We start from the raw sequence: 144,179 nt of genomic DNA on the forward strand, positions 1-144,179 counted from the left end.
AAAGAACATAAAATAACGCTATTTTTATGTATTTGTGCCTCTTGAATGCAGAGAACAAGTCGTGATAATTCTGGAAGCTCAAACAGACAGGACTGCTGGTGCCCGGGTTCGATGATATACAGTTGAAACCTCTTGTATTTAGAACTCTTTAACTCTCAGAATTTTAATTTGATTTATTTTTTAGATATAATACAGATGTACGTTTATGTTATCACAAGGAAGGCACTATATGCACGCTTGGTAATAGGTAACGCTATTAATCATTATAAATTAGAGCAAACAAATAGATGTATTAAGATGTTTCATGGCCGTCCTGTTATTGATAGCTGTTAATGGTAAATATTTTTATCAATGTACGCCAAGTGATAGCAGTAACGACAGCCACCTGTTGAGCAGTAAGATCTGTTTGTTAATGGTAGCAGAGAGTATGTGTGTGTTTTCTTATAGCAAAGCCACATCGGGCTATCTGCTGAGCCCACCGAGGGGAATCGAACCCCTGATTTTAGCGTTGTAAATCACTAGACTTACCGCTGTACTAGTGTGTGTGTGGGGATAATTGTTAAAGAATCTTACAAAGGTTGGATGTCAGAAAAGTTCTGATAATACGGCAAAGCAATTGTGAGAGATTCTGGATTTATTTTGTGTGATTTAACCATTTTCTATCTAGTAGGTCTCTAAGGTTTTACAGAGATTTACTTTCTGTTTAAGCACTAAAATGTGCGTGAGGAAAACGAAAAAATATTTCTGTATGAGAAGTTATATACCAAAAAAATCTCTCGTTCCCTTAATAGATTCCCTTACAGTTTTGTGAATCTAAAATCCGTGGTTCGAATCTCTGTAGTTGAAAATGCTCCAATATTCCATTGTGTAGCTTTGTATTTTATCTTGAGAGACATTACACATAGCGCATAACTCGACCAATTTTATCACCTTATGACAAATCTTGTCGCTCGTTCTGTCCACTGTTGTTGCTGTAGCAATAGATACTTGGCTCGTGCGGACAAAGGGTACTTGTCAGTGCTCTTAGTAGCTACTAGCGACTAATGTTTGCAGGATTGAACAGTTTGTTATAATTGTGAAAAATACCAAAAATATCACATAATATTGACAGTGTTAATAAATACTTTTGATTCTGATGTATTTTGTATAAATTTACATCAGTTTGTTATTGAATTATTACTTTATTTAATGTTTGTCTGAATTTTCTAAACTGACTGTTTATTTTTACTTGTCTTATTGTTATGCTTAAACACATTGAAATGAAATATTTCTAATTTAATTTGATCTACCAAACTACTTATGAATATTATTACTAGGAAATTAGATACAGGAAAGTGCAGATATCTTGTTAAACTGCTACTTTTTGTAACACATGTTCAAGTTAGGGTTTCCAAAGCCTAAACATTCAACAGTTGACTGGAAGAAATGCAATCAGTCAACAGCACCTGTTGCTTATGCAACTAATCCTAACCAAACAGCAGGATTGATTATCACTTTTATTACGCACCCGCAACTGGAAATATACATCACTTCAGAACTCTCAGGACTCGAACCTAGAATTTTTAATATTTAGCCAAGCATGCTATCCACTATGTGATGTCAGTTGGAATCTTTGCGTAGAAATTATTACTTACGCTTATGAGAAAATTACGGCCTATTATTTCTCCCTCGTTGTTTATCACGTAGACGGTATAACTACCTATGTAAAGATGGATCGGATTGTTTATCGAAATGATATTTTAAATATTTCTTCAACAGGTCATCACAATCTACAATAATACACGTTGTTTCCTTTTATAACCATATCTATTTAACGACTAAGTCATAAATTTTGGGCATGTATTTAAATATCATAGTAAAAACTCTCAGTTTCTTTTGTTGTTTCGTCTGCTTCTGGTTAGGTGGTTAAGGCATGCGACTCGTAATCTGAGGGTCGCGGGTTCGAATCCCCTTCACACCAAACATACTTGCCCTTTCAGCCGTGGGGGAGTTATAACGTTATGGTCAATCCAACTATACGTTGGTAAAAGAGTAGTCCAAGAGTTGGCGGTGGATGATGAAGGCTAGCTGCCTTCCCTCTAGTCTTACACTCCTAAATTAGAAACGACTAGTGCAGATAGCCCTCGTGTAGCTTTGCGCGAAATTCAAAACAAGGCCTTCTTGTTTATTACGTTATAACTCGAAAACCAAAACAATGCTGTTAACCAATTTCGCTGAGGTGACGTAGTATTCGCTTTTATAAATATTACTAACTAGTAGTAATGTAAAAAATGTCATAATATTTGCGTAAACAATGCTATTATTGACCCTTGAAATTAGATTTCTTATAGATATTTAGTGTTCCTTTAGAAAGCTTAACCACAGAGTTTGTTTGTTTAGAATTAAGCACAAAGCTACACAATGGGCTATTTGTGCTCTACCCACCATGGGTGTCGAAACCCTGTTCTTAGGGATGTGAGCCCGCAGACATACCGCTGTGTCACTTGGAGGCTAACCACAGATTAAAACAAAAATTACAAGCCAGTAATAAATAAACAATAAATATTACAGTTGTAACCATAGTGTATTAGAACGTGGGTTATATATATAAACTTCTTACGTCTATTAAAACACCGCATTAAAACAAACAAGGAAAGACAATTTTGTCAATAAAGGAAGTACACGCATGGATAAATAATATCAACCCTTCAAAAACAGTGCAAACAAGATAGTTGGTGTGGCCTTTGCATCATCTTTACATCATAACACAGACAAGAATTAACATGTAATTAATTTCAGTTGAGTTTAATTTATCTTGATTTTGTCTCTTAACATTCTGGTACACTGTGTGACTGTGCTATCATACTGGAATGATGCAAATGCCATCTCTACTAATTTGTTTGCACTGCTTTTGAAGGGATGACATTCCTACATATACATCCTTTTTGGAAAAGGTTTTCTTTACGTGTAACTATGTCTCCAAAGTTACCTGCTTCTCACGGTAGATGGCGACCCGGAGGAAGAGTCTTGTCAAGTAAAATAATTAACTGATTTTAGAATTAAATAAATTTATTATCTCTTATCACTTTTAAGTAACAGAGCTCACTAACTGGCATTCTTTTTCTTGCAGGGAAGAAAGATAGCTCGTGATATGTCCCGGCGAGAAGCATTCAAAAAAAAAAGAATGCAACATACATCCTTACGACACATGTACTGGTTGCACTATACTTTATATCGATGTCACTATTTTGTTGTTTAGTCTTACAGTAAGCTTACCCTAAGTATTTCCAAATAATAATTACACTTTAAGTATAACTTCGATTAATTATCGCCGTATTAGGTTAATAGCATCATGCTTCTTCAGATGTAAAGATAAAATTAATACGCTTAAAAATTCAAAATTTGACAGTTATAACTGAAGAAACCGAATGACGCATGTTATGTGTATACACGTTACATTGCACTGTCTCGTGGCTTTGAACCTGCGGTCAGTTGGTTCTCACATCCGAAACGAGCTCATTTGAAGACGTTATCATCGATATAGCTGGACTGATGATCGGCGGAAGAATAGAGCTGGAAACTACAGCAGATCTGAGAATGAGAGGTCAGATATCTGATAGTATCAATTGTATTTGCCACCTACATACGATCACAGAGTGAGAAAAGTCTTAGCACTGTATATGGCTACAAAGTGCATTGCCTCTCATTTGGTCGTAATAATAGAAAGTCGTGCGCATAAGAAAAAAACGTAAACTAAGGTGCCTGTTACCCTTCAGTAGTGGATGATATTACCTATGGAAATATATTAGTGGTCGTGGCGTTTCTCATCCGATAATATGAACAAAATCCATACAGCTTATTTTGGCAGAAAGGATAGTACTTCAAATAGCAGTTTAGAACGTAAAGAAATTAACGTTTTTATTATATTTAAATCGACAAAATGTTAGTAAACATTTTAAGCTTTTTTTCGTAATTCCTTTTCAGTGGTTTGTGAATTGCTTGGGTTTTAATTTTCACACATATGGAATCTATACGATGGTTTTTGAAGTATTCGGGTTTTAAACTTATACACATGTGAAACGACTTGTTTGAAAATTTGTTTTTCATGTAAATCCCCGTCGCACCAAACATGCTCGCCCTTTCAGCCCTGGGAGCGTTATAATGTGACGGTCAATCTCACTATTCGTTGGTAAAAGAGTAGCCCAAGAGTTGGCGGTGGGTGGTGATGACTAGTTGCTTTCCCTCTAGTATTACACTGCTAATTTAGGGGTTGCTAGCGCAGATAGTCCTCGTGTAGCTTTGCGCAAAATTCAAAACAAACAATCCAAGTAAATCGAGTACTAGTGTTACGCGTTGCTTAAGAATTGTGCTTTATCTATTACACAATACACGTAACACTTATTGTGCTTTATTTATTGAAAATAGTATCACGTAATAGTTATTGTCCTTTATTTATTAATGTGTCATTGCATAACATTTTAACAACTAGTATTGTATGACATTTTATCACGCTTTATTTATTAAAAGTGGTATCATATAACATTTATTCTTTTAGGGTTCTTCGCAGAGAAAAAGAACAACATAGGTCAGGAATGTTTCAGTAGAACCAGATCAGCATGTTATACTTAATACATTATTACAGTAGAACCAGATCGGCATGTTATATTTAATACATTATTACACTAGAACCAGACCGGCATGTTATATTTAATACATTATTACAGTAGAACCAGATCGGCATGTTATATTTAATACATTATTACACTAGAACCAGATCAGCATGTTATATTTAATACATTATTACGGTTTGTCAAGTCTGATGTGTATAACATCCCACAACGAGTCGTTCATATCTTGGATGTCGGCACTAGTATTTAGACAACAAATCACTAAAGAAGCGTTAGTGTCTGGATGAAAGATCCCTAGTGACACAATAGTATGTCTGCGGAATCAAAACGCTGAAAACCGGGTATTGATACTCGTGGTGGGTAGAGCACAGAGAGCTCATTGTGCAGCTAGGTGCTTAACAACGAACAAACAAAACTGGTTGAAAGTTCTATGTGATCTTTTCTTTTTTCTAATGTAAATGACCTAAAAGTAACTCAGTCTTGTTTTCTAATCTAGCCGGTATTATTATCTGTAATTCTATTTGCAAAATTTCCATAGTGAGTATAGTCACCAATACCGTATTGTTATTTTTTTTCATTGTTCCATCGAATAGTCAATATGCACTTATACTCTCCTACAACCAGATGGCTGGTGATAAGACATCGCAGAAATTGCAAAATAGAGATAAGACTCTTATCTCTGCATGCAGCTTTCCAGTTTTCCAAACAGGCGTTTCCAACAAACTGATAAGTAAGTTGTGGGCTTGATAACGACGCCAGTAGTGCCGTGAGTGTGCTTTTAGATCCCATGTTTAAATATAACCAGTTACAACTGGCTTGTAAATCCACAAATAATCACAATATACATGAGATACATTCGGCGGTAGAATAAATCTACTTTGGTGGAAAGTGTTCATAATCTCAAATTTTGACTAATCTAATTCTGAGAAACATGTTTGTGGTGTACCTGTATAGCAGTTACGAATACACCACTGAATCAACTTTCAAACTACAATATAATAAAAAGATCAAACAACACACCCATTAATCAACTCTCATACTAAAATATAATAGGTAGCGAGAACAAACAATACACCACTTAATAACTCTCGTACTAAAATATAATAAGCAGTCAGATCAAACAATACACCGCTTAATCAACTCTCAGACTAAAATATAATAGGTAGCGAGAACAAACAATACACCGCTTAATCAACTCTCAGGCTAAAATATAATAAGCAGTCAGATCAAACAATACACCGCTTAATCAACTCTCAGACTAAAATATAATAGGTAGCGAGAACAAAAAATACACCGCTTAATCAACTCTCAGGCTAAAATATAATAAGCAGTCAGATCAAACAATACACCGCTTAATCAACTCTCAGACTAAAATATAATAGGTAGCGAGAACAAACAATACACCGCTTAATCAACTCTCAGGCTAAAATATAATAAGCAGTCAGATCAAACAATACACCGCTTAATCAACTCTCAGACTAAAATATAATAGGTAGCGAGAACAAACAATACACCACTTAATAACTCTCGTACTAAAATATAATAAGCAGTCAGATCAAACAATACACCGCTCAATCAACTCTCAGGCTAACATATAATAAACAATGAGATCAAACAATACACCGCTTAATCAGCTCTCAGACTAAGATATAATAAACAATAAGATCAAACAATACACAGCTTAATCAGCTCTCAGACTAAGATATAATAAACAATGAGAGCAAACAATACACAGCTTAAACAGCTCTCAGACTAAGATATAATAAACAATGAGATCAAACAATACACAGCTTAAACAGCTCTCAGACTAAGATATAATAAACAATGAGATCAAACAATACACCGCTTAATCAGCTCTCAGACTAACATATAATAAACAATTTGATCAAATAATACACCACTTAATCAGCTCTCAGATTAAGATATGATAGGCAGCCAGATCAAACAATAGACCACTTAATCAACTTTCAGACTAAAATATAATAGACATCCAAGTCAAACAATATACCACTTAACCAGTTCTGAGACTAAGATATAATAATTGTCAGCCACATAAAACAATACACCACTTAATAAACTCTCAGACAAAGATATAACAGGCATCCAGATCAAACAATACATAGCTTAACCAGCTCTCATAATAAGGTATAATAGATAGTCAGGTTAAACATTAACACTTGATGAAAGCGGAAGAAATATTTTCATCACTGATCTTTTTACTTGATATGATTTTTATCAGCTAAACAATGATGGATACAGCTCCAGCTAAACAATGGTGGATACAGCTCCAGCTAAACAATGATGGATACAGCTTCAGCTAAACAATGATGGATACAGCTCCAGCTAAACAATGATGGATACAGCTCCAGCTAAACAATGATGGATACAGCTCCTCCTTTCATCAAAACTCCAATAAAAGGTTCCTGTTTCTTACTTACAAGTCTTACACAGTATATAATAAATCTGGAAGATAATACATTTTTTCTAAAGTTTGTACTGACCATGACATCATCATTAATTAATATTACGTTTTGATCAGTTTATCGAGAAACGTTAAGGTAACTAATAGTGTTCGCCGCCATATTACAATGTAATCGAATATGATTGTTCGTTTTGTTGATATTAATTATCTATTTTATTTGTACTGACGTGGATTCTACACGAAATCTTAATTATAGGAAGTGCAAAGAAATACATTTGGATTATCATCATTTTGGTCATTGCTAACCAGCTCAAGTATGTAATTGAAGAAAATGACCCTCGTAAAGTAGTAGACAAGTCACTGAGGTCATCGAAATAATACTGTGTTGCCAGTAGTAAATCCAAAAGAATTGTATAGTGTATCTTTAAACATGTTGATAACAAGGAAGGAAAGGTATTTATTGTCTCGGCTCGGCATGGCGAGATGGGTTAAGGCGTTCGACTCGTAATATGAGGGTCGCAGGTTCGAATCCCCGTTACGCTAAATATGCTCGCCCTATCAACTGTTGGGGGCGTTATAATTTGACGGTCAACCCCACTATTATTTGGTAAAAGAGATAGTCCAAGAGTTGGTGGTAGGTGGTGATGAATAGCTTCCTTTCCTATAATCTTACCCTGCTAAATTAGGGGCGGGTAGCCCTCGTGTAGCTTTGCGCGAAAAAAAAAAAAAAAATTCCCTGCACAAATGACTAACTAGGCCTCGTTTGGTTTCCACATCTAAGAAAGGGTGATGAATTAATGGAAAGGGTTCAAAGGAAGGTTTTAATAGGTTGGTTCTGGGATGGAAAGGTTAGCTTAGAGGGATAGGCTAAAATCTTTCAAAAAACAAAAGATTAATGAGAGAATCTCTTTTACGTTTACAAGGTGACTGAGGGAAGAGGTAAATAGAACAAAGGTGTCTAATTTTTTTATTGCTGTATTCTGAAGATAATTAGGCGGGGATATACACATTGCGATTATGAACTTATAGGGTAAATCTCCAGTTACGATTATTTTATTTTCATAACAAGTTGTCACCGACAATAATCGTGGACAGAACTTTACAGCAGCTTAAGAGGGAAATGGATAATTTGATAAAAGTAAAAGGTGGGCTTAAATGTTCACGTTTCGCAACAGTGCAGCCGAATGATACAGAGATGTGAACAAATATTTGTACTTCGTTCATAATCGAAAACCATACACGACCGAAGCAAAACTGTATGAATGGATCTGGTGGAAACCATTAGCCGCTGTGTGCTAAATTTAGGGTTAATTTATGCACTTTTAGAAAGCAATTGTAAGTAAACGTGCTATAATTATTTAACACGTTGCATCGTTCCTTAATATGTATTTAGATAAAATTAGATTAATTGTAACAGATGAAAGAAATTTAAAACTAGAAAAGGACTAACGTAGCGCTATCTATCGTACATATGCTGAGTGTAAAACTAATTTAAGGTTTACGGAAGTTTAATAAAGAAACATCAAAATTTATAATTAATTTGAGGTCGAACTAAAGCACACTGTTAAATTAAACCAGACTTTAAAACACTGGTATTAATTTGTTTAAAAGCCGTACATTGACCTAAGACCTAATATTTTAAATAACAGATACTTTCGCTGGGCACAACTGGATTTTAACAAAAGCATTTATCAGGGTTTATATAATATGTAATGTTTTAATTTTTATCTAAAATATTTTATCACGTTTCGTTCTACACTACTTATCAAAACTTACTCGAGTTTGCTGATCTATTTCCGGTTATAAACATGAGTTTCTTATCAATGTGTTTATTGTTAGTTTGAAGTAAGTTTGTTTAAAACATCGAATAAGTTCAGGTTTAAAGAATTAAATATGCAATTTGCAATCATTTAATCATTAGAAACAGTGTGTATCACGTAAATTACGTGTACATATGAAATATTTTATGGTTAAATTTAGTGTTTTATATTTTAAACTATAAAATCAAGACGAAAAACCCAGCACCAAAGAAAATTCTTTAAAATTAGGCACACGTGTTAAATAAAGTGTAAATCCACGTTTAATGTACGATAGAAGTGTTATGTGGAAATATATACGTAAAATCTCCATTTACAAACAACTGACCATGTATTGTACATAGGGTGTTTCCCATAACGTTATAAGATATGAATGTTTGTTACCGGGCCCGGCATGGCCAAGCGTTTTTGGGCGTGCGACTCGTAATCTGAGGGTCGCAGCTTCGCATCCCCGTCGCGCCAAACATGCTCGCCCTTTCAGCCGTGGGGGCGTTATAATGTTAGGGTCAATCTTACTATTCGTTGGTAAAAGAGTAGCCCAGGAGTTGGCGGTGGGTGATGATGACTAGCTGCCTTCCCTCTTGTCATACACTGCTAAATTAGGAACGGCTAGCACAAATAGCCCTCGAGTAGCTTTGTGCGAAATTTAAAAACAATACAACAACAAATAATATTATCTTGTACAAGGTTTCATAGAAACAAAAAAACAATTACAATGCAAATAAAAAAGTACAGCCCTCTCGTAATTATTGATATCATACAGTGAAATTACTGCTTAAACGGAACAGATCACGTTCACAAAATACCATTAAAACTTTAAAATGTCACAATCTGAGTGCATGTAACGAAACTCTGTCTTTCAACCATCTCGGTTTAGTCTTTCCTGATATCCTTCGTTTCGCTATCAAGTTTCATTGTTAAACCTTGTTTCAACAAATTAACAGAAAACCTTCTACAGTTTTTCAAAGCAAATCGAAAGCCCTCAGGTTTACACGTTCCTATTATTTCATCCTCAACACATTTTCAAACCTATACTCGGTTGATCTCTAGGTTTAATTATAACATTTGTGTATTAATTGTCACGGACATACAGAACAACTGGATGTTCTACAATAGCGGTATTTATACGAGGTGTTCACACATTTGCTCGTCACGCAACTAATAGAACATCATCCATTAAATATTATAATTTTGTTTGTGAAAATGGAGTGTTTCATGTCATTTTCTCAAATACGTCCATATGGAAAGCATAAAAAAGGACTTATTGGTCCATTTAGTCCAGCCAATCCACTGTACTTATTCATTCCGTTGATCAAGCGGTAAGAGTGCAAGCTTATTAAGACGCTAAAAAATCGAGTTTCGATACCCTTTGTTCAGCTTCGTGTTTAAGAACCACTTTATTCAAAATTGATCAAGTTTTCTCTTATGCTCCCTTACATTCGACATGACCAGGTGGGTACGTGCTCGATTCGTATTTTGAGGATCGCTGGTTCGAATCCCCATCACGCTAAAAATGTTTGATCTTTAAGTCGTGGGGCCGTTACAACGTTACGGTCAATCCCACTATTCGTGGGTCAAAGAGTATACCAAGAGGTGGGTGGTAATGACTAGCTGCCTTTCATTTAGTCTTACTCTTCTAAATTAGGGACGGCTAGTGCAAATAGCCCCCGTGCAGCTTTGCGAAAAATTAAAAAAATCAAAACAAATGAAGTTCCCTCAAATTACTGCTTCCAACATATCTGGAGGTAGTCCATTCAAAAGGCCAACCATCTTATCAGTAAAATGTGCGTAATACATTTTTCAATTAATATTTTGGGGTGAAACATTGTCTAGTTTATATCAGGTTTGATAGAAATTTATTTACTTTTCAGACAAGGACTACAGTTATTAACAAACTACAGAACTGATTTAAAGTTCAGCTTATAAAAGAACCGGTTTGAACTTGAGATCTATAGTAAATAACAAATAAACTTCTTTCGTTGTGCTAAAACTCACTTTTATATAATACAAGTCACTAATATGCGCGCCCCCCAGTGGCATAGCTGTATGTCTGCAAACTTGCACCGCTAAAAACCGAGCTTCGATACCCGTAGTAGGCAGAGCACGGATAACCTATCGTGTAGCTTTGTGCTTAAATGTTAAATAAAAATAACATTTCGCTTTATTTCAAGACTTTAAAATTAATAATTAAATCCATTGTATTAAATAAAAATTAAAAGCGCTATTCACTGAATGGTTGGTGTACTTAATAGTGTACTATACAAATTTTGGTGTATGTTTTGTTTGTTTGATACTAAGTACAGTGCGATGCAGTTGGCTACCTGTGTTGTGCTCATGACAGCTACTGAAATTCGATTTCTAAGCATTATAGCCTGAGCCATTGTGTTTTAAAATGTTGAAATAATATGGTGCCTTGAAACCTAAAGTTATTTTATATTTATTGGCTTAGTAAAGAATATGTTTAATAAAGGTCGAGCGTGGCCTAGAGCTTTACTATAGGGCTGTGGGTGCATTATAAGGGTAATGGGTAAATCCCATTCTTCGGTGAGAAAATGGTATTCCAAAAGATGGCGGTGTGTGTATTTGACTAGTCGATCGGTACAATATTAATCCTAGCACAGATAACCCTGTTATGTTATGTATAACAAACAATAGTGTTGCACAGGTGGTTAATATTTCATTATTATTGAGAAATTATCTGAAACGTTGCTTATTGGTTACGCTTATAAATATATTAGAGAATTACCTCAATGTTTTCTTCAGGGTTAAGAAAATATTTTGCGGGTTCGAATCATATCACCGAATATTCTCATATTTTTAACTGTGTGGACGATATACTGCTCAGGTCAATCCTACTATTCGTAGGTAAAGAGCAACTTGAGATGAAGCGGCGGGTGATGGATACGAGCTGCCTTCCCTTTAGTTTGTAACTTCTCAGTTAGGCATATCTGTCGAAGATAGCCTTCGCTTAGCTTTTCACGAAATTCTGGTGCCATAAATATCAGACAAACAAAGATTTATTAGTTATCTGCAGCCTAATTTTCAAAATGGCGTCACTATAACCTATGTTAAGCTAGGTATCGTGATATTTGCTAACAAATTGTTGATTGATCGATATAAATTAATATCAATAAATATAGTTTATTTTCAATAAATAATAAACTCCTTTACTTGTATACATTATTTGGATATTATTAATTTAATATTCAATTAATAAAGATACCACGGAGAATATTTTCCCTTCGTTTAACACACTTGCTTTATCTCACTAAGTTTACCTGATGTCTTGTTTGTTTGTTTGGAATTTCGCGCAAAGCTACTCGAGGGCTATCTGCGCTAGTCGTCCCTAATTTAGCAGTGAAAGACTAAAGAGAAAGCAGCTAGTCATCATCACCCACCGCCAACTCTTGGGCTACTCTTTTACCAACGAATAGTTGGATTGACAGTCACATTATAACGCCCCTCCCTCGGCTAGGAGGGCGAGCATATTTGGTGAGACTGGGATTCAAGCTCGCGACCATAGGATTACGAGTCGAACGCCTTAAGATGTCTTGTCACAAAAGAACACTTCTGTAGCTTTCATACAGACATAATTTAACGTTAAATTAATATGTAAAAAAAAAACTATAAAATAATTTCCCAGGTCTGTGATTTTTTTCCTAACTCTTTTAAACTTCCTACGGTTCTTTTTTTATCCTTATGGAACACATGGCAGTTTCTTTCCCATGAAGCCATAAATTATTGATAACGTCTCTTCGTATGCTCTACCTTGACATGAATAAATTATAATGTGCTCTATCTAGTCCTATCTAAACGTTGTCTATTGCTATTTTCAAAGCTGTAATTCATTAGTAATTATTCAGACCAAAAGAACGAAACAGTTTAATTACAAATCTACTAATGAAGAAAGAAAACAAAGAGAAATGAGACATGGCTAATTACATTCTTTAAGATTCATAGTTTCTAAGCGGATATAAACCTTTACTTTCGGGATGATAAAAGTTATCAAATAAACCAATAAATAGATTGTTTTTATAATACTTTCTTTGCAATTGAGCAGAAAAAAAATCTTTGAACTTTTTTTCATTTTTCTTTTCAAATTACACTAGAGGAATATCGTAGAATAACATAACATCAATTGTAAAATATTTTGGTGTTGAACTCTTTTGAAATACAGCTTGGAATTAATATTATCATTGAAATTTTGATATTTAATATGGCGGCGCGCACTCGAAACCTGTGGTACAGTTAAGTTAATGCTCAACAAATTGCCAAACAATATTTTTTAGAGAGTAAAAATGCACTTTCGTCTTCCTAGAAATTCACATACGGAGTACATCATTGTTGTCCAAAATCAAACCAAATATTGTACATATTATAAAGAGGTGATGGGATATATTTGCTAATAAAAAGCTATGTTACTGGTTCATTTGTAGGTATGGTGAGTGAGGGAAAGTAAATGAAATTATTTGTATCACATATACCTAGACAGGGCATGGTCTCATTATTTCCCTGCAGTAGTGTGGATCTGAGGGTTCATGGTTTGTATCCTGTTACCACAGAAATTATTATACCCCACACACTTTGGCGCCATGAGTACATTATGAAAGCTCAGTAATTGATGGGCAACTAGTTTCCTTCCCTCTAGTTTATAAGGTAGAGATTAGGAACAGCTACTAGCCTTTGTTTGTGATTTGTTAAAATGACCAAAACATGCACACAGTCATGAGCAGTGATATGGTTACTCTACATTCAAGAACAGGTACATATACCAATAGAAAACTCTACTAGCAATCTCAATAATGTCATTATAACAATTCCAGTGATATGCTGGTTAGTGCGCTGATATGTTCGTTGGTCCACATAGTCAAAGTGGTAGAACAAAGTTTAAGTGGTATTGTGTAGTGACTGGAAATCTATTAGTATTAAAACAAAATAAAATACCACATAGATTTCGTCGATGTTCTAGAAACGTAACCATTGCTTCAACATAGAGAAAGTTGAGTAACAGACCATTGAGTTTCTTATTTTGACTTCAAGTGCGTAAACACTGCAACATGTTGTGATACATTCATATTTACTTGTGTATATGAACGTTTGTACATTTTAGACATATTCAACATCCTAGGCCTCATGTCTGCTGATTAACAAGTTGAGTTTGTTAACACGATCTGGCCTAAGATTACTTTATGTACTCAGAAAAGACTAAAAATTACCAATTGCCTGTTAAGGGAAAGCTACACAGAGAACTATTTGTGGTCGAATCACCACATCTATCGAAACCCAATTTTTAGTTACGTAAGTCTGCAGGCTTACAGCTGAGGGCTGGAACACACATTCAGCGTAACACCATTGTATTTTGTAATTTGCCTTCTGTATTTAAGCAGCTGATAAAGCTTACACTAATGCATGTGGATTATTTAGGAGCTGACACATTAATGTTTGGCCAGTTCGACCAATAAGGGTAGCTCTTAATCTCAAGCTGCAAAATGTATGTTAACGTTTATATAGATATATTTTCTCAGAAACGTATTTGGAACCTAAAGCTGCAAATCTTTGCATAAACAAGAAACACTTGTTGTACTGTGAACACCCTTTGGAAAATTTATCTGAGTGGAAGATATTTAAAAAATTTGTTCCAACCAATGCAACAAGATTCAATAACTTTGTCACCATTGTTAACTTACCAGAAACCACAATGTAAGTGTATCCTGGATATAGTTGACAGTCATAGTGTCGTGGCTTATGAACTTCACAGAAGCAGAACAGAAGATTGCAGGTGATATATCAAAGCTGTAGGTGATAGTAAAGGACAAAGGTTAAATTTACCCCAATGACAAAGCAACCATTATTTATGGTGGAAAACAGAGCATATAAATAGCTATCACAGTTGAGAGGTAGCTAATTTTAGGATATGTTGTTTAAGAACATTGGACAAGTTAATTGCTCCGAGTAAAAAAAAGTTGCAATGCATATAGTGCAAGGAATATAGAAAATAGTGCTGTATTGCAGCTATGGTCTATGGACGTATGTCATATACTTGGGTTTATCTTCTCGTCCTAAGGACTCATAGAGCTGTTAAGTAATGGTGCCAGTGTTGTCTTACGATTCAAATGAGAATTTGTGACATAAGATGGTTGATTATTCTCTTCAACAACATGATTAATATGTATATATCAGAAGAGGAAACTTAGAAACTGATACATTATACACAGTGCGCAATATTTAATATTACCTCCTTTTGCTTGTTATAAGTGATGTATCTGCTAACATGTTGAACTTTTGTGGAATAATAAATATATTTTACATAACAGAATTATTCCTTTAATTATTTAAAAAAAAAATGGTATGTGTTTGTCATTATTAATTATTTCACTGGATTGACTAAAGCACATTGGATTACTGACTCTTCACCTTAATTTGTGGATGAGAAATTTGCTGTCGACCAATCGCTTCCCAAGATTCTTAATTTGTGGCTGAGAAATTTGCTATCGATCAATCGCTTCCCAAGATTCTTAATTTGTGGCTGAGAAATTTGCTGTCGACCAATCGTTCCCAAGATTCTTAATTTGTGGCTGAGACTTGCTGCTACCTGCTTGTACTGTAACCTATTGAAACGTTTATGAACTAAGATGTAGCAGTTACCGAATGTTTGGTACGATTTTTCATGATGTTCATGAATTACTTCGCAGCAATAAACCAGACATCATACGCACAGCAAAATTTTCAAAGATATAGAGCTATGAACGTACGGCTTAGTTAAGTTGTTCTGTACAAGGATATAGTAGCTTCTATCAAACATTGAAGTCAATCATATCTTGTTCTTTGACAGGTTAATCAGTCAAGTTTTGAGGTTCAGCAACCATTTAAAAATGATAGACTGAAGTTCTATGTTTATAATCAAACCCTGTGATATAAATGCTTTAGCTATTGATGAGATATAAGAATCCAATAACCTCATCTTATATCATATAAAAGATGCTAAAGCCAATACTTACCTGACTATTGGTTAAATCAGGCGAGGAAGAATCAATAACTAAGAAGCCAGACTATATGGATGACTTAACCTATGGGATGACTTAACCTCTGACATTCAACATTAAAAGTGAAAATTAAAAAAATAAAAGGAAACCGAATTATGATACTCTAAGACATTGTAATCTAAGACGACACGGATATCTTAAGGCCTTGCACTTTTTTCTCTTTTAGAGTGTTAAGCCGACATATATGTGTTATAAGTTGGTATAAAACTACTCGAGGCCTATTTACGACATACACCCTTAACTTAAAAGTCATAGGCTAGACGGAAGGCAGCTAGTCAACCCTATTTGCCGCCAACTCTTGAGCTACTCTAATCCAGTAATGGGATAAATCATTAGATTAAAACTTTCCCATGGCTGAAAGGGAAAGCATGTTCAGTGATGGGATTTGAACCCAAGACCCGCATATTACGAGTCGAACGCTGGGAACACCTGGGTGTGCTTAGCCATTTGTTAGAGAGTTATATAAGATTCATCCTCGTAGAAAGGACTCAAGTAGTTATTTAATTACACAATCGGTAACTGAATAAATGAAGACTTCTTTAATTTTTGGGGTATTACACAGAAAAAGGTGAAGTTACTCGGCTAAGACTTTAGTTGAAATTCATAGCATAATTTAAAATATTAAATAGACAATAGACTGCCCTTTCATTTTAAATGAAAAAAAGAGTTAGGTGGTGTGATAGCAAGCCATCAATCATGTTCCCTAAATATGTTGTTGTATTTTTTAGTTTTGAAGTGATTAAGGGTTTGTTTTGTTTGTTTTTGAATTCCGCACAAAGCTACTCGAGGGCTATCTGTGCTAGCCGTCCCTACTTTATCAGCGTAAGACTAGAGGGAAGGCAGCTAGTCATCACCACACACCTCCAATTCTTGTGCTACTCTTTTACCAACGATTAGTGGGATTGACCACCACATTATAACGCTCTACGGTTGAAAGGGCGAGCATGTTTGGTGCAACGGAGATTCGAACCCGCGACCCTCAGATTACGAGTCGAACGCCTTAACATGCTTGACCATGCCGGGCCAACGTTCCTGTGTAAACGCACGATAAACGCTAAGTGTAATCAGTAACACGTCGATGAAAGTTTAAAACAGTAGCAGATCACCAAAAATGTTTTTCTGCTTCATACCAATTTTAACCATCAGTTTAATATTTAACTTTACTTTCAATGAAAATTCGAATTGGATAACAAATTATAAGATCAACCCTAGCCTATCAAGCTATAGCTCAGCATTAAATCTGAGGACTTATAATGCTAAAAATCATGTTCTGATACTCACAGTGGGCACAGCACATACAGCCTCTTTTGAGCTTTGTGATAATTGAAAAACACAACAATAATGCATAACTACCCAAATAAGCTATAGGACATCTATTGTCATAGACTTTAACTTTCATGAGCAACTTAAGATAACAGTTCATGATATGCAAATTTTCAAAAGAAAAATGAACTTATGCTATAATATTACATGGGACATGCTGATTCATTACTTTAGTGTAATATCTTATCAATATATAAGAAGACTATGATATAACATGTCAACCATGATATATTCACCATATATGGTGTTGACGACGAATTTTGTCCAATAGCAAGGCTCATCAGGACAGATATAAATCTGTTTGTGTGACGAAGAAAATTTTTATAAGTTATATATATATATAAAATATTAATACCGAATAGTTAAATAAAACCAAATCAAAAGGAAGGACTGCGTTAAGAACACGAAATCCAAACCTCTGACTAATGTTAGTTTGTTATAAACAAAAACAATCTGGAAAAAAAAAATGCTGCATCAATTAAAAAGTACCCCAGGTATAGCTACAATGTGAGATAAAGAATGTGCCATAAGTTGGTTCAACGTTTTTTATTTTCTCTCGGGCTGGTTTTTATTTATAACTATATACACATATAAGATAAACTATAAAAGGTATAAGCACTCAACCCTTATTTGATTTCAAACGACTGCAAACTAGTTTTTCTTTATGGTTTGAATTTTCTCCGACAGATGGGGTATTCCCTCATCTTTTTGCTACTATTACCACAGACAATTTCTGTTATTACTATAAGGTTACGATTGAAAAATAGCAATGGGAGTTTGAAGTAAAAATAATTTTGAGCCTTAATTTATAATAAATTCATTATTGTTTGATAGCGCTAATTTTAACTCATATTTACAGCCAGTATAGTTAACATAATAATTGCTTAATGCTATTTTATTTACTGTACATGTTTGGTAGTAATATACCTGTAATTGCCTTACTTGATTCAGGCGCAAACACCAAAGTCCATTCGGTTCAGCAGGTTTGCTAATAAATTCATTAAAAATTGTTCATGAACAGTTTATAGATCTAAAGGCTCAGGATGGCTTAACAGTATTTTTCAAGGCTTTTATTGTTAAAATTCCTGCTCGATATCAATGTAGAATAGTCCTTTCTGTCAGTTTGCTCTAAAAAAAAATCGGTCTTGAAAAGAATCCTTGAGGTAACTGCTACCACCTATAGTTAAAATTAGTTACTACTTCTAAGGCTCTCGCACACAATGTTCAGTAATGTGTATTTTTGATTCCACTAACCATGCAAGCTTGCATTAGCCAAGCCTTTTCCATTGATTAACAGGCAGCGAGAAAGTAGCGATAAAACTCTAAAATATACTCTGCCCTTGATTGTTTTAAGACACTATCCATGTGAAAATCGGATTATTACTTTCTCTTTTACCTCAAAGTTATACAATGAACTATGTATGTTCTTTCTACCGTAGGATATGATCAAAACTCGGATATTAGTATTTTAAAACTTTAAACTATTTTTATATAGGAACAGCAGCTAAGAGACTTGCTTCTGAAATTTTAATCATTCGATGAATTATGTCAACATACTTTTGATTTAGCAAGAAATCATAACAATAGTACTGTTCCGTTTATTTCAAAATTGCAAATATTCAACCTGTACCAAACTTTACGTGAAGCATCTATTAAACAGCCAGATCAGAAACATTTACAATTGAGGTTTAGTTGTTCTGAACAATTTGGAGCTCATTTCCAGAGGGATGGCAGACAGTCAGTAGCACTCACAGCTACAAATTCTTTGTCTGATCTTTTCAGCCGAAAAACGAGATTGACTGTCACTTTTATAACGCTTCCACAGCTGAAAGTGAGGAGCATGTTTTGAATTCTGCAGTTCAAATTTCGACCGTCAGATCAGAAGCTTGGAAATATAAATCTGGGAACAAACATTTTGTCCGGTCAGAAGAAGTCTGTAAAATTCTTACTGATATTATAAAGCAATGTCCAGGTGGGTTAAGGCGTTCTACTCTTAATCTGAGTGTCATGGGTTCGAATCCCCGTCCCACCAAACATGCTTGCTCTTTTCACCCGTGGGGGCGTTATAATGTGACGGCTAATTCCACTATTCGTTGGTAAAAGTGTAGCCCAAGAGTTGGCGGTGGGTTGTGATGACTAGCTGCCTTCCCTCTAGTATACACTACTAAATTAGGGACAGCTAGCGCAGATAGCCTTCGTGTAGCTTTGCCCGAAATTCAAAACAAACCAAATCTAAGCATGATATGTAGTAATAGAAATATATATTTAATATTCAGAGTATAAGTTGTTTCCAATACATCTTTCCCTGCTGTTCCAGTATTTCCAGAAAGATTATCTTGTACACAGTGAAGTTATTTGGTAGGAGATAGAGGGCGCTCAGCCACGGGACCCATGGTCTTAATTAGGACTCATTGATGATTTCATTCTAAGTAAAATTACATTGGATATAGGGCCCACAAAACTTATTAGCCCATGAGTCCATACAACCTTGAATTCGCCATTGCTTGTTTGATGTATACCGATATCGATTTTAAGCCTTTGGCTTAACGCCAAAACCAATCAGGTCTCGTTAGTGACGTCATACATTACATAAGATATAGTTGAAATATCCATTACTCACACGGCTGCAGTAACCAGATCTGAAAACACAAATCGTACTTTGTTCCTTGATGACTAACTGCCTTCCCTATAGTATCACACTGCTAAATTAGGGACGGTTAGCGCAGATAGCCTCGTGTAGTTCTGCATGGAACATTCAGACCGATTTCGTTACTTCTGTGAGGATAGGTGCTGTATGATCAGGTGGAAGAGGTGTCTCCTTGAAAGCCATTTCAAATCAGCCCTTGTCTTGTAAAAAATGAAGTAAGTATTGTCCAAACTATATTACATCCTAGTACTTGCGTCTTTAGAAGAGTTTTCTTTACTCGCATTCAAAGGTCCAAACTTTCTCTTCACGTAGTGCTCGGACAATATGTATTGACACTGTCAGCCGATGTGTCTCGTGATGATAGATGTTCACAAATCCTCTAATTCATATTATAAGACATAGAAGGCTTAAGTTTTTGTGGCATTAATATCACTGTATTTTAATATATTAGGTTGGATTCTGCTGCACAACCTAATTCTATCAAATTTTCAACAGACTAACGTTCTGAGAATGTTGAATGTTTCTTCTTCTCAATTGCGTTTATTTACCAATAAAAATAATGAGTCTCAGCAGTGGGGTCATTTATTAGTAGGCCCTCTTTCGTTGGCAAATTCCGAAAAAAAATAAATGTTTTAAAATAATTCTATGTTACTATTACTTCTTAGTTGGAGTTTAATTCTCGTGTCATTTAAGGCCTACTTTTATTTATGTAATTATTGTAAACAGTCTCTTTTTTTCTTTTCTTTTTTTCGAAGTAGACTTATCAAGACAATTAACAGAAACAAAGGTAGAAATTGCTGCCATCTAGTGAATATATTCTTTTCTTATTATCCATTAAGTGTTTGGTTCATCAACACATAATCCAAGTTTAGGATTCGGTTATGTGAAGTGATGTGTATTACTTCTGTCGACGACTTTATAGGCAGCACAAATATATTATTTTCTCTGATCTACAGGCAGTATAAATAAAATTATACACAGCCTGTAGGGCGACTCCAGTTTTGGAGGAAAGTTGATTTGACCACATTTCTATTATTTTGGTGTTTTTATACTCGAAGCTAAACAATTGGCTGTGCACGACCCCTGATTTTTAATATCATAACCCTCAAGCTCACCACTGAGCAACTGGATATAACGTGCATATAACGAATCAGTTGTTTTCTAAATGATATTTAAAGGGAGTATTATTTTCATTTGTTTAAGACTAATTTTATATTTTAAAAAAAATTGTCTGAGTGTGAACTTTAAAAATAAAGATTAGGACAATTTGTTTAATTTATACAGTAAATCTTTTATTCATAATAAATAAATAACAAAACCGTCAAACATATTCCAGAGACCAAGTCTCTTGACAAAGTTTGCCTTGATACTGATTGAATTAACGAAGCTGATTTGACGTGTCACGTTGTCATCAGTATCTCGAAATACAAACTATCCAAAATTTTCACCTACGTATACTTGTATTAAAACTGTAAGAAATGTTATGTCCTATAAAAAGTTCAATACCACACCTAGAAAACCTGTAAGTATATACGAATCATTTGTTTTTAAGAGCTTCGAGACTTATCTGTAGATTTTATATGTTATTATGGCTAAAACTTTACAAATAAAGTAAATGATTTTGCAAAATAAAACGAATCGCGTGTTTGAACATCGCATGGCACTATGTGTCAGATCTGTACATTTAAACACACACACAGAGAATAAATAAAACTTTAAAGATTTGACACTGATACACAAAAAAATCAATAACTTCAAATAAAAAAACAAATAAATTTTCCGATATTCAACAAATGATTGCTCACATAACAAATGCTTGGAACTTTATACAGAGTTAACAGAAATATGAAAAATACAAAATGTAAGAAACATGTTATTCCTTGATTATGTTTTACGCAAAAAAAAAAAAAAAATCCTATGAAATTGCAACAGCGTGAAATATGTCATAAATTCTAATATAATATATGAGGTAATACAGGGCAAGAAACTCAAACTGTTTGTTGTTCGATCCATGAAGTTCTATTTCCTCGCTACTATATATATATATTAGTAGCAAAATCTAAGTTTTATATACTGCACATGATTTCCTTCAACTAATAACTTTCTCCAACATCCGTTTATCTTTGTTCTTCAAATTAGTTAACAATCCCTTTAAACATGAAGTATTTTTGTTCTAAATAGAGATATAAATACCTTATTATAGGGTCAAAGATGTGTTAATTAGTGACTTCAAATAAAATGAGATTGTCGTCCTTTTGAGTTCAACAGTAAGTATGTAGGATACATCTGATTTCCTTATATTCTATTTATATGTAGGATAATCTAATTTCCTTATATTCTATTTATATGTAGGATACATCTAATTTCCTTACATTCTATTCATATGTATGATACATCTAATTTCCTTATATTCTATTCATATGTAGGATACATCTAATTTCCTTACATTCTATTCATATGTAGGATACATCTAATTTCCTTACATTCTATTCATATGTAGGATACATCTAATTTCCTTATATTCTTTTCATATGTGGGCTGAATCTAATTCAACGTAAAACATAATAAATTCAGGTAGAATTGTCAGATACAAATTAAATGGAACATGAGATTGGACAACTCCAATGCATGTTTAATATTCGAAATTATTTGCATGTTTTGATTTTCGTCAAAGACTGACTAGGATGATTCCTCAAAGAGGATATTTTCAGACTAATGACTAGGGACAATGTTCTTTACTCATGATATACTAGGACATCCACAAATAAACATAAATATGAGCATATAACTGGTTTTGTCAACTTATAAAAGTAATGGCATCAACTCTGGCACAGAACCTTTGAGATGTATGTAACTCGTCTAGGGACTGTAGCCCCATCACGAGCACTTTTAATCTAGGCTTACTGTGTTGATGACGTATTCATCGACTAGCCTTAATTGTGGTTAACGTCAGTAAGTATTACTGGAACTGGTTCATTAAAAACTTATCCATGCTGCATGTCTAATACAAATTTTTAATGTTACCAGTAACATAAAAATATGCATAATATTAGTCGAAATGATTGAAATTCAAGTGTTATTCTTAACTGTGTCCAGCTTTACAAGTAGAGAAGAAAACGAAACTGTGCAACAAACCATCACTGTGCTTGCTTAAAAAATCGTTGACAAGTTTGTTTTTGTTCATTTTTTGTCTTTGCAGTTTGTGTTAATCTCCTGTCTTTATCTTATCGCTCGCAAATATCTGCGCAAATAATATGTCTTGGACTAATATGAACTATTTGTACGCGTTAATTCATTATAATTTAATTAAAAAAAAACAATTAAGTTGACTCTGTCTGAATAACAGTCTCTTGTTCATTGGTTTTTCATTTCACTCACAACTGTGGGACTTCGACATCTCTTTCCTAATGGTGTTGGTGTTGTCGAAGAAATTGTGGTTATACTGGTAGTGGCTTGTGTAACATGAGCTATTTCGGAAGCGACTGTTGCCAGACTCGAACCTTGACCACACATTCTATGATGATTTTCCCAGTCCTTGTGTTGGCAAAATGATCCACAATACCTTGCAACATTACATCCACTGCAGGTTTCGTTGGCTTTTCTTCCACAGTTCCAGCAGTTCTAAAAATCAACATTAATAATGAACGGTTACACAATGCCGAACAATATGTGTTTTTTTCAAATTAAGAACTAAATACAAATACGATTGAGAAACATCAAAACACTTAATATCAGATTTCTAACGACGTTTCGTCCTTCAAATTCAACACATCTCTTTATTTTGTTTCTAGCCTGGCATGGCCAGGTGGTTAAGGCACTCGACTCGTAATCCGAGGGGTGCGGGTTCGAATCCCCATCACACCAAACATGCTGGCCCTTTCAGCCTTGGGAGCGTTATAATGAGACGGTCAATCCTACTATTCTTGGGTAAAAGAGTCGCCCAAGAGTTGGCATGGCTAGCACAGATAGCCCTCGTGTAGCTTTGCATGAAATTCAAAAACAAACAATTACACTTACAAGAAGAATGTTCTGGGCTATTTTTTGTTAATTTTGGAACTACATTCTCCATCATCTATCTTGCATAGTCTATATGATTTTCTATTATTTTCCAAAGCTGTAATTCTACTGAAGCAAGGTTCTACAGAGAACAAAAAAAAAACAGTCTTAGACCATTCATAATGACAAACTTTCCACAGATATTCTAATGTGCATGAATATCAGCTTTTGATATATACATGTGGCCAACTGGATTGCCATGATTCGGTTTTATTCATCCATTCATCTCATAACAGACATTGCTTTCAATGTGTACCTGAAAACTTAGCATTTAGTTAATAAGTATTCTTCTTTATTCACTGTGTTAGAAAAACGTGTAGCTTCAAAAAGTCTTGATAGAAATGAAATAAAAACCGTATAAATAACTTGAGCGATTTTAAAATGTGAATCTTTCTTCATTGCCCTTGAAGAAGAAAGGGCCATATTTCAAAAGCACTCAGGTTACAGAGTTCTCATTTTATAACTTTTTTTTATTATTTTGTTAACAATACCAGAGGAAATATAAGTAATTCACCATAACTGATTTTAGGAGTGGGATAATTTTCTTTTGTAACCATAAAAGATGATGATGTTGCTTCATCTGGATTGGAATTTGGGATTATAGTTCAATGCTATTCCCAGCAGTTTATTATAGTAGATTTTCTGTTTCCATGAAGAATACTGAATGCTCTCTATTTTGAAATGATATAAATTGATTCTATATGCTTTAAGAATTCTATTGTCTTGCATGTTCGGCTCAACTTTACCATCCTGTAAATTAGAAATGTGCAGAAGCAATCAAGTGAACAGAAGCTCATTGACAAAAAAAAAAAATGTCTTATGGTAAACTTCTATTACTTGTTGCTTTGATTTTCTCTAAATTTTATTACAGGTAACTAGAATACCATGGATTATAAAGTTACAACAGGATGAAGATATCCATGCAGTGAGAAGATACATCATGTGAGATACTTTAACCTAGAATCTGGAGGTAATATTAAACATTTCATCAAGAAATGCTATTGATATTGATAACCCATGACTAGGATCATGTGGAGTTATTGACTATGTCAGGAAACAAGCAGAGCAAGACAACTCATTGATATTACCAAATCAACTACTATGATGATCAACTATCAGCAGTAGTCTACTCCATGCTTGGTAAAAATATGCAGAGTTGCTAATTACCATGAACATATATAAGAGCTAGAAAAATCAGATGTACTTCAGTTGAGAGGTTAGGTAAAAACACTGAAAAAGTAAAAGCTGAGCCATAGAAACATGAGTATGGTACATAATAGCAATGCTTCAAGACCTCAGATTCAGAGGAAGTATAATGTTTCATTGGCCAAAACTTCAGTGTACCTCAATATTCACAGAATTTACTGTTGAACATATTCATAAGTTAAAACTGTATGCTATTGATAAGACTCCAGATAGAACTGGTTGACTCAAGATGTAGAGGGACCTGGAACTGAAGAATCGTTTATAAGAATAAAGTTCCTAGCAACCTTGGTCCAGTCGATCGTGACGAGGACAAAGTCAGAAGTTCCTCCGTGGCTATTGATGAAGAGTCAGAAGAATAATAATCCACAGATAACCAACAGCTAGACTGTTCAGGAAGAAGAAACATGATCGTACCATCAGCTTCTAGAATATTTTAGCTAGAAATAAATAAAATATACCAGAAAATAGTCCAATCTTGGTGACAGTGTTACCAGACTTGATGACCCTTACTTCGCAAGGTACCTTATGAAGCATTGTAATATTTCTCTGATACAGACCACATAAGTAGCATTAGGCTTAAAAAGAAAAAAAAAAATAATGTAAGGACTTGAAACATCCAAAAGGTTACAATATTTTATTTTTGAGGTAGTGAGTAATATTAAATTGTAAAGGTTTTCTAGCTTGAATGTTTATATAATTACTGTTGTATCAAGTATTTTATATAGATGTGAAAGGAATTTCCACTAGAGAGAGAAAAAAAATAGTTTTTACTAATTCAGTGACATAGAAGTTTTACTGTTTCCGTTAGTAGATAGTCAAAATTGCATATCCAAAGTGATCACAGCAATAAGACTGATATAGCAGTATGCTTACTTAGAGTATGATGAACCTACTTATATTTCATTCATTTTAAGTGCATTGGTATTTTTGGTATGTGTTGCTAAAGTATGCAATAATATATATATTCAAATGTTAAAAATACAATGGCACACATCACACAGCATGTTTTGGAACTGTATGGCTCACAGTCTGTGTGCAAAATAAAACAAGCAAGAACATACACATGATTTACATCTACTTAGGGTGATTAGGTATAATTTTCAACTGGCAGGATCAAGGGAAAAATACTGGAATGAGATGTAATAAACTTGTTAAGCTTGGCCTCATTAATAGGTGGTGTTTGTGTTCCACTTCATTCAATAATTGTTTATGCATGAGACTGAAAATGTGTAAGTACAAATAGTGTTTCAACTTTAATTCATGTTAATTTTCAATGTGACAGCTTAATTCGTATTTGGTGGCCTGGCATGGCCAAGCGTGTTAAGGCGTGCGACTCGTAATCTAAGGGTCGCGGGTTCGCATCCCTGTAACGCCAAACATGCTCACCCTTTCAGCCGTGGGGGCGTTATAATGTTACAATCAATCCCACTATTCGTTGGTAAAAGAGTAGCCTAAGAATTAGCAGTGGGTGGTGATGACTAGCTGCCTTCCCTCTAGTCTTACACTTCTACATTAGGGACGGCTAGCGCAGATAGCCCTCGTGTAGCTTTGCACGAAATTCAAAAACAAATAAACAGACAAATCGTATTTGGTTGGTTCATATCGAGTTGGAGATGGTTAAGTTCCAAGGAGTCACGGGATAGTGAATAACAATGTCTGATGTCACTAACCAGCCACTGTTTAACACACAAGCTTTTGTTTGCTATTACATTACCTGCATATTTACAAAGGTAAACAGAAAACATGTATCCCTATGCATGGTTTCCCACCAAGCTAGACGTGAATTGTCACCCACAACCCTGGCCAGGCGAGGGTAATGAATTAAATGTTTTTTATTTGATATATTATGAGGAATGCTCCAGAACATGGCTTTGAGATTTTGTTGTATTGAATATAATACTAGTTTGAAATTGTATGCTATAATGTACAACGTTTATCGTATTGAAAATCAAACTGATGTTCTGACTAGCCATTATCACAAACAACCACAACTAGAAGTTTGATCTGTAGAAAAATATCAGGTTTTGTTAATTCTTAAATAATTTATTATATTAATATCGTATTACTGTTTTGTATCAATTTGTACATAATATTTCTCCTTTTTTAAATGTCAAAATAATAATAATTTGTTTTTTTCACTTGTACCGTTATTATTGAATACTTATCTCTTGGTCTGTTTCGTATTTTGTACAAAGCTACACTAGGGTTATCTATGCTAACCATCCCTAAGTTAGCAGTGTAAAACTACAGGGAAGATAACTAGTTAACATTATCGACTATCATCTCTCGGGCTATTCTTTTACAAACAAATAGTGGGATTAATTGTACATTATAACGTCCTCACGTCTGAAAGGGCGAGCATATTTGATGTGACGGGAATTCGAACCCACAACCCTCAGATTACGAGTCGAGTGCCCTAATCACCTGGCCTTGCTGGGTCTGTAATGTATTGTAATGATGAAAATTTCAGGTTCAAGCTCTAGCCCATATGCCTTTTTGAGAAATCTCAATCGTGGATGAAACATCGTCTCAGAGAGTTAATTAATTCATTGGATTCATTATTCTTTAAGGAAGAAGAACTATCTGAAATGGCTAATGTTCTCTCAAGTGGAACATGAATTTTGGAAGCATCAAATAGCAAATGCTACCTCCTTAAAGCAATTACTATCATTTCTGTAAGATAAAGAAATGGAACAGATATTATATTAGCATCAAACAAGTACTGGACCATCCTTGGGGTCGACCAGGGACACAAGAAGAACCAGAATGTTTCTCCACCATCATCAAACAGAAGGATGGAAAAGAAACTTCTTCTGTTTTTTAAATAGGACAAAAAGAAATAACATAATTAAAATTGTGAATTCAAGACACAGAAGAAACTAAACACTTGACAAGTTATTGTAATTTCAATATGAATTAATTATATAATGTTAAACATGTCACCATAATTCATATATCTTTGGAGGCGTGCCTCAACATTATCTATTCCAGATTGTTCTTTGTGTAGCCAAAACTAAATTAAAAATAACGTGGCTATTACATCTATATATACTAATTTGAATATTCAAAAGACCAGATGAACAAATGAATTTAGCAACATACTTCATTGGTGGTTTTATATATTTTACCAATGAACGTAATTGTTTCAATAATTTTTATCTTGTTTAAAATTCAACTTGTGTTTCAGTTAAAACTTAAGTTTATTTAAAAATACATACATAAATTATTTGGCAATAAGTGTGCATTGAATAAACTGATTAGTCAAAAAATATAATAATAGAGATTAAGCAAAAGTTGTCAGAAAAACAACAGATTTTTCAAATCACATCATAAGAATATGTACAAGTATAACCTTTACAAAGTGAAAATCAGTTCATGGGTCAATAGTGAGTCCCAGGAGTTATCTGCACCTTAGACTCAGAGTTGTATGTGTATTTGCTGCTTTATAAATAATTATTTGATATCTATCTCTAAGTCTAGATTATTATTCAACACACTTCATACTTATCTCTAGGCCTAGATTATTAACCTCACTTCAATACTTCATATCTATCTCTAGGTCTAGGTCAATGATGGCGAACGTATGGCACGCGTGTCCAACGCAGTGCCGCTTTTTGGTTCTTTGAAACCTAACACGAACCCATAAAAAAATATATATATATATATATATATTATGGGTTAACGTTAGGTTTTATATACTGGATATATACATTATATATACATAAATATTGTGAAATTAAATAATTACATCCAAATGAAGCCAAATAAGTAAACAAGCAAAATCATGAGATAGGACTGCCTTGAAAACAGCAAATCCTAACCTCTAATTATATTATAGCCATAAACAAAACACATCAAAATTAAGCAAAATACACTGCATTCTAAAGTACGAGTTACAACGTGGGATTATAAATGTATCCTAGGTTTTGGAGGTGACTGAAGAAGTAGGACCCACTTTGTGGTGGGGATGCACCATCTATCAGTCTTAACCTCCAATTCGCTAGTTTCACATAAGATTAGAAATTAGAAGAACAAGATGTGGGTGCTTGAGCCCACAATGTCCCACATGTATATCACCCTTCACTGCCAGGTAGACAGTTGTGGGAAGAAGACTGTTCTCCCAAGTTAAAATAAGAGTAAGAAAAAGATAAAATAAAAGGATGAAAAATAAATAACTAAGAAAAATAAGGTACTATCATTTGGGGGTAAGTAAGACAAAACTTATCTCTTGAAATTAGTATTCCTAGCCCCAATATGGTAGGGTCACTAATTAACACGACATCAGTAAAGTGATAGTTTACTCTGACTGTCGTGCTTTTATATGTGGCTCAAGGTGTACAGCTGCATAAAGTAGTGCCAAGTTCTTAAATGATCTTATTTTTAACTAAACACCTCGAAAATCTAGTATACAGTTTATAATCCCACATTGTAACTTGTTCCATAGGATCTTTTTTAAAATCTGCAGCGTATTTTGCGTAATTTTAATGTGTTTTGTTTATGGCTTAAAAAATTAGGTTATATACATATATGTAAGGACTATCATAATTGCCAAATGAAGCAGCATATGATTTTTTTCCAACCCGGGAGCAGTGAGAAATATTCACATTAGACGTGCCATGCCCTCTTGGCTCCAGCTTTGCGGTTTCAGTTTTGAATTCCTCGCAGACCCAGTATATACATCAGTATTTGAGTAAAAATAAAAGTAAACTATTGATATTGGCTTCGTTCTGCTTATATTTTTCTTCTGTTGTTTGTGAGTGAATACTGGATAGTTAGTGATAATAATGGTAAATATGCATTTATTTTTTCGCAGTAAATATATGTATTATATTGTTAAAATTATGTTATTTGTTGTGGGATATGTATATTTTATCCATTAGTTAATTATAGATTTATTTTTACGTGAATGACATAAATGTTCACCTGCTGTTATGTTACGTTAAGTCAAATTACTGTATTTACGTTAATTGGTGAGATATTTTAAAATCTTTTTTATCCTTTTCAGCTTGTCAGAATGTCAGCTCAACCAGCGAAAAAACAAAACGTTCAAATGGAAGGAACAGCAGCAGAGATTTTTTGTGAATCGTGGACTGAAAGATTTATCATGATTAAAAAGGGTGATAAAGCATTATACATGTTATGTTCTGTAACAGTAGTGTGCAGGACTTCCTCTGTAAAGCAGCATTATTAAACTGTTAATAAGTAGTTTTCTCATAAGAGTGAGAAAGAACAAAAATAACACATTTCTTGAAAAGACACAAACAACATAAAGTAAAATGTTTTGATGAAATTTGTTTCAGGTAGTTCCAACTTAGTTGCTTCTAGTTTTGAGATTTCAAAGATTACTGCTCAACATGAAAAACCACTCAGTGATAGGGAATATATTAAAGAATCATGGCCAAAATGTGCTCATTTCTTTTCTGACGTTTTTTCAGAAAAAGAAAAAAAAAAATCAGCGCATTAAGGAATTGCCAGTGAGTAGAAACACAGTAAAAGATATAATATTAAAGATGGAAACAAACAGCAGAACAACTAACAAAATATATTGGTTCATGTAAACTCCTTTTCATTTGTCTTGATGAAAGCAATGGTGTTACATCATCAGCTAGATTTAGCCATTATTGCTCGATTTTGTAGGGGTGATGAAATATGCGAAGAACTGATTAACTTGGTAACATTATCTGAACATACCACAGGGGCTGAAACATGTAAGGCAGTAGTAAATGAATTATCAAATCGACAGGTTGACACTTTAAAAACAGTTTCCGTGACAACTGATAGTGCAACCAGCATGATTGGTGAAGAAGCAGGTTTTGTAAATCTGTTTGTAAAATGTTGGACATCCATTGGTAGGTTTTCATTGTATTACACACGAGGAGGCTTTTGTGTGCAAAACCTGGCCTAAAGTAGCTTGAAAAAAGTGATGAAAATTGTAACCAAGGTAATTAATTTTATTTCTGCACATGATTTGAAAAAAAGACAATTTCAGAATTTACTGAGAGGTGAATTCGATGTACACAGAATTACTTATGTACGACAATGTTCGTTAACTAAGTAGAGGTTCTGTACTTAAACGATTTGTTGAGTGTTTAGATGAAATCCATCTGTTTTTGAAAATTGAAAAATTTTCTTGTCAAGAGTTATGTAATGTTGCCTGGAGTTGTAGATTGATGTTTTTTACTGATTTCTCCTCACATTCAAAGGACTTGAACACCAAATTGCAGGGATCTGGCAAAACACTTCATGTTATGTTTGATAACGTAAAGACTTTTGAAATCAAACTGGAATTTTTGAACATGATGTTTACAATGGCACTTTTAAATATTTCCCAGACTTAAACAAAACACGTAACAGATCTTGAAATTCATAAGTAAATATACATTCGGAGTTTACAAATGCAGTTTTCGAGCATCATTAATTCAACTTTTGAACATTTTTTTTAGGTTTAATTAGTTCAGGTTGTAGGAAGAATCTGCAAAATTGATAAAGTATGCACACAGTGTAACGTTAGACAAACTGAATTTGGAAATGTTGCAGTAAACTGACTTGGATAATTTGGAAATGCAACTGATTGATTTACAAAGCAGTTTAATTTGGAGGCAAAAAGTTGTCGACTTAAGCGCTGAAATAAAAGATATTGAAAGAGATCGCTTAGTGACTGGAATAACACAGAAAATGAGGTTCTGGTGTGGTTTGTTTCGAATTTCGAGCAAAGCTACATGATGACTATCTGCCCTAGCCGTTCCTAATTTAGCAGTGTGAGACTAGAGGGAAGGCAGCTACTCATTACCACCCACCGCCAACTCTTGGATTACTCTTTTATCAACGAATAGTGGGATTGACCGTACCATTATAACACCCCCACGGCTTAAAGGACGAATATGTTTGGTGTGACAGGGATTCCAAACCGGACCCTCGGATTACGAATCGAATGCCTTAACCACTAGGTCATATGAAGTTCTGAAACTCTAGAATTCTATTCATCAAACTTTTGACTGTCTGAGAAATGTTGCAACGACAGTATTTACAGTATTTTCATCAACATGCTATGCGAGCCATTATTTTCAGTGATAAACTTTGTAAAGGAATAGACTCGCTGATGAAACTAGTGTGACATGTATAGCTTTCAAAACAACCAATTACAAGCCTGATATAAAATATCTGTCATCGTTGGTGTAGCAGCAAAAGTTTCATTAAGAGTAAAATATGCTTATTTTCCTTTCCTTGTTTTTTGATTTTGTTTTGTGTTGCATAATATGAACCATGGCTTATCATTTCACAAAATGATTTCTGTTAATAGTAAAACAATGAATAAACATAAATAAGCAAGACTACTCCTTCTTTTTCCTTAAAAAAGTCCATTGTTATTGTTAATAATTAATTAATGTTATTTCTTGTGAATTACTATAGTTATTAATAACATATAACTCTTAAGGGTGTTTCATGTAAAATAATTCATAATAATAATAAATGATAATCTGCTTCTACAAATTACCATGGGCACATGAGATAATTTTTAGAAGATTATCCCCAGTTTGAGCACAGACTTTCAAAAAGGTTCGCCATCGCTATACTAAATCATTATTCAACTTTCTTCAATATTTCATACTTATCTCTAGTCCTAGATTACTATTCAACTTACTTTAATACTTCATACCTATCTCTAGTCCTAGATTACTATTCAACTTACCTCAATACTTCATACCTACCTCTAGGCCTAGATTATTATTCAACTAACTTCAATACTTCATACTTATCTCTAGGCCTATATTATTATTCAACTCACTTCAATACTTCATATTTATCTCTAGGCCTAGATTATTATTCAACTCACTTTAGTACTTCATACTTATCTCTAGGCCTAGATTATTATTATTCAACTCACTTTATTACTTCATACTTATCTGTAGGCCTAGATTATTATTATTCAACTCACTTTATTACTTCATACTTATCTCTAGGCCTAGATTATTATTATTCAACTCACTTTATTACTTCATACTTATCTCTAGGCCTAGATTATTATTCAACTCACTTCAGTGCAATCTTCTTGTTTATTGACTTTGGACAGAGCTTCTTCTCTTGCTTGACGTTTCGCTTCTTCAATCAACTTCTCCATTTTGGCTCTTTCTGTAGCTACGAGTTCACTAGCCTTGGTTTCCGCTGCTGAAACAGCCTTCTGTAACTCAGCAACAGCTTGCCGCTTCACTTCATTGACAGCTTCTTCTAGAGTCAAAAGAATGGAGTTATTTTGGTCATTCACAGCTGTCCAGCGGTAATTTAATTATTATTTACTAATCTACGATAAATACCGATGATAAGCTGGTTTGAGCTTTTCAGTAATGATTTTCATGCATTTCAAAAGGTACAATTGAAGCAGCATATTTTTATTTATTTTAATGCAGCTCAGACTAGAATTTTCAAATGATACAAACAATCTTTAAACCTTACTAGACCCCTATTATCATATAAATACAGGTACACCACCGATTTTCTAGCAAATAATGGTCTGGCACCTTCTTTAATCCGGACAAGATTACGAGATAGCCCTTGAAATTCCTTGAGCCGCCAGACTAGTTCACTGGGCAGCCACAAGTGGCACTGCATCTGACACGCGATCTTCCGGGACGGGATACTTATTGACTTAATTTAATGTATCAAAGGCGAAAGAAGTTGTTCATGAATTTCTCAACTATGCAAAACGTTTTATGGAACCTGTTGCTAAGGGTATAGCAAGTAGGCTTAAGGAAGAAGGCCTAGCCGAGTGGATGGCCGTCGACAAAGAAACACCTGTTGTTCATCACTGTGCGGACAGTAATGAAGATAAAACAGATGTAACTGAAAAACTTACTATGGACAAGTTAACTGAGTTGACGGATTTGGCTAGAACAACGTCCCTTCGTGACAGAACAAAAGCTAATGACTCTTCATTTGCTGTATTGAAAAATTACACAGGGAAAGATCAACGTACATAAAACAACTTGTCTTGGATGAAACGTTCAAAACACAACTAAGGAGGAAGTGTGTCAGAGCATTAGACCTGCATCTGATAATTCTGTAGTTTCAACTTCAAGCACAAATCCATGACGAAACAGTCAACTATGAAACAGACAGTAATCCTAACAGCCCTCAACTTTCAGACCTTTGTGATTAGTTCTACAATTCCAGTAAAATTCTAAAATTTGCCAGTTTGAAAGCAGTACTACTGCAACATTCTTTGTAAGTACAGTAATTAATAAACATTTTTAATTTAAACTGTACTAATAAACCTATATGATTTATAACTGTAGTAATGTATTTCGTTAATTATTAAATTCATATTTAATATTTGTTTTATTCAAGTTCCCGGCAGTTCAGGGGGCGCTATAATTAGTGAGTCAAAAGTGTATTGTTCAATTATTGTCACGTGGCCTCTCCTGGTCCGGCAAAACGTATAATCCGGCAGGGATCTAGAATCAAGGGTGCCTGAAAATCCGTAGTGTACCTGTACCTAAAACATAAAGACAATAATTAATAAATCTACAAGTGCCAACGTGTAAACATAAAATATACATGCATATAATTTTAACATTTATGACACGTTATTTTGGTTTCGTTTGTTTTGTTTTTTGAATTTCGCGCAAAGCTACACGAGGGCTAGCCGTCCCTAATTTAGCAGTGTAAACCTAAAGGGAAAGCAGCTAGTCATCACCATCCACCGCCAACTCTTGGGCTGCTCTTTCACCAAAGAATAGTGGGACTGACTGTAACATTATAACGCTCCCACGGCTGAAAGGGCAAGCATGTTTGAAGGACAGGAATCTGAACCCGTGACTCTCAGATTACGAGTCGAGTGCCTCAACTACTTGGCAGACATGTTCGTTCAATTTTTTATAGCTATGGCCAACAGTAGAGATTCGTTTCCCAGCACTTCAAATTGACGTTTCCATGTTACAGAGGTAGTTTATGATTTCTTATTAATAGTTTATTATTTATTTCTCTTGCGTAACTAGAACTTATTCGAATTAATCACGAATGATATATTTCAAATAATGTTTGTGTCTGACATAAAACATAATTGCAAATATTTACATTTTATCACTAATCGACTGAAATAAAAGTCGCCTAGTTTTAAAACATGTTCAATCTACATAGATGGTAAGCCAATATCTAAATGTTTGTGTAAACGTGCATAACAAACCTCGTGGATGTGTATATTGTCACGACCATTATCATATCACTCACTTCATTTCTGATATATATGAATGTAGTTGTATGTAAAATATTAACGAGTTATATACCTGCTCGTCTTCTGACCTCTGATACCCTTTCCTCAGCAGATTTATAATGAACCATAATGTCACTGGTCTGTTTCTTCAATTCAAAATCGGAGCTATCCAGATGTCGTCGTCCCCACAGACTATAGTCGCTTCTGTCAGTTTGACTCCGTTGGTGCAGGATAGCCAAAGCACTTTTGGTTTTTTCAACCATCCCCATAATACAGTTCAGCATCTGAAGCGATAACATTTTAATCCGTTATCCTTGAAGCTCTTATATTTTATGATTTGTCATGGAGAAAAGTTTCAAGGTGAATTAGACCAACTGTATCGTAACATCTATCCTTCCACTAACTGATAATTACAATTTATCAAAGCATCTAAAAAAATTAATGTTTCATTATTGAGTTCTATACGCTTATATATATATAATTAGTTAAATCCTGTCCAACAACAACGTGTTGAGTGATATATTTGGAATCATACAAGATGTTCCCAAATCAGATTTTCTTTCACAGTTTGATACTGAAGTTAACATTTGTCCATTGCATTAAAGGCAACAGGTTAGACTTAGACACGTGGTTATTTATCTGCCTATCTATTCCTACAGTGTTTAATTTTTCTTATTATTTTAAGTATGGAAATGTACATTACTGAATAATGATTAAATTAAACATTCTGGTTTAACTTTATTGATGTCACATCTGGTGAAGAATAGTCTTAATGAACTTTACAAGTGACAGTTTAGGTTACAGATGAAAAAACGGATGGAAACAACTTGAAGTCTCCAGATAACAAAACATCTGATTCGTAATGGCAGAATTAGATTTATCATCTGACTAACAAACAACAATACGTCAAATGTGTTGTTACATGCATTGCTAAACAAGTTCCTGTGTTGTTACATGCATTGCTAATCAAGTTCCTGTGTTGTTACATGCGTTGCTAAACAAGTTCCAACAGGTTAAGATTTTATTATTTACACAAATCCCAAAGAAATGCAACAAACGTACTGTATGTATGTTTTTCCATTCTTCATCCATCTCTCTATCTTCCGTAAAATCCCTCGGCAATGTTCCTGTACAAAAAAATACAGATGCAGTTATTAAGATATACATATGTTAATCACATAGTTATAAACTATAGACGCTTTTATTACTAAATTTATGCTCCAAGCAAAAGGTTTTGTTGGTTGATTTATTAGCGTTTTTTGGCACAAAGCAACTAGGCCACCTTCGCTAAACAAGCGGTAAAAAGTCGAGAGAAAAGTGAATAGGAAAAAATAGCTCAAAAGCAATAAACTATCGACTAGATGTATAAAAATACGTAAAGAACTAATATTGAAGAGAAACAGGTTATGATATGAGAGCATAAATCCTCTCCAGAATGACCTTTCCAATCAATATCAGCATCACCCAAGAAGCGATTGTGTCCGTTAAAGTCTCCCAAGATGAAGACGGCAACTGATTTAAGAAGGCACAAAAACTGACTTATCAAAAGCCCTCCCCCCCCAGAACACGAGTAAAAACAACAAACATTGATGGTACCATCCAAGGAAACACAGATAGCTGCAATCTCTGAGGATGTTAGTTGTTTGGCGGTTTTTTATTTTGATGTAAAGCAAGTGTGTGTGTGTTTTCTTACAGCAAAGCCACATCGGACTGTCTGCTGAGTCCACCGAGGGGAATCTAACCCCTCATTTTAGCGTTGTAAATCCGTGGACTTACCAATGCACTAGTGGGGGACTCGTATAGCGCAACTAGACTATCTGCACCAGATATCCAGTAAAAATGTAAAAATAAATTAAGTTAAAAACTAAATGTCCAAAACTCAGATAAAAAATAAAGAGAATTATAAAGGCCAATGACTTTTAAAATGTTAAAAATAGAATTAAGTTGAACAATGTCACCATGGCCTATGACACTGTCCAAAATCAGGGATAAACTCGTAGAAATAACATTGCTAAAACGGTGCTGTCGCTTATGGTCGAAACGATAGTGAAACGTGGGCCATTAGGACTTGAGTGTCTCAAAGCCACATGTTGGTGGAACCGTACCAGGTTAAAGAAAACGGCGAAGTGAAAACTGTGACAAATGCGTAGCCTCGCTGGGAAAACTTCCTCCTTCCGATCCTTATGGAAACAAAATCGCCAAAGAGTAACAGAAAGTTTGATCTGGAAAAGCTTTTTAGAACGTTTCTCACGCCAAGCCAATTGCTAACTACCGCGAATGCATGCGTTGAATATAGGACCACCATCCATAAATGGGACAGACGCAGCTGTGACAACACCAGAGCAGACGGACTTAGCTGTGGTGTCATGTCAGTAAGCACATTTCCAACATGACTAGTTATCCAGAAGAGATGGGTGATGAATATAAATGAACCAGTCATTGTTGAATACTGACGAGAACAAGGAGAGAACTAATGATTCCAGTGCCAGTAGAGAGCTATAAGAATCAGTGTATTACACTGCTGACCCAGAACAAGAGAAATGGTATACAACCAGGCAGTGAACACAGAAACTGTAGAAGGGGTACTGTGAGCAACCACTAAACCACAACAAATCATGACGGAGCCCACAGAGTCACCATATTTCTAATCATCTGTATAAACAGGAATAGAAGGATAGTTCGAAAGATTTTCAGCAAAGAGAAGACGGCACTTGCAATCTCAGAAACAAGAAAGGTCACAGGTTGTGATGGTAATAAGCCATAGTGGAATGGGTTGATAACTCGGGACAGCATCATCATCTGTATAATAGCATCTATTATGATAAAGTATAGCCTACTGAGGAAGAAAGTTTGACTCCAATGTCATAAACGCAATAGTAAATTTCTGCACTTATAATAATTATATATTTTCTCAATAATCAGGCTTTTAAACAAGTAATAGGAGTTGCAGTGGGAGTTAATTATTCTACTTGTGTTGCAAATTTATATCATTATTTTTATGAGAATAGGTTTATTGAAAATTACATAAACCTAGATATTTATGCTTTAAGTTACAGATATATAGATTTTTTTAATTAGTATAAATAACCCTGAAATATACAATGTTATTAACGCTATTTATCCGGTAGAATTGGAAACTGAAAATATTTCAGTATCTAATGTAGAGGCATATTATTTAGATTTAGAAATTAAAATACTAGATTGTCCAGAAATAAATGCCGGAATTCTCACAATGACATTTAGAAGCTGAATATTGAGTAACTTATCGTTGGTTGGTTGGTTTAATCCAACGTTTGTCGCTTACAAGATGTCTTAATTGTCTGCCGTTTCAACTGTACTAAGAGTAAGTTTCACAATCTCCAAGGCCGTATTCTGTTTGATTTTCGTTTACGATATCAAACTTGGACGAAAAGCTACCTAAAGTACACGGATCATCAACCACACATTCGACCATGGATCTATTACTGAATGTACAGTTCATTGTTGGTTCTAAAGGTTTCGACATAAAGACGAAAGTCTTGAAGACCACAAAGGTCGTGGAAGGAACCCATCTCTAGATAAAAACACATCAAGAGAAGCAGTGCAGACGGACCCTTACACAACAGTACGTGAGCTAAACACAAGCAAGTCAAGCATTGTCAACCACCTAAGTGTGATTGGAAAGACGAAAAAGTTGGATAAGTGAGTTCCACATGAGCTGACTGAAGATCAACAAAATCGGCATTATGAGACCTGTCAAGGATGACGCTCCAAAAAATGAACGAATTGGGAATCGAGGTTCTGCCTCATCCACCTTATTCCCTAGACCAATCCCCTACATATTTTCATTTTATCAAGCACTTTGACAACATTTTGAAGAAAAAACGCTTTCAAAACCAGGCAGCTGCAAAAGAAGCTTTCAGGTAGTTCGTTGACCACAGAAACTCTGATTTCTACAGCAGGGGCACAAACAGCATTGTTACACGTTGGCAAAAGTGTGTTGAAGTAAATGATGCTTACTTTTATTAAAGCATGGTTTACAACACTGGTTTATACTTTTACAAACTTCGCAGTTCAAAAACGATATTTATTTCTGGACAACCTAATAACTGATAGAGATATCAACATAAATATTTTGATAATACAAAATATTTTGTTTTTCCAATATATGATTTACCCTCTTTTAATAGTAATATACCATGCTCTCCCGATATAAGCATAACTTTATTATTATCTAGATTTTGTAAAATGTGTAATAAATTAGAATATTTTATTATTATTTGTTTTTTATTTTTGTTTTTTTTTTAATTTCGCACAAAGCTACTCGAGAGCTATCTGTGCTAGCCGTCCCTAATTTAGCAGTGTAAGACTAGAGGGAAGGCAGCTAGTCATCACCACCCACCGCCAACTCTTGGGCTACTTTTTACCAACGAATAGTGTGATTGCTTGTGACATTATAATGCCCCCACGGCTGAAAGGGCGAGCATGTTTGGCGCGATGGGGATGCAAACCCGCGACCCTCAGATTACGAGTCGCATGCCTTAACACGCTTGGCCATGCCGGGCCATTTTATTATTAATGTTGAAATATTAGACAAAAATGAATATTCAATGAATTTAATAAAGAAACTAAATAGAATTATTAAAATATTTTGTGATGAATATAAGAATGCATTAAATAAGTATAAAGAAGTAAAAATTAAAGACATTTTACTTAAAGGATTTTGATTTCTATTTTTAGTTGTTAATAAGGTTATTTAAACAACTTGGCACTACTTTATGCGGATGAACACCTTATCGTACATAAAGGCTTGTTTTTTATGTCTGATAATTGGTGGTTTCAGTTTTTGTTTATTACAAATTACCATTAGTCAAAGGTTTGGGTTTTGTTTTATTTTACTTAACTCTTCAGTATTCATATTCTCTATATATACTACAGTATCAAACTAACCATTATACGGTCTATGGAATTCCCTCTCATATCTTTCATAACGGTCCCTTTCTCTTGTTCTGTACACGTTTCCTGGCTCATCGAACCGGAAGTTCATGTTCGGATGAATGTTATTTTTAGTTACACCGGGGCTTACTCTCGAGCCCATAGTAGGACTAGGTGAAGGTTGATGTCGTTTCGCTGGGGGTGGACTTTCTGACGTGCTGTCGCTGTAGCCATTTTCACCGGATCTCCTGTGAAATACATTGAACATGAGATTATCTGATGCGTGTGTTACTAAACTGCTCATATAACTTTAATTCTACTTAACAAAATTATTCTTTTTTCGCACGATTGCGTCGCAAAAGTAACAAATGATTTAATAATTTGTTTTTGGTTTTGAATTTCGCGCAAAGCTACTCGAGGGCTATCTGCGCTCGCCGTCCCTAATTTAGCAGTGTAAGATTAGAGGGAAGGCAGCTAGTCATTACCACCCACCACCAACTCTTGGGCTACTCTTTTACCAACGAATTGTGGGATTGACCGTCACATTATATCGCCCCCACGGCTGAAAAGACGAGCATGTTTGGTGCGACCGGGATTCGAACCCGCAACCCTCGAAGATTTAATAAAACAATGTGTTTGTGTTTTCTTATAGCAAAGCCACATTTGGCTTTATGCTATGTCCTCCGAGGGGAATTGATCCTCTGATTTTAGATAACATTTATAGTAATGTGAATGAAAAATTTACTATCAAGATAAAGTTCTAGGCAGTTAAAGTCTGTTTTAATTTTAGTTTAATACAAAATATATATTAACATATTGCAACTAAGTTATGAAATGTACGCTTTGAAATTAAAAATTAAGATATATTTTCTGTTGTGCGTTTAACACTTTTCCACTACAAGTTAAAATCACTTGAATATTACATCAAACACTTTGTAGATATGTCAACAAAATATATCAGAATTATTCGTGTTAAAACATTTTAGTAAAGAGAGCGAAAATTATTGATGTTTTCGTAACGTATTTTTTATTTAGTCTTACACGTCTGAAGGACTGCGTCTCTTTCCCATTTCTTTTGTTTCGGTTTGAAATATTTCCAAGTGTTCACCATTAGACGAAACTGAAGATTCCAGCAGGCTCTTTTCGTGCTGTCGAAGATACTGTTGAGGTGATTGTTGAGCGTGTCTAGCAAACTGTGCGAGTTCTGTCTGAAGCAATGGTAAGTGAAACTGAAACCAAAACCAAACTCTTTTAGAAAAAGACTCTATAAAAGTGATAATTTTAAGACTGATTAGGTTATTTTTCATACATATAGTAATAAATTCATAAGTAAAAGGAATTTAAAACTATTACAAATATTAATAGCGAATGGTAGCTGACTCATAATACGTAAAAACGAAATGAATAAAACAAAACAGTTCGTTTATTATTACCACCACCACCCCAAAAAAGATATTTGACATTTTGGATAACGTTTACAGTAATATGAAAGAAAATTACAACTCCATATAAAGTGGAGAAAGTCCTAAACAGTTTAGCCTGTTTTATTTCAAAGAATATTACTTGTTGTTTAATTATTTTTATCATAATTAGTAAATAACTATTGACAGTAGAAAGTAAATCGAAATTTAAATTCGCTCTAATTAACATATAAATTAAGAAATTAATAAAGTGTAAGAAATAAAATATAAAAATATAATCATATTTAAATAAACATATCCATGTTTTACTTTTCATATTCTATTTTAAATTCAGTTTTAGCACATTTAGGTTAAAAAGGGAACAAAAATAAATTCTAACAAAAATAGATGTTTATCGTTTAAAGTATAATTATTCAGACAATTACTTGAACAATATTCATGTACGTCATTTGATTAGCATCGTTACAGGTCTTATCTTATCTAACACAATTCAAATCAAATTACACAATATAGCTGTGTAAGACACTTACTTTAAGAAATGGGATAACAAACGAACGAAGGGGATAATTTGTCACGTCTTGTATCTTTCGGTGAAATTCATCAATTGTAATAGAAGAATTCTGCAGAATCAGAGAAGACAAATGGGAAAAAGAAATAACATTTTACCATATTTATAAAGTATTCTGTTTGAATACTTCCATTATTTAACTGCTAACTAGTCTCATGATTGACAGTTGAGATTCGTGTTCTTTACAATAAGAGAATATTTGGATTAATTTATATAAACTTGATTATTCAAGATGGACCATTAACTGCTGCTAAGTTTTCAAATAGTTATATTAGTTATATTTTAACTGGTTAAAAACGTACTGCACAGTCTAAATGATTAAAAGCTATGATTAGTTTTAGTAACGTACTGCTCTGTGAAGTTTTCTAGGTATAAGAGCTTCAGAAGTTTTTTTTTAATGGACAAATGTAATTAGGTTTTTGCTGAACTTTGTCATTCTAATCACGTTTTTCGGTTCTTTAAAATAGCAACATTTATGCCTTAATAGAAAATGTTGGAGTACCAACGTTTCCACATGACTGAACGGTTAGCTCGTAGGCGTGTGTGTGTGTGCGTTTTCTTATAGCAAAGCCACATCGGGCTACCTGCTGAGTCCACCGAGGGGAATCGAACCCCAGCTCAAAGGCTTCTAACAATAAATCCAGGTTTAATTTTTACAGTAAATACAGCACAGACAGCTAGCTCATTGTATAAATTTGTGCTGAACAACAAACAGACAACGAGGTATTACCAAAAAATCGTTATGCACTTTGAAATTACTTTTGTAACATGTTATACGTTGTTGACACAACCACTTAGGAAACCTAATAACTCGCAGAATTGTTTATGTTTAAAACTCAGCCCATACGGACGCTGTGTTTTAAAATAAACTGTCTTATCCTGACGAGTGACCAGAAACTTTCTATTAAAACTAATGATGTGTGTAGCATGGCAACGATTTCTTTCTTCACAGATTGAAGTTTATGATAGAATAATAAAGTAGTTTCGGCAACTTCCTCAACGCTTAAAAAATATTATTTGAATAACGTCACACTTAGAAAAAAGTTTTGCGAATTTTACATGAAAATACGCATTACGTATAAGTAGCATCTGACTGTAGAGTATGTTAAAGTACGTCATTAAAACTTACACTCTTAAGTAAAATATCTTGCAGTTATCATAAGAGTATCGTGAAATATTAAACAGTTAACAGAACGGAAAGTACATTTTATTACATGATCATAGAACGGTAAGACTTAGGACAAACTTGTTCTTAGAATATCTATACAGGTATCGTCAACTATATCCAAAACGTAATACAATCAAGACTTAAAACATTTTAGGCTGTTTACCACAAGTCCAAGAATTAAACTGTGTACTCTTTCCCCTACATCAGGAGATATATCACTACCAAACTGTTGGAGAGTGGTCAAGAACCGCTTTAGTTTACTGAGCTGACGGATTCCAGAAGATACCGTATCTCCTTGACTGACCACAGGAGCAGTCGTAGGTGTTGGCAAGTTTGAAGGAGGAGTTAAATTACGGGGAGAGGACGTTCCTCCTCCGGAGGACGTATGAGGAGATAAATTCCCGTTCATGCCTGAAAAAAACAACAACAAAACAAGTTGTGAAAGTCAAACACGTTATATGATTCTTCCACTGGGGGTAGATAAAAAAAAAAAAGTAAAAGGTTGTCACTTTCTTACACTATGCTTCTCTCCCAACACCTTCAGAGGGACGGGCAGTCAGCTGAGTACCAGCTTTAAGACATCTTTGTGAGAAAAACGTATTAGAGCATGCTGAACTGTGATCCTAGAGAACAATCAGTTTCTGAGTAAATAGATTTATTCATAATGGTAAGAACTTTACGTGTAATATTTGGAACAAATAAGACGGCCCGGCATGGCCAAGCGTGTTAAGGCGTGCGACTCGTAATCTGAGGGTCGCGAGTTCGCATCCCCATCACGCCAAACATGCTCGCCCTTTCAGCCGTGGGGGTGTTATAATGTGATGGTCAATCCCACAATACATAATTGAACTCATTGCTTTTTAACCTTCGGCCCCTGTAAAATAGACAGAAAAGTACAAATCTTATATCAGTCTACTTCCGTCTGTGGGAGTGATCATGAAATATATTTACGTATATCAGTCTACTTCCGTCTGTGGGAGTGATCATGAAATATATTTACGTAAATCAGTCTACTTCCGTCTGTGGGAGTGATCATGAAGTATATTTACGTATATCAGTCTACTTCCGTCTGTGGGAGTGATCATGAAGTATATTTACGTATATCAGTCTACTTCCGTCTGTGGGAGTGATCATGAAATATATTTACGTATATCAGTCTACTTCAGTTTGTGGGAGTGATCGTGAAATATATATATGTAAAGCTTCATCTGGAATGGCCAAAATATAAAAACGGAGGATCAAAATTACAATTTTTGGCGAGGTCTTTCTGTAAAATTGAAAGAAAAAAATTAGTATTTTGAAAACCGGTGTCATGTCTGTGTTTGTGTGCAGAGGGATGTTGCAAGCTATCGTAATATTTGAACTTTCACTTCACAACATCAGAATTTTATCATAAATAAATAAAAAAGTGTATGACTTATTGAATTAAGGAATATCTTTTTGAAAATTTAATAATAGGCCCAGAAATGAAGAAATAATGTATAACTTTAACTGTTTGAGGAAAGAAAAATAAATAAACACCGAATGCTATGTTTCCCTTTGTATTAACGAAACGTGCAAATTCATTTGATAAAAAACAAACAGACGTAACTGCTTCTGTGTTTAGAGACGGATGATGACATCAACTGATGAGGCAGAGAAACATGGCGGCTGAGGAATTTCTGGAAGTCACGTTTTACAGAAATAACTTATCAAGAATGTTGGAAAAGTTATTCTTACCAAGATTCCCCCACTGGAACAACGGCAAATCTATAAATTTACAACGCTAAAATCAGGAATTCGATTCCCCTTAGTAGACACAGCAGATAGCCCAATGTAGTTTTGCTCTACAAAAACAAACCCACACAACCAAGATAATTCCAGTGCGAAATATTATTACTACAAATTATTGAAGCGTTCCTAGAATATTCTTCAAGCAGTTAGAAATAGATAATGTTCAGCCACGTAATTATTTACAGTAATAATTATGAAGTACCCCCAAATAAGAGATATCCATGTAAAGGTTTGCAAGTATTTATTTTGTAACTATATTTCCTTTTAGAACGCCTTACCCTTATTATTCACCGTTACCCTACATGTAAACGAATGTGTATGAGTAATGAAAAGGCTAATACACTGAAGGATGACGAATGATGATTTTGCTTCATCAGTATTGGAAGAGATAGGGTCGGAGTTTACTAGCTGTTAAATGTATTTTTCTGTTTTCCTGCCCTAATAATTTTCCACTGCAATATTAAATGTGTAAGAGTATAAAGCTGACACAAAAACGTGAACATTTCTCGCTAATTTCTTTTAATATTCACACAGATGCTAAGGCCTCTCTTCCCTCTTCTGATAAGCTGCCAGTACCAAAATTACTGAAAGTATAAACACTTGATCTTCATGTACCTATATAGGCTCTGCAGTCATATGTGTACCTGTATAATTCTCTGACACGTGTGTTCATTTCCCTACTGCAATTATGGTGGAGAAATTTTGGTTTGTTTTGAACTTCACGCAAAGCTACACTAGGGCTATCTGCGCTAGTCGTCCCTAATTTAGCAGGGTGAGACAAGAGGGAAGGCAGTTAGTCATGACCACCCACCGCCAACTCCTGGGCTATTCTTTTACCAACGAATAGTGGGATTGACCGTCACATTATTATGTCCCCACGGCTGAAAGGACAAACATGTTTTGTGTGACTGGGATTCGAACCTGCAACCCTCGGATTACGAGTCGAACGTCTTAACATACCTGGCCATGCCGTGCCACACGATTATAAATCACTAACATTTCAACAGAAAAGTAGAATTTTGCAAGATTTAGTATTACATTAGAACTTTTGTATTACAGAAAAAACAAAAGAACAAAAATGAGAGTCATTATTAACTAACAAGATTGCAAAACATTATTGAAATCACTAAAAGAGTAAGTTTTGTTTTAAAGGACTAAAACTGTTAAAGATTTAAAGAGAACTGAATTTTATCGTTCCAAACCAGGAAATAAAATATGTCAAGAAATTACATGATGTTATTCAGTTTCAGAGTACTATAATTTGTACTTCGTATTGTATTGAATGTGGGTGCGTTGTGGTTCAAAAATAAAATGTTTAACATTTTCCCAACCAATACTTACTGTTCGTAGGTGTAATTTTGTGATTTACAATTGTTCCCCTTAAGTTCTTGCTAGAGACCGCCACTTTTGTGTTTTATTCTCTGGCCAATCAGGCATTCTCTTAGAACCTAACGGATCTTTAATAAAACTAGTAGTGTTCGATCAGTATAGGAACAGTCATTTACAGGCTCCGATTTTAAGGGGTCAAAGGTCAAACATTCCAAAAGCACACATATTGGCCTGTACTCCTATCATATTTTCCTTTAGTCAAATGAGTCTTGGCACGAAGATTAGCTGGATGTGTATGTCCATTAATAATAATAATAACAACAAACAAAAGAGGTCGTTTTAAACGTTCGTATTTTTTTCATTATAAATTGTTAAAAAAAAAACGAATAATATTTTCACCTTATAGGGCAGCCATTCGACATCTGATAAGAACATCAGACACGAAAATACGTTGTTTAAACTTTGAAATGAGCTGCATCAATGTTTACTGACGCCTTCATTAATTGGTGTCTATTTTAGGCCCTGTCTTGTCAATTGCGTATTACAGGTGACTATTATTAGTAACCGTGCTAAAACGTTCTTCCAACATAGTTCCTATTCATAGTACATAAGCAGACCTATTTTCTTTTTGTTTTCTAACGTGGAGAGAAACAAGAGAAAGAATACTTTAAGCATGCACTGTAACTCTATAAAATAAGACACTGAAATGGTTTTCTTTTTTTATTAACATTTTAGAAAAACTGTGAAATACAATATATAAAACTCTAGTTTTCTTTTCAAAAAAAGTCTCCGGTGAAGTCAGCAATCAATTAATCAATTTCCAACCCTAAAATCCAGAGTTCGATTCTCCTTGACGTACGGAATTCACATAACTTATTATGTAGCTTTAACCTAAAAAAATAAATCAGTAGGTCACTGTAGCGTTCTCTTCTTTAGCACTTTAAGTTTAATATCACCATCGCTGTTTCAAACCTATATCAACCGGCTGGATAGGGCACTCGACTCGTAATCTGAAGGTCGTGAGTTCGAGTCTCCGTCACACCAAAATGCTCTCCCTATCAGCCGTGGTGGGCGTTATAATGTGACGGTCAATCACACTATTCGTTGGTAAAAGAGTAGCCCAAGAGTTGGCGATGGGTGGTGATGACTAGCTGCCTTCCCTCTGGTCTCACGCTGCTAAATTAGGGACGGCTAGCGCAGGTAGCCCTCGTGTAGCTTTGCGCGAAATTCAAAACAAACCAAACATATGATGCGTAGAAAGCTCGAAAAACACGTTTATCGATTTTGGTTATTAATTAAGATATATTAAGGGCTGTAAAGTACGGCATACAAGAACCCGTATTAAGTAATTAATTTTATTTTGTGCATGCTTGAAACAAAAACAAAACAAAAGAAAAACTATCATTAACAAGGAAAAGTGTCTTTGAATAAATTATAATACCACGTTACAAACATGTCCTCGCTAAGTATTTCTCTTCGCTTAATAAGGCTAATTAAACTGGGCTAACTCATAATTAAAATACCAATGAAATTACTTCCCACTCTTTACGTTATTCAACGTAGTGGAATTTTAAGAAAGCAACCGTTTTATGTGATTAATGTCGCAAACAAATTTCGCTGCTTTGACATCTATGTTAAATTAAACGATGGAAAATTAGAATTCTGTTTTAGAATTTTCCTACAAATATTTTCAATGTTTTCGTTAATTCAGTTTTGCCTTTCAAAATAAACAACGTTAGTTGCTCAAACAGAAACAAAAGTGAAAGCTAAAACACCGACTAGGCTAAAACACTGACTAGGTTTTTCATTCTATTTCTGACTAATAAACTTCGTTACTTTTCACTGACTAATCAGATTTTTCAATCACTCTGCTTGGCTCATACATATATGAAATTATATATATATACATTTAAGTAAACACAATATTGACGAAATCTGAAATATATTTAATGTTTTATACACAGGTTGTTAGGTTTGTGTAACCTCAGCTTATAATAACTGTGTCTGTGAGAGCTATCAGAAATGTTCAGAGCATGATTAGTATTGGCACCTGAGGGTTTACTTGAAATACTTTTCACTTGTTTCCAGTGTTTCTCACCAGCTGCCATTTTTAAAACATTTTCTTAAAATTTCCGTCATACGCTGTGAGTTATTAAACACAAATAGCAAAAACACTTGACTAAACTTTTCCTATCGAATGTCTTTAATGTCATTAAAGTTTGTTTGTTTGTTTTTGAATTTCGCGCAAAGCTACTCGAGGGCTATCTGCGCTAGCCGTCCCTAATTTAGCATTGCAAGACTATAGGGAAGGCAGTTAGTCATCACCACCCACCGCCAACTCTTGGGCTACTCTTTTACCAATAATAGTGGGATTGACCGTCACATTATAACGCCCCCACGGCTGGCAGAGCTAACATGTTTGGTGTAACGGAGATTCGAACCCGCGACCCTCGGATTACGAGTCGAACGCCTTAACACGCTTGGTGTTATTAAGGTATTTACTTTTGTATTCATTCAGGAATGACATCAGATGTACTCATTAATTTCATTTCGACAATGCCCCCTAGTAACTGAGCAGTATGTCTGCGGACTTACAACGCTAAAATCCGGGTTTCGATACCTGTGGTGAGCAGAGCACAGATAGCCTATTGTATAGCTTTGTGCTTAATTCAAAAACAATAACAACATTTTGAGAAAAAAAAAGAAAATAAATTGGCAAGAACATTGATTGCGATTTCACGTAGTTCACAGCAACTGATTTCACTTGTAATTGAAATATCATCGGCTTTTCTGTGTATAACTGGAAAGATAAAACCAAGCTGAACGTATGTGTATATATATATATATATATATATATTAAACATGTTCATAAATTAATGTGTATATACACTGAGATACACTCGACGACTAGACATATATAGTTTTTGTATCAGCGGAAACGAATGCATATATGCGTCTTCTATATTTTCCAAACACATGCTTTTATTCCCATAATGTAGACTCCAAAACATGCTGGTGGTTCTAGTGCCAAGTTTCATTTAGAGTTTGTTTATATATTTTTTTCAACGTTTCCTGCTACCTACAGTGCGTCTAAGTGTCCACAGTATTGGGAATGTTTGGGCCAACGCTTTGAACAGTTCATGGGATGGTAGAGTTTCACAGTTTTCTTGTTACGTTTTTCGATGTTATTTATAAAATACGACACCCATTCTAGCATTTTGATATCCTATTTACTGTGATCATTAAATATTTTATTAACCACAAATAAAGATACCAGCTGGGAGAAAGAATTCACTCTCATAATTAGTGTCTAATAATCTGATATTGATTGCATCTGGAAATGTTCCCATCACCTAAAGGTATCATCTTGTCACCAATAATTTTCCAAATTTTAGTTTCTTTAAATAAATGTGTACAGTTATACGAAAACCACACTCATTAGTGAATAAAAAAGAAACTAATTAACCAAAGATATTTAAAGTTTTCTAACAAATTAGTGAACTCAAGTATAATCAACTCATAAAAAGTCATCCAAGTTACACGTAACATGCTATATCGAACAGTGAATGTTAATGTGAAAAGATACAAGTGCGCAAATGTGATACAACGTATTGGACAAAGGAACAAAACATGGCGAAAACAAGAGCGCAAAAGCTGTAAAATATCTATGTCATTCAGTGGATAATTTCTAATTGACTATGACTCGTAATTTGAGGGTCGCGGGTTCGCATCCCCGTCGCACCAAACATGCTCGCCTTTTCAGTCGTGGGGGTGTTATAATGGTACGGTCAATCCCACTATTTGTTGGTAAAAGAGTAGCCCAAGAGTTGGCGATGGGTGGTGATGACTAGCTGCCTTAGCTCTAGTCTTACACTGCTAAATTAGGAACGGCTAGCGCAGATAGCCCTCGTGTAGCTTTGCGCGAAATTCAAAAACAAACAAACAAACTTTTTTAGAATATTGATACATGCCCAAACTCTTGCAAACGTAATTAATCAGCAATGTTATGGTTTATTTCTCGAGAAAAAACAAAGGTTTTTTAAAACAAAACTATTTTCATATATGTAAAAATGGCTGGTATGGGTTAATAAAATTCTATGTAGAGAAGCGAACAACGTTTCGACCTCTTTGGGTCATCGTCAGGTTCACAAAGAAAGAAAGAGGTAACTGACAGATTGGGGGTTGTGTAATTGAGCGTAGGAATGTAGAGGGCGTACTTAAAGGTTTGATTATATTATATTATTAATATAGGTATAAAGGTGTTCCTTTGTATTGGTTTATTTTGGGCTTGAGTTGTTGTATAAGTAAGGCTTCTTTAATTTTGCGTTTGTTTATGTTTGTTTCTTTTTTAATATTTGGGTGTTTTTTATGGTTATGTTGTGTTTATTTGATTTGCAGTGTTCGAAGACATGTGAGAATTTACCACGATGAAGACAAACTTCATGTTCAACAGCCACAACTATATACAAACAAATGGCCTAAGGATGGGCAACCCAGTATCACGAGTTCAAGCCAACATTTTTATGACACAAGTTAAAACACAAGCAATTAACACAGCATTACATCTACCACTATACTGGTTCAAATATGTAGATGACACAGTTGCGGGATTCAAATCTACAAAACACATATTTAATTTTTTCAATCACATTAACTCTATACATCTCAACATTAACTTCACATGTGAACAAGAAGAAAGCAATCAAGTATCATTTCTTGTAACAATCTTACAAAAAGAGACATTAATTCCAGTAAAAACCTAAAACAAGACAAAAACATAAAAATTCTTAAAGCAGATAAAGGTAACACTGTAGTCATAATGAACACGAATGAATACATCCAAAAAATGTAGAACATCCTATCAAACACTAACAAATTTAAACCAATACACACAAATCCAACAAAGACACACGAGACGCAACTTAACAAATTACTACTAAAAACGAAAAAAAATGCCAACACAATTTCACAAACACTTTATTCCTACCTACGTAAAACCGACTCACGCACACCACAATATACAGCATCCCCAAACCTAATGGGGATAAACCAGATTGTCCATTACGACCAATGATGTCCACATATGAATCGTTTAATTACAGTCTTGGTAAATACATAGCATGGGCATTCTCTAAATATGTAACATCAGCCAGCTCATTCATCAAAGACTCTTTTAATTTCAAGTCTAATCTAAATCAATTTAATCATAAAGCCTTAATGGCCAGTTTTGATGTTATATCCCTCTTTACAGAAGTTCCAACCACTGAAGCCTGCAAGATAGCCTTAGAACTCTGTATCCGAGACCCTAACCCAACTATAGACATTCCCAGCAATCAATTAGCAACCCTCATAAAATTCACCACGAAAAAGACAAACTTCATGTTCAACAACCACAAATATATACAAACAAATGGCCTAAGCATGGGCAACCCAGTATCACCAGTTCTAGCCAATATTTTTATGACACAAGTTGAAACACAAGCAATTAACACAGCATTACATCCACCACTATACTGGTACAGATATGTAGATGACACGGTTGCGGGATTCAAATCTACAGAACACATACTTAATTTTTTCAATCACATTAACTCTATACATCCCAACATTAACTTCACATGTGAACAGGAAGAAAACAATCAAATATCATTTCTTAATCTCAAAATTACAAGAACCGACACACAATTCAAAACAGAAATCCACCGAAAAATCACCCATAATGGACTATACATTCCTTGGGACTCAGCACATGAAACAAAACAAAAACTCAACATACTAAGAAACCAAATAAACACAGCCATAAAACTATGCTCACCAGATAAAATTAACGATGAATTAGACAAAATAAAACAATACTTCATCAACATCAATAAGTTTCCTCCACAAACCGTAGAAAACATTATACACGCACACCCAGAGAGAAAGCAAAATCGACCAACAAAAGTAAATATATCTCACGAATCAAAAAATCACGAAACCATATACTGCTGCATACCATATATTCCTGATATCAGCAGACAAATAACCAACATTTGGCAAAAACTAGTAACAAAATATGACATTCCAGTTAATACCAAATTTATTCAAAAACCAGGCACAAAACTGAGGTCTATACTATGTAAAAACTACACTGACAAACACCACACCAACATTATTTTTAAAATACAATGTGATAATTGCCACGACTTCTATATTGGAGAAACAAGTAGAAAAATGGAAACCAGATTCAAAGAACACAAAAAGTTACCTTCACACGCTTTCGAACACTGTAAGTCAAATAAACACAACATAACCATAGAAAACACTCAAATACTAAATAAAGAAACAAACATAAACAAACACAAAATTAAAGAAGCCTTACTTATACAACAACTTAAACCCTAAATAAACCAATATAAAGGAACGCCTTTATACCTATATTAATATAATAAAATAAATAAAATTATATATTCAATCATCTAACACCGCCCTCTACATTCCGACACTCAGTTACACAACCCCTTACAAACATGTGGTCAGCTTCCAGTCAGTTACCTCTTTCTTTGTGAACCTGACGATGACCGAAGAAGGTCGAAACGTTGTTCGCTCTTCTATGTAAAACATTTTCTCAACCCAAACGAGCCGTTTTTGCATATATAATTTTATGTATCACAATTTCTACATTTACACGTTTGCAAAACGTAACTGAAAAGGTCTTTATATGAGTTACGACTCTGAATACATGCACGTGCAACTATATTCTCTTTTACATAAATACACCTGCGAATAATTAATAAGATAACTTTACATAAAGTACATCAATCTTTCTGTGTCATTTACGTAATTTTAGTCTTAAGAAATGATGCAATGTCGAAGTGTAATTATATTGTAATGTTTTAAAAGCCAATTTTTATATTAAAAGATGCATCAATCTTTCTTCAAATGAAAATGTTATTTTATCTTCTGTTGTATATTTTACAAGAAATGCACAGGAAAAATACTGAGATATTATCTTTATAACTTCAAGCAACAAGATGAAAGTAAAAACCTATAAGTTTCATATTTAAACAATAGTATTTTTTGTTTCGTTTTCACAATATATCTTTTCCCACATTCACAATACCTGTCACTCGATTTTTACATTTATTCATTTATCAACACAAAACGTTGAGCTCTGTTGTTTTTATTTCTGTTTATCGTTGTTGGGTTTGTTGTAAATAAAATTGTTTTATAGTATATCTGTTAATGTTTGCCGTTATGAATAATGCATACAGCTGCCTGTCTATCTATATATTTATTATTATATCTCCTGCCTCTCTGGTGGTATGTGTTATATGTATTTGGTGTATTGACTATGAATATATTACAAAACAGTGATTCACAAGCTAGGATACTAGGTGTCTCTTTGTCGCAACGCCTTGGCAACAACGGTCAGAATTAGTGGTAATAAAGAAAACCTTTCACAGCTGCCAGTATTCTGTGGAACAGTACCAGCTGTTTTAGGATGAACTATACATATTGAAATATTTCTACTATAGAATATAGCAAGTAAGGTTTCCCTTAAAACAAGACTTTATTTGTATGTTTTGTATAGGTTTTTCACGCCGTCTCGTGTGTCGTCTTGTTTCATTGCAGTAATATACATTATTAAATTTAAAACATTTCAGTTATCTTCGAGAAAACAAAAAAAAACTCAGTAAACAATTAGAAGAATCAAAAATAATGATGCAGAAAAAATATATCTTATTTTGTCCACGTTTCCTCATTATATATAATTCTTAAACCTACTTGTAATTTTGGTTCTTTTTATATCATCAGGTAACAAACTTTTACTAACGGAGATGACTAAACTGTCAGTCCCCCACTTGTAGAGTGGTAACTCTACGGATTTACGAGGCTAAAATTGGGGGTTCGATTCCCTTCGGTGGACGCAGCAGTTAGTTCCATGAGGCTTTGTATAGGAAAAACATACATTAAACTCTCAATATGAAAACATAAGTAAATAATGAGATAGATACATAGATACAAAGGTCGTCAACATTTGTGATGATTGACTTTTTTCTTACGTCATTTGCTAAAATTAGCTTTGAGATGTTCAGTATGGCCGGGTGTTTCAGGCACTCAACTCGTAATCTAAGGGTCAAGGATCCGAATCTCCGTCACACCAAACATGCTCACCCTTCAGCCGTGGGGACGTTATAATGTTTCAGTCAATCCCACTATTCGTTAGTAAAAGAGTTGCCCAAGAGTTGGCGGTGAGTGGTGATGACTAGCTGCCTTCCCTCTAGTCTTACACTGATAAATTAGGCCTCGCAGATAGCCCTCGTGTAGCTTTGCGCGAAATTCAAAACAAAACAAACTTTGGATCTTTTATGTAATGAAGAAGATTAATTTTACTATTTCGCAAAGTATTTATCTATTTTATCGTTTCTTAGTCCCCTAGTGGCAGAATGATACTCATGGTGAAAAGAGCACGGATAATCCATCTGTAACTTTCTGCTTAATGAAAAACAAACCAAAACAAAGAGTCCTTTTATAGAACATATAGTTTATTTCTGTTTGCTTATAGTGGTCAGTACGAAGTAATATTTTTTATTGAAACAGGTCAAATGCCACAAATCTGGACATCAGTGGACTATAATGGCACAAGTTCAAGATGGATATCTGTCTGACCATTCTCATCACTAACAGTTATTCAGTTTATGTCCATTAGACACAGTACATGTCAAACGAGATTTACCTCCTTTTAAGATGGGACCCATTTCTCTATAGTTAAAGAATGAGCTTTAATTGGCACAGCGAAGTTCACGAAGAGAGCATCAAACTATGTTTCCTGTCGACTTCGCTGGACTGGTGCGAGATTATCAAAATTAATATACTTAAAGATCAATATTACTTTATTTCACTCATTTCTAGATTAAAAAATAGGGTCTGGCGAGTTTGAATCTTGTCGCTCCAATATGCTCCTCTTTTCAGGCGTGAGGTTTTGTAATGTGGAATACTATTCCATTTTGTGTTGGCAAAGTATAGTCCAAGAGTTGGTGGATGGATGGTGTATCCTAGCGGTCTTTCGTCTAGTTTACCTCTTCATAATTAGGAGCAATTAGTACAAATTATGCTTGAGTATCTTTGAAAAACGAAAAAAAAAACAACAACACGTATACAATTAAAGTCTGGGTACTCCAGTAGTTTCAGTTCAAATAAACTAAGGAACTGGAGACTATTCTTGTTTCAGTTCTATTGTACCAATATTCTGAAAGTCCAACCAGGTTTCATAATACATAGGCTACACATTTATTAGTTTATACTTCAAGTAATAGCAAAATATTTGTTAAACGCCCTGCTACGAGGTAGTAATTGGAAGTACATTTTTTGTTTAGTTAGAATAAAAATCGCTTTCTGATAAAGTTATATTTAATAGCGAGTAAAACTAATCATTGATAAAAAATAAACATTTGAATTCCCGCGAGGTATTTTTGTAATTCATTCCCATTTGATTTGTATTTCTGTTTTCCCGATCTTTATAAAACTCCTGTATAAGGATTTAATGTTATTATTTAAAAAAGGTAAACATATTAATTCCCTCCAAATCATTTCGTTAGAAATATTTGCTTTCTCTTTATGAAAAGTGAATGTTCTACCATACAAAAGATAAACGAAAAACATCATGCAAAACTGAATAAAACCGTATCATTTAAATATTTTCAATTTATAACATCATAAAACCTGATGAATAATGCTACATTTTAGTGCCTAACACGTAGCAGTTGTAACATAGTACGAAGACTGGCCGTTTTCAATACATAAATATATTTATACAAAACACCAGGCGCTTCTGAAAAGAACCGAAAGTGGGCTTCATAAATTCATAGCCGTTCTGTATGTACATTGTTTGTTCAACCTTGTAGAGATGTTCACTCAGGTGTTTCAACAAGGTAGTTGCACTTCGAGAAAAAATTGTAGACGTATTGTGTAGGAGCATCTGTGAGAAGGAAACAGAAAATACGAATACGTAACAGGTGGTTTAAAATGCTTACTCTATACTCACTTCACTGTAGCTCATTATTTGTAGTAAAAGCTGTTCAGCTGTTGACTTCAGGCTTATGAATGTTTTATTTTCCTCCATCTACACAGAGTACTGACTTGAACAGTCCGGAACATAATAATTTCAAATTGATAATTATTAATGACATCTCTGCACAAGTTATCATCAATGGCAGAGAAAATTCAGGCCTAGTTTTGTCATATGAAAAATAACATTACTGCCGGTGACTTGAAAATGAATTCGCTTGTTTGGAGCAAAGTCACATTGGGCTGGGACCTGATCCCAGATTTTACAGTTATTAAACTTTCCGCTTGTAGTTTTAAATAAAATTTGGGTTTAGACACCCGCGGTGGACAGAGCACAGGTAGTCAAGGTGAAGCTTTGTGCTTCATAAAGGCTAAAACAAACTATAAGAAAAAATTCCTAATTAATTAAACTAATGTCCTTTTTTTAATATGAAATTCGTTTTGAACAAAATGTAAACACTTTGTGAAGGATTTACTATCATACATTTTTTTTAATGTTGATGTTTATTTAAATGTTTGTTTAAGTTAAATTTACACCGCTGTATCGTGAAATTTCTGATTATTCACTAAAATTGTAAGAGATTCTGGAGTGTGCGTTTTTTATATTAAAACCACATCGGACTATCTCCTCTGTCTACCGAGGGGAATCAAACCCTAATGTTTGCATTGTAAATCCGATGATTTACCGCTGTCCCATCGGTAATCAACAATATTCGTCTGTACGTAATATAAGTATTTCATCTGTATCGTTGTGCAGGATGAAATACCTAGAAACTCGCCTCTCTTCTATAGATGCAACCAACGCGACGCGTCAGGAAACAGTATATTCTATTGGTTTGCTATAGTACATAAACTTATTAATTAATCGCGAACTTCTGATATTTGACCTGGAATGTTTATAGATTTTGAACATTACAAACCATATAACTTCAGTAGATTTACTTAGGGCATTAGTATTTTTACGAACAAATTTTATGCCTTCAGCGGTAAAAAACTCGACGCAGAGCCAGCTATCTCCACGATAAGTGAATTGTACTAATACCAACTCAAAATTGTTTCCCTCATCGTGAACCGTCCAATTCCACACCAGATAGAAGACTCAATATTATTTGTAAGTTTGTAAAAGTTTCGTATATAAATTATTATTTGTAAGAATTATTATCATAACTTGTATTGTTGTTTGTATATTTTTGTCAAGAAAGAAAACTGTACATCAGTCGTGTTTGCAAATACTACAAATGTGATACGTATCGGCATTTAATTAACTTCTAAAAGTAAATTATAATTTAATTCAGTTTCAGGCTATTTCAAATTATAATACGTAACAATTTTTTTTTTTTTTTGAATTTCGAGCAAAGCTACACCAGGGCTATCTGCGCAATACGTAACAAACTTAAAGAGATAAATGTTAAAATATCCATAACGTGTTTATAAACAGATGTTTACTCAAAATATTTCAACAAATAATTATGTTTTAAAACAGTTAATATAACATTATTTTTCTAGTGTGTTGTTTACATGTGTTGTAAGCATGAGATAGAAATCCACTATAATGTTTTTTTTTAATAAACGTCCATAGGATTTTTAGAATTTATACTTAATTATGATGTCAGATCTTCTTAATAAAGTAGATATGTTTCATTTCATAAACCTTGTTTTGTCCTGTACCTTTTCCGAGCAGAATAGTTTGTTATTTTTGTAACAGCCAAAGTTTTAAAGCACTAGGGAAAAAAAAAACACACTAACGTTTCTAACATTTAGTTTAGAATCAGCTATTTGACGCAAAAGTGAATGGAACACAAACAGTTTGTTTATTTATTGTTAAGCATAAAGCTATAAAAATGATATCTTCCCACCATGGGTATCAAATACGATTTTGGCGCTTTAATACGCAAACAGAATACAAGACCACAGTTGCGCTAAAGCCTATATGAATACGTTATTCATATCAAACTCTAAATGTTAAGATTTGTGGTGTTTTATTAATGTTCAAAGTTTCTACCACCTATTAACAGGAGGATTGGATGCAGCAATTAATCACAGTTCCCTAGACTACACCAAGAGTGCAATGTACTTATTGAAAAGGCCCGGCATGGCCAGGTGGTTAGGGCACTCGACTAGTAATCTGAGGGGTCGCGGGTTCGAATCCCTATCACATCAAACATGCTAGTCCTTTCAGCCGTAGGAGCGTCATAATGTTACTGTCAATCCTACTATTCGTTAATGAAAGAGTAGCCCAAGATTTGGCAGTGGGTGGTGATGACTAGCTGCTTTCCCTCTAGTCTTACACTGCTGAATTAGTGGCGGCTAGCGCAGATAGCCCTTTGCACGAAATTCCAAAAACTGCACTAACAAACAACAACCTATTCGAAACCTGCAACTACCTGTAGTGTATTCTACTTGCAAGATATAATCACAGATAATGGAGGAACGGGACACTTCTCTCTGTTCTCATATGACCATAATACTTGCTGTTATTGTGTAAAGTATTCACTCATCTGTGTTCGAATCGATGCTGAGTGCAATTTATCCAAACAATCAAATAATCTTCTTTAGATGTTTCCCAAGATTCTTAAAAGGGTAAGATTAGAATTCCATTAGACCATTCCAAGATGTGAACGAATCTTCTATCTAAATGGCACGATATGAGCACAAGGACATAACATTCAGGTATAGCTATCCCTAATTTTGAATAGCTAAGAAACCAGCGAGATGGCAGTACCTGTTATTTCAAGGTTTATGTCCCGTTCTGTGAACCTATAACTTTTTCAGAGCTAGAATGTATAGTGTATTCAGTAACATCACATAGTAACTAATATCATATACATGTTTGGCCAGCTTCTTTTCACAAGAAAAAAACGCAGATTCACATTCGGTAAGAAAATAAAAACCAATACAACTCTATATATCGTTTTTCTCTTCCACGGAACGAACTCGAGTGTTTTCTCAGTTAAACGTTCTATTGATTCTACAAAAGCACCCGCATTTTCCCTTTAAAATGCGAGCGCTATTATTTTAAAATTTGAAAACTTCATTTTGGAATTACTAAAGGAGCACGTGTTAACTTTTTATTCTCACTTTTATGATTAGTTATACACCAAATTAGTTGGGGTCCATGACACTGTTGGTTACAGAGTTCCTAACTTAAACAAATATACAATTAATACCAGGCGTCATTAGGCTAGCTAGATTATGAAAGATGTCAGTTGTCTAAGCGCTATTTACATCATCAATTTTCGTGAACAATTCGTGGTTTGTTTCGAATTTCGCGCAAAGCTACACGAGGGCTATCTGCTCTAGCCGCCCTAAATTTTGCAGTGTAAGACAAGAGGGAAGGCAGCTAGTCATCACCATCCACCGCCAACTCTTGGGCTACTCTTTTATTAACGAATAGTGGGATTGACCGTCACATTATAACGCCCCTACACGGCTGAAAAGGCGAGCATGTTTGGTGTGACGTGAACAAGAACTATCATGGTGTGAACTAGATTAATTAAGGGAATTGTAATTATTACAAATTATATTTATGTCATTTCAGAAATCAGATTTTAAGACAGGGTTTAATAATACAATATCATTTGTTTACTTTATTTCTAACACCGATTATTTATGTGATTGTTCATTTATTTTAATTAATTAACCTCAATATTATTCAGAAGATTGTTTTTTTTTGTTTTTAATTTCGCGCAAAGCTACTCGAGGGCTATCTACGCTTATTCAGAAAAACTGGTGAACTAGCAAATTTGTCTTCTAAATTAAGTTAAGACACACACACACACATATGTATACTTAAAACTAGGATATGTCGTTATAAATACTTTCAATTATTCACCAACAGAGATCACTGATCGGTTTCCGTGTAGCCTACTTTTTAATTACTATGCAATATAAGCAGCAGGGGATGGAGGCCAATTAGACCACAGTGAACAAGTACCTGTGTATCAGTAAAGTTACAGCAACTAATATTGATTCTACTGCACAGGACGTGTCACTTGCACCTGTGACACACATCGTCTCAACGGATTTCTTTATCTTGCTCGCAGTAAGTTTGAGATGCTTTTTATTATTGTTTTACTCTTACATTACAGTGTACAACAGCTGTCAAAAACCGTCATTTCTTTAATTTGACCATTCGGAGAAATCCATTTATCAGGAAATAAAGCGCTCGTAGTGTTAACACTAACGCCGACATTCATTACATCAAAAGATTTAAACTTTACAAACTATCCTAAGTTTTAAGATTTGGTGTTAGTTCTACTTGACTGTTTTATATATTTATGTAGATCATAAAAAAAACACTCTTTAACGGAATAAACGCTTCATTTCTTAATATTACTATTTATTTCAACTCTGAAAAAAATACATCATTTGGTAATTTATTCAAAACACAAGGCCTAACTCTAATGTTTTAATAATAATTAAATTAATGTCTTTGGGCGTCAACTGTGAGGCGGAAATGTTGCTATGCAGAATCATCATCATCTTATGCCACTTGATTCCTTAACACTCCTACGAAAAGACGTTTCTAGTCCTGATTTCTCCAAGCCCGTTCCCTGGCTGTGGTTTCTGTAGATGGTAGATAGGGACAGTGGGAATCTCGTTGATGGATTTAAATGGCAATTTCATTTAAATCTACCTAATATTAATAACCTTTCAACTCTGGAGGACAATTTCTCAGTTAAGAAACGAGGGCCACAAACACTGCGAACCCCTGATTTTAGCGTCGTAAATCCGGAGACATACCGCTGTAATAGCGGGGGGTATGCAGAATACTATACCAAAATATTAGATAAATTGAATAAGAATGCGCATTGTTAAGTTGCAGACTTCCAGTTAGATTGTTGTAAAAATGGAAATGTATTCAAAATTGAAAATTAAGAGCTCTATATATGGTATGTATGTATGTTATTCAAATTTAGTAACTCTGTTTCATGTTCCACACGTTAGCAGAACCAGCTTATCTAAAACTAACATGTGTTGAATAAGTAACGTAATAGGCGAAATTTTATTTCTTACCAACCTGCTTGCTGTGCACTTCCCACAAGTGATATTTTGTTAATCGAGGTTATATTAATACTTGAATTACCCTCAGATCTTTAAGGTTCTCTTGGTCCAGCATGGCCAAGCGCGTTAAGGTGTGCGACTCGTAATCCGAGGGTCGCGGGTTTGCATCCCCATCGCGCCAAACATGCTCGCCCTTTCAGCCGTGTGGCGTTATAATGTTACGGTCAATCTCACTATTCATTGGTAAAAGAGTAGCCCAAGAGTTGGCGGTGGATGGTAAAGACTATCTGCCTTCCCTCTAGTCTTACACTACTAAATTAGGGACAGCTAGTGCAGATTGTCCTTGAGAAGCTTTGAGCGAAATTGAAAACAAATAAAACGAAAATCTTCCTGTATTACTTCGAAGAACTTTGAAGAAGGAAAAATACATAACGAGTATGTACAACATTAACAAGCACTATTTCGAAGTAAAGACACTTTACACTTCTGTAAAAATAACGGTTTGAATGTTTTTACAGAAAAAAGGGGGATATTGTTAGTTCATATTGTTCCATGAAAATGTAAATTTGCTTTAAGTTTTATATAGAAGTTTAATATATACGAATATAGTTATTCGTGTACTATACATATATGGTTTCCCAAAACTTTTAGACCTTAAAGTACATAACTCTATGTTCAAATCGTTGTTCATTCGCCTAAAGATCAACACAGATATAAATTTGTTTGTGGTTGAGCACAGAGCTAGCGTTCTGCACACCACGGGTATCGAAACACGGTTTCTAATGATATAAGTCTACAGGCTTATCGGGATCTACTGGAAGGAGGGTGGAATACAGAGAATAGACTTGATTGAACACAAAGCTTCTTTCAATCAAGTGCCCATACTAATATTTTTGTACAGTAGCAGTAAGTGAATATTTGTGAAATAATGAATAATTACAGTTAACAGAGAGACAAAACTAGTAACTGTTGTTAACTTGTTGCTCACACTGCCCTTGGAAATTGTACTACTACCGAACAAGGTTAGTTTGGCAATTTGGGGTTTTCTGGGGCAAAAAAACTAGGCTGTCTGTTCAAAAAATCTGGTAAAAACCGTAAAACTAAAATCTATAAAATATAAAAATAAATCGAGTGAAACGTGAACAATGTTTAAATTAAAATAAAAAAACTCATATACTGTTAAAAAGCTAAACACCTTCCAACATTCTTCATTGATGAAAGAAGTAAAATGACTTATAAATAAATATATGGTAATCCACATGGGAAAATACAAATTCAAAACTGTGTGTAGATGAGAGTTGCAAAATAAATATACGGTAATCCATACGGAAAAATAGAAATTCAAAACTATTCGTAGATGAGTTTTTTTGTTTATTTAACAATCAAGTTCAAAGTTATGAATTTCAGTTTCAGGACTTGTATACTGCTGTGTGAGAAAACTAAATATACGAATACTCGATCTCGTAGCTTTTCCACAAGCGTAACATGTGTTGTTTATTTTGTGAATGAGTTTGTTTGTTTGTATTGAATTTCGCGTAAAGCTACACGACTACGCTAGCCGTACCTAATTTTGCAGTGTAAGAGAAGAGGGAAGGCAGATATTCATCACCATCTACTGCCGACTCTCAGCCGTGGGGGCGTTATAATGTGACGGTCAATCCAACTATTCGTTGGTAAAAGAGTAGCCCAAGAGTTGGCAGTGGGTGGTGATGACTAGCTGCCTTCCGTCTAGTCTTACACTGCAAAATTAGGCACGGCTGGCGCAGATAGCCCTCGTGTAGCTTTGCTCGAAATTCAAAAGAAACAAGCAAACTGATTCACAAAATAAACAACACATGTTACGCTTGTGGAAAAGCTACTAGATCCAGTATTCGTATATTTAGTTTTCTCACACAGCAGTATACAAGTCCTGAAACTGAAATTCATAGCTTTGAACTAGATTGTTAAATAAACAACGAAACACATCTATGAATAGTTTTGAATTCCTTGTTTTTTCCATATGGGCTACCATATATTTATTTTGCAACTCTCATAACGCCCTCCACGCCTGAAAAGGAATGCACGTTTGTCGCGACGGGGATGCGAACCTTCGACTCTCAGATCAGGAGTCGCACGCCTTAACACGCTTGGCCATGCCGGGCCTAAGTGCTTATTGTTTCATGAATTTATCAAATTAATATATTCACTATTATCAGACTTTACGTTTCAGACAATAACAAAATTTCAAACCTTACACTTACGCCAAAGTAAATCATCAACACTGTATATTTGTGGTAATTTTAAAACGTTTTAAGGCATAAAAATATTTTGTAATACGGTGGTTTCGAAAAAAAAAATTAGGTTACTGACCTAGAAGTGTTTGTTTAGTTTTATTCTTAAGCCGTGTATATCATTACCGAATTTCTCTGGAATATATGTGTTCAAATAGAAATTATTGAAAATAATGGAAATCGTTACTTTCTTGAACACAAGCTTTTTTTTTGTCAGTCTAATAATTACAACCACATAACTCGTACGCAGCTTGAAGTACTCAACTGAAATTCCATCTGCCAATGGCCATAACATCTGCAGTACGGTTAGCCTTGTAACATGGGGAAATGTATTTCTATTCATATTTCCAGTGTCGATACTTGTTGGAATGCTTGAGTGAATTTGAAATTTCCACCATCTGCAACCAAGATACCAACGACCAATCACGAGCGAAGTTTAGCGTTTTGCCCACCTATCAAAGCATCTGTAAAACAGCTGTCTACAGTCGGTCGTTTGACGACCAAGTGATTATTGTTGAGTAGGAAGAAGGAGATCAAATGAAAATTGAAAATTCCAGTTTTGAATGACGTTAAAAGTTACACACACTCTCTTGTAATCAATTATACTTTTCAAAGGCAGGGCTATTTACTTCGGAACCCTTTGTGACACATATTCTGAATTTTTTAAGACTGAAATCCCTCCTCTACTCTAGACACTACGGCAGCGGCGCTCTTTCGGAGGAAAGAAAGATTAATACCCCTGGGGAGGGGCAGACAGTGTGCTTTATTATAGATAGACAAATAAATTTAAACTTAACGACCCCTACAGGGAGAAATTAACAATGAGTAATCGTTTCTTCATATAAAGATGCTTTACACCTAACGATACATCTATCGGCTTACATGGCGCAAACCGGGTCTTAATATCAGTGGTGGGCTCAACAGAGATAGCCCATTTTGTGGTTTTGGGTTTAACTGTAAGAGAAAGAAATCGAATACAAATATGAATTGAGTACTCAAGGATGGTTATTTTCGATATAATACGTTGTGACTTCAGCAAAAGTACCTGATACACAATATCATGTGATTATTGTATTAGGATATTCTGTATGTTATTATTGTTTCTTATGGTAAGGGAAAAAGTGCGAGTTAACTTCATTTATCCTTTTAGACATATCCGACTTAAGTAATATTGTCTTAATTTCAAATCGTCGTTGGAATTTTCTTTACCTAAAGTTCTTCACTGAAACAACAGTGTGTTTGTGTGGTTTTTTATAGCAAAGCCACATCTGGCTATCTGCTGAGCCCACCGAGGGGAATCGAACCCCTGATTTTGCGTTGTAAATCCAAAGACATACCGCTGTACTAGCGGGGGGGCTGAAACAACACATGTAAATTAATCTGACGTAGCAGGAACTGTGTTTGAAAGTTTCGAGGAATATAAGAATGATCAAAATATTGGAGCCAAGAAATAACTGTTCCTTAAATATATTCTTAACAAGCACAGTAATGGTATTTTATTACTTTTATTCAAACATAAGAGTCATAAACATAACGTCAAAAATAACTTGTGAACATTAAGTTTAATATCATATAGTAACCTGTTACGTTGTGTTAGAAATTACAGCCATCAACGTAGGACTAGAAATTATGAGATGACCCGTTTCGCGCGCATGACAACTAATACAGACATCCGCGTGTGTGCGTTATCTTATAGCACAGCCATACCGTCTGATAAGGGAAATGTAATCCCTGATTTTTTGCCTCGTGAATCCAAAGACTTACCCCTGTTCCACCCAGAGACCAGTCCTTCTACATTGTGAAAGGAATAGAACAGCATTTCAATCTTAAAAATGAATAAGAATCCAAAGAATGTTATATTCCACGTGGAATCGTGGGGTATTAAAAGTTAATATAACTGGTATGGATAACACTGCAATATAGCGATTGTAAATAATTAACTACTTTATTCTAAAACTAGACAAGGATAACAACCAGATACAGAGAGTGTGTAAAACTTCTTTAGGCCAGAATACAGAATTAACCAGTTTATTTTGAAACTAGACCAGGATAACACCCAGATACAGAGAGTGTATGAAACTTCTTTGTGCCAGAATAAAGAATTAACTAATGTATTCTAAAACTAGACCAGGATAACACCCAGATACAGAGAATGTTTGAAACTTTTTTAGGCCAGAATAAAGAATTAACTAATTTATTTTAAAACTAGACCAAGATAACACACAGATAAAGAAAGTCTTTGAAACTTCTTTAGGCCAGAATAAAGAATAAACTAATTTATTCTAAAACTAAACCAAGATAACACCCAGATAAAGAGAGTGTTTGAAACTTCTTTAGGCCAGAATAAAGAATTAACAAATTTATTTTAAAACTAGACCAGGATAACACACAAATAAAGAAAGTGTGTGAAACTTCTTTTGGCCAGAATTTGTGTGAAATAAGAACCGAAAGACTTGGTTTTGTTCATAACACCAGAGTTCATTAGATCCAGAGTCAGACAGGTTATTATCATAAAGATATACATAATGATAGCTGAAGTCATTACTATAAACATGCACGTATTAGTAACAGGAGTCATTGTCATAAGCATATAAAAAATGATAACAGAAGTCATAACAATAAACATGCACATGATGATAACAAGTTTTCATTAACCACTAAGGTGTAATAAATACCAAATAATTATCTGTTTATCTACAAGGTAGTAATAAAAAATAAAATACACATGGCGTCGAAATACGAGCTCTTTAAAATGTGTTTATTTTTAACCGACAGTTAATTCAAATACTTATTATCTGCTTTCTACATATTACTCAGAAAAGTATGTTTACATCAGTGGACCTATGAAGTCATCAAACAACGTCGTAGTTCAAGATGAATTTGCGAAATCGAGCAGAAAAGGCGTAACCATGACCATGTATTTCAACCATAATTTACGGTCTAGTTACAGGTGTATTCTCTTTGAGAAGATTCAAGTTCTTTCTCAAAATTTATAAAGAATGTTACAACTGCTCTAGCTACGTCAACGCACATTTCGACTGTACATGATCTATTACTATTCTAAGGACCTATATACGATATTTTTGTTTTACGTAGAAAATAAAAGTCCCAAGTTTTGGCTGATTAAACATCTAAGCAAACACAGATTCTGAGATATATACGCACGCATAGCAATCGTAATAGAAATATAGGATATCCAGTGTTAATAAACACCGAATATAATTTTTTGTCTTTAAAACATAACCAAACATATAATGATGATATTTAATACTCATACTGATACTACATAAAAATATTTATAGAACTTATCAGCATTTTGGAATGGAAAAGTAGCTGGTCATCATTGTACTGGATTTTGTATTAGTTTGAGTGAACTGGAGAAAAAAAAGAAAAAAAACACTGAACGGCGTAACGAAAACAACAAAAAACAAAAACAACACCTTCCAAAAACTGTAATAACAAAATAAATACTTCCTGTCTCACTGATATACTGATAAAAAAAAATTAAGTAATTTGTTCATAAAGTTGGAGTGACGCTTCTGTTTCTTTCTTAAATGGATAGGAACTGTGGTTAAACGTAAAAGATATCACATTTTACACGTCTTGGATTTATTAACAATGGCTCTTTACGGGCACTGTGTCTGACAGCCGCAACTAATTCATTTAACCTTGAAAGCCGACTTTTCTCCGCCCACAGACCCCAAAGAGTCACATGACAACAAATTACACTTTCTGCGAAATGCAACTTGTTTACTTTTATTTTGTTTTATCTAATCAATAACTTGACGCTTATAAATATGTTATTAATAATTTATTTGTTCAAAAGTTTTATTCACTTAATTATATCATATTCAACATCTCATCTTCTCAACAGGTTGCCGATTCTAGTATATTAATAACAGCTTGTTTGTTATCGAATTTCGCGCAAAGCTACACGAGGGCTATCTACGCTAGCTGTCCCTAATTTAGCAGTGTAAGACTAGAGGGAAGACAGATAGTCGTCAACGCCCACTACCAACTCTTGGGCTACTCTTTTACCAACGAATAGTGGGATTGACCGTCATATTATAACGCCCCCACGGCTAGAATGGCGAGCATGTTTCGCTGACGGGGATTCGAACCCGCGGCATTCCGATTAGAGTCGCGTGCCTTAACCACATGGCTCTGTTTGGCAATAAATATAACATTTAGAACTCCTGAACAGCTCATTAGTTGTTTCTGTTGCATAAATATATATATACATACACATACATACTTATTGTAAATATATTTCCTCCGTATAATCCTATTTCTAGGCCCGGCATGGCCAGGTGGTTAAGAAATTCGACTCGTAATCTGAGGGTCGCGGATTTGAATCTCTGTCGTATCACACGTGTTTGCCCTTTCAGCCATCGGGGCGTTATAATGTCACGATCAATCCCACTATTCGTTAGTATAAGAATAGCCCAAGAGTTGGCGGCGGGTCGTAATGACTAACCGTCTTTTCTTTAGTCTTACAGTGCTAATTAGGGACAGCTAGCGTAGATAGCCATCGTGTAGATTTGCGCGAAATAAACAAACAAACAAAAAAAAAAACAAACAAACAATAATCCAATTTCAAATGAACAGTTTCTTGAATGATTAGTGCTAAACACTTTTTACTTTATTCGTGAGACACATAAAATGAAAGTTCAAACGTTTTAATTCCACATTTTCTCACCAGTTTTGATGCTCTTGCGGTGAACAGAGCACAGGTAACTCAGTATGTAACTTTAGGCTTAACAGGAATAGAAGCAGACGATTCCCAGTTAAAGAACTTTTTTTTTTTTTTGGTAAATGCTCGCGTTCTTTATGTGGCGATAAAAAGAGTGACTATCGTGTTAGTGCATTGAAATAACCATTCTCAGAATATATTGGCGAAAGCCAACACCAAAGTGTATCTCAAGACGGCTTTTATTAAAATAAAGTAGAGAACAACGTTTCGACCTTATTTTAGTAAAAGTTTTAACACCCGTACCAGTCGTATTGAGATACATTTTGACTTCAAGTGGGTTTCTCGTCATCACCAAAACTAAAGTGAAGTGCGGTGTACAGAAAACGTGTAATCGTAGGCGATTACTGATAAGAATCAAAATACATAGCACCTACCCAGGTTTTCCACCTCTCCCTGTTTATGAATAAACTGTGAATTTGTCCCAGCTAAGCAATGGGTCACTGGCGTCTAATATTCACTTCCCTTATAAATCAGGTGTTCAGGTGAAGTACTTGTTCGTACGATCTCACCGTGCTATAATAACACTCACATCGCAACAAGCACTGTACATTTATTCCGACAAATCCTCGTGCTGCTTGATATGTAGCGGAGCTCGCCCACTCACTAGAAAGGCTTCTCGTGCTGTGCGCGTGCCTGTAGGAAGCCTCTCGCCAATCAAAATTCTTGTAATACGTTCAATGTTTCGTTTTAACCTTACGTAAATTTTGGTTATCAAGAGAAACTTAATTTGTCTTATTTATGTTGAAAGTTACTTGTGAAAACCAGAAAAATAACGAAAGAAAATACATGGTAAAGTAGACTGAAATATTTTTATAATTCTTGATGAAGAGAAACCCACTTGAAATAAGAATGTATCTCAGAACGGCTGGCACGGGTATTAACACATTCAAACTCCCTCTTTGTTAACCTGAAGATGACCTAGGAAGGTCGAAACGTTGTTATCTCCTTATCAATAAAAGTTTCAATACCCATACTAGTCGTTCTGAGATACATAAATATTATTATAGTTCTCTCTCTCTTTGTAAATGTATAAAAATCTTTTAGTCGATTTTAAATCTCATTCTTGCTGTATTTACTTATTCACAAGGAAAATATCTTGTCTTATCACGTTTAATTTGTATTTTTGTGTTATTTCTATGGTTAAGTCTTAATTTCACGTTGATTATTCGCCAACACAATTTTAATGAGTTCATAACAACCCTTTTTAAACAAACCTACATTAAAATATGTTTAGAGGTGTTGTAAAATTTACTGGTTGGTTTCGCTTAGTTGTTGTTAAGTGCAAAAACTACACAGTCAGCTAGCTATCTGTGCTGTTCCAACACGGATGTTGTAACTCGACATTTAGCGTCGTACGTCTGAGGTCAATTGCTGTTAGAACTGTTTATTATATCAAAAACTTTGCTTTTTGAATCTCGCATGCAGCTGCACGAGGGTTATCTGCGCTAGCCGTCCTTTATTTAGCTGTGTAAGCTTAGAGGGAGGGCAGCTAGTCATCACCACCCATCGCCAACTCTTAGGCTACTCTTTTACCAACGAATAGTAAGATTGACCGCCACATTATAACCACCTCACAGCTGAAAAGGCGAGCAGTATTGTTGTGACAGGATTTGAACCAGCTACCTTTAGATTTGGATTCGAGCGCCCTAACTACCAAGCCATGTCAAAAAATATATTACATCTCGCATATACACACGATTTCCTAACTTTGTACAAAATTAGGGGAAGCGTCAGGAACAGAGAGACAAGAAAAATTTTCGATATTAGCCTATATCTAGATGCAACATGAGGCTAAGGTTACAAATAAAAACTGCAGGCTGCGCTCTTTAATCCATCAGTTATTTTAATGTAAACGTTACAGTTATGTAAATCACTTATCTACGAATTTAGGTTGGTACGCTTGTAGTTCCAGAACATTTCCTGATACGAATAATGCAAGTTGTGTAAACTGGTGAAAGTTTTTATTTTTAATATCGAGAAAATATCATTTTAAAATTGTAAAATAAGTATTAACGAGACTCTTTAGAAAACAAAATCTTTTTTGTTGATGAATTACACTATATAATATAACATTGTCATGCAAACATTATCTAAACCATTATTTGATAGAAGTTTATGTGCACCTGCGAACCGCTGAACCGATTGTCGTCGAATCTTGCTCGTATCATTAAGACTAATCTTGGGTGTTACAAGGAGGGGAACTATGTTTAAATTTGCACCCTATGATACCCCTGAGGTTACTTTTCATTCTCTATACACTGCTTATAACTGGCGAAATACTGGACCGATTGTCACTTAATCTGGAACTTATCTTTAGGGTTGTTATGTCCACACTGTGTGTTGAATCCGCTTATAACTGGAGAACCGCTGGACCATTAGCAAATAACCTCCAGTGAGTAAGATAGAGAACAGTGTTCTCGCTTGAATCAATATCACTCCTCGGGTTACTCTGTATATCTCTTTCGTGTTTAATGGATATTTCAACTACTATAAGATATAACACTAGCTATAGTACAGATATGTTCTGTTATGCAAGTAATAATTTGGTTAATGAATATGAATAACTAAATTAATGCGTTTACACCATGTGGCATTCATGTGAACCTTTACTTGGTTTTGCATTTAAAACAATGTCCTCCTTGAGTAACTTACAATGTTAAAATCCGTGGTTTGTTTCCTCATTATATGGAGATTGCTGACAGCTAGCTCATTGTGTTTGTTTGTTTTTGAATTTCGCGCAAACCTACTCGAGTGCTATCTGCGTTAGCTCATTGTGCAACTTTACGCAAAAAGATAACACCATGAAACATCAGTGAACTTTTAATTGTATAACACAACACCTTATCTGGGCATCAATCTACTAATTATAAAGTTAAGCCACAGCAATGAAAACAAAAGATATTTAAATCACTCTAAAACCAAAGTTGTTCAATAAATGCGATAGCCACGAGAAAACTACATCGAATAAGTTGTAACACACTGAACTTTGACCTAGTATTTCATCGTTCTTATAATTCTGGTTTGTTACATACGGTTAAATAAATGTTCTTGAACGTAAAAAAAAAAAAAAAAGTAAAATAACTGGCAAAATTTCCCCACTACAAGATAAACGTAACATTTTAAACTGTTTTTGTTCGGAGAGTGAACCACTAAACAAACCTGACGTTAAAACGAAAAAAGTAAGTCCTAACTACAGTTTCACGTGAGTGAGATAAATCTGATTTGTTATTTATTGGTATGCTTAGATAACGATTATATCTGAACTGAAACTTAGTCAATACACACTGTAAACATTGATGAGGTGTGTCAACAATTCTATATCATGTACTACCAGACTGTTGAAGACGCCATTATAGGACTAACACGCACACTTTCGAACAAGGCTTAGCTTGTGGCTTTTACCTCAAGCTATGCTTCAAAGTGACAGCTCTTTTTACCCTAGCGGATTCCATTCGAAACACGTTGGTCGTTGTTCCTTATACACGTATAAGATATGCATTCTAATAGTACTATTTAATCGAAGATAATTGTTCAGAACCAGGAACCTTTGGGATTTCTGTGAACCCGAGATTTATCAAAAAATATGATGTGATGCATTTTTAATTTATAACATTAACCTTCATCATGAAATATCCGGTAACGTTAATGAAATGTTTGTTTGAATCTCGCGCAAAGCTACACGAGGACTATCTGCGCTAGCCGTCCGTGATTTAGCAGTGTAAGACTAGAGAGAAGGCAGAGAGTCATCACCACCCACCATCAACTCTCAGGCTACTCTTAGTGGGATTCATCGTAACGTTATAACGCTCCCAAAGCTGAAAGGGCGAGCATGATTGGTGCGACGAGAACTCGAATCTGTGATACTTGGGTTACGAGGCGAGCGCCCGAATCACGTGGCCACGTTGGGTCCCTAAAGAACTATGTTCAGTTGCACTATAATCACATAACAAACACTTCTGTAGTTGAATAATACTGATAAAAATCAGGGAAGTGTAAAAGCAGAAACCATTATTTATTGTGTGTTGTAACAAGGCTGGTTTTAATTAATTTCCAGTGAATGGGTTGTCTAGATTCATTTTAGATGGAATGTACTGGAGTTGGAAAGATGAGATGATAAAAATTATGGGAATAATAACATCAAAAATAACACAACAAAATTTCTGCCGAACACAATAAACATCTGTTTGAACATTGTACTCGTCGTATGAACAACTACATCCCCCACAGATCATTTAAAAGACATGAATATTTATTAATTACACCAGGAAACTTGTGTGATTATTTAACCACACCAAGGAACTTTTATGATTGTAAAAAAATGTCAAGGGACTTATAGATCTTAGAACGTATAACTTACAGTATTTTGATCCTGTATATATTTTATTTGGCTTTATATTTTAAAGTTTTTTTAATATTTGAGATTCAATAAATCAAGTATAAAAATCAGGAAATATAAAATGTGATATTACATAAACAATTTACTTCTGTAAATCAAATATAATCACGTAAGAGTTGTATCTGCTATCAAAAATATGTTTGCCCATAGATGTTTCTGTTACTTGTAAAAGCACAAACATAATAATGGTACCAATAATATTCTGTCTGTTCATTTAACTGATTAGAATGGCACTTAGTAGAGCGCATACCACAGCCACGTCATATTCTGCTTTCGAAAAATATGAAAATGTGTCCATATGTCCGTTGTTACCAACGGACACAGTCTATATTGGGCAGGACAATGAGGAATAATATGTTACATAGGTCCACTACGCTTCGTGAAAATCCCATCAATTTTAACTGAGTTGCAAAGCAAAAAGAGTGTGAAAAATCGGTTTCTATGTTAACAAGTAGGAATCTTTTGATGTTCGTAATCTTGCTGTGAATTTGGCTTTTGACCTTGACGCTCCAAAACTGACCACTTTTAAGTTGGATCATAGTCTAATTGTATACCACAGTTCGTCTAAATCCATTCAGCTGTTTTTGAGAAATCCTCTTGAAAAATGCATATACAACAACTGCCATATCCGGTGCCGACAAGACTTTTTGCTACTACGACAACTTAACCGACCAGCTGGAATATGACAGACACAAAAGTGGTCTACATGTCACACTTGGTAACATGTTATGGTGTAAATTAGGTCAATTGTTTAATTCGTAATTAATTAAATGTAATTAAAAATAATTATTTAAGTCATACACAAGTCAGGCGCTTACAATAGCAATTACCAACTCAATATTATTTGTACAATTTTTAACACCGGTTATTCGTTTATTTATTGTTATTCATTTGAATTAACTCTAAGTTTTTAAAATATATCTCATCGAAGTATAGTATGCGATACCTGAATTTCAATTTGGTTCACTTAAATTATCAATATTAAACGTTATCCAAACTACACGATAGTGTGTCTCTTTAGATTTGGAAGTTATAATTACCAACTATAGTATTGTTTGTTTGTTTGTTTTGAAATTTCGCACAAAGCTACTCAAGGGCTATCTGTGCTAGCCGTTCCTAATTTAGCAGTGTAAGACTAGAGGGAAGGAAGCTAGTCATCACCACCCACCGTCAACTCTTGGGCTACTCTTTTACCAACGAATAGTAGGATTGACAGTCACATTATAACGCCACCACGGCTGAAAGGGCGAGCATGTTTGGCGCGACCGGGATGCAAACCCGCGACCCTCAGATTACGAGTCGCATGCCTTAACCAACTATAGTAACGTGATTTAGACGTTTCTCGTAAAGCGTCACTAAAACTATCTTCTATTACTAATTTTAACGTGAGCGATCAGAGGGGAAGGCGGCTGTAGTCAGTATTACCAACCGCAAATACTTGAACTATTTTTGTCTAACCGAATAAAGGGACCTTACAGGGGCGACACGCAAATCTTAAACAGTCATATTTATTGGCTGTCCGGAAGCGACAGCCACGAGATCGTGCCGACTTAATTACAGACAAAGTAGATCCTACCAACGTAATAATATTTGTTTAATTAACTTCGTGTACTAGTTACGTGTTTACAAATTGGCTGTCACCTAGGTTCTCGTTAACGTTTTTTTTCTCTGACTCTTCGCAAACTACGGGTTCGAATCCCGTTATCGAACATGTTTGTTCTTTTAACCACGGGATTGATATATTGTGACGGTCAATCCCACTTTTTGTTAACAAAAGAATAGCCTGGGTAGTGTTGACCAGCTGCCTTTCCCTCTAATGACTAAATTAGGGACAGATATCCCTCAGAAAATCCGTGGAATTAAATTTCATAAGTGGTTGATGTAACACGAAAAGGCCTGGCATGGCCAAGCGTGTTAAGGCGTGCGACTCGTAATCTGAGGGTCGCAGGTTCGCATCCCCGTCGCGCCAAACATGCTCGCCCTTTCAGCCGTGGGGACGTTATAATGTGATGGTCAATCCCACTATTCGTTGGTAAAAGAGTAGCCCAAGAGTTGGCGGTGGGTGGTGATGACTACCTGCCTTCCCTCACATTTACACCTACATAACGTGTATTAACACGTTACGGCTAGCACAGATAGCCCTCGAGTAGCTTTGTGCGAAATTCAAAAACAAATAAACAGACAGTAACACAAAAAATCTAGTTGTATGCTAAATGTCTTAGTTTAAGCATTTTGTAGCAAAAATGTTATAATGGTCACCCTTGCTAAATTGCGTGAAAACTGAAATAATTTCTTACCATTGTCCCGTTGGCTGACACGAGGAAAAGCCTTACTGTAGAGATAGTATGGCTGTACTTGGTCCTGAACTACTATGGAGTTCATGAGAAAGGTTCGACACTGTTTTTAAAGTTGTTCACAAGATAAAAATGTCAACTTCTACAGGCAAATGTGTAACTCCAATAAACAAAACACTCGTCTCTCATACAGGACCCAAGTGCCTCTGGTCCAACTCACTCACCGTAGCTTCGACACACAGCGCCGTCACATTCAACCAAGAAGCTCACGAAGTCCGACCGGCTGCCTTCGAGATACCAGATGCTTCCCAGACGTCACACGAGCGCACCACACACACACGATGGGCCACGCCGCGGATCGATTACGTCACCTCGTCGAACTCGATGCTGATGTCATTGACCAACCTTAACGGCTATGTCGGATGAAAGGAACAACCGACAGTACACCGGGCCTCGAAAGCAACGCACACCTGCCCCATACCACAACAGAAACAGCTGCACGACACAGGGGGTAGCAATATATAACAAAAGTGCTAGGACACACGTGCCACGTGCTACGAGTGAAGATCTGTTTCAAATGTTGGCCATCTGGCCTAGACAAATAAAACGTTCACATAGGATGTTATATAATAGGAATCAGTCCTATATCATACCACTTACTTTGGTAACAAATACTCGGAATTTTAATAAAAATAGAGAAAATTAACTCAAAGACAGAATCGCGAAATCTTTATGAAATTAATACCTAAAAGAAAATAATGCATAACTTTACGTGGTTTAACAAGTTTTCACGTATCAAAAATAAATATGTTAAAAAACTAAAAATGTTATTTAAACAATAGATATTTCAAAACTACGTTGCCTATAATTGTACTGACAGTGACTGAACATTGAATTAGAATATACCTAGAGATAAAAATTAATTTAGTGTCGTTTGAGAGAAGTTATATTTGTATATATATTGTCAAGCACAAAACTTCACAATGGGCTGTATGTGCTGTACTTACCACGAGTATTATAAGCTTTTAATTTATCACTGAATCAGTGGAAGGGGTCTTAGAGAGAGGTTCACTTGAAAGTATATTAAAAAGAGGCAGAGGTGATGTATATAAATATACAGCAGGCATAGACTTAGCAAGCAGTCTATAGCTACGGGGCTTTAGTCTCCAACAAACAGACTTGATACAATATTCATTGTATTAACACTAAAATGGTTGGAATGGTTTGCTTGAAAGGTGTGTCAGTATTCAAGTCTAAGTAGTGAATACTAGTGTTTCTCTCACTACCGAATTATTGCGAAACACCTTTAAAAAGAAGCACCTTTAAAGATATTTAATGAACAGCCCTCAACATCTCTGAAAATATTTTTGTCTCCAGTAATGAGAGAAGTTTTACTGTTTGTTTGTTTGTTTTGAAATTTCGCACAAAGCTACTCGAGGGCTATCTGTGCTAGCCGTCCCTACTTTAGTAGTGTAAGACTAGAGGGAAGGCAGGTAGTCATCGCCACCCACCGCCAACTCTTGTGCTACTCTTTTACCAACGAATAGTGGGATTGACCGTCACATTATTACGCCCCCACGGCTGAAAGGACGAGCATGTTTGGCGCGATCGGGATGCGAACCCGCGACCCTCAGATAACGAGTCGTACGCCTTAACACGCTTGGCCATGCCGGGCCTTCTGAACTCTGTGAGATAGATATTGTAACAAAAAATAACACATTAATCTTTAATATAACCAATTATTTTACAAGATAATCATTGCACAGTGCAAGTCTTGGCTTATCCATTGTTATCATTTCTGAAAATTTCAAGACCAGTCATGAATTTTGTTCAACAAAAAAGAAAAGAATGAGCAAAAATAAAACACGTTATATAGAAAAGAAATGATTAATTATGTTTTTTTAATTAAGGCAGAAAATGCATGAACAGAAAAAGTGGAATAAAATATTTTTGAAGAACATGATAGAACGGTATCATGTACAACATTAGCTTTACTATAAAAATGACTTGTTCTATTTAGATATCAGTAAACTAAATAACAACTACTTAATTGAGATAGTTTGTTATATTAAGTGGAAATACTTTTTTGTTTTAGATAATTTTGATCTATGAACTTTTGAAAATGATACAGTTGAAGGGTTCTTTTAAAGGTACGAATACCTCTTTGTTACTTTTTGTCTAAGTCCATATTAATGTAACCTGTGCGATATACTGTGCTGACAAATTTCATTTTTCTTAACTAAAGACTGTGATTTTTTGTTATACAAGAATGAAACTAATTTTCTTTCGAAATGTTCTTTTATTTATTTAAGATAGACATCTTGGGAATAAAAATTATAATAATTTCTCATAATAAACGCTTGTAAATTTATGCAGTTTATAAGAGCTAGAAATACAAGCATTGTTCTGTTTTGTTACAAAATTCAATATAATGTACTCAGGTAAGAAACAAATACGCAGCACTTCTAGTTGAATATTGAGTATTTGTATTCCTTTCTACATTCTAAATTCATTTAAAAGTAGCATTTATTTATTTAGGAGAAAAGTGGAAACACACAGAAAATATTGTACAATAAACATATATATATTTTATCCTACTACGAAGAATGGTGTAAAAGCATGCATTTCTTTTGTTTTTTAATATAAATTTTTGCTTATATAATATCGTAGGCTGCTTTTTATTTTTATGTTAAGGATCTATCAACATTTATAAATAATTTCTCAACTAACGGAAAAATTAATGTGAGTTTAAAAGAGAAAATAAAAGACAAGTGAAACATCCCAGAGATTGTATACTGTATCAGCAATCTCTATTTTTTAAATATTCCATAACATCTAAGGGCGGTTGATTTATTTCTTTTTAAATTTCGCGCAAAGCTACTCGAGGGCTATCTGTGCTAGCTGTCCCTAATTTAGCAGTGTAAGACTAGAGGAAAGGCAGCTAGTCATCACCACCCACCGCCAACTCTTGGGCTACTCTTTCACCAATGAATAGTGGGATTGACCGTAACATTATAACGCCCCCACGGCTGTGAGGGCCAGCATGTTTGGTGCGACCGGGATTCGAACCCGCGACCCTCGGATTAACAGTCGAACGCCTTATCACGCTTGGCCATGCCGGGCGGGGCGGTTGACACACGCGCTAGTATAATAGAAACACACAATAACAATTTTAAATCTTACTAAAAACACAACAAATTGTTTGTTTGTTACTTTTAGCAAAGCAGGTTTGGGCTATTTGTTGTCCCCACCGCGCGGAATCCAACTGCAGATTCTAGTACATATTTCAACGAAACCTTTGAAATTTTAAGATTATTCAAGATTTTGTGAAAGTGAATCAATAGCCTCGTTAGCAGAGGCACACAACAAAAACAAAAGTAGTTGATTAGCAGATGAGCCAACCATCCCAATTGAAACAACCTTAAAGCCACTCAATGGCCACTTGGAGACAAATTGCATAAGTGGTCATCTTTCGGAATAAAGTTTTAAAAAATGGATGAAAACCACAATTAGAAACTCAGCTGGTTCATATAATTGCTATATATACATTATTTAAAATCTCTCTCTTTTTTTTTCTACTATAAGAAAACTTGTGTTTCCTTTTTTCTTTGTTTTGTTGAATTTTGCACAAAGCTACTCGATTTGAAGGAAGGCGGTTAGCCAGCATAACATGCTGCTAACAAAGGGAAAGCACCCAGCTAGTCAACATAACATGCTGCTAACAAAGAGAAGGCAGCTGGCTAGTCAATATAACATGCTGCTAACAAGGGGAAGGCACCTAGCTAGCCAACATATCATGCTGCTAACAAAGGGAAGGCAGCTAGCTTGTCAACATAACATGCTGCTTACAAATGGAAGGCAGCCATCTAGTCAACATAACATGCTGCTAACAAAGGGAAGACACCTAGCTAGTGAACATAACATGCTGCTAACAAAGGAAGGCACCTGGCTAGTGAACATAACATGCTGCTAACAAAGGGAAGGCACCTGGCTAGCCAGCATAACATGCTGCTAACAGAGGGAAGACAGCTAGCTAGCCAGCATAACATGCTGCTAACAGAGGAAGACAGCCAGCTAGTCAACATAACATGCTGCTAACAAAGGGAAGGCAGCCAACTAGTCAGCATAACATGCTGCTAACAAAGGGAAGGCACCTAACTATCCAGCATAACATGCTGCTAACAAAGGGAAAGCACCGATCTATCCAGCATAACATGCTGCTAACAAAGGGAAGCAGCAGCTAGTCAACATAACATGCTGCTAACAAGAGAAGGCAGCTGGCATCTAGTCAACATAACATGCTGCTAACAAAGGGAGACACCTAGCTAGTCAACATAACATGCTGCTACAAGGGAAGGCACCTAGCTAGTCAACATAACATGCTGCTAACAAAGGGAAGGCACCTGGCTAGTCAACATAACATACTGCTAACAAAAAGAAGGCACCTAGCTAGCCAGCATAACATGCTGCTAACAGAGGGAAGACAGCTAGCTAGTCAACATAACATGCTGCTAACAAATGGAAGGAAGCCAGCTAGTCAACATAACATGCTGCTAACAAAGGGAAGGCACCTAACTAGCCACCATAACATGCTGCTAACAAAGGGAAGGCACCGATCTATCCAGCATAACATGCTGCTAACAAAGGGAAAGCACCCAGCTAGTCAACATAACATGTTGCTAACAAATGGAAGGTACCTAGCTAGTCAACATAACATGCTGCTAACAAAGGGAAGGCACCTGGCTAGTCAACGTAACATGCTGCTAACAAAGGGAAGGCACCTAGCTAGCCAGCCTAACATGCTGCTAACAGAGGGAAGACAGCTAGCTAGTCAACATAACATGCTGCTAACAAATGGAAGGAAGCCAGCTAGTCAACATAACATGCTGCTAACAAAGGGTAGGCACCTAACTAGCCACCATAACATGCTGCTAACAAAGGGAAGGCACCGATCTATCTAACATAACATGCTGCTAACAAAGGGAAAGCACCCAGCTAGTCAACATAACATGTTGCTAACAAAGAGAAGGCAGCTGGCTAGTCAAAATAACATGCTGCTAACAAAGAGAACACACCTAGCTAGTCAACATAACATGCTGCTAGCAAAGGGAAGACAGCTAGCTAGTCAACATAACATGCTGCTAACAAAGGGAAGGCACCTAGCTAGTCAACATAACATGCTGCTAACAAAGGGAAGGCACCTAGCTAGCCAGCATAACATGCTGCTAACAAAGGGAAGGCACCCAGCTAGTGAACATAACATGCTGCTAACAAAGGGAAGGCACCTAGCTAGTCAACATAACATGCTGCTAACAAAGGGCAGACACCTAGCTAGTGAGCATAACATGCTGCTAACAAAGGGAAGGAACATAGCTAGTCAACATAACATGCTGCTAACAAATGGAAGGCACCCAGTTAACCAACATAACATGCTGCTAACAAAGAGAATGCAGCTGGCTAGTCAATATAACATGCTGCTAACAAAGGGAAGGCACCTAGCTAGTCAACATAACATGCTGCTAACAAAGGGAAGGCACCTAGCTAGTCAACATAACATGCTGCTAACAAATGGAAGGAAGCCAGCTAGTCAACATAACATGCTGCTAACAAAGGGAAGGCACCTAACTAGCCAGCATAACATGCTGCTAACAAAGGGAAGGCACCTAGCTAGTCAACATAACATGCTGCTAACAAAGAGAAGGCACCTAGCTAGTCAACATAACATGCTGCTAACAAAGGGAAGGCACCTAGCTAGTCAACATAACATGCTGCTAACAAAGGGAAGGCACATAGCTAGTCAACATAACATGCTGCTAACAAAGGGAAGGCACCTTGCTAGCCAGGATAATATGCTGCTAATAAAGGGAAGGCACCTAGCTAGTCAACATAACATGCTGCTAACAAAGAGAAGGCATCTAGTTAGTCAACATAACATGCTGCTAACAAAGGGAAGACTGCTAGCTAGCCAGTGTAACATGCTGCTAACAAAGGGAAAGCACCTAGCTAGCCAGCATAACATGCTGCTAACAAAGGGAAAGTACCTAGCTAGCCAGCATAACATGCTGCTAACGTTTTCAATAATTTTTTTCTTACAGAAAATGGGATTGACCATAACATCATAATGCTTCCGATTACTGGGTTGGTTTATTTTGAATTTCACGTAAAGCTACACCAGGGTTATCTGCATTAGTCATCCCTAATTTTGCAATGTAAGACTAGAGGGAAGGCAGCTAGTCATCACCATCCACTGCCAACTGTTGGGCTACTCTTTTGCCAACGAATAGTGGGATTGACCGTCACATTATAACCCATCCACGGCTGAAAAGGCAAGCACGCATGGTATGATGGGGAATCGAACCCTCGATTTCGGATTACGAGTCGAGTGCCTTAACCACCTGACCATGCCGGGTATCTCCATGACTAAAATGACGAGTGTGTAAAGTCATGGGATTCGAACCTATGAACCGTAAATTGTGAGTATTGTGACCTTAACTTCACGTTGTTTGTACCTAGATATTTAGTTAATCGTTGAATGAATGTTATTATAGCTTCTTCTTAGCCTTGTATATGATCTACTAAAATATAAGCAGTAAATAATTTTTATAGTGTTCTCATATGTTTAATAATTCTTTCTAGCTTAAAGTCACCCAGGTTTTACCAGAATTGGTTTTATGTACAGCACTGTATACAAGTGTCAAGACAAAGTCAAAAATTAGATTTCAAGCTAATTTGAAAGAACAACAACGGAAAGTAAATTATAGGTGAACCATCAAACACAAATTTCATCAATTTTCATATTTAGTACAACAGAAACTCAGCAGAAGTGCTTGAGTTTAGCAAACAGTTAATATTTTTTGTCACACTTTTGCTTTAACAGCTGCAGACAGTCTTATAAACATTGTTGAAACATGTTTATTGAAAGTGTCCTATGGAATGTTAGTCCAAATATCTCTAATACACTTCCATAAAGCTTCTTTGAAAGTAACTTTTGATTTTTCAAGCTTTTGATCTATCAAATCACAGATCTGCTCAATTCGGTAGAGATCTGGGCTCCGTGGAAGTCATTGCATTATTTGAATAACTCCAGCTGCTTCTTCTTTACGTAAGTAGTTTCTGTGTAGGTTGGATGAGTGTCTGAGGTCATTATATTCTTGGCACCAGAATACTTTATCAATAATACCACTGGGTAGACCGTAGCAGATCACTATTTAGTTGTAGTTGCACTGGTCTATTATTCCATTTATCTTGCAAGATCTCCTATTGCCTCAGTAGAAGAAAACGCCCCCAAACTGTCACACCACCTCCCTCATACTGTAGGCTAAGTGATATTTATTAGTGTAAATATATTTCACCTTTCTTCCGACGGATGTACAATCTGCACTTTAAACCAATTATTTCACACTTGGATTCATCCGTCCATAACACACACACTCTTGACAATATTTGAAGATCGAAGAAAAGGTTTTGTGTTGTTTTCTTGTAAACTGCTACACACCCACAAACTCCATCCTCATTGAGTCTTCCTGATACTGTATGTATGGACACATTTCTATCATTTTGTGCATGGTTGTTTATCTCATGCTTAAGATCAGTGTCAGTCTTCCTTCTGTCCTGAAGGATGCATAAATGAAGATACTTAACATTAGTAACATTGGGTTTAAGTGTTCTGTCTCTTACTTTCCTATTTTCAAATTTACTTGTCTAGGTCTCATGACCTAGAGTGAACATGAAAGTGTTTAGGGTGGACTTTAAGTCTGCAGAAATTTGTTGGAGTTGACCTGGCATCACGTAAAGCTTTTAAGTGAACTCTCTGCTCTATTGACAATTTTATGCGCTTTTTGAGCTGTAACACGATAGTAAAACACTGTTTTTATCAAAGTTTATTTGTGGAGCGCAATTACATTAATTTTTTCTACCATGCACCACTACCACATGGTACCATATTTTTTACTACCATACACTACTACCATATGGTAGCTTCTTTTTATTTTCTCGTAAGTTTGGTCAGTATGTCCATTCAAGAACGTGTTAAGGCGTTCGACTCGTAATCCGAGGGTCGCGGGTTCGAATCCCGGTCGCACCAAACATGCCCGCCCTTTCAGCCGTGGGGACGTTATAATTTGACGGTCAAACCCACTATTCGTTGGTAAAAGAGTAGCCCAAGAGTTGGCGGTGGGTGGTGATGACTAGCTGCCTACCTTCTAGTCTTACACTGATAAATTGGGGACGGTTAGCGCAAATAGCCCTCGAGTAGCTTTGCGCGAAATTCAAAACAAAACAAAACAAAAAAACATTCAAGAAGAACGTTTAAGAGTTGGCCTTGGTACAAATGTATGTGAATTCTAAATAATGAAAGTGTTCTCACCGTGGCTCCTTCGGTTGTTAGCAGGGATCACTGATGTATTACCATAGTGTTGAAATTTACGTACAGTGATGGCATGGAAGAATTAGCCAAATATAATGACAAAATATTTTCTTGTCCTAGGACTTTTGTACAGTAATGTATGTTAAAAATAGACTAATTATCTTCAGATTATCATTATCAAAATAAAGAGTTTTATCTTCTTCAAAAATAAAACATCGTGCGCATGAGGGAGGTCACTTGGAAAATCAAACTATGGTTATTTAAATTTGTTTTGAATTAATGTGAAAACAAATTATTAGTACGTAATTAAAATTGCTAGAAAGACTTTGTGAAATGGCTTTGTAAAGGATAAAAATAACGAATGCAATTAAAGTTGGTATAGGAAATCGATTTCATTGATTTCTTTCACGCGCTAGGGGAGTTTTGTATCGGCCGAAACACGGTTTTTTTTCTCTCCATTTATGGAGACTGGGTTTTGATACGTGATGAGAACATCACAGATAGTCCATTATGTAATTTTGTGCTTTTAACAAACAAATGGGTTTTGATACCCGTGATGAGAATATCACAGATAGTTCGTTATGTAATTTTGTGCTTTATAACAAACAAATGGGTTTTGATACCCGTGATGAGAACATCACAGAGAGTTCATTATGTAATTTTGTGCTTTTAACAAACAAATGGGTTTTGATACCCGTTATGAGAAAATCACAGATAGTCCATTATGTAATTTTGTGCTTTATAACAAACAAATGGGTTTGGGTACCCGTGATGAGAACATCACAGATAGTCCATTATGTAATTTTGTGCTTTATAACAAACAAATGGGTTTGGGTACCCGTGATGAGAACATCACAGATAGTCCATTATGTAATTTTTTGCTTTATAACAAACATTGTTTGTTTGTTTTGAATTTCGCGCAAAGCTACTCGAGGGCTATCTGCGCTATCCGTCCCTACTTTAGTAGTGCAAGACTAGAAGGTAGGCAGCTAGTCATCACCACCCACCGCCAACTCTTGGGCTACTCTTTTACCAACGAATAGTGGGTTTGACCGTCAAATTATAACGCCCACACGGCTGAAAGAGCGAGCATGTTTGGTGCAACGGGGATGCGAATCCGCGACCCTCAGATTACGAGTCGCTCGCCTTAACACGCTTGGCCATGCTGGGCCTTTATAACAAACAAACACATCTATGATTATTACACTCTTAAGGAGTTTCGAAACCTTAAAGCCCCAAATACGAAATATTATCGGTAACACTATTGTGACCTATCTGTTTCCGTTTTTCGTGTAATTTAATTCTAGCCAGAAGGTTGACTGACCACCAGACGGCTATCCGCCTCTCTTCAGCTATCATTGTTTAAATATAAACGTAGTACCTGATTGTAGATGAAGTATTGAATATGAAACTTGATATGTCATAAGCAAATGAGATGAAAGAGTGTTAAACCAACAGTAAAAGTAATCAAAAGACACATAACCCTCACGATAGATATGATTTGGAAGGTTATGTAAAGATCTTTATCACCCGGAGACAAGGATGTGACACAACTGGTTAACAAGTGTTCCAATCCAAGTTAAATAGTAAATAAATAAACAAACACGTTGTTTACTTGTATAGAGTTTCGAGTTGTCTTTTGCTCACGATAGTGAACCAATATTTTTATTTCATTTATGGAATGTGTAATACTGATACTACTAAATAATTATTCAGTTCACAAACTGTTTAGAATATTACAAATATATATCACGTCCAATCCATCATTCCACTTACCATTGTCCAATTTTGAGGAATTTCAATCCTCGTCGGCAACTCTGAACAAAGGCAAATCGAAATAAATCTTATATCCCTCTTTAAATGTACTTACATTTAACTACTGGGTTAATTACTGTAATGATGGTAACTACTGGGTTAACTACTGTAATGATGGTAACTACTGAGTTAACTACTGTAATGATGGTAACTACTGAGTTAACTACTGTAATGATAGTAAATACTGAGTTAAATACTGTAATGATGGTAAATACTGAGTTAAATACTGTAATGATGGTAAATACTGAGTCTATTATTAGTATAACGTAACTTCTGTTTACTGAAAACAATCCGAAATTAATGGCTATATCTGTAAAATCTTCATAAGAATAAATTATTAACTAATGCAACCAGTTCCAAGGGCTGAGCTTTCTCACGCGCTTTCAAGCCCCTAATGACCACTCAGTGTGCCTAAAAAACATCAAGGAACTCAAGTTTGACAACAAGTTAAAAACTGATTTTTAAAATCAAATTTAACTTTGGTTCGGAAATAACACTCAAATCGCAGTTTTACTATTACTACTGAAATAAAATTACAGTTATGGAATGTTTGATAAATGCATTTTCGCTTTTCCTTATGCATACTACTATGTGTGTGCTAAACTATATTTTAAAGTGTTTAGTGTTTGCGTTTTTTGAATTTTGCACAAAGCTACTCGAGGGCTATCTTCGCTAGCCGTCCATAATTTAGCAGTGTAGGACTAGAGGGAAGGCAGCTAGTCATCACCACCCACCGCCAACTCTTGGGCTACTCTTTTTTACCAACGAATAGTGGAATTGCCTGTCACATTATAACGCCCCCACGGCTGAAAGAGCGAGTATATTTGGTGCGAACGGGATTCGAACCCGCGGATTACGAGTCGAACGCCTTAACACACTTGGCCATGACGGGACATATATTTAATAAGAAAAGAAAAGACATCTGGACAACTGAGTCATATCTAAGTATGGTTGACATCTACTTGATCGTATTTTCTGTGACAATATTGCGCAATGCGCACAAATAATCTAAGCATTCTAGAAGAGGCTTTTTACTTATTGGTATATCTATTTCTTGAAAAGATTTTGTTTTATGCACAGTAGGTTTATGCAAGAAGCTAATCACCAACAAACGTATTAAATATATCACGAATCTAGAATTCCTCATTTGTTTTCGATTGTGAACTTGAGAGCTTGTACACCTGTTACATCACTACCTACTTGCGCATCGATAAACAATTAGTCGCGAAGCCTACTGTTTCTTGGCCTTACGTTGCGCATTCGTTATTAAGTGGCGTTCTGCTTTGGTTTGTTTAAGTAATAAGTTATATTTGAGCCATTTACAAACTGAAAATAGAACTCATTCTGCAAATGGCGTCCTGGGGAATTAAACCATGAATTAATTTCAAGTTTAAACGTTAGGGCTGGAGACGAAAAAAGTTCCTTACATCGTGGTTAATTTAAAAGCACCTAAGAATTAGTAAACACATAAACTGAGGTGTAAAACTTGATTTTAGGGTAAACGTACTTTCATGTTTGCTATTCCATTGTTTGAAACAGAATTGTAAAACATTTTCATGTCTATGTGTGTATGTAATTTAGCATAAAGCGTCAGTGAATGACGGTGCCAAGTTTCATTCACCTTACTGTTCTCGGTTATTCACCTGAAGTGTCATATACTCCTTCTCATGGGGATGATTTCTGAAAGGTTGTGATAGTAGACAGCGATTTTTTTTTTTTTACTGGCTTGTCAAGTAATATTTCGAAGATATAATCTCTCAGTTGGAATGACCGACAGCCACATGTATAGCATACGCATCATGAAACGAATACCATTTTTGTTTGGTGTTTATAATGCAATGTTGTCTCAGTCTAGAACAGACTCTTAAAACACTATAAGGAGACAGAGATTCTTCACAACTTATTTACTTATACAGATAATAAACTTACTCCAATACAGGTCTTACCTTTGGTGATTACACTCTTTTAATGTAATAGAACTGAGATGTACGTTGACAAATACCTTCTGAATATGAACGACTTGTATTCACATGGTGTGAGATTGCTGGTCAATTTTAACTAATGAAATAACAGGGAATTTATTAACCTTTAAAGAGGCAATTCTTTGGAAAACAAAGTGAACATGGTGTATATTTGAAACACACCGCTTGTGATTTGTTTTGGTAAGAATACGTTTGTTGGAAATACACAGGAATGTGTTGTTAAAAAACCAAAACAAACTGCTCAACACCATTAATAGATGGTGACCTTTTGTTGTATGGATACAGCATTATAATTCTTTGAAGTTCACCCAGGGGATCTAAATGTTGTGTTGAATAAAGGACGATTTTTTGTTTTACAATGAAATACTTAGACTTAAATATAACATGTTCATCACAATGAAATACTAGCTACTTAGACTCAAATATAACATGTTCATCACATTGAAATACTAGCTACTTAGACTTAAAAATAACATGTTCATCACAATGAAATACTAGCTACTTAGACTTAAAAATAACATGTTCATCACAATGAAATACTAGCTACTTAGACTCAAATATAACAAGCTCATCACAATGAAATACTAGCTACTTAGACTCAAATATAACAAGCTCATCACAATGAAATACTAGCTACTTGGACTCAAATATAACAAGCTCATCACAATGAAATACTAGCTACTTAGACTCAAATATAACAAGCTCATCACAATGAAATACTAGCTACTTAGACTTAAATATAACAAGTTCATCACAATGAAATACTAGCTACTTAGACTCAAATATAACAAGTTCATCACAATGAAATACTAGCTACTTAGACTCAAATATAACAAGCTCATCACAATGAAATACTAGCTACTTAGACTCAAATATAACAAGCTCATCACAATGAAATACTAGCTACTTAGACTTAAAAATAACATGTTCATCACAATGAAATACTAGCTACTTAGACTTAAAAATAACATGTTCATCACAATGAAATACTAGCTACTTAGACTCAAATATAACAAGCTCATCACATTGAAATACTAGCTACTTAGACTCAAATATAACAAGCTCATCACAATGAAATACTAGCTACTTAGACTTAAAAATAACATGTTCATCACAATGAAATACTAGCTACTTAGACTCAAATATAACAAGCTCATCACATTGAAATACTAGCTACTTAGACTCAAATATAACAAGCTCATCACAATGAAATACTAGCTACTTAGACTCAAATATAACAAGTTCATCACAATGAAATACTAGCTACTTAGACTCAAATATAACAAGCTCATCACAATGAAATACTAGCTACTTAGACTCAAATATAACAAGTTCATCACAATGAAATACTAGCTACTTAGACTCAAATATAACAAGTTCATCACAATGAAATACTAGCTACTTATACTCAAATATAACAAGCTCATCACAATGAAATACTAGCTACTTAGACTCAAATATAACAAGCTCATCACATTGAAATACTAGCTACTTAGACTCAAATATAACAAGCTCATCACAATGAAATACTAGCTACTTAGACTCAAATATAACATGTTCATCACATTGAAATACTAGCTACTTAGACTCAAATATAACAAGCTCATCACAATGAAATACTAGCTACTTAGACTCAAATATAACAAGCTCATCACAATGAAATACTAGCTACTTAGACTCAAATATAACAAGCTCATCACAATGAAATACTAGCTACTTAGACTCAAATATAACATGTTCATCACAATGAATTACTAACTACTTAGACTCAAATATAACAAGCTCATCACATTGAAATACTAGCTACTTAGACTCAAATATAACAAGTTCATCACAATGAAATACTAGCTACTTAGACTCAAATATAACATGTTCATCACAATGAAATACTAGCTACTTAGACTCAAATATAACAAGTTCATCACAATGAAATACTAGCTACTTAGACTCAAATATAACAAGTTCATCACAATGAAATACTAGCTACTTAGACTCAAATATAACATGTTCATCACAATGAATTACTAACTACTTAGACTCAAATATAACAAGCTCATCACAATGAAATACTAGCTACTTAGACTCAAATATAACAAGTTCATCACTCCTCTTAAAGTCGTAACTTTTCAATTAATTCACTGTAACTTTATAAACACAGAGTGAGTAAACGTTTCTCAAATGTTTAACGTATTCTTTGCTTGTTTGTTGAATTTCACACAAAGCTATTCGAGAGTTATCTACACTAGCTGTCCGTGATTTAGAAGTGAAAAACCAGAGAGAAGACAGGTAACTAACGCCACCCACACCAGTTCTTAGGCTTATCTTTACGACAGGAAAGGTGCGTTGATTGTCACGATATAACGCTCCCAGGGAAGAAAGAGTGAACAAATGCGTTGAAGGGATTCAAGCCCAAGACCCACAGGTTGCGAATCAAGCGCCCTAACCATGAGCCATGTCATGCCCTTATGTCATAAGATTATCGTGTGTTTCTCATACTACACGAACCGCCTAAGTCTCAAAGTAATTACTCTTGCAAGTTTTTCGTTTGTGTTGGACGTTCCAGAAGTTTCGATGTAAATTACGTTCATAACACCAATACAATACTTTCGTTTTAGAATCGTACACAAACACTGATCCAGAAAGTGTGTCATTTCAAAGTATTTTGATAATAGTGGAAGTAAAATTTCAACCATCATGCCCGAAATTGGCAACACCGATTCCAAGAAAGAAGCACGTGTTGATTTTTTTTTTTAAAAGCATTTCCAACTACAGCAAAGTAGTTTATTTAAATAGGAAGATTTTTTGTGTAATTAATTTTCCATCTACACTATGCAACAAGTAATTGGATTTTTCAACTATCACTTACCACTTTTTTTTAAAGACGCTGTTAAATAAATAACGAATGTATTTCTTGTATATCTAATATAATTAACAGCATGTTACGCTTTAGAAGCTAGAAGTGTACAGTTTAGAGAGAAGGGGGCATTGTAACCAAACAAAAAAAAAAAAGATCAAAATGTGATATTGGACAGAAAAAGGGCAGATGATGCAAACCGCTGAGTGTGTTCCTTTCTCTCTGTCTCGCTTGTATGTACTAATGAGTTTAGTGTATATGTGTGTTACACATGTTTTGAGCTCCTCGTAACAGATGAACACCATATGACGGGCGTCACGAAACGTGTGCGTATTGAAATAGAACTGTGTTCTACCAACCTCAGTAATATGGAAAAGATCTGTACTTTAGATCTTCTGGGAATTCAAATACGTTACAACCACTGTGTATGAGAATCGAGATACTAGTGTTTCTTTATTTTATCTTTTAATTTACTAAACGCTTTAACAAATGAGAAAACCAAGAAGCTCAACCAGTGTGAAAGAGACGTCACGCGTTAGATAAAGAGCTAATCAAATAAATAAAAATAGAATGTTCTAGTTTATTGAAAAGAAAATGATACAAATGTCATGAAAGGTCATAAAAAGGCGGGAAATGAAAAGCTGGTAGTTAAATTTTTGCAGTAATTAAATATCTACTTGTTTATGTTACAGCCAAAAACTGTTTTACTCTCCACCGTTATCCAGTTTCATTGGTGATAAAACATTTTTTTGGTATTGTCTTCAGACTGACTGTCCATCTGGCTTTTTTTTTTTTCCACAGTTTTAGCTGCAGAAACTTAATGTGAATGTTTCTTCCTTTGAAAATTCTGTTTTTAAATAAAATTACCAACGTTTTTGTAAGTCTCACCCTGGTGGGACACTGGTAAGTCTACCGATTTACAACTCTAAAGTCAGGAGTTCGATTTCCCTCGGTGGACACAGCAGATAGCCCAAAGTGGCTTTGCTATAAGAAAACACACACAACATTTTTGTATATGATTTTCAGAGATTAAATGTTTGTAAGTGTTAACAATATGGAGTTAGTCTCGGACTGCATAATTCTGCTTCTACAGAGAGACAAACTGTTTTTCTGTTGTTTTTTCTCTTTCAAACATTTTTCAGTCGATACCCATTCTTTTATTTCTAGGCTGGTTGATTTTGAACTCGGTAGGTTTATATCTTCATCCAATATGATTAAAAATATTTTTCTTTTTTTATCATTTAGGCTATTTAAAATATTTTATGGGGTCAAAGGTTAAAGGGCCTTAAATGTATATTTTGGGCTTTTGTGCGGTCGTATTTTTAATATAAATTTTTAGTGAAGTAAAGAACAATTGGTTTGACCATTTTGAGTCTTTTTAGGAGGTCGAGGGTTACAAAAAGCATAAATTTATGGTTTGTGATCAATTACTTGGCTACATCTTGGCTAGTTTACATGGAATTTGTTACAGAAACATTTTTATACAGGTTATACATATTGAGAAACAAAAATAGTGTACTTGGTCCATTTTTAGCGATTATAGAGGGTAAATATACCACAAAAAATTTTTTTTTTTTTTAATATTCCACCGTATTTTAACCAATTTACATGCGATTTGGTACAAAGATAATTAATACAGGTCTCATATATATACGTGTGAAAAGAACGACCTATAAACTTCAGAGTTTATAAGTCTGTTTTTTTCTCTCTCTAATTTAACCGAATATCATGATTTATTATTTAGTTAGTAGTGTGTACAGTCAGTAAATTAAATATTTTGTGAATACTGTACATGTATTTCGACAAAAATATAGAATTGTTTTCTTCTTCTTTTGTTTTTAATTTCGCGCAAAGCTACTCAAGGACTATCTGCGCTAGCCGTCCCTAATTTAGCAGTGTAAGACTAGAGGGAAGGAAGCTAGTCATCACCACAAACCCGCCAACTCTTGGGCTACTTTTATACTAACGAATAGTGGGATTCATCGTAAAATTATAACGCCCCCACTACTAAAAGGGACAAGTATGGTTGGTGGGAGATGGATTCGAACCTGCGACCCTCAGATTAGGAGTCGAGTGCCTTATCCACCTGGTCATGCCGGGCCCAGACTGTTAATGAATATTGCTAATTAATTTACGTTTTCGAATAACACTGATACGGTGTGAATGCTACCGAGCCAGCTTATGTGTTATCGTCTACAGTGAATTTAGGCGTTCCAGTAGCGTTTGAAACGTGAAGGAATAAGATAGTCTGTTAACAGCAAATAGATTGGACTTTGTATTCTTTTTACCGAATAAGGCAAGATCACCTGCCCAACAATATTACAACAGTGTTTTATAGCATAATGTTACGTGTAGGATTTTCTCTAACAATATTTGTTTATTAAATCATTTGTACACATGAATGAATATTATTTTAAGATATTCGAATTGTATTCCATCGAGCAGTTCTATTAATACCAATGCGCCTTTATTTTCCATTAAAGTAGACACACAATTTTATGAACAAATCATATTATTTTCAAGTATTATACATGCAGTTCAAAGACTGACAGAGGACAAAAAAGTTGAGACTTGTTCTCTTAGGCTAAGTCGATCTTGTATTTGTTTTGTTTTTCGTTTTAGACATGTATGTAAGTTACTCTCCATTTAGCATAAAGATATCTTGATGAGTTTAGATGGATGTTATTACGACGATTTTAGTTTTCTATGCTATTGTACACTACCAATCGAGATGGGTAAAAAGATATTTTCAACTTTGTTTTGTAATGTAGGCACAAATAAATTAAAGAAAAATATATATATATATATATTAAAATTTCATCTAAAGCTGCAAAATTCAGTAAAATGAGTGCTCTATCTCTGCCTAGTGCTTGTACGTCACAAACAAAGTGTTTTACAATAGAATTAATGTAATTCAGATAATTTAAATGCAACAGTAGAATTAATGTAATACAGATAATTTAAATACAAGAGTAGAATTAATGTAATACAGATAATGTAAATACAACAATAGAATTAATGTAATACAGACAACTTAAATACAACAGTAGAATTAAGGTAATATAAATAATGTAAATACAGCAATAGAATTAATGTAATACAGACAATTTAAATACAACAGTAGAATTAATGTAATACAGATAATGTAAATACAATAATAGAATTAATGTAATACAGACAACTTAAATACAACAGTAGAATTAATGTAATACAGACAATGTATATACGATAGTAGAATTAATGTAACAACAGTAGAATTAATGTAATACAGACAATGCAAATACAACAATAGAATTAATGTATTACAAATAGTATAAATACGATAACATAATTAATGTAACATAAACAATGCAAATACAACAATAGAATTAATGTATTACAAACAGTGTAAATACGATAACAGAATTAATGTGACATACACAATATAAATACAACAATAGAATACAGATAATGTAAATACGACAATAAAATTAATGTAATACAATGTAAATACGATAATAGAATTAATGTAATGCAGACAATGTAAATACGACAATAGAATTAATGTAATACAGATATTGTAAATACAATAATAGAATTAAATTAATATAAACAATGTATATACGATAGTAGAATTAATGTAACACAGACAATTTGAATAGAAGAATAAAATTAATGTAATACAGCTAATGTAAGTACAAGTGCAACAGTAGAATTAATGAAATACAGACAATACAAATACAACAACAGAATTAATGTATTACAAACAGTGTAAATATGATAACAGAATTAATGTAACATAGGCAATGTAAATACGAAAATAGAATTAATGTATTACAAACAATGTAAATACAACAATAGAATTAATGTAATACAGGCATTGTAAATACAACAATAGAATTAATGTATTACAAACATTGTAAATACAACAATAGAACTAATGTATTACAGACAATCTAAATATTGGGTTGAGGAATAATTCGTGAGCGTTTTTTCAAGTTAAAAAATATATTCATAAATGAAAAGCTTTCGCAAAATATTTCATGTCATTTGGTAGATAATTTTTTGCTCTAATAGATGGTGTGTTTGATTTTCATATGTCTTTAATTTTTGCTTTCATTTTCAGCTCATTAAATGGAATGTCAAGTGGACAAAATCGAGCATTTTCGACACCATCTGCTTTTCGCATTTAATTTCTTGCAATTTCGTTTAAAACAATGCATACTGTATACCTAGGTATTACATGAAATAAAGTATCATAATAAATGTTTTGGGTGTAATGTGTTCATGCATTGAAGTATTGTATAGTCTTGCATGTAATGCTTGAATGAAATTATTTAAAAACGCTCAAGAATTATTCCTCAACCTAATACAACAGTGTTTCTCGAGTTCGGCTTCAGTACTAAGCTCATTGAAACAATACTCTATCAGGTAAAATAAAAATTACTGAGAATACATCAGAAGTGTGGGTTGTTGACGTACCGATCAAAGTTCTCTTACAAATACTCTGATTCGAAACCCACAGAAGTCCTTTTGAGGATTATTTTCAATATATTTAAATGAATTTCTCCATAAATTGTTATTTCAGCTCACAGCTCAGTTATAGCTTGGTATAAAACGTGTATAACTGCTGAAGAGTATAAAGACATATATAACAAGAGTTATTTCTTGGGCATCCAGTGTTAGTGTTACCAAAGTTTATCTAATCACAAACAAAACTGTCATAAAAACCTTTAAACAATAACAAATAGAAAATATATACAGGGTGTTCGGAAAGTCACGTATACATTTATTAACATACAAAACTGCACAGTGACTTTCCGAACACCCTGTATAACCAGACCTTGAAACTTTCCTCATTTATTTCTGTTTAACCACATTAGTATTCAACTGTCAACAAGCTATCATACTGTTAAATAAAGCTTTCATGGAAACCTCTGAGCAAAGACCGCAAAATTCAATAATAAAACACGTCCAAGCTTATCTGAATTCAGAGGCACCGTTAAAGTTATTTTTTCAGAGTGCATATATACATATATATTTTATTACTATGAACACGTGAACTTTCCACTGTTGAAGCAAAACTCAGCTGGATATTTCCTTCAAATTTAGTCAGAAGAATATTAAAGCCCATGCCGAAACTTGGTACAGTTCGATTTCTATCTTGCTTATCTGGAAGTTTCTTTGTATTGGCATTATCAGCACGCGCTACGCGTCTGGACAGAAACGTGAGCTTAATTAAGTAATTCGTTTATTATGTTGCCGTTATTTCGAAGCAAATTTATGTGGCATGTGTCACAAAGACAACATGTGACCTTGAATCACAAACGTTTTGAACAGTTTGAATTGCTTCTTCTTACACCATCGGACGAAAAAAGTAAGTTAAAAGGACAAACATGTTACGTACTATAATTACTCTTCTTCATTTGTATAGGGTTAGTTTTCATCCGTAAGTTAAAACTGAGGTGAAGAAGTCAGAAATATTGTAATTTAATTTTTTTACCTTAAATTAGTAATAGTAAGTACAATACAGGTGGCGTTTTGAACTAGTTAAATGCTCAACTTCTTTCTAGTGTAGTCCCCGCTGGGACAGCTGTAAGTCTACGGATTTCCAACGCTAAAGTCAAGGGTTCGATTACCTTCGGTGGATTCTGCATATAGCCCCAGCTGGGTCTGGTGTAAGACAAACATTTTACACTCTTTCTAGTGTAACGGATTTGCTGTTATGTATTTGTTTTACTACTTACGTTTGTTTTAGTTTAATATGTATTTAGAAATTTATGTAACTTATATTGCTAAATGTATATTGCCAAGTTTCGTCTGTTATTTAAATTTGTAGAAGATTCTCGTGAGTAAGAATCAACAATGTACTATGTATGTAAAATACTAGTGATTGCCGGCATTGTTGCCAATTTAACTTTGTGTAACCTCGCCTAATAGTTTATAAATCGATGTACCAAGAGAAAATAATATTGTTGGATCGTTACAGTCAGTATACTATAAGGCTCGGAAGCTACGATTGTGATAATCGCTTATTAATCGAAAAACTATAGAAGTTGACCAAGAAGATATATAAATTTCGAACATTATAAGCTTCAGTAAATTAAATTCAGACGTTAGTATTTTTATGAGGACATTAGATGTTGTCGTCGGTGAAAAATTTCCGTTTGCTTCGAGCTAGTTAGCCATCAATTGAATTGTACCTGTATATCGACATAAAATTAATTCACTTTCTGTGAACCGTCGATAAATAATAACATAATTCAGTTCCAGACCAGATAGAAAACTCAGTATTGTTTGTAAGTTTGGACAACTCTTGTATATAAATCAATATTTGTAATAATTGTTATTATAAATTGTATTGTTGTTTGTATATTAAAATATATTTGTATTAAGAAAGAAAATTGTGTGTAACAATATTGTTGGAAAATATTATACATGTGACGTTCAATTGACTTCTAAATTCAAATTCAAACTTCCAGCTATTGGAAATTTTCATATGTAATATGCATAACATAATAAATCGGAGACTCGTCTGAGGTAAATTATAATACGTGGCATTAGATAATTCTGTAACTACAAAATGTCTGTAGCTAATCAAATTTAAAAATTCGTTGGATTCGTTACAGCGACCCCAAGAGGAAAACTTATTTTTAAAAAATTACTTTTATTTATGCTCAATAAAATTTTTATCACCGTTGTTTATTTTATTCATTATCAGAATAGTTTTTTTTATTACATGCATAAGACAGCATTGAGAAACTTATACGATAAATGATCTACTTTATTACACTCATTGGGAGAGGTCTGAATCTCAGACTACAGCTTACTTGCTGGTCTAAAATGTACACACCAGCTGGGACAGCAGTGAGTCTATAAATTTGCAATGCTAAAATCAAGGGTTCGATTCTTCTCGGTAGACACAGCAGATAGCCTGATGTGGCTTTGCTATAAGGAAGCACACACTGGTTTATAATTTTCAATAACACTGTACGCAAATGTTCTATGCCTGGTTTACTGAAGAATTTATTTTTATTCTGTGTTTTCTTATAGCAAAGCCACATCGAGCTACCTGCCGAGTCCACCGAAGGGAATCGAACCCATAATTTAGTGTTGTAATTATGTAGACTTACCGCTGTACCGGCGGGGGATATTGTTACACTATAGAATGGAACAGACAAACTGTTTTGTAAACATCATCTCTGAGGTAGAAAATGGATTCCATTGTTGCACATGTAGCCTTTGTGGTCGTTAAGATCTTACTTTCAAACTCCGTTTAGTGTGGATAACGTATATCTTATTACACTCGTAGCTAATTTTATATAAAATAATTATTCAAAAAAATCTACTTTGCCTTTTGTATAAAGAAAAATATTTTCATATTTAATTGTTGGATTGAAATTAATGAAGAAATGCTCTTTATTTTTTAAAGAAAAATCACATATTTTGTTCTATTTGATTTTTAAGAGCTCAAACACTACAACTAAATCATTTCAAACGTACACACTCTTAAACCGTTTCACCTTTCTTCGATAACTGTTTTTGAAGCGATAGAGAACAGGCGATAGGTGGATTTTGCTAAAAGGAACGTAGTTAATGTGTTATAGCAATAACTGTTTTTGATACTGAGCAGCATCTGAGTTGAGATTAATAACACACGGTTTATTCTTTCGTTTTTTGCTCTAAGCAACTATATGTAAATTGTATGAAATTGTAAAATTCCTCACTAGTGAATTAGCAGACATCTATCATTACAGTGATACATTGACTCAATTATTTACTGAAATAAACAATATGGATGCTAGAATACTTAAAACATAATAAGTGAACTTTTTCATGTACTACATGTTAATTACGTCACAGTTTGTTTTTTTTTATAAATAAGGTTTTATGTTTTTGTTTTTTTATCGTTAGGCTGCACAATAGGCTGTCCGTGTTCCTCCCATAAAGAGTGTCGAAACCAAATATTTAACGTCGTAAGCGTGATTATTTGGAACGTTTGGTTTTCGTTTGAGTTACTGGTATCGTGAAAATGTTTTACGACATTGGAATTTGGTATTTCAGTATGTCTTGAAGACTAAGACACTAAGATAATAAATACTACACTAGATATTTTATTTTTCATATAAAGTAAAAATATACAAACTTAAATAATACAGTAAATGTGAACATAAGTCTAGTCATTAATTTATTGTTGATAATTGCCCTTTGTTTTTAATAATTAACGGGTTCTTCTCGAGTGATTAAACTAAGATTAAGCTGAATATCCTATATCAATATCAGGCTTTTTTCACACCTTACCGACCAGGAAAATAACAAACACGGAGAAAATAAACAATAGTTAATAAACTGAACAATGAATTCTTACCTGTGAATAAGGACAGAATGCTTGAATTTTAATTAAAATAATGAATTGTTTTTGTGAATAAGGACGTAATGCTTAGATTTTAATTAAAATAATGAATTGTTACCTGTAAATAAGAACATATTGCTCTATTTAATTAAAATAATGAATTGTTTCTTGTGAATAAGGACATAATGCTCGGATTTTAATTAAAATAATGAATTATTATCTGTAAATAAGGACATAATGCACGGATTTTAATTAAAATAATGAATTGTTACCTGTGAATAAAGACATAATGTTTGGATCTTAATTTTGTATTTCGTTCTGCTAATCAAGTGTTTTTATTTTGCGTTACTCATGTACAAAGTAATGATTTTTCAACATGTGAGTTAATTATACTTTTTTGTCCAGTAAAAGTCTTAACACGTACAGTATAAATAAGGAAATGACAAGTTTAGGTACCTCTTGTTTTCAGTAAAACAATATCTTTACTGTTGTGCGAACGAAAAATTGTATTTTTCAACTAACCCAGGCAACATACAATCCGGTTCTTATACGATCTGTTGGTTGTTTCGAATTTTTCTTTTAGAGCAAGGCAACATGGCTGTATGCCCCAAACAACCATGAAAATCTTATAAAGTAAAATTGAATGAAACTTAAAAAAGAATCGTGTTAAAACTAAACAATGTAAAAATAATCTGATAAAAAACTCATATAGAATTGAAAAGGCCAATGATTTGTAAAAAAAATTAAAAATACAATCGGGTTGGACAGTGGCACCATCTCCAAAGACACTGTCCAATGTTAGAACTCACTCTCCCTTGTTCTTTGGGTATGTATGTGTGTATACCCAGGAGGGTCAGGTACACTTGACCTCTTCTTCCTTCGTGTTCCTTGTTAGTGTGAACTGCTTAGTGTGTTAATAATTATTACATTCGGGCCAGAGTAATTTACATTTACTGGGGCCCCTATCAGGGCAATGTCCATGTATATTGCACCATCAGTTCCTTCACTGATGTCTAGCTCATAGGTGGCTTGTTTTGTTATAGCACTAAATTATTATTATATATGTATATTTTTAAATAATTTTATCTTAACAATCTAATATATAAATTAATCGGGAAGAGGTGTTTAGGACTATCTTCATCAGAAATGCAGTACATGTCGAGTTCGATTAATAATTCATTTCTTCTCCAGTTTTTATCAAAATATTTTATTGTACTATGTAGAATTCTATGTGCTATTGTTTGTGTGTCGTAAGTAGTGTATTTTGTTATGACTGTAGTTTGGTTTTCAGTTATTCTTTACATGCTCACCCTATCCATCAGCCGTAGGGGCGTTATAAAGCGATGGTCAATCCCAGTATTCGTTGGTAAAGGAGTAGCTCAATAGTTGGCGGTGAGTGATAACTAGCTGCCTTCCCTCGAGTAATTTACTGCTAAATTAAAGAAGGCTATTTAGATAGCCCTCGTCTAGCTTTGTGCAAATCCATAAACAAACAAATCAGTTACCTTCAGTTTCTTTTAATAAAATAATTTTTAACTGTCATGGTTTAGAAACCGGATGGTAATCAAAGAGTCAAACACAGCAAAGAATCATGTTTCAAATAAACTTTAGAATAACACATTGTTGGTAATAACACAAAAAATGTAATTTAATTGTGGTATTCACAATAAAGTTACCTGCTATATAAAAAATATCACAGGTTCCTAAGGAAATGCAATAAATAGAATTGAGAATCGACAACTCAGTATAGACTCGAACACGAGAGTGTAAGCAAAAATAAAACGTATACTATATATATATGAAAATTGTATTATTTTACTAATTTATGTGATTGGTTTCAGTTGCATTATGACACCTGAATTCTCGGGGAAATGAGTATTTGCTCTGTTGTTTTCTTTCTTTTTATTAAAGGTTTTCTGCACAATGTTACGCAATGAATTAGATGCATATAATTTTGAGCTTACATTCCAACGTAATGGTAGTCAGCGACAAACAATTTTTGAGCTACTCTTAGCTGATCAAATAGTAGGATTTTACTAAATACAGGATACATTTTTTACAGAAAGTGAAAGTGAACCCTGAATCCTGGGATTCATTGTTTGGGTACGCTAATCACTAAGCCATGCCCAAGCTGGCAAATGAGACAAACACAGTAGGTTAGGACTAAACCCTTAGAAAACACATATTTAAAATGGTGTCGTCGCTCAGAGTCGTTTATACAATTGGTGAATTTCTATTTACCCATCAGTTACAACAGGAAATCCACTCGCCACAGAAATAGACAGCATTTATTCTTTTAATATTAAAAGTTTCTAAGAATATTATCACAAATCTTTACACGTTTCCGGTATTTTGACCACCACAACTTTTCGACTTACTCCACAAAATAAGGATATAATATACCACATTTACCTTAATTTACTGTAGTAATAAGGATATAATATACCACATTTACTGTAGTAAAATTAAATAAAATTGGTGAGATATAAAGAAAAATATTGTCTTTATTTTCCCTCAGAAGAATAATAAGATTCATGTAACTCACTATTTGTTCAATTTATTTTTATCTTCCCTGCATATTTCTATATAAACATTCTCAGCACTAAATGAGTTTTTGGCAACTGAGGTGTGCTAAATTAATTAATTCATCTCGTGTGTGGATGAGATTTCAAAGCACGTTTCTCTGACACGTGCCATTCCTAATTCGTTAACCATAGAAGTGAGGACATTTTAAATGCTAAACGTATGTCTTTATTAACTGTCAGCAGAAATTGGGAGTTTGTTAAGGAGGGAGCAAAAAACAAAACAGTGTTGGAAGAGATCAAACATATGCTTTCAGAGGTCATATAAATTAATTAGTGAACTTTAATTTTAAGAAAAACGTTTTACAGTAGTAATTCATTTGTTTCAATCAAGCATGTTGTTAAAGGATTGTTAAGCATAACAAGAAGGAAAAGATACAGACGAAGGGTAATGTGAATGGTGTTGATTTTCTTATGTCTTGAAACAGACAGCGTTGATGTAATAAAGCAGTTGTAGTATCTGGGATGAAATTGTTAGTGTCCGTTCATTGATCAAGCAAAAATTTCTTTTTTCTGTTATCAAATTAGAATCTATCAGTTGCATCTAAATAACAAAAATAATAATAATATCCTATCTTGTAGACTTAGCAGGTAGTTATGTGGCTGTTGGAAACTGCCAGTTTCTACCTTCTTAATGACGAGATCGGAATGTTGTTCTCTGCTTATGAATAAAAGTGTTAATACTCATATAATAAAAGTGTTAATAATTATACCAGTAGTTTTGAGATACAGCTTCCACCTTCTTATAACTTACCTGTGTATTCAGAAATTTATACAAAATATTTTCTTAATCCTTTCAGTTAGTTAACATATTGTTAACAGAGCATGGGTATAGGGGAAGTAGCTGTAATAATTTGTAAAGTTAAGTACCACAATAATATTTCCTATTCACTAAGGTTAAAAACCAGAATATTATTTCCTCAGAGTTTGCACTTACTTGGTTGTTCCAAAGTGAAGGGGTTTGTGCATGAATTTATTGTGGATTTTGATGTACCTTAAATGTAATCAGAACAAATACAGCTAATTTTTAGAAGGTCGTACTAAGGCTTAATCGATTCAACATTGTGTTTGTCCCATTTGCCAGCTTGAGCATGGCTTAGTCATTTGCGTACCCAAACAATGAATCCCAGGATTCAGGGTTCACTTTCATTTTCTGTAAAAAATGTATCCTGTATTTAGTAAAATTCTACTATTTGATCAGCTAAGAGTAGCTCAAAAATTGTTTGTCGCTGACTACCATTACGTTGGAATGTAAGCTCAAAATTATGTGCATCTAGTTCATTGCGTAACATTGTGCAGAAAACCTTTAATAAAAAGAAAGAAAACAACAGAGCAAATACTCATTTTCCCGAGAATTCAGGTGTCATAATGCAACTGAAACCAACCACATACATTAGTAAAATAATACAATTTTCATATATATAGTAAACGTTTTATTTTTGCTAACACTCTCGTGTTCGAGTCCATTTTGAGCTGTCGATTCTCAATTCTATTTATTGCATTTCCTTAGGAACCTGTGATCTTTTTAATATAAAGTTATCTGCTATATAAAGTTTTACCCGTGAATACCACAATTAAATTACATTTTTGTGTTATTACCAACAATGTGTTATTGTAAAATTTATTTGAAACACGATTCTTTGCTGTGTCTGACTCTCTGATTCCGATTCAGTTTCTAAACCATGACAATTAAAATTATTTTATTAGAAGAAACTGAAGTTAACTGATTTGTTTGTTTATGGATTTGCACAAAACTACACGAGGGCTATCTAGACTAGCCTTCTTTAATTTAGCAGTAAATTACTCGAGGGAAGGCAGCTAGTTATCACTCACCGCCAACTATTGGGCTACTCCTTTACCGACGAATACTGGGATTGACCATCGATTTATAACTCCCCTACGGCTGATGGGTAGGGTGAGCATGCTTGGTGTGACGGGAATTCGACTCTGCGGGTCCCAGATTACGAGTTTAGCATGATAACCACCTGCCCATGCCGAGCCCTAAGCGATTTTACGACTCATGGTAAGAAGATCTGTGTATGTCATCCGTGGTAAGATCTGTGTATGAAACCTTGATTTACCTTCGAAACTAAAAGATTGAGAAATGGCTAGGGATGAATTTGACTGTTTACTCCCATAGAACAAAATACGATAGATTTTACTAAGAATCCTACATGTATTTGAAGTTCTTGAAGATTTTACTTGGTGTAAATAAAGGAAAATACGAGAAGGGAAATTACAGCTGTTAATATTTGAATAATACAGAAAAACAGGCCTTCATTTCATCTTTATTGTATGTGTTCAAAGTGATTTAATTTTTCATTCTACAAGTATACACCGTATTTATATTTGCAAAAGCTCGAATTATACAGGGTGTTCGGAAAGTCACTGTGCACTTATATATTTATTAACAGACATGTTTCAATATAGAATACAGGAGGTAAATATGAATGACAATTATAAACAATGTTGAAAGTGACCCCCGTTGGCATCAATACAGGCTTGGATCCTTCTTATTTTGTTTCGAAACACCGTTATCACTTGATGGTTTGAAATAGACTGAATAGACATATGATTACAAAACTGCACAGTGACTTTCCGAACACCCTGTACTTTGAATTTGTCAAGCGCTTTGAGAGATATACTAAAATAAATTGTTTATGTATTTGGATACTTTCATAATTCTTTTTCGTCTAGTGAAACATGTTAGTTATAGCCACGAACATTAAGAGTGGTTTTACTTGGAGTGAGTTGAATACCATAACATGTTCTTGTATACTACTACAATATGTTATTGTATAATAGCATAAAATGTTCTTTTGTATAATCTTAAAACATGTTCCTGTATAATACTGTGATATGTTTTTATATAATAGCATAAAATGTTATTTTTTTAATACCATGACATGTTCTTGTATAATACCATATGTTCTTCTATAGTACCATAATATGTTCGTATATAATAATATAATATGTTCGTATATATTAATATAATATGTTATTGTATAATAGCATGTGATGTTCTTCTATAATGTCATGTCATGTTCTGGTATAATACTATAAAATGTTCTTCTATAATGTCATGTCATGTTCTGGTATAATACTATAAAATGTTCTGTATAATACCTTAATATGTTCTGTATAATACCATAACATGTTCTGTATAATACCATAAAATGTTCTGTATAATACCATAACATGTTCTGGTATAATACTATAAAATGTTCTGTATAATACTATAAAATGTTCTGTATAATACCATAAAATGTTCTGTATAATACAATAACATGATCTTGTACAATACTATAAAATGTTCTGTATAATACAATAACATGATCTTGTATAATACTATAACATGTTCTCATGTAATCGTTCACACAATTTTTGATTGGATTTAGAGACTGAACTTTCTGCTTCTAAAAACTGGGTCTCGATACTTGTGATGGACACAACAGAGAAATCCCATGAGTAGCTTTGCACTTAAGAACAAACAAACAAAACATTATGTTAAAACATTTAATAAGAACGTCCTACGTCTTGAACTTTCAACACTATAAACTAGTTTATACACACGAATGAAATAACTGACGTTTGGGTTCTGCGAACATCAATAGGCATTTATTTTAACAGTTGCAGCTCTTACAGTTTATTGTTTTTTATCACGTCTGGAAAGTCCAATAAAATGTTTTAACTTTATAATGTAAGAAAAAAAAAGAACAGTTTTAAAAGCAGAACATAAACTATTGCTGTGTGTTTATGATCGTATATTACGCTACATGATTAAGAAATGCCCGTATGTGATACTTGAAACCTTCAGTACTCTGTGATTCGTTTGGTTTATTTGGAATTAAGTAGAAGGTTATACAATAGGCTATTTGTGTTCTGCCCACCACGAGTATCGAAACCTAGTTTGTAGCTGAGTGAGTCCGCAGGCATACCGCTGAGCCACTAGGGGGCAGTACTGAGGGAAACTCTATTCATTAACGAACACCTCTCTGTCTCTCTCTTTTTTTTTCTAAACTCTGTAAGAATAGAATTTTTGTGAAAGCCACAAATGTTTGTTTGGGCCCTTAATTTTACCCTTATGGAATATTTAGTAAAATATAATATCGAACTATTCTGTAAGTCTGGAATATTAAGTAAGTTTGGTTTGAATTTCGCACAAAGCTACATGAGGGCTATCTGCGCTAGCCGTCCCTAATTTAGAAGTGTAAGATTAGAGGGAAAGCAGCTAGTCATCATCACCCACCGTCAACTCTTGGGCTACTCTTTTACCAACGAACAGTGGGATTGACTGTAACATTATAATGCCCCCACGGCTGAAAGGGTGAGCATATTTGGTGTGACGGGAATTCGAACCGACGAATTACGAGTCGATTGCCTTAACCACCTGGTCATGCCATGCCTGTTAAGTAAGTCGATAAATTAATGGATAACTTCTCATTGACCATTAGTGATTACAAAAATAGAAAGTAATAGAAGATAAATATTTAATTTTCACATAAGTAATTTAAAATAAACTAACCAAATGCTGCTCCGGCCATATTAAGCAAGTAAATTGAAGATATGTAAATAACTTATTAATTTTCTAAATACATTAATTAAGTAATACCGTGCATAATAATAATATTATTATTAGAAAATAATGTAGTTTTCTGTAGGATTACTTTAACTTGATCAAAGTTTACTTTGTTTTAAACCTCTAATAACCTTAGTGGACTTTACATGCTAACGGTATAATGCTGTTACTCGGAAAAGTTTTTTTTTATTCTTTCTTTGCTGTTAATAAAAATGTACTTTAACAAAAAATAAGAATTTTTGGCACACGAAAAAATTTATTTTGAAATATGTTTCCTAAAATGTGGCAAATAAATCGACATTCAATAACACCAGCTTTCTGACCGCCACAGACCAGTAAAATTTATTGCTTATGTAATTCATTATCAGCTGACAAATGAAGAAGTTACTTAATCTGTTTGTTTTTGAATTTCATGCAAAGCTACTCAAGGGCTATCTGCGCTAGCCGTCCCCAATTTACCAGTGTAAGACTAGAGGGAAGGCAGCTAGTTATCACCACCCACCGCCAACTCTTGGGTTACTCTTTTACCAACAAATAGTGAGATTGACCGTCACATTATAACACACCCAAGGCTGAAAGAGCGAGAATGTTTGGTGCGATCGGGATTCGAACCCGCGACCATCGGATTACGAGTCGAAGACCCTTAACACGCTTGGCCATGCCAGGCCCGTTACGTAAGTAATCTACAGAGATAGAAAATATTGTGATCATTAAACGACGTACTGCGGTCTTCCGCATTCATACTTCAGAAAATTAAAATTTAAGTTACTAGTTTTACGTAAGAGTAGAAATACTTTTATGAAATTAATCCTATGAAAATATAAAACATATTTCTCATAAAACAGACCGAAATAAGTTATTCGTACTCACACAGGCTATAACAAAATTAGAATTTTTGTTTTATAAAAAGCTATCTAAGGGCCAAGTGTTTATTTGTTGTTTTTTTTAATTTTGCGCAAAGCTACACGAGAGCTATCTGCGCTAGGCGTCCCTAATTTAGCAGAGTAAGACTGGAGGGAAGGCAGCTAGTTATCACCACACACCGCCAACTCTTGGGCTACTCTTTTACCAACGAATAATGGGATTGAGCGTAACATTGTAACGCCCCACGGCTGAAAGGGCGATAATGTTTGGTGTAACGGGGTTTCGAACCGAGGTGGAGCTAAGTAAAGTAACCACCCTGTTTCTACTCAACACAACCCACCATTAACTGCTGATCTACTCTTTACGGTCACTGATTGACGGTCACATAATAACAATCCACGGCCGAAAGGACAACCATGACGAGACTAGAACACGTCACCCTCAGATTTTAAGACGAGTATCTTAAGTAGAAAAAAAAAGTAGAACTGGCTGTGGCTACTGTGTATTTTATTAATTTTCACACAACTTAAAATGGTTAAACAAATTAAAATAAAATATATTCTTATATCGGAACAAAACTTCTAAGTTTGATTAAAATATGTATGTAAGCATCTGCAGTCAAAATATAATTTGGAACATAAATTATAAACATGATTTCAAATGCCTTTAAAGTGTGTGAGTCGTCATAAAACTTATGATATATCCTCTTTCTGTTTGATTTTTTTTTTACAGTTGATTATGTCTTTGTTTATTATGGTTTGTTTAATGGTAGTGTTCCAGTTTGTGAACTCCCAATTAACAAGGAAAATAGTGAACTTTTGAAATCCGAAATAGCGTCACTACAAACGTCTTCCATGTCCTCGACTAGCTCACGTAAGAACTGTCACGTGTGGGTGACACAGATGCTTAGAGCGCCCAACATGTTTAGTTCCAGTGCTATAGACCGACAAAATAACGCGCGTAACAGCTGGTGGAGCTTACTCGCTCTTCTAGTTGACTTATTAGAACCAGCTGGGCCACATGGGTTTTGGCCGTGTTTCAAATTTCGCTAACCACCTAAATGCTGCGTTGCTATTGGTGTAATGCTTTACACATCTGTGCCGTTAGAACCTTTCGCTAACCACTCTTACAACCATAAGACAGACAGCCTTTGGGAAATAGAACTAAAAACTATAAAAACAGAAATTATTGAAAGAACGTATTATAATACTCTGAGATTTTTAACGAATTCTACAGCTTTATGTTCCTAATTCATTTTTATTTTTATTCCAGTCAGTAACTGTCAATTTTCACACCCTGGATCTCCAGGGTGTACTTCAAATCTAAACAACCACTGATGTTATTAGTTCAAGTATTTTAAGCGTGAAAGTTCGCCAAACTTTTAACATTACTTGTGGGGAAAAAATCCATTTTATCTTATTGTTAGCTTTTTTTCGAAACATTTATTGAGTTGTAAACTTAAACAATTAAATATTTTATCGTCTTAACACACCGTACGTGCAACGACGTTTTTTTCAATCTATAAAACTTATTAAAGAGAGAAAAAAATATTATCTGGCGTTCATGCATACGTGTGTGCACGTGAGTGGAATATCCTTTTCATGTTTTGGAGCCCACCCTTAAATGACATACCAGTATGTCTATGGACTCACACCTTTAGAAACCGAGTTTCGATACCCGTGGTGGGCAGAGCACAGATAGCCCATTGTGTAGCTTTGTGCTTAAATCTAAAGAGACAAATAATGTTTAGGAAATATAATTGGACTTTATTAGTTTTTATTTCTTCTCTTTATTCTAACGAGTTTGTTCTTATACAGTTTTAAAAATATAATAAATGACAAACTAGCGATATCGTAAGTGATCAAATTTTGTTAAACCATAAAAACATGAAACTAAAATGTTAGTTTCATGCTTTTACTTATAAGTAACAAAACAACTGGAATACTCGACGTAACTTAGTATAATATATATAAGATTGAATATAATTACGAATAGAGTTGTCTCATTTCTTCGGGAAGTATGTTAATAGTATGTTAACATAGTATGTTATGTTAACATACTAGTCTATTTTTGTATTTTATAATAGGAAAATATATGCACCTTATTTTTATAAACAATTATTAATAATTATAAAGTCATTAAACAAATGGAAAAAGATGTAAAACATGAATATATCTTAAGATACACGTTTCTGATAAGCCACTTAGAATGGGATAATTTTAAGAAAGACTTGTGTTAACAATAAGACCACCTTCACCAATAAATAAATACATCCAAGTGAGATAATTACAGTTGTCTGTCTAAGCCTTGATGACGTTCTTTTAATAATTAACTAACTACTTACACATTTATTAGCATACTCACGTATTGTGTTAATTACTCCATATCACTCCCTGGAAAGTTTTGATATTTTCTTACGCCATTTTCTTCTCAAGCAATTGTGGATTTTTAAGTTATACATTATTAATTAGCTTATGTGTGACGTATTATCTGTAACGATTCGTACTGGTCCTCAATTCTGAAGTATTGTCTGTAACGATTCGTACTGGTCCTCAATTTTGAAGTATTATCTGTAACGATTCGTACTGGTCCTCAATTCTGAAGTATTATTTGAAACGATTCGTACTGGTCCTTAATTCTGAAGTATTATTTGTAACGATTCGTACTGGTCCTCAATTCTGAAGTATTATTTGTAACGATTCGTACTGGTCCTCAATTCTGAAGTATTATTTGTAACGATTCGTACTGGTCCTCAATTCTGAAGTATTATCTGTAACGATTCGTACTGGTCCTCAATTCTGAAGTATTATTTGTAACGATTCGTACTGGTCCTCAATTCTGAAGTATTATCTGTAACGATTCGTACTGGTCCTCAATTTTGAAGTATTATCTGTAACGATTCGTACTGGTCCTCAATTTTGAAGTATTATCTGTAACGATTCGTACTGGTCCTCAATTCTGAAGTATTATCTGTAACGATTCGTACTGGTCCTCAATTCTGAAGTATTATCTGTAACGATTCGTACTGGTCCTCAATTTACATTTGAAGAAGGCTTCAAGAGCGCTGGGATTTCTTGTTGAGTATGTTGTTTGCAATAGAACTGGTAGTCGACATGTATAAATATTGAGAAACGTTAAACCTGAGAAAGGACTTAATTATTATCGGTAATGTTACGTTAAAGTTCATCACTGACTTACCCAGGTTATTTGTTGTGGACTCAACAGTTATTAGTATTACTGTAATCTGAGGTTTCTTAGAATATATTCGTAGACTGTTTTAGGTACAATGTAATTTTTATTATCTTCATTTTTGAGGCATTTAAAGGTTCTTCTAACTTACAAGGTTCTTGTAATTCTGTAAATGGTTATTACGATATATTTTTTCTATTATTAAATGTTGAAGAATGTGTTCGTTTTTTAGCGCATATTCTATAGAAATTTCCATTATTACCTCATATTCATATTCACTTGAACTGACTTTTTAATGTCGTTAAACCACCCCCACAAAACGAAAGTTTGAATATTTGGTTGTATGTGTGTGTTTTTGTTTTAGCAAAGTCACATCGAGCTATCTACTAAGTTCACCGAGGGAAATTAGAGTTGTAAATTCTTAGACTTACCGCTGTACTAGCGGGGGACTATTTGGTTGTATAACATGTTAGTTAGTCCGAGGACACGAACAGAAAAAAAGAAACACAACTAATAAGGACACTCAGGAAAGGACCTACACATAAACACAGCTAAGTCTCCCAGCTTGCAACTGCACAAGTAAAATGCTTTTAAAGTTTCCTTTAAAAATATAAAGTAAATTAGGATTTCACATCAGGATAGCAATAAATTTGCATTTTCCTTGAAGAAAACCATTACTTTGTGATCATCGAGAAGATTCTGATGTATATGTTTCAGTAACGTTCATAATAAGGAACTCCACACTTCAAAAATACTCCTGACTAACTTATGTTTTCACAGATATAAACACAGGTTTACCTTGGAACTTAAATGTTTGTTTTGTAGTTGGGGGTGGGGTGGGTGTGGGGGGTAGAAGCTTTTTAAAGCAAAGATAAGGAAAATGATGGATGAGAACAAAAATAAAGATTGCAAAGCCTGACAGCACTTTACAGCTTGTCTTGAAGCTTTCAAATCAAAAGCTAATTTCCTCTTCCTGATAACAAAAATGATCTCACTGGGTGTTTTCATTCTGTAGTTAACCAATGAGAAATTGGATTGCAAAATTGGAAGTATCTTTGCCTTGTCTGACAGGCAAACTTCAAAGATGTTCAGGGACTGGATTGGTTCGCATTTTCTTACATCCTATAAACTGCTGTATGAGTAAGGTGTGTGTTTGTGTGTTTTCTTATAGCAAAGCCATATCGGGCTATCTGCTGAGCCCACCGAGGGGAATCGAACCCCTGATTTTAACTTTGTAACTCCGTAGACGTACCGCTGTACCGGGAGACATGTGAGTAACGAATAAGGGTTTTAAACCACTTGAGAATTAGGAGTAAAATTACCAAGGATCATTTAAGGAGAGAAAAATATCCTAGCGATTGGTGGAGATGTTAAGTACCGTGTCAGAAGGATGCTGCGAACAGAGCCGGGGTCAAGTTAGAGGGGAAAGTGCAAGAGTTAGAGAGGGAAAGACATGTTTGTTTGTTTTTGGTTTTGAAATTCGCACAAAGCTACTCGAGGGCTATCTGTGCTAGCCGTCCCTAATTTATCAGTGTAAGACTAGAGGGAAGGCAGCTTGTCATCACCACCCACCGCCAACTCTTGGGCTACTCTTTTACCAACGAATAGTGGGATTGACCGTCACATTATAACACCCGACGGCTGAAAGGGCGAGCATGTTTGGTGCGACCGGGATTCGAACCCGCGACCCTCAAATTACGAGTCGAATGCCTTAACCACCTGGCCATGTCGGGTCGGGGGAAACATATAGCCGAAGGTTAACTTTAGACGATCATGATAGCAAATATGAGCGTAATATATATGGCATACTACATATTGCAAGTATATTTTTTTATGTAAAAAACGTCCAAGCAGTGGAGCTCTGTCTGTTTTTCAATTTTGTGGAAAAGCTATACAAACATAACCATCTTTAATTTTAAGCTTATAAACAAGACGAATAGTACGTCAGTTAACAACATCCACTGCCTATTTGTGGCTTATTCTTGTAAGAAGACGTGAGCCATGGACCTTCGGAATCACAGTCTACGAATACTAGAACCACTAGGTCACGCCCAATCCAGGAACTACCTAACTTTAACTAAGTTTTCTGTAGATTGCTCACAAAAACAACATAAAAAATCCACTATTAGTCTTTCTTGAATTACTGGAATAGATACAGAAAAGACAAGCTCCCTATCAAAATTTTTAGATGTGAAATGCAGACGTAGATTTGGATAAGTGGAAAACGTCTGTCTCTTAGCAAAAACAACACCAACAAAAGAGTGTTTAGTATTTCAGCTTACTGTGTACAGAATGAAAAAACTGCAAAAAGGGTTAAAAATACAAAGGGTAAAACTGAGGAAATACGTATTAATGGTTTATTATTGTATTAGTTGTTGTCCAATATTTAGGACGGATGGCCTATGGTTGATAGTTGTTCATTTTTATTGTTCGAATTTGTTAATTGTATCTCAAGACGGTTAGTATGGATATTAAAACTTTTATTAAAATAAAGTAGAAAACAAAGAAGGTCAAAACAGACATCTTAAGATACATTTTTACTTCAAGTGGGTTTCTCGTCATCACGAATTTCTCAATTCTTTTATAAAAGCTGACCTACGGCGCAACTCCAATTTTTGCACCACTATATGTTTACGTTTTAAATAATTATAATTCAGCAGAACACAGCACCTGTTTAATATTTGCCTGATTAATGCTTATGGCCAATTTGAACTAATAATGATTTAACAATAAAAAAAACTAATATTCTATCTGAAACAATACAACAATAATATTCTATCTGAAACAATACAACAATAATATTCTATCTGAAACAATACAACAATAATATTCTATCTGAAACAATACAACAATACTATTCTATCTGAAACATTTTCGGTAAATTAGTCTTTAATGAAACGACAATACTTCAAACAAGAAGTATTCCACACAAACTTAAGGTTTTCCTCAGGTAGGTTACTACTGTTGATATCAGTGTCTTCTTGTGATAAATAGATGGCGTCGTTGACAAATTAATTTGTCACATTATCTTCCAAGTAAAAATAACTCACACGAACTTATGGTTAGTAATGACTTTACAAGAACTAGATTATAAATAACTCACTGGAATGCAATTTCTATTCTTTTCTTTAGAGGGTATTATTATATTCTTATTATCCACACAAGCTACCTTACGAGACAGCATTTTTATGCCGTTGCCCTGATTACGTATGATAATAAATAAAACTGGAAAACGTTCATTAATAGGCCTACATGAATGGGGGTGTAACTTAACCCAAATTATTCATTCTGAATGTTAACAAAGGCAATCACTGACAAGTGATAATGAAGATATCATTCTATTTACTTTGTTGGTTAGGCCTACTCATGACAGTATGAGAGCTGAGGGATTTCAATAGCGACATTATATCTGGGTGGTAGCTGTGAGAAGTATAACACCTGGGTCGTATCGCGTGATCTCCCTCTGCAGTTAGAAACACGTCAATACATTAATTAATTTTTTTTATAATTAACTTCAACAAACTACAAGGATAACAATTTTCCGATACGATTAATTTCAATTTTATTATTATTTTTTGAAAATGACAAACTGGGTGCTTGAACGTCCACAGTCTTTAGAAGTAACATTATTTTTACTTTACTTCTTTCGTACAATTTTATAATTATAACGTCATAAGTATGTATGAATTCATGTATCAACTTTCTGGTTCTTATTGGATTCAAAATTATACAATGGGCTATCTCTGCGCTGCCCATTGTGGCTGTCTAAACCTGACATTTTATTTTAACGTTATACACTCTCAGACTTAACTCTGAGACACTCAAGGGCATATGACTTAAGTAATTTTCACATTAATTGTCACATATATATCGATGAAAGAAATAAACATCCTCGTGAGACAGTGGCAACTTTACAAATCTAAAATTCGGGGCTCGGTTCCTCGAGCTGAACACGGTAGATAACTCAATGTGGCTTTGCTATAAAACACAGAACAACAGCAATATCATTTAGTTTTCTTTCTTTACAAGTGAATACGTAATGACTTTAAAACCTAACCATATTAAGGTTTAGAACATCAGTTCAAGAACTGGGTACATAATCACGACGTGTACATTCAACAAAACGATACTGTATACATTCAGGAAGACAATACTGTATACATTCAACAAAACGATATTGTATACATTCAAGAAGACAATACTGTATACATTCAACAAAACGATATTGTATACATTCAAGAAGACAATACTGTATACATTCAACAAAACGATATTGTATACATTCAAGAAGACAATACTGTATACATTCAACAAAACGATACTTTATACATTCAGGAAAACGGTATTGTATATATTTAAGAAGACGATACTGTATACATTCAACAACACGATACAGTATACATTCAACAACACGATACAGTGTACATTCAACAAAACGATACTCTATACATTCAAGAAGACGACACTGTATACATTCAACAAAACGATATTGTATACATTCAAGAAGACGATACTGTAAACATTCAACAAAACGATATTGTATACATTCAAGAAGACGATACTGTATACATTCAACAAAACGATACAGTATACATTCAACAACACGATACAGTGTACATTCAACAAAACGATACTCTATACATTCAAGAAGACGATACTGTATACATTCAACAAAACGATACTGTATACATTCAGGAAAACGGTATTGTATACATTTAAGAAGACGATACTGTATACATTCAACAAACCGATACAGTGTACATTCAACAAAACGATACTGCATACATTCAACAAAACGATATTGTATACATTCAAAAAACGATACTGTATTCATTCATTAAAACGATACTGTATACATTCAACAACACGATACCGTGTACATTGAACAAAACGATACTCTATACATTCAAGAAGACGATACTGTATACATTCAAAAAACGATACTGTATACATTCAACAAAATGATATTGTATTCGTTCAATAAGACGATAATGTATACATTCAAAAAACGATACTGTATTCATTCATTAAAACGATATTGTATAATTCAACAAAACGATATTGTATTCGTTCAATAAGACGATAATGTATACATTCGACAAAACGATACTGTATTCATTCACTAAAACGATAATGTATATATTCAACAAAACGATATTGTATACATTCAACAAAACGGTATTATATACATTCAAAAAGATGATACTGTTTACATTCAAGAAGACGATACTGTTTACATTCAACAAAACGATAAGTATACATGCAACAAAACAACATTAATGTGATTATTTCTGTGCATATTTTGTGACAATGTTTTTCGCACGCTAATATACTGTTACATGTATTTTTATGTAATCCACTTTTTAAGTATACAAACATTGCGTTTCGAATACGGTACTGTACTAAAATGTTAAGACAGCAAAAATTAAATACCAGGCTACTTTCAAAGAATAATATAAAGTAAATCACAGGTGAAACATTACAATTTGATTAATCTTCGTATTTTGTACAACAGAAACTCAGTAGAAGTGCTTGAGTTCAGCAAACAGTTAATATTTTCTGTGTCCCATTTTTGATATAATAATTGCAGAAAGTCTTTCAGACATTGTTGAAACATGTTTAATAAAGTTGTTCTGTAGAATTTCACTCCAAATGTCTAAAACACTACCATAAACTTTCTTTGGAACTTAGGGTTTGATCCTAAATCTGTTCAGTTCGACTGAGGTCGGGATTTTGTGTGGTTCATTGCATCATTTGAATGACTCCAGTACATTCTTTGTTATCTAAGTAATTTACACATAGATTGGATATGTGTTTAGGGTCATTATCTTATTGGTAGTAGAATCCCTTACCAATAATATAGAAACTGCAGGGTATACTATGATGGTTTGTTTGTTTGTTTTGTTTTTGAAATTCGCACAAAGCTACTCGAGGGCTATCTGTGCTAGCCGTCCCTAATTTAGTAGTGTAAGACTAGAGGGAAGACACCTAGTCATCACCACCCACCGCCAACTCTTGGGCTACTCTTTTACCAACGAATAGTGGGATTGACTGTCACATTATAACACCGCCACGGCTGAAAGGGCGAGCATGTTTGGCGCGATGAGGATGCAAACCCGCGACCCTCAGATTACGAGTCGCACGCCTTAACACGCTTGGCCATGCCGGGCCTTACTGTGATGGATCAGTATGTAATAGTACTTGTGCTGGTCCATTATTCCATTTATTGTGCAAATGTCTCCTGTCGTCTCAGCAGGAAAACACCGCCAACTTCACCGTAGGTGCCTTGAACCAAACTTTCGAACTTGGACTCAGCCGTCCATACCACCGATTTCCAATCATCAACACTCGAAATTTGAATTTTTTTTTTAGTAAACTCCAGTCTCTTGATAATATTTGAAGATCGAAATAAAGCTTTTTTTTAACAGCTGAACAACCAAATATTCCACTGTCGTTGTGTTTTCTTGATACTGTAGATCTGGACACTTTTCTGTCATTTGTTTTGGTTTTGAATTTCGCGCAAAGCTACACAAGGGCTATCTGTACTGGCCGTCCCTAATTTAGCAGTGTAAGACTAGAGAGAAGGCAGTTATTCAACACCACCCACCGACAACTCTTGGGTTACTCTTTTACCAACAAATAGTGGGATTGACCGTAACATTATAACGTCCCCACGGCTGAAAGGAAGAGGATGTTTTGTGTGACGGGGATTCGAACCTGCAACCCTCGGATAACGAGCCGAGTGCCTTAACCATCTGGCCATGCCGGGCCCTGTCATTTGGAACATGATCTTATATCTCACGCTTGAGTTTAGTAGCAGTCTTCCTTCTGTCCTGAAGGCTGCATAAACGAACATACTTAACATCAGTATCATGGAGTTTTGGTGTTCTGCCTCATTGACAATGTTTGGGGGAGCATTTCAAGCTTTGGGCCGTGGTATGACAACGAAACTTAATATATATAGTTGCTAAACACTGTTTTTATAAATGTTTACTTGTGGAGTGCTATTAAATTCATCTCTTCTGAAATATATCGGTTTTCAAGAGGGATCATTGAAGCATTACCGTAGTGTTGAAACTTACATACACTTATTTATGGAAGAATTAGCCAAATATAATGATAAATGTTTTCTTGTACTAATAGTACTGTACATATACAGAATATACAGTATCTTGTCTTAACGGTTTCATACAGTACTGTACATATACAGAATATACATTATCTTGTCTTAACGGTTTCATACAGTACTGTGCATAACCAGGATAGACATTCTCTTGTCTTAACTGTTTCATACAGTACTGTACGTGTCCAGGATAGACTTCTATTGTCTTAACGGTTTCATACAATACTATACGTATCTGGAATAAATTTTTACAGACTTGTTTGATTAATTTAAATAGTACAAATACAAAGCTGTATTAGTTTTAGTGTTGGTTTTTTTATAGTGCAATGTGTTACACAGTTTACTGTGACAACCATTAGATGACTCAGAGACAAAATTTTTTATACTTTAAACTAGGCTAAACAAAACATTAAATGGCGAAAAATATATATTACTGAGATCAGTCCTCTATTAACTGCAGTAATACAATATCAGTCTTGGTTTTCGATACCCAAGACGCAACACGACAACTGAATACCAACATTGGAACTAAAAATAGTTTTAAAAAGTATTTTATTAAAAAATAAATTTAGTAAGTTTTCGACGGTGAAAATAGGGTTAAGATTTATATAACATTTTATATATTTCATCAGTTCTCTCAATCACACGAAATTTCAAATAACCACGAAAATTTTCACACGTTCTAAGACAAACTGCAAGACTCGATACATTTATTTTAGTAACCTATTGTTATTTGTTATTTTTTGAAATTCGCGCAAAGCTACTCAAGGCCTATCTACGTTAGCCGTCCCTAATTTAGCAGTGTAAGATTAGAGGGAAAGCAGCTAGTCATTTTCACCCACCGTCAACTCTTGGGCTACTCTTTTACCAAAGAATAGTGGGATTGACCGTCACATTATTACGCCCCCACGGCTGAAAGAGCGAGCATGTTTGGTGCGACCGGGATTCGAACCCGCAACCCTCACATTACGAGTCGAACGTCTTAACCCACCTGGCCATGCCGGGCCTATTTTCGTAACTATTACATCAGTAATTCCAATTACGTACATGTAGTAAAGTTGTATTCAAATGACTTTTCCATTTCAGTGCCCTATGAAAGAAAATACCAGTTTATTTTTCACACTGAATATTACAAAAGTTTTGCTTATCCAGGTATTTCGCTGACAGATAATAGCTTCAGATCGTTTCATTAAAGTATATAACTGAAAGATAGCTCACAATACATATAACTAAGATAAGCTCTTTACATGTATCTTTCTTTACTAACACTACTTTTACGGGCCCGGCATGGCCAAGCGTGTTAAGGCGTGCGACTCGTAATCTGAGGGGTCGCGGGTTTGCATCCCCGTCGCACCAAACATGCTCGCCCTTTCAGCCATGGGGGCGTTATAATGTGACGGTCAATCTCACTATTCATTGGTAAAAGAGTAGCCCAAGAGTTGGTGGTGGGTGGTGATGACTAGCTGCCTTCCCTCTAGTCTTACACTGCTAAATTAGAGACAGCTAGCACAGATAACCCTCGAGTAGCTTTGTGCGAAATTAAAACAAACAAACAAACAAACAACTTTTATGCTGAATTCCAAAGCTAGTTCTAAGTGCTCATAAAGAGGTTTACATTTACAATAAAAATTATGAAAAACAATAGTTACCATAGTTTTAATTTGTTTAGTTTTTGAATATTTGCGCAAATCTACACGAGAGCTATCTGCGCTCGCCGTCCCTAATTTAGCAGTGTAAGATTAGAGGGAAGGCAACTTATCATCACCACTCGCCGCCAACTCTCTGATTACTCTTTTACCAAAGAATAGTGGGATTGATCGTCACAGTATAACTTCTCCATGGCTGAAAGGGCAAAAAATGTTTGATGTGACGGGAATTCGAACCTTTACTCTCAGATTACGAGTCAGTAACAATTCCTGGAAAGGAAGCCAAAATAAATACTGATGTAAGTTGAATAATTTACAATACACCTACTCTTAAACGCTTTATCAAGAAAGTTGGTTTGATTTGTTTTGAATTTCGCGCAAAATTACACGAGGGCTATCTGCGTTAGCCGTCCTTAATTTAACAGTGTAAGACTAGAGAAAAGGCAGCAAGTCATCACCATCCACCGCGAACTCTTAAGCTACTATTTTACCAAAGAATAGCGGGATTCACCGTAACATAATAACGCCTCCACGACTGAAAGGGTGAGCATGTTTGTTGTGACGGGGATTCAAACCCCGCAGCCCTCGGATAATGCGTCGTGTGCCTTAACCACCTGGCCATGCCGCGCTAGCAAGAAGAAACCCTGGTGGATTATACAACAGATCCAATTGTTTAAGCTAATCTTGAGATTCATTAAAAGCTAATTTACAACCATTGTATGACGCTTATGTAAATAAGCGCTAAAAGTCACGTTACAAGCAGCCACCCCAATACATCCCTAAGTAACATTAATTTAATTTGAACTAACATATGGATTGTTTGTATTTACCTTACATATTCTTAAATTATAAACCTTTCTTTTGCTTAGTACCGACGTCCCCCGTTAGTACAGCCGTATGTCTCCGGATTTACAACGCTAAAATCAGGGGTTCGATTCCCCTCGGTGGGCTCAGCAGTTAGCCCGATGTGGCTTTGCTCCAAGAAAACACACACACACACACACACACTTAGTACCGACATCGTAATACAAAATCAATGCTTTAAACAGATTTTTTTTCCACGTTACTTGGATGTCACTTCTTATTTAATTTCTTATAACTACTTAATAGCTCATTTCGAAACATTCACCGTGAGTTTATCTCACAACTGAAATGAACTCTTAACTTTGTCTAGAAGACTTTCTATGACAGTTATCTGAAGTGTTACATCATCACCATCAACTAAAGCCCATTCGCCTTGCATACAACAATCAAAACTTCCTTTAATAACTGCAGGCAGCTTTTATGACCACTTTTGTTATACAAAAAACCAAAACAAACATGTACAAATGTTTATATAGATATTATTAAGTGCGCTAACTTCATTTAAAGTATATATCATGTTGTTTTATGATAACGAATGCTACCAATTACTTCAATAACAAGACAAAATTTAATATCGAGGTGGTTAAGGTAAATGGGGCACAAGTTGAAAGTTCATTTTAATCCAAAGAGGAAAATTGGAAATCGACATCCTGAATTCTAATAGTCAAGTTTAGCAGCACAGTGTTTAGTAGCACAGTGGTGTAATTATATGCATGAAATCTTAATATATTCAGGGGAATACATACCTACTAAGTCGCAACATTGTAGATATTGGTTATAAGTGTAGCCAAGTATTGAATTATTACAACATCCTGCTCCGAACATGTGCGCTCTTCGAATCGGGATGGCATTATACTGTGATGGTCAATCCTGCTATTCGTTGGTAAAATAGTAGCCAAAGAGTTGGCGGTGGATGCTGTATATCGGTTACCTTCCCTCTTGTCGGCATTAGAAAACTGGGGACGGTAACAAATAATCTTAACAGTTTTATCGTGACAAACGCAGTACGTGACATAGAAAGAAATTGCAAAGAATCGGAAAATAATAATTTTGTTCTGTTGCGATTTAGTATCTGTATTAATATGATTTCAAATTCAAAATTCTTAGCTAATAATTTCAATATTTACTGTATAAACATCCAAATTTACGTTTCCTGGAATCAGATATTCAAATGAATGCTCTTTGGTGTTGCTTAACTAAATATCTGCACACATGATCAGTGTTTATGAACGTCTGTGTAAGTAACTGACTTACACATCGATATTCCACTGTATTTCTCATCTTTCTAGGATTCGTTCTTTAATCAGCTTGATGTTGCTTATATAGTAATACATTCGCAATAAAGGACAGAGGTCCAAAGGGTATTATTTTGCAAGCTAAGAGGACAAGAACACGTGTTCTACGTCGATATATTCCCAGGGCACATTCCACGTGTTTTCTCTCCCACCCCACAGATTAAAGAGTTAAGGGTTTAGTGTGCATTTCACGTTGCAGTTTTCTTGCACCGATAGTTTGAGATTCCTCAAACTAGTTTGTATTTTAACAAAAAACTTTAAACCAGAAGCAAACATCTCAAAAGTAAAATAAACACGAGTTTCAATACCACAAATAAACAAATTTTAACTGGTTGCACCCCGACTCCTTTTATATTGCTTATAACAACTGAAGAAACGAATATTGTATCTCGTAGTGTGAGACATTGTTGAACGGCCAGTTTGAATATTATATCTCGAAGTGTGGAACATTGTTACTGGCTAGCTCAAATTTCATTTTCAATTTGTTAATGAATAAAGTTGTATCCATTGAACGGGGGTTTTAAAGTTTTGTGACATCAGGTATCGCTGTCATAACTAGTAATACCTGTACAGAATTAATGTGGAAGTAAGTAGCTTAGGAAATAATATAATTCTAAAATTATCTTCACCTCTGGACCGGCATGTCCAGGTGGTTAAGGCACTCTACTCGTAATCTGAGGGTCACGGGTTCGAATCTCTGTCACACTAAACATGCTCGCCTTTCCAGCCATGGGGGCGTTATAATGTGACGGTCAATCCTACTATCGTTGGTAAAAGAGTAGCCCAAGAGTTGACGGTGGGTGGTGATGATTAGCTGCCTCCCCTCTAGCCTAACACTGCTAAATTAGGGACGGCTAGCGCAGATAGCCCTTGCGTAGCTTAGCGCGAAATTCCAAAACAAACAAACAAAACAAACCATTTCAATATCGAATAAAGCAGAAAAAAAGATGCTCTTTTGTGAGGAATACTTCCCTTTTTGACGTTTCAAATTGAATCAGTAGGTCCATAGTGGTGCACCGTCAATGGAATTTAAATTAAATGGACGAGAGGACGAGGTTTGATTCCAGGAACCAAACAAGACGACTATTGATCACCTTCTTAATATCTTAGAGACAGCTATTCAAAGCAATTGAAAGATAATTAGAAAAAGCAGGACAATAGTTTTTGTGTCAGATCCAGCTTGAAAACAACCAGAAGAACATTGGAAAGAAATATTGCAATCAATTCCAAGTCTGATCACAATCAGCTACAAGAATAGTTGAATGTTCATAAGATCTATTATCCTCATTGATTCCTATGAAAGTGTTGTTTTTTAGGACATCTTTGGCGTATGGAGTCACTGGTCAAGATGCAAGAAATTTCTCGGAAGCACCCCATTGGTGCTCTATAGGACTGCAATCTAATGAGTGTAATCAGTTGTCTCTCTTCTTTGATGGACGTATCAAGAAGATTGGCGAAGTGGTAAAGGGCATTGTCATTCACTTAGTCTGGAATAAGGTTAAATTACATCAATGAAAGGAAGCACAGTATATGACGTATGCTATCCTGATAATATCTGCCATTAAGAATACCGTTTCAGTACGTCCAGTGACGTTTATTTCTCAACATACGTTACACCTCAAGTACAGGAAAATTGGGTTGGATCTAGTTTTATATTTTCTCCAAATTCCGGTTATATAGCTATAGGGTGAAACAAACTCTTAAGTAAAATCATTATGCATCCACATATTATTGGTCAAGTGATCAAGGTCTTGTCATTGTTGTAGATGAAGTGTTTTGTACCATGCTGTGAGCTAAGTATGCGCGAATGGGAGTCTAGCATATAAGACAAATATATAAAATGTGTACACTAACAGGGCACCTTGTTGCGGCTGCGAACGTTGGAGCCAGTGAAAATCGTCCTATAGTTCTTTTTGTCAGTGGTACACCTTTTATGGATGTACAAAACTTTCACATTCATCTGAGAACATTTCAAAACACCTAATACTGAATTGCAACAGCCTGCTGTGATTGAGAGAATTCCATAAATATGATGGAAACCACGTAATTGTATCATCCAAATGTGTTGTTTAAGGTCTATTCATGGTCATTAATTTTTTTATCATTTTAAACTCTGAGACCACTATTGGTAAAAGAGGACTGAATGATCAATCATTTGCATTTCAGGTCAAATGACTGACCACCAGAGATCTAGATTGTGTAACACTGAACTGAAAAGAATGGTAGAAATTATTCTATAAATATTAGTTGTGCATTATCAAAATTCTATTATCTTTAGATGTGAGTTTTGTCTGATGTTTAAACGTTTCTTAATAAACATTATAAAGAAAAATTCGTACATCTATCTTGTTAACAAAAAGTTGAAAGCTCATTTTAGGGACCTTACTACATAACACCAAACAATGTTTATAAAGAGAAATTTTAGAGAAAGTTAGAGTAAAAATAGGTAGAATAAAGATATGGCAATAAAAGGATTATTTGTTTTTCATTAAGAATAATGTTGCACAATGGGCTATCGAAACCTGATATATGCCGTTATAAGGTTTCAGACTTGTTGATTAGCCACTGGCAACTTTTAAGCCTACTGTCATATACGGTTTTGTGGTTTAATTAGGTTCATTTCAGGCATTACTACATTTTAGACTTACGCATGTTTTATTCTTCATTATAGTAAAAACCCTTAACAATTCTATTTAGCTCATGAAAAAAATTTTCAATATTAAAATAGCTTTTTCATAATGAAGATCACAATATCCAGGCTATTGACTGTTGGTTGTTATTTGGACTGACCATGACGAATATCGAAATCAGACTTGGGTTAATTCTTGTTGTTCACAATAGCTTGTTGTTTACAAAAAACAAGAAATCTGTCCCATTTAACCTTGTTGTTTCAGCCACCATGTTATCTGTTTTATTCTGTCCTATCAATCTATTCAGTGAGAGGTCCGGCATGGCCAGATGTTTTGGGCGTTTGACTCGTGATGTGAGGGACGCGGGTTAGAATCCTGTCACACCAAACATGCTCGCCCTATCAACCGTGGGGGCGTTATAATGTGATGGTCAACCACACTATTATTTGGTAAAAGAGATAGTCCAAGAATTGACGGTGGATGGGGATAACTATCTACTTTCCCTCTAGTCTCACACTGCTGAATTAGGGACGGTTATCGCAGATAGCGCTCGTGTAGCTTTGCGCAATATTAAAACACTAGCATAAGAAAATATTCAGTGAATATATGATTGTGTGTATGTCAAATCTTCTAGCCCATAACCTTGGAAACTGTGACGTCTCACACCCACTGTTAACATAATCGCTTTAATATATCATTATTCAATTTCACCTTAATGAGCAGAAGACTGACAATGAAAGTCTTGTACATTTACAATACTGTTTTCTTCATTACCCATTCAAGCCGTCTTAGAACTTTATTATATAATTTCATGTGGATAAATAAGAGAAAAAGAAAATAGATGAAATACAAAGCACATAAAGATTATCTTACAATTAATAAGATATTAAAATATTTTTATTAGAAAACTAGTGCGTATAAAACGCGTACGAATGTCTTAAGGTTTACAATAAATAGGGTAAAGTAGTAAAACGATAACAAATTATTAATGTTGTTTTTCAGCGCCATTTTCTATCCAAATTGATTCGCAGTATCAACGTACGTAAAACCTAAACTAGTAAAACATATTTTATTAGTTGTTAGTAGCTGTAATTACGTCTATGCTTCCAGAAAGAAGGGTTTAAAACTTTCTAAATACAGCATCTGTAATGCATCACTGCTTAAAAAGAGCTTACAAAACTCCCATTAGCTCAAGTAATACAAGTGAACACGTTTTTTAGGGAACATCACCTAACCTTGCTCTTGTCCCTGAGTGACCGCTTACTTAAATGTACTGACAACTTTCTTAAGGAATAGGAGGTTTCAGTTCGTTGGTTTGCAAGCAGTTGGGTGAATTATTTTCTCAACGTAAATTGTTAGTCTATGAATGTGCTAATTGGCATAAAGGAGTGTAGTTCTGTGTATCTTGTCTATTACAGAAAGATCTCTTTGTTTGAAGTTAAATAAAGCTATACAATTGGCTGTCTGTGCTCTGCCTATCACGAGTATCGAAACTTGGTTTTTAGCGCTACAACTCCTCACACATACCGCTGTGTTAGTGAAGGAAGGGCGTTTGAAAAGAAAATTTTTTTCGTAAGATTAGTCCTACATTCAGTCCTTAGAATTCCGCTCAAAACGTCAGCTGTTTAGTAGCTGAAATTTAGGGTTAGTTAATTGGTAATTATTAAATAATAGAAGGATTGTTAATCAATTTCTAACGATTAACTTTGTTCGTTTCTTGTTCATCACAAAGCTATACAGAGCTATCTGTGCCCCCTCAATCACTGGTATCGAAGCTCCATTGTGAGCGTTATAAGCTCCCTAAGCCACCGGAAGCATCATAAATATTAGCCATGGCTATGAATAATGAATAGTTCAACATTGAGTATATGTTTGTAAATGAATATTTTCTTAAGCTGCCAGTAAACCAATCAATCTAAAAAAACCGGTAGGCTAGTCCAAGACAACTGACCTCATCAAAAACTTATACACGAGTTGAAGAAGTCATTTAATTAAATTTGACACCCTTCAGATATCTATAAAGAAAGAAGTTAGATCAGTTACAATTGACCTTCCAGTTGACGGTTCATTGGAATGTCTGACACATGAACCAGGTGATAAATGCCTCTTGCTGAGTATGGATAATCCAAAACTTTATATCATCATCTACTTAACAAAGGCTAGTTACAAAGTCAATGTGTCATTGCCAACAAGACTTTTAAGAAATGATACAAACAGGCAATCATATTTAGTTCTTGGTGGTGCAGAGGGTCTACACTCTACAGCAACCCATGAGAATACCCTTAGCGATAACTCCATTGAGGGTCTTTTGAGTGAACCCGTGAGGCATTTCATAAGTGGCAAAGGTTACTACAACAGCATACGTGCCAAAAGCAAGGAGTTCAAGACAAACACCATAATCAAAGAGATAACATAGAAGACTTGACATAATTGCTATAGTTTTTATTAAATATAACAGGTTGCCAGTGCTACCCACTGCAAGTATCGAAATTCGATTTTTAGCGTTCAAACTTACTACCAATCACCAATCGGCCTATATTTACTTTAAAATAATGAAAAAATGAGCGAGAAGGAAAGATATTTATTATTAATTATATGCCAGTCAATAAGTCCAGCAGGATTCTAAAATAATTTATACAAATATTGGTTCTGAAAGCGTTGCCACCTTAAATAAAGCTTTTACAAAACTTCAAATATTTTGTTTGCTTGTTCGTTTGTAGTTAAGCACAAAGGTACACAATGGTCTATCTGTGAGGGAGTTATAATGTGACGGACAGCATCATAGTTAGTTGGTAAACTAGTAGCATAAAAGCTGGTATCGACTCTCTAATTTAGTCATAACTACAAAGAAAGGGACAGCTAACACAGATAGCTCTCTAGTAGCCTTTCGTAAAATTCATAAAACAAACAACACACCAACAACTTCAAACATCTACACGGTTTTTATTAAAACAATACAAAATCGGTCTACATGTAGATGTCAATATAAAACAGTTAATAATGAATACACTAAACTTTACTTGTCACATACCAACAATTATCGATTACTGGCAGTAAACTGACCAATCAAAGAAAGGCTGTTGTGAATCACTGAAATTTTAAGGTAAACCAGACTTTACAAGTCGAAATTAGCTTTTTCCTCTTATTAACAGACAAATTGATTAACATTCCTAGTTTAACAATCACGTGTCACCTATCATATATACATATTTAACAGTTTGTAGAAAAGGCACATTAAAAATTACCAATATGACTACCATATTTCGAAAAGTTGAGAAGCTCAAACACATCCAACATTTTCCAAAAAAGTATCATGCTATTTTATAAAGCTTGCGAAGTTACAGACATTGATACTGTTATCAGTAGTAGTAGTGTCATTCCTGTCATAGGACCCAGACTCAAATACACTGCAAATATTTTGGCTGAGTAAAAGTATTTCTTGCTAAAATATTGTACCAAGACTCCTGGTTACGTAAAACTCACGCTGTCCATAATAAAACTTGTACAGTTATAACACTGAAACTCTTCAAAAATGGTGTAAATATCTTAGGATATCCTCTGACTACATAACAAAAGTCTGTAAAGACCACGTATTGAAAATGCTGTCAACGCAACTGTGAGTGTTATGAACTGCAGGACACAATAAACACGCTCTCCAGTGGCAAAGCGGCGCGTCTGCGGACTCGCAACGCAGACCACAGATAACCTATTATGTAGCTTTGTGTTTTTAATTTCAAACATGTTAAAAAATGAGGTACAGTTGTACAAAATCCAGTGATGAAATGAGGACAACTAACAAAACTGTAAATGGACGTTGGACCACAAAAAATGGAGTTAAACCAAAGATGGAGACGTGCTATTTAGAAATAAATTTATGTTCCAATTCTTCCGAAACTTGGCAACAATCAACATCAGTTTGTTTGAATGAAGAATGGTTTGTTCCATAGTTAAAACATACAACTTTTACAATGAAGTACACGACGGATCTCTATAAGTTTGAGGCCTAATTTTAGTCAATTGTACAATCGAATTCTGATACGTTATGGTTATGCTCACAATTCGTTGGATGGTGATACATTTTCTAAGACAATGATTCCAAGCAAGCTTAGTGAGACGATATGTTGAATGAAGAAAACAACCTCAACGGCTCACTAATAACAATAGCTTGGTCTCAAAAAGTTCCAGTACGAATGTTCTTGCTGAGGTCAAAAAGGTAACCAAAGAAATTGCGTTCTTCAAAAATTATTTCTGTTACTGTATATCAACATTATTTTAGTAATTTATTCTATTTAAAGTTTTACAATTCTTTTCGGCTCGTAATGCTAAACGATGACTGGAAGTTGGATGATTTACAAAATAAGGATGTTTCTTTAAAAACTATTAATACTTTTTGGTGTTTTGAATAGCATGGCTTTAGTTATATTCAATGATTAATTATCTTAGGATAACTATTTTGAATTTCGAATTCGCTTTACCATTGGAGCATCTCAGACCAGCTATTCTCAGGAGGATTTGCTCGGTGGTATCTATCTTCACCCGAGGTAGCCGTCTCTAATTTAGCAGAGTAAAACTAGAGGGATGGCAGCTAGTCATTACTTCCAACTCTTGGGCTGCTCTTTGCCAACGAATAAAGGGATTGATCGTGGTATTATAATACTCCCATGGCTGAGAGATTGCGCATGTTTTGTGTGATGAGAATTTGAACCCCGACCCGAAAATATCGAGTCCAAATTACCTGGCCATGTAAAACTCCTTAGGATAGCTACTGTAGCTACAACTGCTGTTTATGAGTGGTGGCGTTTGGAACATTGTGGGTTTTATTACCTGGATCGTGGCCGCACCCCTTTGTCTTACCTTGTTTTTCCATTAACGTTTTAGTATACGCTTAGCAGATGCGATATTCGATTATTACAACAAGCATTTTGAATTTCAAATTATACCTTTTATTCCAGCTTGACGAGCAACAGGGATCTGTTTGGGCATTTGTTGGCGAAACATTGTTTTTTCTAATTAAATTTAGCATTTCGTTTTTATTAACTAACACTGAGCAAGACTAATCACAGTTACACGTATTCTGATTATTATTACTCTAACGTATTTCTGATAGCTAAACACATCTCTTCCAAATTTCGGGTTGCAATAGAACATAGTTTAAAACCCGTTTTCATTCACTTTGGCCCGGCATGGCCAAGCGTGTAAAGGCGTTCGACTCGCAATCCGAGGGTCGCGGGCTCGAATCCCAGTCGCGCCAAACATGCTCGCCTTTTCAGCCGTGGGGACGTTATAATGTGACGGTCAATCCCACTATTCGTTGGTAAAAGAGTAGCCCAAGAGTTGGCAGTGGGTGGTGATGACTAGCTGCCTTCCCTCTTGTCTTACACTGATAAATTAGGAACGGCTAGTGCAGAGAGCCCTCGAATAGCTTTGCGCGAAATTCAAACAAAACCAAATCATTCACTTTATAGGGTTTTAAACCTTGACACTCATGAATTTTTGTAGAATCTTTCTACACATAATTAACTGCGATAATTAATACTGTATACATATATTTTTATCCTAAAGTTTTGTATTACAGGAGCTGTAGTCAATTAGTAATGCACTTACCTAAAAAACAAACAAACGTGTATCTCAGAACGGCTGGTACGGATATTAACACTTTTATTAATAAGGAGAGAACAACGTTTCGGCCTTCCTGGGCCATCTTCAGGTTAAAACCCATACCAGCCGTTCTGGGATACATTTTTATTTCAAGATGGTTTATCGTCATCAAGAACTTAAAAAAAATACGTAATTGTGCTACAAGTTGAATCACGGGTGTTAGGCAAACAAATTACGTAACTTCCAACAAGTTAAACCTTAATAGTCAAAGTACTGCGTGCTCTTCTATACCAACAGAAAATTCATATACAGCAAACAATTTACTTTGCCACCTAAGCCATACTCAGATTATATCATTGTTGTAACGCATTTAACACAAGATTATGTTTTATGTTGTATCACACGTAAACATCTTAGAGGTAACCCGCTGCTTGTTGTTCGCTAAACGGTCGAAACAAAAATTGTACGAGACTAATCTCTAATTCTCTATGAGCATCTATAAGTAATTATAAAAACAAAACCATAAAGGGGCGATAACAAACAACGCCACTAGTGATTCATGACTCTGCTACTAGAGTCTCTGTGATGTGATGGAACCTGCTCTAGAAGAACCATGGGAAAAGGAACACCTGAGGCGACAAACGACGAATTCTGATGAACGAGCACATACTCTAACGCTGGTTATGTTTTGTGACATAAAAACTATAAGTAATAGTATGCAAGTTTACGACATTAAGAACTGGGTGTGTATAATTTTCTTTTCTTTATGATATATGTGTTCAATGTCTCATATTGTCAGAAAATCAAATGATAATAATGCAGAACTCAGATTTGGCAACAAAAAATAGTCTTACTCCATTTAGAAACTTCACGGAGGGGCCTAAAGAAATGCATTACAATGATCGGAAATTTCCGAAGTAAAATATCTTTGTTAAACTAAGACAGAACTGTATTAGTGAGTATTAAGATGTCGTGTGACTGGTAGCTTGTTTGTAATATGTAAAAGTAGGGCGCGAAAGACAGACAGCATCCAGAACAACTAGACACAAAGGAAGTACAATGTCTGAAGAAAAAATTACTTGTTTTCATTTTTGTTACATGCTTTAATTTTAGTGTATATAAATTAGCCAGGGAGATCAGAGAGTAAAGTGCGTCTACTCAGCTACATTTAGGGGTTTCTAGCTTATTTTACATTGGCTGGAAAGAAAGATATCTATTTTCATTATTAAACTCTATTCTGAAATTTTTACAACGGTTTTAGAAATAGTTGAAGTAATAATAAGTTGTGTATCATGTGACCGATATTTCATTATCATTATTTAACTGATCAACTTAAGTTGGTCAGGCTTGATATTCCTCCAGAATTATAAAGTTGTCAACTTAATCCTAAAGATAAATAAGATATAAGATGGGTGGTTTGGATTGTGGGTTTACGATATGCAGTTCATTCAGTGGTTACAATAACCTGTAGTAACGATGTTTCATACATCTAAGTTTGGAGTAACTTGCCTTTAGTGCCCGGAATGGCCAGGTGATTAAGATACTCGACTCGTAATCTGAAGGTCGCAGGTTCGAATCCCCGTCACACCAAACATGCACGCCCTTTCAGCCGTGGGGGTGTTATAATGTGACGGTGGGTGGTGATGAATAGCTAGCTGCCTTCCCTCCAGTCTTACACTGCTAAGCTAGGGACAGCTAGCACAGATAGCCCTCGTGTAGCTCTGGGCGAAATTCAAACCAACTTCCGTTTAACGTCAATACATATCAACCAGCACTACTTTGACAATGTTGTTGTCCGCATAGAAACTACCTCAAATAAATAGACTAATATTGATCAATAAGACACACATATCATTTACCGTAATGCAATATATTCAACATGAGGCTCTGGTTATAAACAATCATGCCTGTATCTCAGATATATCTTGAAGGTCGCAGGTTCGAATCCTTTTCACCGATCATGCTTGCTCTTTCAGCCTCGGGAGTGTTAAAAATGAGATCTTGTCTATCACTGTTAAATTAGGAATGGCTAGTGCAGATAGCCCTTCCGTATCTTGGCGCGGAATTTAAAATACACTGACAAACAGAAAAAGTTGCAGATATAATTAAAAACACAATCACAGATTCCATAGCAGAATATTCGAAATCGACACAAACAAAAACTTACATTAAACTCTTAATAAATATAGCAAAAAAAATATCATACCATACATTCCGCAACTAATTAAATCAATTACGGAATATCTCTTGCCATCTTAAATTCACCGTTGTATACATCAACGTCCAAGGTACACTTGCTTCCAAGAAACATGAGATCGAAAACAGGATTTAACAAACTAACCCTGAAATACTTGTAATAAGTGAATCACTACTATATAAACATAATACTTTTAAAATACATGACTTTTCAATTTTCAGAAAAGAAAAGATAGAATTAATAACCTGGATAAAAACAGAGGAATTTTTCTGTTATATAAATCAAGTTTATCAGTAACAGAAATTCAAATGAGTAGTAATAATGAATACTTAATAACCGATTTTATCCTAATTAATCAATCACAGCTGGGATATATTGTTCACCAACTTAACAAATAGACTTGAATTTACTCAAGAACATTTTTCCCACAATCAAAATGCCATCTTAATCGGATATTTGGACAGTAAACATACACATTTTGGATGAAACTCTACAAATGCTAACGGAAGACGGTTATTAACATTTATATACGAAAGCAACTCACCCTTGTTAAACGATGCTACACCGACGCATAGGAAATATGCGTCATATACCTGTGACATATTAGACTTATGCCTAACCTCATACAGCATGAGCCCAAAATTAATAAAACTTAATGTGGGAAAATATGTTGACAGTGATTACCTACCAACGTGGTGTGCCTTCGATCTAACCCCCAATAAAAATATAACCAAAATTTCGATTACAAAAAAACATAAATTGGCACAAATACCAAAAAGTACTAGACTACATATTACCCAACAAAATTATTCAAACAGCCAAAAACAAATCCTAATAGATAAGTACCGTCAAATAATCACGAAGTGCCTTTAAAAAGTGTCCAAACAAACAATACCACCACAATGACACTAAACAATAAACAAAGCTTGGAAACCACTCATCCAACTATTAACATTAATTAAGCAAATAAGGCAAGAAATAAAAGCACAAATAAACACCATAAGAAATGTAATTGACACAGAAGTTAAATTATTAAAACAAGAAAAATGAGACAACTTCTGCTCTCCATTAAATGAAAGAAATGGATCCTAAACAATTCTGGTCACACCCAAAAAGACTCACAAACGGAGATAACGCAACTAGAAGATTTTCAACACTACAACACAACAACTCCATAGCATACATAACTGTAGAAAAAGCAGGGGTCTTCAAACAATATTTACAAAAGAAGTTCAAAACTCATCACGACCCAGACATGAATACATATTTTGATAACAAAGTAAACAACTACGTAATAAACAATATAGAATTATTCAAACCATATTTCCCAGCTAACATAAAGGACAGAAACATCAACACAGTAAAAGACAATACAACTACGAGGTTAATAAAAGAAATAACTGAACGAGAACTCAAATAAAACAAACTCAAACAAAAACCAAAGTTCCGGAAGAAGATGGCATACAAGCCATCCTCATAAAAAAAAAAAAGGCATTTAGAGATTACATGAACACTGAACATCAATTTTCAACTTATTACTATTATTTGGATATGTTCCAGTTTCTTGGAGGCATGCAAACGTATTAATGTTCCATGAAGAAGGAAAGACAACCAATAAAACAAATAGCTTCGGTCCAATAAGCATAACCAGATGCACAGACAAAATCCTGGAACGAATAATCAGCAACAGACTCTCCACTTTTCTGGAGGTAACATCAAAATTTCCTGAATTGCAAAATGGATTCAGAAAATTTAAACAAACAACCGATCACTCAGTCAGACTAACTGAATCAATAGTGAATATCTTTAATAAAATAAAATGCACTATCGCTTTCTTGATATTGAGAAAGCTTTCGACACTATATGGCACAACGGTCTCCGGTTCCGAATGACAGAAATGGGGCCAGCGTGGAATTATTCGGTGGCTCTAAAACTTTCTTGGAAAAAAAAATGCAAAATAAGTGGAGGGAACCTTCTCAGAGTTATTTTCTCCAGAGGCAGGTGTCCCTCAGGAAGAGGTGGTTAACCCTATCCTCTCCATCACGTATGTTAACAATATGCCTCTGAATGAACAAATGATGGATACTCGTCACAGTTCGCTAATGATGTTGCAGTCTGGAAAAGTGCCCCCACACACCAATAGCAGCTACAAACATACAACCACAGCTAAATAGAATAAATGAATACTGTCAAAAATGTAGAATGAAAATAAACATAACAAAAACCCAACTAGTGATTTTCACAAAATTAATAAAATCCAAAAAAAACCAACAACAACAACCTGAGTTATATATGAACGGAACACCCTTTCAGACTGCTACATCCGCCAAATTTCTTGGATTAACATGAATAAACCACTTAAATAATATTAGAACCAAAATATGGTGAATAGCAAACTATGCTAGGAGTATAACTGGTAAAAACAGTGGAGTAACAGTCAACAATATATAAAAATTTACAAAACAGTTTACAAGAGTAACAGACAGATTCATACGTAGTACACTAAGTTATTTCGATAAAAAATTGGAGAAAAATGATTTATTATGCGATCTAGACAAACGCTGTATACATGATTGAGATAGTCCTAAGCATCTTTCCCTAGTGAGTATATATATATATAAATAGGTCACTAAAGGACGGTCAATCCCGCTATTCTTTGATAAAAGAATAGCCCAAGAGTTGGCGGGAGGTGGTGATGACTAGCTGCCCTCCCTCTAGTCTTACGCTGCTAAATTAGGAATGGCTAGCTCAGATAGCCCTCGTGTAGCTTTTCGCGAAATTCTAAACAATCCAAAAGAAACCACTCGGCTTAACGGTACGTTTTCTATTATAGGTCAAGATGAAGTGCTCTAAACACACTAAACCATATGGAAATAAAATTTGATATGCATATTCAATTTGAAAAAAAATACAAATTATTTTCATTTCAATAAATGTTCATCTCTTGAGCTGCCCTGAAAGAGAAGCCAAGAACAGAGCCGGATTAATTTTTCTACGGAATCCTGGGTAGTATTCCTTGACCATCAGCACTGGCCTTCTGTCAAGATGATTTAAAAACTAGACTTGTATATGCATATACGATACAGAGGTTTAGTACGTTATATTAAAATAATTTTAAATATTTATCACGTAATTACAGCCCATATCGCCATGTCCCGTCATACTCTATTTGACAGTTATGCGTCTTATCAATAATCCTGCAGCGTATTTTCAAATTTAAAAGGCTACGTTGTAAGACTGTCACGCCCAAAGAACACTTTCACTCTTTGTAGCTTTTGAAACATATGTAGTGTAATAGGATGATCGTTTATCAGCGTCGACTTCAGCAATCTCATTACAAATAAATCCTCTTTTTTTTACCAGACTTTACCAGTCTGTCTTGGAATGAAATAGAATGAATGCCCGTATGTTTGTTTGTTGTTGTTTTTTTAATTTTGGACAAAGCTACACGAGGACTGTGTGCGCTAGCCGTACCTAATTTAGTAGTGTAAGACTAGAAGGAATGTAGCTAGTCATCACCACCCACCGCCAACTCTTGAGCTACTCTTTTACCAACGAATAGTAGGATTGACCGTCACATAATAACGCCCCCACGAGCCTATTTGGTGCGATGGTTGAACGAGAATGTCATGGACGCAACGTGTGTGCACATGAGTTGTGTTGCTTTCAAAAAAAAAAGACCTTTCTTTATTATGTTCTGTTCTGGCGCCTAAGGTATGACTTGATGTAGGTTCCTTTTTTTATAGTCCTAGTAACCCAATTTCATCCATATTTCTTTGTTTTCCAATGCCAATAACAAAGGATATCTCTGTCTCGCAAAATTAAAAAATATTCAGTCTCATCATATATTTATGATCTGAATGTATATTAATATTTTGCATCGGTAGAGGCTGTAACATTCCTTTCTCAAAAGATATTAATTTTCAGTGGCATCATACTATCGAAGTAATGTCAAACAATATCAAAATGTAGTTGTGGTACATGCTGCTCCAGCAATAATTTTTATTGGCTGTGGCTAGCTCGTGATTGGCATATTAAAAATCGTTTAAATATAACGTTAAAATGATCCTAACTGTTGTATAACCTACCTTTAAATTAATAATCGTAAGACCCATATTTAGCCAGCTTCTCATATTAGCCAACAAACCTGAACATGGAATTCTCTCTTCATTCACCTCAACCTTTAAACTATATCATCAGAATTATTCTTCCCGTTTTTTTAGAAAATTGGCTGGTCTACCTAAATGCATTTGCGTTCGTTATCTTTCACACAGGTAATTTTAATTATTTGTATTAAAAAAGGGCAGTGTAGAAATGTATGCATGTTAAAAGTATTTTGGGTTTGTTTAAAGTACATATAAAACTTAAATACCTAAACCTTTGTTTAACACTATGTGTATTATATGGTTATAAATTTCACTTTTATTATCTCTCTTCTGCTTTGGTTTTGTATTTTTAAATTTCGCACAAAGCTACTCGAGAGCTATCTGTGATAGCCGTCCCTAATTTAGTAGTGTAAGACTAGAGGGAAGGCGGCTAGTCATCACCACCCACCGCCAACTCTTGTGCTACTCTTTTTCCAACGAATAGTAGGATTGGCCGTCACATTATAACACCCCCAGGGCTGAAAGGGCGAGCATGTTTGATGTGACGGGGATTCGAACCCACAACCCTCAGACTACGAGTCAAGTACCTTAACCACTTAGCCACGACGGGCCTTATTATCATGTAGTGACTACGATTTCAATGTGAATATTGTTGTAAAGAACAACAATAATCTTTAAATGTTACAAGTTAGAATAAAATGTCCAACGTCTTCTTGAAGCCTCACAAAAAGTCGTCTTGCTTCGCTTCTCCAATGAAGATGAAAAGTATCGTTTTACGAGGGTTTTAGTAAAAAGGTCGCTTCGTACAACTAGTAATACTTTAAACGTAAGCTGATAAAAAATATTAAACATTATATTTTTCCTCATGACTGAATCTTTATGCAATTAACGATTAGAGCATACGCATGCGATTCAAGTGTTTGTAATACAGTACGCATTAAGTGACGAGAAAACTCAAAAGTTACGTTACGAAGCTGTTCTGTTAGTTTGTATTAAACGTACATAATTAGTTTATGTTATACCTGCTCGTGCTGTTTCTCATGCATAAGAAAGACATTGAGAAGAAAATGGCACACGAGCCCACGTGCTTCTTGTGACCGCATTTATCTTTTATCGTTTCGCCGTATTTTGCTCATACAGTTAATAAAATAATTTCAAATGCCAATACACAAGGTCTTGTTCTTTATAAGTTTTAACCATTTTGTGTCTGTTAATCGTGTTAGAAAGTTACTTATTCTGAGCGCTAGAGATTGAGAATTTTGTTTGTTTGTTTTGGAATTTCGCACAAAGCTACTCGAGGGCTATCTGTGCTAGCCGTCCCTAATTTAGCAGTGTAAGACTAGAGGGAAGGCAGCTAGTCATCACCACCCACCGCCAATACTTGGGCTACTCTTTTACCAACGGATAGTGGGATTGACCGTCACATTATAACGCCCCCACGGGTGAAAGGGCGAGCATGTTTAGCGCGACTCGGGCGCGAACCCGCGACCCTCAGATTACGAAGCGCACGCCTTAACGCGCTAGGCCATGCCAGGCCTAGAGATTGAGAAATTCCATACTTTTGAAAAATTATGAGAAAGAATTATTGCTTCTAATAAGAACTGGAAAAAATTCAGATACAAATCATTACGTAAACGTATTAACAACGTAATGTGTATGGCTACTTATCGTATAATGCAAAACACAAGTGTCGTAGTTCAAATCTTTGCAGAGAATTGAAGTAATGATGTATCGTTCTTAGCTTTTGAACTTTCAGTTGAACTATGAGCAGTTGTATCAAGCGTAAGTTATGTTAAAGTTAAACACAATAGATAATTATGAGAAAATGCAAATGAATCATACTAGTGAGATAGACATGACAATTACAATTGGTACTTGTTTGAACGGCTCGGCATGGCCAGGTGGTTAAGGCACTCGACTCGTAAACTGAGGGTCGAGTGTTCGAATCCCTGTTATACGAAATATGCTCACCCTTTCAGCCGTGAGGACGTTATAGTGTAACAGTCAATCCCAGTATTCGTTAGTTAAAGAATAGTCCAAGAGTTGGCGGTGGGTGTTGATGACTAGCTGCCTTCCCTCTAGTCTTACACTGCAAAATTAGGGACGACTAGCGAAGATAGCCCTCGTGTTGCTTTGTGCAAACTTGTTTGAACTTTACGGAAAGTCCACTTCTCGACGAATAAAATGAATATAAAGTCGATAAATAAGTTCTATATTGTTTTAATGTTTATTAATTAACATACAATTGAAGATGTATTTGGCAATCGATTAAAAACGACGCAAATTGTAGATTACAGTAAAATAACTAAAGCTTTATGATTATTTGGATGTTATTCATGTGCATCGGCTTGGTGAATTCTCATGAAATATGGAGCAAACTGGCTTTGAGAAATTTAAAGTATGAATACTTACTGAGTTGTATAATCCAAAATCCCGGGTTCAATTCCATGCGATTCCATTGAACAATATGCTGTGTCCAATGTGGCTTTTCTCCAAAACAAATAGACAATGGAACGGCGGTATGTCTGCGGACTTACAACTCAAAAAACTGGGTTTCGATACGCGTGGTGAGCACAGCACAGATAGCCCATTGTGTAGCTTTCTGCTTAACTTCAAACAAAACAAAAAGACAATGATAAAATTACAATTTACGCCTTACCAATGGTTTATCCAACAGATCAGAGATAAATATAAAAATACATTTGATTCATAAGGTTAATACAAGCAAATATTATGTCGTGTCTCCCGCTGGTACAGCGTTAAATCTATGAATTTGTAACGTTAAAATCAGAGGCTCGATTCCCCTCGCTGGACTTAACAAATAGCCCAATGTGGCTTTGCTATTAAAAAGCACACACACACACACACTCGCGCGCGCTATGTACAAACAAGACCAGAAAAAAATGAAACGTTTAGCTCAGTTAAAAAAGTGTTTTTTTTTTTAAATAACTGATAGTTTTACTCATTTTTTATTTGTAACTAAGCACATACCAACTACGGGTGTAAATCCTGTTTTGAACGTTTAAAGTCCCCAGACTGTGACACTAGAGCATTTTCTTAAACTTTCCTGGATATTGCTTGAAACCTTTATTCATTCTACCTTGAAATTTAAGCAACTTGTTAGATAAATAAAGCTAGCTGAATTTTTTATTGTTATTAAATATCTAAATAAGACGAATCAAAAATAAAATAAAAAATCAACCTTCAGTCTATCCTGAAAAATAATTAAAATACGGTTCATAAAATTCTGTGTTCATCTCCAACTAAAAATGTTGAGTCGAAACTAGAGCAACAAGGAACGCCTCCTTTTGAATCGTATAAACGGGTATTAGTTTTCTGCCCCCCAGTGGCTCAGCGGTATGTCTGCGGACTTACACGCTAAAATCCGGGTTTCGATACCCGTAGTGGGCAGAGCACAGATAGCCCATTGTGTAGCTTTGTGCTTAATTCAAAACAACAACAATAACATTTCTATTTCTCATTAAAGATGTGTAATTTCGAACGCGTAACACTTTCAGACTGAGATCAATGACTTTTACTTCGTTTTCTAATATGTAAAACGCATTTATAAATCACTCACTGTATTTAACTGTAGGAACTCAAAGGAGAAACCAAAACTTTATTTGTATTAAAAACACTCTATCTTAAGACCACCATTCCTTATTAGCTTTGTCTCAAGCAAGTGCCGGATGTTCGACAAAAACTCCAGAGAGACAAATGTATCTTCTGTCTTCGATCAATTTCCTGACACCTGTGATTTTCCACACTCCTAACCTAACTTGTACAACTTTGAGATTCTTATTATAAAAGTGCATCGACGTGTTGTCGTCATCGTGGATCCAAAAATAAATTATAAATCCATGATTCTGAGAAATGCTAATTCACTGTTTATCACATTACCCATGAAACAGACTCACCATACCTTATACGATCAATATTAATACACTGATAATAGGCAATATTTGTATTGGAAAAACTCCGTTTTGCAAACATCATTTTATCATACAGACAGGGACGAGTGTCTAGACAAAATGACTTGATTATTCCAGTTCCTATATTTGTGATTACAGAAACTAAATAATAAAGAACTAGCATTTCCCACTAATAACAAGTTATGCAGATCGAAATACCACAATTGTATTGAACTCAAACATAATGCGTCTTCAATCTATTTAAAAGTTAATTTTATGGATTTCCATAAATCTTTTCGTTAAACACCTAAGTTTGTCTTTCTCCTTCTTGTTTATAAATATCACAAGCCTTTCATTTGTGTTACACCAAATATCTTGCAGAGTTCTGTTTTTACATGAAATGTGTTACGTAGAAAAATTATTGATTATTCTGCGTGATTACATTCTACAAAACTTATGTAGTAGTTCAAGCAATCTCTAGTGAAAACTTGTAATAATATGTATCTCTATGTTGTGAAATTCGGTGTAAGAATTGGTTGAGCATGAGTGGTCAGAAAGTGCCTAATGGATTATAAGATTGCAACGCTGAATCGTTAGAAAATTAATACAAGGAATGGCCGAATTTCTAAGTCCAGCCGAAATTACGAACTCGGAGAACCCCCGTGATTATGAGACATTGTAATTCAATATAAGGAAAAAGGTGCGTTGAACTTAAAGGTGCGTTGAACTTGTTTTTTTTTTTTTAAGGAAGAAATATAAAAGAAGTTTTTGACAGAAGAAAGGAGAAGACAGGAAGATAGGAGAAAACAAATACACACCAAGAGATGTTTGACAGAAGAAAGGAGAAGACAGGAAGATAAGAGAAAACAAATACACACCAAGAGATGTTTGACAGTAGAAAGGAGAAGACAGGAAGATAAGAGAAAACAAATACACACCAAGAGATGTTTGACAGTAGAATGGAGAAGACAGGAAGATAAGAGAAAACAAATACACACCAAGAGATGTTTGACAGAAGAAAGGAGAAGACAGGAAGATAAGAGAAAACAAATACACACCAAGAGATGTTTGACAGTAGAATGGAGAAGACAGGAAGATAAGAGAAAACAAAATATACACCAAGAGATGTTTGACAGAAGAATGGAGAAGACAGGAAGATAAGAGAAAACAACTACACACCAAGAGATGTTTGACAGAAGAAAGGAGAAGACAGGAAGATAAGAGAAAACAAATACACACCAAGAGATGTTTGACAGAAGAAAGGAGAAGACAGGAAGATAAGAGAAAACAAATACACACCAAGAGATGTTTGACAGAAGAAAGGAGAAGACAGGAAGATAAGAGAAAACAAATACTACCAAGAGATGTTTGACAGTAGAATGGAGAAGACAGGAAGATAAGAGAAAACAAATACACCAAGAGATGTTTGACAGAAGAATGGAGAAGACAGGAAGATAAGAGAAAACAAATACACACCAAGAGATGTTTGACAGAAGAAAGGAGAAGACAGGAAGATAAGAGAAAACAAATCACACACCAAGAGATGTTTGACAGAAGAAAGGAGAAGACAGGAAGATAAAGAAAACAAAACACACCAAGAGATGTTTGACAGAAGAAAGGAGAAGACAGGAAGATAAGAGAAAACAAATACACACCAAGAGATGTTTGACAGTAGAATGGAGAAGACAGGAAGATAAGAGAAAACTCACACACCAAGAGATGTTTGACAGAAGAAAGGAGAAGACAGGAAGATAAGAGAAAACAAAACACACCAAGAGATGTTTGACAGAAGAAAGGAGAAGACAGGAAGATAAGAGAAAACAAATACACACCAAGAGATGTTTGACAGTAGAATGGAGAAGACAGGAAGATAAGAGAAAACAAATACACACCAAGAGATGTTTGACAGTAGAATGGAGAAGACAGGAAGATAAGAGAAAACAAATACACACCAAGAGATGTTTGACAGAAGAATGGAGAAGACAGGAAGATAAGAGAAAACAAATACACACCAAGAGATGTTTGACAGTAGAATGGAGAAGACAGAAAGATAAGAGAAAACAAATACACACCAAGAGATGTTTGACAGTAGAATGGAGAAGACAGGGAGACAAGAGAGAACAAACACACCGAGAAAAGTTTGACAGAAGAATGGAGAAGACAGAGAGATAAGAGAGAGTAAACACACCAAGAGAGGTTTGACAGAAGAATGGAGAAGACATAGAGATAAGAGAGAGACACAAACACACCGAGAAAAGTTAGACAGAAGAATGGGGAGACAGGGAGATAAGAGAGCGTAAACACACCAAGAGAGGTTTGACAGAAGAATGGAGAAGACAGGGAGATAAGAGAGAACAAACACACCAAAAGAGGTTTGACAGAAGAATGGAGAAGACATAGAGATAAGAGAGAACAAACACACCGAGAAAAGTTAGACAGAAGAATGGGAGACAGGGAGATAAGAGAGCGTAAACACACCAAGAGAGGTTTGACAGAAGAATGGAGAAGACAGGAAGATAAGAGAAAACAAATACACACCAAGAGATGTTTGACAGTAAAATGGAGAAGACAGGGAGATAAGAGAGAACAAACACACCGAGAAAGGTTTGACAGAAGAATGGAGAAGACAGAGAGATAAGAGAGAACAAACACACCGAGAAAAGTTAGACAGAAGAATGGGAGACAGGGAGATAAGAGAGCGTAAACACACCAAGAGAGGTTTGACAGAAGAATGGAGAAGACAGGGAGATAAGAGAGAACAAACACACCCAGAGAGGTGAAGTAATATGTTACCAGTAAGAAATAAAACCTAGTTCTAAATCTGCGTGTTGTTGATCATGATAATACTGAAAATTGTTATGACTCAAGTCCTGGTAGAAATGGTCCGACATGACCACGTGGTTAGGGCGCTGCATTCGTAATCTGAGGGTCGCGGGTTTGAATTTCCGTCACACCAAACTTGCTTGTCCTTTAAGCCGTGGGAGCGTTGTAATGTAACAGTCAATCCCACTATTCATTGGTAAAAGAGTAGCCCAAGAGTTGGCGGCGGGTGGTAATGACTTGTCGTGTAGCTTTCCGCGAAATTCAAAAACCTTCCAAACAAATTATCATGCTTATTTACTTATATATTCCTTTTTGTGTGTGATAAGCAATTGTTTACTGTTGATTTAATAAGCCCCCCCCCAGTGGCATAGCGGTATGTCTGTAGACTCATGCTATTATAAACCAAATTTCGTGGGCAGAGGCCAAATAACCCTTTGTGTAGCTTTGTGCTTAACAACAAACAAGAATAGCAATTAGTTAATAAACAACGTCTAAGGTTTAGTCTCACTTGGGTGTACAGGTTTGTTTTTGTTTGCTACTTTTTTACATCAGAAAAACTTGTAACGTGCTACGCTTATAATTCCTAAATTATTCATAAGGATCTCTTACAGACAGCATCAGTTACACATCTAAAAGAGAAGATTTACATTGTAAAGGTATTATGATAATTTGTGTGTTTCAGGATTCGGTTAGACAGTTTAAAATTAATTTAAAGTCTACTTTAATTTCCATATTCAAACGATTTTTTAATCGAACTGCCCAGATGGAGTCAAAGGGGAGTTTACGGACTTACAACGCTAAAATTCGGGGTTCAAGTCCCACGTGGTGAACAGATTGCAGAGAACACATGATATAGTTTTGAAATAAAACAAGAAGAGAATCGCATACTGTAAAAAGAATGTACAGATACAGAAATACTCGAGAAACCTGTTGTTGCTTAGCATTTATTTTAGACCGTTATAATCTGTTCATTTGGCTTAACAAGGTTTGTCGGTTAGAACAGATAAATACTCAGTTTTCAAACTTATATCATTGGTGTGAAAATTGCGTAGAAAGTGTTCTTGATTTTAGCCAAATATATCACTGCTAGTAAGTGTTTGTAACTGATGAATCAATGGATCTATCAAGAACAGGTTTAGCTACGTATGACATTAGATTGTCTGTTGTAGGCACTTAAGTAGACTGATCCTGAGAGAGAGTCCTTTGTCAGAAGTAAGTTTAGCTATGAATGACATTAGTGTCTGTTTTAGGTACTTAAATAGACGGATCCTAAGAGAGAGTCCTTTGTCAGCAGTCGGTTTAGATAAGTATGACATTACATTGTCTGCTTTATACATTTAAATAGACTGATCCTAAGGGAGAGACATTTGTCACTTCTATTCATTTGATTTATAAACATTTAGATGAAATCGAAACATGTATTTTACTCTTGACTTGGAGGCAATCTACATGGTTGATAAGTTGCGCCTCTAAAATTCCCAGTTATATCGGGAATTATATGACAGAAAGTAAACACATTTAAAATGCTCTGACAGGACGACTGTTTATTTAGAACGTTGGTAGTTATGTTCACTTATTTAATTAAAAGCAGTAATATTAAATTCGTAAAGTTTTATAATGATTGCTTATCGTTTAAAAAAGCTGACAAGGGTTAGGTTTTCATCGATGTCTATGGATTTAAAATATGATGTATAAAAATTATGCTGATGAAGTGACGTAAAGTAAAGAAAGAAATGAAGTATTTAATATTGATGACGTCAGATCAAAAAATGTTTACAGGAAGACAGAATCAATTGTAACAAAATATAATAAAATCCTAGGCTAGAAATGGATGGTATGTATATTAAGCTAATATATTTTTATACCTTCCACAAATTAATATATTATTATGTAGAGATTTTATCAATATTTTTTGTACACAGGCTTCCTGTCCTTAACTAGAATTTTCATATAAATACGATGTGCCTCACTACGCCTATTCCTGGTTTTAGGTGATAATACGTAGCGTATATTTAAAATTAATATATTATACCAAATGTAATAAACCACCCCACAGTTCTGTTGATGGTAAGTCAGCTTACAGGGTTTTCTAATTGCTATTGATTTATCCTTGGCTCTCTTATAATGCAGTAGCAGGTTCCCACATACGAGAGTGG

The 144,179-nt window shown here is 34.8% G+C and overlaps 1 protein-coding gene and 2 long non-coding RNA genes across 8 annotated transcripts; 2 read left to right on the forward strand and 1 right to left on the reverse strand.

The window, feature by feature from the left end:
• Positions 1-19,835: 19,835 nt before the first annotated feature.
• LOC143233325 (uncharacterized) lies at positions 19,836-30,645 on the forward strand. The gene is made up of 3 exons (XR_013018100.1): positions 19,836-20,074; positions 24,787-25,639; positions 30,127-30,645. It is a non-coding gene; the product is annotated as an uncharacterized LOC143233325 (long non-coding RNA).
• LOC143233323 (protein CBFA2T1-like) lies at positions 21,126-75,467 on the reverse strand. 5 transcript variants are annotated; one of them, XM_076469450.1, is made up of 9 exons: positions 75,272-75,467; positions 43,563-43,810; positions 42,194-42,283; positions 41,284-41,471; positions 40,258-40,490; positions 36,391-36,455; positions 35,402-35,612; positions 33,157-33,344; positions 21,126-23,480 (listed from the first exon to the last, which is right to left on the reverse strand). In XM_076469450.1, the coding sequence occupies exons 1-9, from the start codon at positions 75,354-75,356 to the stop codon at positions 23,214-23,216; spliced, it is 1,575 nt and encodes a 524-aa protein (XP_076325565.1). In that variant the 5' UTR covers positions 75,357-75,467; the 3' UTR covers positions 21,126-23,213. The 5 variants fall into 5 exon arrangements, with proteins under 5 accessions (XP_076325565.1, XP_076325564.1, XP_076325566.1 ...); XM_076469449.1 differs by having other exon boundaries at positions 33,157-33,347; XM_076469451.1 differs by lacking the exon at positions 75,272-75,467 and adding an exon at positions 68,953-69,135 and having other exon boundaries at positions 33,157-33,347.
• LOC143233326 (uncharacterized) lies at positions 37,034-77,535 on the forward strand. 2 transcript variants are annotated; one of them, XR_013018102.1, is made up of 3 exons: positions 37,034-37,169; positions 41,278-41,461; positions 75,462-77,535. It is a non-coding gene; the product is annotated as an uncharacterized LOC143233326 (long non-coding RNA). The 2 variants fall into 2 exon arrangements; XR_013018101.1 differs by lacking the exon at positions 75,462-77,535 and adding an exon at positions 43,607-46,508.
• Positions 77,536-144,179: the final 66,644 nt, after the last annotated feature.

This window comes from Tachypleus tridentatus, chromosome 12 (genome assembly GCF_004210375.1).
Source record: "Tachypleus tridentatus isolate NWPU-2018 chromosome 12, ASM421037v1, whole genome shotgun sequence".
In the NCBI taxonomy this organism is placed as follows: domain Eukaryota; kingdom Metazoa; phylum Arthropoda; class Merostomata; order Xiphosura; family Limulidae; genus Tachypleus; species Tachypleus tridentatus.

Excerpts from the sequence above, each read along its gene's own strand:
- LOC143233323 (XM_076469449.1), bottom strand. The coding sequence starts at position 75,356 with ATGAACTCCATAGTAGTTCAGGACCAAGTACAGCCATACTATCTCTAC. Across the intron at positions 42,284-43,562 it reads GTTTAATTCTTGGACTTGTG|AATTCTTCTATTACAATTGA; the intron begins GTAAACAGCCTA and ends CTGATTCTGCAG. Across the intron at positions 33,348-35,401 it reads AGAGGTCAGAAGACGAGCAG|AAGAAGCTGTCAATGAAGTG; the intron begins GTATATAACTCG and ends TTTTGACTCTAG.